Source organism: Ahaetulla prasina, chromosome 1 (assembly GCF_028640845.1).
Source record: "Ahaetulla prasina isolate Xishuangbanna chromosome 1, ASM2864084v1, whole genome shotgun sequence".
NCBI lineage: Eukaryota > Metazoa > Chordata > Lepidosauria > Squamata > Colubridae > Ahaetulla > Ahaetulla prasina.
The window spans coordinates 361121515-361265693 of NC_080539.1; the positions used below are offsets into that span (position 1 = coordinate 361121515).

Here is a 144179-nt window from a genome sequence, read left to right on the forward strand (position 1 = left end):
TAACACATTTAGCTTTCTGGCAATATTTTTCACATTGCAAATTAAGCAAAGCTAGACCTAAACATTATGCAAAGGAACTCGAGCCTGAAAAAGAGTTTCGCTACTCCGCAGTTTTGTTACTTTTTGGTAAGTCGAGGTTCCTTCCACGAAATCTGTTGTGATAACAAAGTCACAAGGGATGGAAAAAGAGAAAGTCAGACTCAGCGCCATGCAGTTATATACTGCGCTTGCGCTTCGCACAAACTGAGGTCCTAAATGTCCCCTTTTCCGCCCTACTTTAGCTTTTGCGCGTGCGCAGTAGTCACGGTGAAAGAACCAGAGGAAGGCAATTTGTTTTATGAACGCCCCCGTGCCCTTAGATTCTTCTCCTACTTCTGGTCTTCTGCGCGCGCGCAATCTTCTTCAACGGCTCGCTCTCTTCGCGCATGCGTAATACGCGTAGTATTACTACCCACAAGCCGCGTGCCTAATACGTCATCTCCCGGAGCCATCCGGTGGGTTTTCTTTGCATCCGCGCGGCGGTCTTGTCAGGGAGCGTCATGGACGACGAAGAAGAGACTTATCGATTATGGAAAATCCGGAAAACAATCATGCAGGTCAGGAGAAGGTGGAAGAAGGATTGGGCTCTGGGAATGGGAGTAGCTGACAGGGTTTGCCATTCTCACCTGAAAGTTATGGAGCAGGCAGGGCTCTCCAACCTTGGCAACTTTAAGCCTGGTGGACTTCAACTCCCAGAATTCCCCAGCAGCTTTGGGCTCAATTATGGTCGTAAGTTGAGGACTACCTGCATTTTGCCACTATAGTTACTTGCATTCTTTAGCATAGTATTATATTAATATGTAAATGCACTTTTTTTTTGGTCCTTAAATCAGCTGTGTCACGATCGAGGCTACTTGGTAACACAGGATGAATTGGATCAGACTCTGGAAGAGTTCAAAGCCCAGTTTGGGGATAAGCCGAGTGAAGGGCGACCTCGGCGTACTGATCTCACGGTGTTGGTGGCCCACAATGACGATCCTACGGATCAGATGTTTGTCTTTTTCCCAGGTGATTATCCTAAAATAGATTTGGTTATTACTTCCATGCATCTTCATTCATTTATTTATTTATTTTATTTATTTTATTTGCATTTATATCCCGCCCTTCTCCGAAGACTCAGGGTGGCTTACACTATGTTAGCAATAGTCTTCATCCTATTTGTATATTTATATACAAAGTCAACTTATTGCCCCCAATAATCTGGGTCCTCATTTTACCTACCTTATAAAGGATGGAAGGCTGAGTTGGGCCTGGTGGGACTTGAACCTGCAGTAATTGCAAGCAGCTGTGTTAATAACAGACTGTTTTACCAGTCTGAGCCACAGAGGCCCATTCTGCTTTCTTTTCCTGAATTAATTCAGTGACATTTTTATTCAGTTTTTGTTTTTTTCTTTTTTCATGACTTGCAGTTTAAGTTCCTAAAAGCCAATATTTTCTTTGAAGATCTGGAATGAATTTTCCCATCCCTCTTCATCAGTTCTTTCTGCTAGCTGATTTTTACCATCTGTGTATCTTAAAGAAATATATCTGACTTTTATTGTTGTATTTTTAGTTATATTATGCCAGTTAGTTGAGTGAAGTAGTTGAATGTTGTTTTGCCTGTTTTTAAATACAGAGTGGATGAAACAGTGAAATTGGCACATGAACTTTTTATTTACTGTAATGTCATTTGTTAGCGAGGCAGAATTAACAGTTTGACCAGTACACTTATAGCAAAAAAACTACACTTTTTAGTGTGTAGTACAATTATTTTTGATGGTAACAACTGTTTCATGAATGGAGTGCATTTATTCCTTAAGCTGATGGCATATATTTTTTAAAAATTAATGATCAGGCAAAAATTTTATACCATTAAGATTAGTTAGACATTTTTTAGAAAATCTCCTTTTCTAAAAAACCTATATAATGGAGAAATGTTCGCATATTTATAAGAATGGTATGAGGATTGACACTTATAACTTTCATCTTCCGCAGCTGTACTAATTTCTCAACTAAATCAGCTTTTGAAGTACATAAAAATAAATGGTATTTCATTAGACAATTTAACGACTACTTAATCCTCTTTCTGTGGTTTTTGATTATATGATAGGGCAACGGAACAGCTATCGTGCTACTGGAAATTTTATTTGGATAAAATTCCAGCCACTGAAATTATGTTTGTTTGAAACAATGGGAGTTGCAAGCCTCCTGCTTTACTATTAAACCTTTCAATTCATTTATTATTAAATAAGAGTGAATTCTATGTCGGACACAGCTCTGGCTTGACACATGATGCTATGGGGATCTGAATCATGAGAAGAACCCCTAATCAAAGATCCAGAAAGTTGAATTATTGAAGACTTGTTTGAGTGTGGTGTAGGGATCTGCGTTTGGAAAGCATGGGGTGGGGATCATTTCACTGGCAGCCGGGATAGAGGGAGATGTGGGCTGGGCATCACGAAGAGCTGCTTTAGTTCTGGGATCTGGCAGATGACGTGGCAGCTGAGGCTGTCAGACGAGGAGGAAGAGAGCGGCCAGGCATCCAATCAACTGAGGAGTTCAGCCATGGGGCGGGGCATGAGCAGCGCGGGATGTTTAAAAGGGGCTGAGAGGCAGAAGCTCTCAGCGCTGACTTTGTACAGAGAAACTTCGACTATTACTGAGACCTGGTTTGTAGCAGACCCAATAAACGAAGTCACGATTGGAAAAGAAAACCAAGTTGGCATGTTTCTTCTCACGGCGTCTGACATAACTGTGACTGAGCTAGCCGAGATTCTAATCCTGAAGCAGATGTCAGGCCTAATGAACAAAGTATTTTATTTCATGAGATTCTCCACTTACGAACAAACAAAAATCTGTTTTCAGAGGAACCAAAAGTTGGGATTAAAACCATCAAGATGTATTGCCAGCGAATGCAAGAGGAAAATATTACCCGGGCCCTGATTGTGGTGCAACAAGGCATGACTCCATCTGCTAAACAGGTACCTTGAATTTAAATGGGCAGAAGGGATATTGATATAATTTCATTGTTGGCTAATTGTTCCCTAATTTTCAGGGAACAATGATCTCTTCTTGGGGGAGGGCTCTATCCCAAGGCATTATCTTTAATAGAGAACTACATTCAAATTAGAAAGTTCTCAGAGTATTGGACATAGAAGTCTGTTTCCCCACCATCTTAATGTTAATATTTGTGCACATTTTTCACCTTTATGGATGCCACCATATCACTGAATAGCACATCCCAAGTAGCATAGGATTATCCTAGTGGTAAAAGTAAAGATAAATGTTCTCCTCGCACATATGTGCTAGTCTAGGGGGCCGTGCTCATCTCTGTTTCAAAGCCGAAGAGCCAGCGCTGTCTGAAGATGCGTGGTCATGTGGCCAGCATGACTAAACGCCAAAGGTGCATGGAACCTTACATTTTTTACGTGCTTTCGAACTGCTAGGTTGGCAGAAGCTGGGACAAGTTAACAGGAGCTCACCCTGTTACGCAGCACTAGGGATTCGAACCACTGAACTGCCGACCTTTCAATTGACCAGCTCAGTGTCTTAGCCACTGAGCCACCGCATCCTAGTGGACAATCATTTAAATATGAGCCAACAGTGTGTGGCAGCAGCTGAAAAAGCCAATACAATTCTAGTCTGCATGAATAGAAGAGTAGACTCAAGATCACATAAAGTATTAATACTGCTTTAAAAGGCCTTAGTAAGATCACACTTGGAATATTGCATCCAGTACAAGCAATCCTCAACTTAAAACACTTAGTTCGCTTAGTGACAATTCAAAGTTACAACAGCACTGAAAAAAGTGACTTATGACTGTTTACCATATCTCAAGACCTAACATTAAAAACGTCATCAGAACAGCACAACAGAGAATGTTCTTTCTGCGCCAACTCAGGAAGCTCAAATTGTCTAAGGAGCTGCTGATACAGTTCTATAGAGGAACTATTGAGTCTCATCTGGACCTCAGTAACTGTCTAGTTTGGTTCTGCAACCCAACAAGACAGACACAGACTTCAGAGGATAATTAGAACTGCAGAAAAACAATTACTACCAACCTGCCTTCCATTGAGGATCTGTATACTGCATAAGTCAAAAAGAGGGTTGTGAAAATATTTACATACCCCTCGCATCCTGGACATAAACTCTTTTTTTTTTATTTACATTTATATCCCGCCCTTCTCCGAAGACTCAGGGCTGTGAAAATATTTACATACCCCTCGCATCCTGGACATAAACTCTTTTAACTCCTACCCTCAAAATGACACTATAGAGCACTGCACACCAGAACAACTAGACACAAGAACAGTTTTTTCCCGAACGCCATCACTCTGCTAAACAAATAATTCCCTCAACACTGTCAAACTATTCAAATTAGGCTGCATTACTATTGCTATTGGTCTTCTCATCGTTCCCATCACCCATCTCCTCCCACTTGTGATTGCAAGACTTTAACTTTGTTGCTTGTATCCTTGCAATTTATACTTATATTGATTGTTTCCTAGTATGATTTGATTACTTATTGTCCTGTATGACTGTCACTGGGTGTTGTGCCTTGTGATTCTTGATGAGTATGTCTTGTCTTTTTATGTACACTGAGAGCATATGACCAAAGACAAATTCATTGTGTGTCCAATCACACTTGGCCAATAAAGAATCTTATTTTATTCTATTTTTCACATTTACAACTGTTTGCAGCATCTCCATGGTCATGTGATCAATATTCAAATACTTGAGAACTAACTCACATCCATGACAGTTGCAGTGTCCCGGGGTCATGTGATCACCTTTTGTGACCTTCTGACAAGCAAAGTCAATGGGGAAACCAGGTTCACTTAACTGTGTTACCAATTTAACAACTGCAGTGATTCGCTTAACAAAAGTGGCAAGAAAAGTCATATAATGGGGCAAAACTCACTTAACAAATTTCTCATATAGCAGCATAAATTTTGGGCTCAATTGTGATCGTAAGTTGAGGACTACCTGTATTTGATCACCACAATATAAAAAAGATGTTGAGACTCTGGAAAGAGGGCAGAGAAGAGCAACAAAGATGATTAGGGGCCTAGAAGCTAAAACATACAAAGAACGATTGCAGGAACTGGGTATACTAATCTAGTGGAAGGAAGGACCAGAGGTGACATGATCTCAGTCTAATACTTGAAGGGCTGCCACAAGGAAGAAGGAGTCAGCCTATTTTCCAAAGCACCAGAAGGCAAGATAAGAAACAATGAATGGAAACTAACCAAGAAGAGAAGCAACCTAGAAGTAAAGTTTGAGCTTGAGCTTTAAGGTACCAGTAAGAGGGATTGCAATCTCTGTCTCTCTGTCCTCTTTTCCCATCAAGTTCCTTTAATAATAATAATAATAATAATAATAATAATTTAATTTGTATACCGCCCTTCTCCCGGAGGACTCAGGGCGGTGAACAGGCAGATAAAATAAAGACAATACATTCAATAAAAACAATATTATAAAAAACTTATTCCAATAGCCTAAATTTAAAATACAATACAAAATATAAAATAAACCCCAATAAAATCCATATTTAAAACCCTATTAAGCCAGTTTCTTAATATACAGCCCGATCTGCTGCCTCAATGTCTCTCTTCTCTTTCTCTCTTTTAGTCTCTCGTAGACATGGCTCCCAAGTACATCCTTGAACAATTCCTTCAACAGGAGCTGCTGATCAACATCACTGAGCATGAGGTGAAGAAAGAAAGGGGGTGTTGTGTGTGGGGTCATTGGTTCGGCCTATGAGGAGTGCATTGAGAGGAACAATATAAGCTCTGTTATCGTTCAGTTGACAGAAGCTGTTTCTGTGGTTGTTTGCCTGAAGAGTTTTCTATGCATAGCAGAAATTTAGCTATTTTTATATTGTGTTTTCATCGTTTTCTTTCTTTTTGCCACTACAGCTGGTTCCAGAACATGTTGTAATGACCAAAGAAGAGGTGACAGAATTACTGGCCAGATAGTATCTTTTTGCCTTTATACCAGGGGTAAAATGCTCCCACTTCGGACTGGAACAGCTGATCTGGCAGCGATGGCGGCGGGTGGTTCAGAGAACTGGTAGCAAAAATCCCTGCTGAATAGGTCGTAAAAAAAATGCTTTTAAAAGGTTAAAAAAAAAGGCTCTGACGATCCCAGCTGAGCTGCCTGATCGTCAGAGCCTTTTTTTTATTTTTAAAAGCATTTTTAACGACCTATTCTGCTGAATAGGTTGTTTAAAAAAATGCTTTTAAAAGTAAAAAAGATTGCGTGCCACCCCCGCCCCCCGGCGCGCTGTTCTACTTACCCCATGCCTCCTTTTGGCGTGCACTGCGCCCTTGCGTGCACCTTGCATTTGGTGCATGATGCGCAGCCAGTGAACCAGTAGTAAACCTGTTCAGATTTCACCATTGCTTTATATTTACTGTTTTTGAGTATCTTCCTCAGTTTTCTGCTTGTTCTGAGTTGGGTTCCTATTGTCTTTCAAATATTTTTTTGTTTTTGTTTACATTTATATCCCGCCCTTCTCCGAAGACTCAGGGCGGCTTACAGTGTAATATCAGTCAGGGGTTGAATTTTCTAGCATTATCCTGTGTTAAGAAGAAACTTTCCAGGCAAATATGTCTAGGATTTTTAACATGAATATGGGGTTGGGGTTTGGATTGGGCCTATACAACGAGAAGCATAACCGATTGACGAGTAAACCTAATGTATGAGTAAGCATGCAGTCTATTGTCTGAAAACAGCTCCATTGGCATACATTAGTTTGTAAACCTGGGTTTACAAAAATGCATTTCACACAATATATCAAGTGCAAATTAATCACATTGCCTAAAATGAAGCTTTGATTCACTCATGGTGCTAGAACAGACCCTGGATTTCTATGTTCCCCCAAACCACAAATTACCAACTTTATTTAGCTTAAACTAAGCAAGTTGTGTGAAAGTAGCCAAAGGCTCTGTTTTTATATGTTTTGAAAATTTTCCTTTAACTACTGTTTATCAGTAAACTAAGAGAGAATCAGCTTCCAAGAATACAAGCTGGAGATCCTGTAGCTCGCTATTTTGGAATTAAAAGAGGCCAGGTAAGGAGCAGAGAAAGGGAGGCTGAGAATGTGTCATTTCCCAGTAGATTTGATAAATACAGTATAAGGAGGTTATAAGTGGCAATACATTCTGATATCTAAATAGAAGCTCAGGAAGCCTGATGATGAGAGAGAGAGAAAAAGAGAGAGAAAAAAGAGAGGGACTTTTTTGGCTTTCGTATTTCTCTGAGGCATCTGCTTAGATTAAATGGACTTTAGCACAGTTTTAGCGTACTAAAAAGCAGAGACATCACTCTGCCAACAAAAGTGTGTATAGTCAAGGCTATGGTTTTCCCAGTTGCAATGTATGGCTGTGAAAGTTGGACCATAAGAAAGGCTGAGCGCCAAAGAATTGAGGCCTTTGAATTTGGCGAGTCCCTTGGACTGCAAGGCGATCAAACTGGTCAATCCTAGAGGAGACTGACTGCTCTTTAGAGACCAGATCCTGAAGATGAAACTGAAATACTTTGGCCACCTAATGAGAAGGAAGGACTCACTGGAGAAGAGCCTAATGCTGGGAAAGATTGAGGGTAAAAGAAGAAGTGGGTAACAGAGAATGAGGTGGCTGGATGGAGTCACTGAAGCTGTAGGCGTGAGCTTAAATGGACTCCAGAGGATGGTAGAGGACAGAAAGGCCTGGAGGAATGTTGTCCATGGGGTCGCGATGGGTCAGACACGACTTCGCAACTAACAACAACAACAAGCACAGTTCACTTGGGCTTTTGTTAGATCAGGTTTTTTTCTGAATGCTCCTCTCAATTCATAGCTGGCAAACATTACTTACATAATCCTTTCTCTTCCTATTTTCTCCACAACAACAACCACCCTTCGAGGTACGTTAGGGTAGAGAGTGACAGGCCCCAAGTTGCCAAATCCAGGATACTTGGAGGGATCACACTGGGTGAAAGGTGAACTTGGTTTGATCTGTATAGCAGATTGCATGACGAAATCCTGAAATGTTGGCTGTCCGTCAGTCATTTTACAGGGATTCATTCAGGGGGGAAATGTTCCCGGTTCGGATCCGGTAGCGATGGCGGCAGGTGGTTCAGAGAACTGGTAGCAAAAATCCCTGTTCCTCCTCTCCCATGCCCGGCTGAGCCAAAAAAAAAAAATGCTTTTAAAAGTTTTTTTAAAAAAAGCCTCTGATGATTGGTGACCACTTTTAAAACGCTCCATGGCTTAGGACCGGGTTATTTACGGGACCATCTGCTGCCATCTTCTATCTCCCAGCGACCTGTGTATTCTCACAGAGAGGGACTCCTTAGGGTGCCGTCAGCCAAGCAATGTCGGCTGGCGGCTCCCAGGGGAAGGGCCTTCTCTGTGGGGGCCCCCACCCTGTGGAACGAACTTCCCCCTGGACTTTGACAACTACCTGACCTTCGGACCTTTCGCCGCGAACTTAAGACTTATTTATTCCGTCTTGCTGGACTGGCTTGATTTTTTAAAATTTTTAGATGTTTTTTTTTTTAATTCAAAAAGTTTTACAGAAAATTTTTTTCCCCCCTTCCCCCCTCCCCTCCCCCCTCCCTTCACAACGCCCCTCCCCCCCCGACTTCCTGGAACGAGCACAAGGTATAGTTAAAAATAAAACAAACATATGCTAAAAAATTTTCATCCCAACTTAATTATACCCCTACAATCATCAATTCCTAACTTCCCCCGAAAACAATCAAAAATAATACATCATAATCATTCAAAAACAATCTGATAACTCTTAGTCTGATATCTACTTTGAATATAGTCAATCCATTTTTTCCATTCCTTTAAGTATCTTTCTTGCGTATTGTCTTTCAAAAAGGCTGATATCTTCGCCATCTCAGCCAAATTGGCAACTTTCAATATCCATTCTTCTATTGTAGGTACTTCTTTTTTCTTCCAGTATTGTCCTATTAGTAATCTTGCTGCTGTTATTAGATTTAAAATCAATTTAGTCTCAATTACTGTACAAACAATTTAGTCTCAATTACTGTACAAACAAAAAAAATTCCCAACAAAAAAAATTGCGGCAGGAACTTTATCTTCTTTTTCAAAACATTTTGTAAAATCCACCAAATTTTTATCCAAAAGGCCTTTATATCCTTACAAGTCCACCAAATATGAAAATATGTAGCGTCATCACAATTACATCTCCAACATTTTGCTTGCATATCTGGATACATACACGATAATTTCTTAGGATCTAAATGCCATCTATAAAACATTTTATAAAAATTTTCCCTCAGATTCTGTGCCTACGTGAATTTAACATTTCTAACCCAAATTTTTCCCCAAGTTTCCAATAATATTGGCTCCTGAAAATTTTGTGCCCACTTTATCATAGAGTCCTTTACCAAATCCCTTTCAGAATCTATTTCAAGTAACACATTATACAATCTCTTTATATGCTCCTGAGACTGATTTCTAATTTGCTTTACCAAATTTCCCTCGTTCTGCTCTATACCAATTTTCTGATCTTCCTTCCATCTAGCACGTAGTTGCTCATATTGAAACCAAGTATAATTTTTCCCTTCTCCTTTTAGTACGTGCAGAGATTTTAATTGCAAATTACCTCTTTCAGTATACAAAAGATCTTTATATGTAATCATTTCCTGATTCTGTTCTATATTTTTAAATTTTTAGTTGATTTTATGGGTTTGTAATCTTTATTAATTTTAAAGGGTTGATCATATTTTAATATTCGGCCAAATTGAATAAGTTTTTTAATGTTTGTTTTTAATAGCGTATGTGTTGTTGTTGTATTTTATTCTGGCTGTAAACCGCCCTGAGTCCTTCAGGAGAAGGGCGGTATACAAATTAAAATATTATTATTATTATGTTCGCAGCTCAGCTGGGATTGTCAGAGGCTTTTAAAACCTCTTCAGCCAAAGAGGTTGTAGAAAAAATTCTTCTAAAAGGCTCCTCTGACAATCCCACTGAGTTGCCTGATCATCAGAGGCTTTTTTTTTCTTTTAAAGGCAAAAAAAAAATGCTTTTAAAAGTATATATATATAAAAAAAGTTGGCTACGCCCACCCAGTCACATTACCCCCCCCACAAGCCACACCCACAGAACCGATAGTAACAAATTTTACATTTTGCCCCTGGATTTGTTGTATAATCCAGGGGTCTGCAAACTTGGCTCTTTTAAGACTTGTGGACTTCAACTCCCAGAGTTCCTCAGCCAGCTTTGAAGTCCACAAGTCTTAAAAGAGCCAAGTTTGCAGACCCCTGGTATAACCAATCTGAAAAATAATCTGAATAATTTTCTCTCTCTATTTGTCCACATGGATTCTTCAGGTGGTGAAGATCATTCGGCCTAGTGAAACAGCCGGGCGTTATATCACTTATAGGCTGGTGCAGTAGCCAAGAAGTGTCATATAAGGTACTGTAAAGTGTTTCATTATCTTAAAGGTTGTTAAAATAGACATTCCTTCCTTCTTCTTTCATGCTTCCTTCTGCTTTGTCGGATTTGTGTTGAGCAAAGTATGCAAACAGGAGCAGGAGTTGCAAAGTTGAAATTTTATGGATCTTTCTTATTCATTCTGATTGGCAGTGCTGATAAGACAGCCCATGGTTTTCTTTTTCACTATGGAGCAGGGCCTAGGTGGAGAGAGAAGGAGAAATGTGCAAATCAACTGTTGTGGGATTAAAACTCCCATCAAATCCTCATCAACATGGCCAATAATCAGAAGGTTGAGAAAAAAACTAGAGGAATCTAGATTCTTCTCAACCATAAGATGCTAAACCGGTCCCGTGATTGTAGGGTACAAAACTCATGGCATGGTATGGATAAAATGAACAAAAAGAAGCAATTCTCTCTTTCCCAATACTAGAGCCCGAAGAAAGAATCTGAATGAATCAGGATAGATAAAAGGGTTTTGGGTTTTTTTTTACACAGCGCCTCATTCAACTTTGAAATTCCTTACCATGAGATAGTCACAGACCTTGGAAAGCTGCCAGGCTGATATCTTCAAAACCTGGCAAGGAGTCTTGGAGAGTCACAAACCGATTAGGTGAACTAATTGCCTCCTGCAAACTCCATTCCCCTTTCGCACCTCTTTTATTCCCTCTGGGAGGGGCCATTCATCGTCAACCTGTGGCCTTACTCCCAAGTCGACCCTTGTTCTTTAGTTGTTCCCTTTGTCTGGCAACTCTGCGCATGCGCACACTGGGAACAGGCTCCAGCTGTTCGCCTGCCTCACTGATGTCTGTCTCTGAAGGCAGCTGATAGCTGGCATCCTCCCCTGGCCCCCCCTCTGACTCTGACACAGAGCCTTCTCCAGACTCCAAGACTGGCCCATGTTCTTCCCCAACCGTACTGTCCGAATCTGCTGCCAGCTCGGCTGTCCGCTGGCAGACCACAACAGTAACTACTGATGGCAGTGGGACTCCTCTAAAGGCCATCCCCTGGGAGGCTTCTTTGTGCATCAGTGGACATGTCACTTGCAGAATCTCACAGCCAAATACAGGTAGTCCTCAAATTAGGATCACAGCGGAGCCCAAAATTTCTGTCTGGCTAAGCGAGACAGTTGTTAAGTGAGTTGCACCTCATTTTACGACCGTTTTGCCACAGTTGTTAAGTGAACCACTCCAGTTAAATGAATCATGCAGTTGTTAATTGAATCCGGCTTCTCTCCTTGCTTGTAGAAAGCTGGCTGGGAAGGTTGCAAATGGTGATCACATGACCCTGGGATGGTACAACTGTCATAAATATATGCCATTTGTCAGGCGTCTGAATCTTGGTCACCATGGGGATGCTGCAATGATTATAAGTGTTATAAGTCCAGGCATAAGTCACTTTTTTCATTCAAATGGTCATTAAATGAATCATCGTAAGTCAGGGGCTCCCTGTACTCTAACCATCCTGCCTATGGATGTGAGAAGAACTGTAGCTAGTTTTGAAGAACATGGGGTGGGATGAATGAAGTGAGTATGCAGAATTGGCAGAAGAATCTATATAGTTTTTATTATTTGCTGATCAATAATATTTGTACCCAAAGCCAGACTAGAAATGTAACAGACTGTTGTGTGAATCGGAGTTCTCCAATCTACTGAGTCTAGATGTGTTGAACTATAACTTCACCATCTAGCAGCCACGAACGATGGAAATTTTATTTAACTTGGAGGATATCAGCTTGAGGAATGCTGGTGTAGAAAGGACAAGCATATCTGTGATGTCTTAATTGGTATTGTAGTTAATCAGCTACCGTATTTTTCGGCGTGTAAGATGCTCTGGAGTATAAGACACACCTTATTATTGGGGGAGGAAAATAAGGGGGGGAAAATCTGCTAGTTTGAGAGACTGCGTTTGCAGCCTCCAAAAGCTCCATTGGCAAAGGAGCTTCTCTTTGCAAAGGCAGCCTCTCAAACGGACGTTTTGAAGGCTGTTTGAGAGGCTCTCTGTTTGAGAGGCAGCATTGCTGAAAAATACAGTAATTGCGACATGAATACAGTGTCAAGCCTGAATTGGATTGGGGTGTGGGGTTGTTTGTATCATTGGGTATTCTGACATGAATTCAGTTTGACGCAGTTTGAAGCTGAAGGAGGATGGAGCCTTCAGTCAAAACATCATTCCTAGCAGATGAGTCAACCACATTCCAACGGCTCCCATCTTGGTTGGATAATGTGACAGGTTGTTTTGGGAACTTGAGAAACTGAAACTGATATTGGAGTGAAAAGCCCAGGAATTTCAGTACTGGCTTTTCACCAGTTAGTGCCAAGATGGTGTATCTAAATAAATTTGTTCTTTGAGAGAAAGGAAAGCGTCGGAGTTCAATTTGTGACGGATGCATTACTTGGAACCTGACATACAGTATTCAAATTAGACACTAACGCTGCTTCTCTTATCCTATAGCAATGTCTGAAGCTCTTTTTACCTTACCCTGCAGGTGCCGATCTGCTTGCTTAACAGTCTTGAGCATAAGGAACTACGAGAGTTTGCAAGAATGTGAAGAAACGTACCAACTTGAGACTTTGAACTTCAAGCTTCTAGTCCTTTCCATCCAACCAATCGGTCATGAAGAGGAAAGGAGTCATCAGCAGCACAGGAAATGCTGCATTGGTTTTTCCAAACTGGACTTCATCTTGCTTGTATAAGCTGGATGTATTCTTTGTTTATACCACTTTTCTGGAATTTGAGTTAGTTTGGGGTAAATATGTTGGGGCAGCAACAGTTTTTATTTGCCAAATCTGGATGAAGGATACTTTAGAAAGTTTCAGATGTGAGGGCTTCCTTATTCCTTCTGTAGATAACAGAATAAGGAGGGGTAGGAAAACCCTTTTTGGTTTGGGGGACAGAGGGGATCCATTGGATGTGCCTTTCAGTGGCCTTTTATGAGGGGAGAGTAGAGGTTCTAAGGATTAAAATGGGAGAATAGGCTGCTAATCCCCTGGGAATGCAAAAGAAGCTGCTGGGAATCACCTGTAATTATGGACCAGTCACTTTTGTCTTGAAAAATGGACCTGTGTAAACCCTGGAAAGATAATCTGGATTCTTCAGAAACTCCCTGAAGACCTGCTGCCTTCCCTGTTCTAGTCTCAACTATCGCTGAGTTATTGCTAAGGTTCAGAGTTTGCTCAGTGATCCAGAATTTTTTATTTCAATAAAACAGAGCATGTTTTATTTCTCTCTCGTTTTTCCTTGTTGCCTTAAGATGAATTGGAAATCTTTGCCCATTCATAGTCGCTGGGGTGTAGTTCCCCTCGATCTATCCAGTATGGATGGCCCTTTGACCTGTGACTGTGGTATTGGAGTTCAGCAACGACCAACGTTATTGTTAAGGTGCTGAGTAATGAACCCAACCAAACATTAATTTTAGAGGGTTGCAGCTTGCCTGTCTGTAAGAATTGATCCTCTCTGGAACTTATTTTCTCTGACAAAAGCAGGGAGGGAGGGGTATGGAACCCCGAGTGATCTCTATTTAAATCAGGTGGTTTTGAAAAAGGAGATCCGTTGCTTTCTGAGAAGTACGTAAAAAGAAAGGCAATCTCAACTTGAATAAAATACGGAAAATTCTTCAGTGCAGTTTTGTGGGTGGGAGAAGATGGGTAGCTAGGCAACATTACCAGTAAGAGGTGTGAAGCAGTAGTGTTTTAATTGAAAAATGAGCTCTGACTGTGGTAGGCAGCTCACTGAATACCTTGAGCGTAGACGGTTGCACAACAGCTAAATTATTAGATATATGAATATTTCTATGGTAAGGTAATCATTACTAAAAAAGAGGTTAAGTATAAATTACTGATAAAAATAGCCAGCATTTAGTGATTGCCTCATTTAGCAACTGTTCACAGTTAACAACTGATGAAAATATTACTTTGCAATCTATCCTTGCATTTAGAATCTTTGCAGGTCTGTAAATCTGAACAGAGTTCATAAGCACAGCAGTGGCAGCTCTTAGCTACTGCCTTATTTAATGACCAAGTAGCCAGTCCCAATTATGGATGGTAAATGAGGAGAGCTGTATTGTCAAAATCCAAAGCACAGCTATCTTCAGATGGATGCGACCAGGTAGACAGCAAGTCTACCTGAAAAGGTGCTCAAATGTTGAGCTTTTGGTCTCAGGCAGCGAGAGCCAAGGTGAGCTATGATGGGAGAAGCTCTGAAGCAACCTCCAATTCATTTTCCTAGCTACTAATCTGATTCAGAGGAGATGCTAAGCCAGGGCATGGTTAGACATATAGGGTGATGGGGGAATCTATTCTAGACCATAGGTTTAACTATAGTTACAGAATCCCTTAACCGGATTGTACCTGTGGTGTACAGTAGGCTTAGTTACCACGGTGCTAGTTTGCATATCATCTGAGGATGGATTAAAGGGATGAATGGCTTTTAATCTGGGCTAAACCTCTGAATGTAGAAGGGGAGGGTTGGTGTGCCCTTGAAACGGTTGTGGCAATCCTGGCCGCTCCATTTCTCTTCCTCTGAAAGTATAGAAAGAAAGCAGTTGGGTGAGGCTTTTTATCCACTGACTTTAATCCTGACCAGGCCATTGAATTTTTAATTCTTTTTAATGAGAAGTATCGAAAAAAATCCAGGAAGTATTCGCTAACCCAAAGATTCAAATACATATCTATCTATCTATCTATTGTTAGTCAAATGTGACTGGCTTGTGGTTTGTTTGTATTTGTGGGTCTGGTTTCTTATTCACTATTAAGTGGTAGCTTAGACTATCATTTAAATAGGTTGTGGATTGATTCTGGGTTTTTGTCAAACTGCAATATTGTTTGAGTCTGATGTTACATTGTGTGAATTCAGCCAGCTGCCAACCATGATTCAGAACATGATTCAACGTGACATAAGAGCCAGTTCTCACTCTTTAGAAAAGCAGCAGATTAATACAGCATTTTTGAAACTTGGCACTTTAAGATGTGGCACTTTAAGACATCTTAAAGTTGCCTAGTTTGAAAAACTCTGGATTATAAGGAAAGATCTCACAAATGCCTTGTATATATATGGACATAGGAGGAAAGGTTGCAAGAATTGGGTATGTCCAATCTAGTGAAAAGAAGGATTAGAAGCGACACGATAGCAGTCTTCCAATATCTCAGGGGCTGCCACAAAGAAGAGGGAGTCAAGCTATTCTCCAAAGCATCTGAAGTCAGGACAAGAAGCAGTGAATGGAAACTATCAAGGAGAGAAGCAACCCAGAACTAAGGAGAAATTTCCTGACAGAACAATTAATCAGTGGAATGGCTTGTGAGGGCTCCATCACTGGAGCTGTTAAGAAGAAACTAGACAACCATTTGTTTGAAATGGTATAGGGTCTCCTGTCTGAGCGGGGTTGGACTAGAAGATCTCCAAGATCTCTTCCAACTCTGTTATTCTGAGTTTTTTAATGCAAAGAGTTACCTAGGAAACACTAAACACAGTTATTGGGTGTAAATATCACTTCCCCAAATATAGTTTATTTTTTGATACAAGTCTTATAAAAAGAAAAGTGTATAGAGCAGTTTAAAAGGAAACAAGCATCTCATTAAAATAGGCTTACTCACACATACCTATATATAAATACAAGCAGTGAAGACTTGCACTTCAACTTTATTCACTCATTTTTCTCATCCACATCTCAAGAAAATACCCAAAAGTCTTCCTTCGCTGTGTGCTACCGTTCCAGCCTTCTCCAGAAGGCAAAAGATTTCTTGCTGTGGTTTCCTTTTTCACAGATAAATACAATATGCCTTTGCTTTAGATCAGGGTTTCCACCAAAGCCATTTGTAAGACCTGTGGACTTCAACTCCCAGAATTCCCTAGCTACCATTGACAACCTCGATATTACTGGCTGGGGAATTCTGGGAGTTGAAGTCCACAGGTCTTACAATGGCCAAGACTGGGAAACACTGTTTTAAATGAATGCTATAATTCAGTTATGTACAATAGACCTTTAAAGGTAATGTAGCAGTTCCACTAGGCCTTTATTGTGAAATGCCCTCAAATCGTCCACAGTGGTTCTGAAAGCTGTTTAGGTGGCTTAAGCATATTTACCTCACAAATACCTTGCGCTTCTCCTACAGATCTCAAGTGGCTTCTCAGAATCTGAATACTGGTGCACTAAACAGTGTGGTGGATTTCTCCAGCAGATCCCACTTGAGAGTACAGGTAGCCTTTAGCGATCACAACTGGGACCCGCAACTGTTGTCATTCAATATCTGTTCACTAAATGAAATGTGATCGTGATGGATTGGCTTCCACTATGGCTGTTAAGCAAATCATTGCAGTCATTAATTGAAACCTCATGTAACCGTGACTTCTGATTTTACTGTCACCTTCTGCATTGACCACTTGTCGCAAGCCAGTTGCGAATTGCTAACACAAATGTTAGCCATAGGATTGCGGGATACTGTCATGGTCAAAAACATCCTCCTCCTCCAGTTGCCAAATGCCTGAATGACACAAGTGTGTTGCTCAGGTTGTAAATGTGAGGAGTGGTCATAAAGTTATTTTTCCAGTGGCACCGTAACTTTGGGCACTAAATGAGGTGGTGGTTAAGCAAGGTCTCATAAAAGCCCCTTCAGCTGGCTCTACTTGGCACTTTTCATACAGCTGTGCAATAAGCATATAACCCTCCCTACCCCCCCCCCCATTCCCTGATAGGATCGATCCACATCCACAACCCAACGCTGGTCCTCAGACCTCAGTAGGATTTGCACTAGTGGATTTCAGCCTTCAAGTAATCCGTCATCCAGCCAAGCTCATCCAGCATTTTGTCTGTACCCTGATTTTAAAAATACCGTAGTATCCCTGAAGTGGGTTTACTTAGAAACAAATATAATCTGCTAATGTTTAAACAAACATATCTGAAGATCTAGGATCACAATGGGTGTATTGTTTCCTGAAAGGGATGGAACCTCAAGGATGGGAGGGAGCGTCTCCGTCTGTGGCTCTTCTTTTGAAAGAGCGCTCCTCAAGCTACTGCCCCCCCCACCCCTTGTTGGGTTAGGACTATGTAGGAAGAAAGATGGGAGCGAGATCCAAAATTTCAGAAGGGCATTTAGGTCAGAGAAAAGTGTCCTTAAGAAAGTTTGGATGTTGCAGAGTTTTTCCATTGTCTCTGGGCCTTAATAATCTCTCCTCATATAGTTTCCTCCCTGCCTTTTCACACAAGAGTCCCCAGATGTCATTTTGGTATTACAAAGAATGAAAAGCAGGCTGTTATAAATAAGGAGCCTGGTAAACCAGAAGGCCTCCAGAGGATGACTTTGAGAAGGCAGTCGAAGGCCATCTATCTCTTCACTGTCAGTCTCTACACTTAAAAGGATTCTACACTGCTTCCCTCAACTGACATAGTTTTCACTTTTATACCAGGAAATCGAAAACACGTCCTTAGTTGATCAGCAAGTGTGAGAAAAGTGAGTTGTTAGACTGGTTGGTGTTGAGGTCCACCAGAAGACTTTCAACCTTCCTGTCACTGTTCTCCTCATCACCGCCGCTCCTGAAGACAGCATCTCCTTCTGCCTCCCAGCAACTTTCTGCTGGGCCTAGGTGATGTAGGGGTGAAGTATCCTCAGGGTCAGATTGTTCCATGCTGGGCCTCTCCCTCAGGACCGCTTCCTCACTGGCGTCCTCACCGGAGGGGCTCTCCTCCTCACCACTGGTCTCACTGCCTCCTGGACCTGAGTTGGCCCGTGGGATTCCTTCAACGGCTGCATCCGTGCCATCTTCTGGATCAGAATCAGAATCGATAAAGGGAGTGTCCGGTTCTAGGAAGAAAAGAAAATGAACCCAATTGAGCCAAGAGTGGGATGTTCCTTGTGACACAAATATGGCGCGTTCTTGGCTTGTGATGCCAAAATTCCACCAGCTGAAGGAGAGGAGGCCCCAATGGCCTCCATCTTAGAAATATTCCAATTTAAAAGCATTCTAGCTTTTAATAATTCCCTCAACACTGTCAGACTATTTACTAAATGCACTATTAATCTTCTCATCGTTCCCATCACCCATCTCCTTCCACTTATGAGAATAATTTTGTTGCTTGTATCCTTATGATTTATACTGTAATTGATTGTTTACTGATTGCTTATTTGTACTCTATGACTATCATTAAGTGTTGTAAGTGTTGTACCTTGATGAAGGTATCTTTTCTTTTATGTACACTGAGAGCATATGCACCAAGACAAATTCCTTGTGTGTCCAATCACACTGGGCCAATAAAAAATTCTATTCTATTCTATTCTAATTACCACCCTTGTTCCTGAGGGAAGAAAGATAGTCTGGCGAGAGTCTTATCTTTGGTGATCAACAAGAAACCTATTTGACCCATTTTGGGAACTGTTCGGGTTGCTTGCACCTGACACGCACCTCCTTTTTTTGACCTGCAATTTCTGCTTCTTTTCACAAGTGCCAAACAAATAGCAATAGCACTTAGACTTATATATCTTTTTCACAGTGTAAACCCTTCTAAGCGGTTTACAGCATATTGCCCCCAATAATCTGGGTCCTCATTTTACCGACCTTGGAAGGATGGAAAGCTGAGTCAACCTTAAACTGGTGAGATTCAAACTGCCAAATTGCTGACAGCTGGCAGTCGGCAAAAGTAGCCTGCAGTACTGCATTCTAACCACTGGGCCACCACGGCTCATCTTGTAATAAGATCACCCTTACAAGAATAACATGTCAAACATTAAAATACGAAATTCCACCTCACCTCTGAAAGAATCTTCATCAAGAGCGGCTTCTGTCTGCTCAGAGGTTGTTTCAAGATACTGGACTTCACTGTGGGGTTGTGTTCCTTCATCCTCCTGGATACATGGAATTGAAGGCATTAGTAAGATTAACTCTAAAATGAGATGATGCTGATCAAAAGATTACCACTGGCAACCACAGGGTCTCCAGCAGGTTCTACTCACCTGGTTCCTGACCAGCTCTTCGTCTTCCCTGATCGTTTCTTCTGTGCCATCTGAAGATACCCCATCGGATTCAAAGATAGTAGCATAGAAATTTATGAGTGCCTCAACAATGCATGCCTGGTGGGGATAATCCACCAAGGAAGAGAGGGAGATGGTAGCTTGGGTGGGTCGAGGACGCATTAACGTGGGGCCAAAGACGATTCCCAGGTTGCTAGAAGACATTTTATTGTCATCTTCAAGTTCTATAATCCTAGAACAGAATTGGACAAAGAGATGCATAAAGATCACCACATTACAAAAAAGATGTTGAGACTTTGGGGAAAAAATGCAGAGAAGAGCTATTAAGATTGCTCTTAAGGCCTAGAGACTAAAACATATGAAGAACGATTACAGGAACTCGGTATGGCTAGTCTAGAGAAAGGGATTATGATAGCAGTTGTCACTTTTTTTCAGTGCCTTTGTAACTTTGAATGGTCACTAAATGAAAGGTTGCAAATTGAGGACTACTGTTGTGGCTCCAGCCCCCAAACCTGGCCCCATTCCTGAAAGTGACTCTGAGAGTGAGGGGGAAGGGCTGGTAAGGCTTACCTCAGGAGCATCGATTCCTTTGGCCCGGCTCCAGGAGCCAGAACCAGGCCAGTCGGAGGACGTAATGAGGCCTACATCCCCTGATTCCTCCCTTCCTCAGGCTACAGACGCAGCTGATAATCATACCAATCAAGCCTGGATCGAGCCGCGCTTCAGAAGATTAGAGAGGCGGCGTCATCAAAGGGAAGGGTGGGGCAGGAGCCCCACCTCACAGGATATATAAAGAGATTTGGGACTGCTCTCAGTTCCACGGGAAGCAAATTAGCTGAACCGTGTTGAAGTGAGCTGAAGCCTTAATCTGTTTGAACTTTTTGGCAGGCAGCTGCATTTTCCTAGCCAGGGCTGATAAGAGCCGTGTATCCACTGGCTGAAGGCCAGCTTGTTACTCCAGAGTGAGGACGGAGACACAACAACTACTTGTAATCGTTTTCCTGACCCAATTTTGCCACGTAAAGCAACTGACCTCTTCAGGTGCTGCGTGATACACTTCAAGGTGGCAAAGTTCTTGGCTGGAAGTTCTTTGAGCAGCTCCTTCAGCTTGGTGACCATGGCTTTCTCTGACTCGCTGCTTGCGTCCACTGGCTCCCCAGTGCTTCTCCCTGCCCTGCTGTCGGACCGACTCTGCAAGGTCTCCTTGGCCAGCCCCATAAGGCTGTTGTACATCCGGAAGGGCATGATTGGTTCTGGGAGCTGAAAGGAGGGAGAGTCACAGGAAAGTAAATCATATGGCATGCCAGCTGGTTTACAAGACAAGAACCTGGATCCTGGATCAAAACACATCACATTTCCCAGATGTATTTAGGAAGCCCATCAACTGAATTTGAAAGCAACAGTTTTTGATGCTACTTTGAACTTGGAAGATCAACCGAAGCTAATAAACATAGAACTCTTCTGCAAATTATTTTCCTCTCTTATGGGATGCGGTGGCTCAGTGGCTAAGACACTGAGCTTGTTGATCAAAAGGTTGGCAGTTCAGCGGTTCGAATCCCTAGTGCCGCGTTACAGGGTGAGCTCCCGTTACTTGTCCCAGCTTCTGACAACCTAGCAGTTCAAAAGCACATAAAAAATGCAAGTAGAAAAATAGGGACCACCTTTGGTGGGAAGATAACAGCGTTCCGTGTGCCTTTGGCGTTTAGGCATGCCGGCCACACGACCATGGAGATGTCTTTGGACAGCACTGGCTCTTCACTTAGAAACGGAAATGAGCACCGCCCCCTAGAGTCAGGAACGACTAGCACATATGTGCGAGGGGAGACTTTACCTTTATGGTGGCATTTAATGGCAGTGAATTCCATAGGTTTACCCATACTGAGGTTCACCCATATTCCCAACCGAGAGTCAGTTTGGTGTAGTGGTTAAGGTGCTGGCCTAGAAACCAGGAGACAACGAACATTAGTCCCACCCTTAGGCATGAAAGCTGGCTGGGTGACTTGGGGCCAGTGACTCTCTCTCAGCCCAATCGACCACACAGGATTGTTGTGGGGGAGATAGGAGGAGGAGGGAGCCTTATGGATGTTCATTGCCTTCAGTTATTTATAAAAATAATAAAGGTGGGATAAAAATCTAATAAATAAACAAAATGTATTTCAGAAAGAATCGGGAAACACCTTTTCCAACTAACATATTTTATTAAAAGGAACCGCAGCTTCTATGAGCAGTAGCTCTATACAATATATCAAATGTCCCGAGTGTATAATCTGATGCAGAAATTATTATTTATTACATTTATATGATCCCCCATCTCACAGTTTGAAACAGTCTGGGCAGCTTATTTAATTTACAACTTAACTTGGGTTAAGGGAAAAAGTGGAGGAAAATATATATTTAGACATTTGGAGGCTGTTACCACATTGCTGTGAATCCGTTTCACTGGATTTTCATTTCACTAATCTTGGTTAACCAAAGGCAAGGCAGAAAAAATTCCATCCGTATTTTCCACATTATTAACGTAACTTTACAGAATAACAGAGCAGCATAAGAGAGTTGGAAGGGACCTTGGAGGCCTTCTAATCCAATTCCCTGCTGAGGAAAACTATTTCAGACAAATGGATGTCCAATCTCTTCTTTAAAACTTCCAGTGTTGGAGCATTCACAACTTCTGGAGGCATGTCTTTCCATTGATTAATTGTCCCAACTGTCAGGAAAAATTTCTCCTTAGTTCTAGGTTGGATAAATTTCCGGACAGTTAGAACCATTAATCAGTAGAACATAACTATCTTTCTATGTGAACAGGGTACTATTCTCTTTCTTCTCCTCCTCTTTGGGCTAAAAAACTTCTGGTTTTTCAGTGGTAGAGCAGGTGCTCCACCTTTTGGCCCAAAGATTGCCATCACTCTGCGGGCAGCCTCACCTGGCGAAGGTAAAGCTTCAGCACGTTGCTGATGTCATGTGGGGAGGCCTGAGACAGCTCAACCAGCTCTTTCCCATTCTCAAAAGCCTGACAGAGCTTCTCCACGCGGGATTTCACTCCATTAACACGGTAGATGCCCTAAAGAAGACAGAAAGGAGTATCGATCAGACAAAATATTGCCATCTTGATTATTTTTTTTTAACCTAATCCCTCCTCTGGATGTTCTTGTTTCAGGGATGCCCAGGAAGTACTGCATTCAGTTTTGGTTGCCGCGATGTAAAAAAGATGCCGAGACTCTAGAAAGAATGCAGAGAAGAACAACAAAGATGATTAGGGGACTGGAGGCTAAAACATGTGAAGAACGGTTGCAGGAATTGGGTATGTCTAGTTTAATGAAAAGAAGGACTAGTGGAGACATGATAGCAGTGTTCCAATATCTCAGGGGTTGCCACAAAGAAGAGGGAGTCAAAATATTCTCCAAAGCACCTGAGGGTAGAACAAGAAGCAATGGGTGGAAATTAAACAAGGAGAGAAGCAACTTAGAACTAAGGAGAAATTTCCTGACAGGGGCAGGGGGTTGGACTAGAAGGCCTCCAAGGTCCCTTCCAACTCTGTTGTTATTATTATAAATAGACAGAAAAAATGAACCACAGTAATTATAATGGTGTGATTGAAGCTCTGCCTATTTTTTATGTGTTACTCACAGAGTTTTGATCCCTCTGTCACCTTGGAAAAAAATATTACAACCACACCAAGCTTTTACAGCAGACATGTGCAACTATTTTACAGGGTTTTACAGGCATACACTTTTGCATGTCAGAAGTGGACAAGAACAGAGCAAATAGTAACTTTGCCTCCCTTTAATTTAATAGCTCATAGAATTATTCCCCAGGCAGCCTTCCTTTCTATCACATGACAGATCACAGTTAAACACAGCTTGGTTTCACTCTCTTTACCTCTGTGGCTCAGACTGGTAAGACAGTCTGTTATTAACAGCAGCTGCTTGCAATTACTGCAGGTTCAAGCCCCACCAGGCCCAAGGTTGACTAGCCTTCCATCCTTTATAAGGTAGGTAAAATGAGGACCCAGATTGTTGTATATTTTGTATACTTTGTATATAATATACAAATGGATGAAGACTATTGCTTGACATAGTGTAAGCCGCCCTGAGTCTTCGGAGAAGGGCGGGATATAAATGCAAATTTAAAAAAAAATCTATTGGAGACCCCACAGCAGGGTTTCCCAATCTTGGCTACTTTAAGAGATGTGGCCTTCAACTGCCACAAGCTATGGCTGGCTGGGGAATTCTAGGAGTTGAAGTCCATGCCTCTTAAAGTGACCAAGATGGGAAAACCCCAGTTTATAGCAGAACAAAGCAGAACCATCGCAGTGATTTTTGCTGTGAAATTTCAGCTGGTTCTTGACTACCCCAGTCTTCAAAGATCAGGGCTCATCAACTTAACCATTAGGACAGCGGTGAAATGCACTTACCTTCGCTACTGGTTCGGAAATGTGAGTGTGCGCGCCTCTTCTGCGCATGTGCAGGGCCTTCTGCGCATGCGCAGAGGGTCAAAAATGGACGTAATGACGTCCCAGTGGCTGGGTGGAGCCTCCTGCCTCTAGCCCTACCGGTTTGCGCAAGCCGGGTAGATCCGGCCAGATTTCACCGCTGCATTAGGATTGCTAGCTTGATGGCCCAATTCCCAAGCTCTGGAGCAGAGGAATGTTTTCCCCTCTGTAAATAACTTTCTTTCATTACAGGTGCTCCACCTCTTACTTTTGTTTTCATGGCCCGCCTTTCGATCTCGTTGATGCACTTCTTGATGATGAAGGGGACGCCATCAGAGCCGGTGTGGGAAGCCTGAGCAAAGTCTCGCCCAAAGAGCTGCAGTTTGCCTTGAAGTTTCTTGTGTCCGCACTGAATGGCCAGGGTCTCCAGGCATTTCTTGTGGCAGGCTAAGTAACACTGGGGAAGAGGAGGCAGAGGCAGAGAGAGTGGAAGTGAAACAGCTGTACAATTAGGGAGTTTGTGCAGTTCCAGAAAGAGCCACTGGGTGGCAATATGTCATTAACAAGAGGGTTTTGTTTTTTTTTAGGTAGGGTTTCTCAAGGCAGGTTGGGGAATTGTGGAAGCTGGAAGTCCATCCAGCTGAGATTGAGAAACACTGTAATACAGGTAGTCCTTGACTTTCAACCATTTGTCTAGTGACCGTTCAAAGTTACAATGGCACCAGAGGTGGTATTCAGCAGGTTCTGACCAGTTCTGGAGAACCGATAATGGAAATTTTGAGTAGTTCGGAGAACCAGTAGTAAAAATTCTGACTGGCCCTGCTCCCATCTATTCTCTGCCTTCCGAGTCCCAGCTGATTGGGAAGAAATGGGGATTTTGCAATATCCTTCCCCTAGAGTGGGGTGGGAATGGAGATGTTAGAGTATCCTTCCCCTGCCATGCCCACCAAGCCACACCTACCCAGCCACGCCCACAGAACCAATAGTAAACAAATTTGAATCCCACCACTGAATGGCACTGAAAAAAGTGACTTATTACACCTACGACTCTTGCAGCATCCCGTGATCAAAATTTGGACACTTGGCAACTGGCATGAATTTGTGACGGTTGCAGTGTCATATGATCACCTTTTGTGAAAGCCAGATTAAGTTTACAACGGTGTTACTAACTTAACAACCGCAGTGATTCACTTAACAAATGTGGCAAAAAAAGGTTGTAAAATGGGACAACATTCACTTAACAACCGTCTTGCTTAGCAACAGAAACTTGGCTCACTATACTACAGTATAGTGTAAAGTTTTATATGCACTGAGGAATCAAAAAAAAAATATGTGACTCGCTTTATTGCAATATTTGCTGTAGGGTGATGGCCTGGAATCAAATTTGTAATACAGATAGTCCTTGACTTACGACCACAACTGAGCACAAGATTTCTATTGCCAAGTGAGACAGTTGTTAAATGAATTTTCCCCATTTTACTATCTTTCTTGCCACAATTGTTAAAGTGAATTGCTGCAGTTTTTAAATTAGGAACTTGATTGTTAAGTGAATCTGGCTAACCCCCATTAACTTTGCTTGCCAGAAGGTCGCAAAAAGTGATCACATGACCATTGTCATAAATGTGAGTCAGCTGCCAAGTGACTGAATTTTGATCTCGTGACCATGGAGATGCTACAATGGTCGTAAGTGTGAAAAATGGTCATAAGTCACTTTTTTCAGTGCCGTTGTAACTTTGAAGGGTCACTAAATGAATTGTTGTAAGTCGAGGACTACCTGTATCTCCGAGGTGTGCCTGTACCTTTCGTGCTGCCTCCCCTTTGCCTGTCCTACCTCTTCACATTCAGCTCCCTGGAAGTAAACGTAGCTGTTGCACTCTCGGCATTTTGAGGGTGTCCGCAGCTTCCTCAGCCGGTGGGTTTGGGCAGCTCTGGACAAGCTGATATGCCGGAAAGGGCCGGTGGGCGTAGAGATTCCTGGAGTCATTTCATTAATACCTGGTAACCAGAAATTTTTAAAAAAGGCAAAGACTAAAACACCAACCAAATCTGCAGTTTATTATTAGATTTATTGTTAAATATTTTTATCCTGCCTTTCTTATTTTTTTAATAAGTAGCTTAAGTCGGCAAACATATCCAATACTCCTTTCTCGTCCCATTTTCCCTACAATAGCAACAAACAACCCTGTGAGGTGGATCAGGCTGAAAGAGAGTGACTGGTCCCGAGTCACCCAATTGGTTTTCATCTGTAAAGTGCGACTAGAACTCACAGTCGCCTGGTTTCTAGATAAACACCTTAACCACTGCACCAAACTGGCTCAGTTGCCTCTCTGTCTTGGCAACTTGAAAACGGATGGACCTCATCTCCCAGAATTCCCCAGCCACCCATGCTGAAGGTCCTTTCCCACTCTATGATTCTATGCGTACGGTAACATTGCATCAGAGTTGCTTTTTGTTCCGTTTCCTTTATCTGATTACACGAATCTGGAGGGGGAGGGGCCAAACGAAGTAAAAGTTACAGTTGTATACAACGCACAACATTCGAGGACAAAATGTCGAAGTCCACCAATCTTTAAAGTTACTAAGGTTGAGAAACACTGCTCCAGCTTCTAGTTGTGGATTTTATGCCTATTTTACTGATTTTTCCCTTAAGTCCCTACAAGCAGGGGTCTCCAATCTTGACAACTTTACAACTTGTGGACTTCAATTCCCAGTATTCCTCAGCCAGCATGCGCTGGGAATTCTGAGAGTTGAAGTCCACAAGTTGTAAAATTGTCAAGGTTGGAGACCCCAGTTCTACAGGTAGGAATTTTACCACTAGCTTGTATTATTCCACTAATACTTACTCTGTTCAAAGGAAGGTGAATTCCCGTCAGGATCATCTTTAGGGGTCAGCGATCCATTTGAAGGCATCTGAGGAAACTCACCTAACCAAGAGAAAGCCTCAGTTTTAGATATTATCAAATTAGATCCCAGACAGCAGAAAAAGGAAACCATAAAGATGTCAAAAACAGCCCTATCTAGGGGTCAACATGTGGCACAGTGTGTGATTTTTGGATAACACCTTGCAAGAATTCCATCCCCCCCCCCAAAAAAAATGTTTCTCTTGGTTGCTGCTCTCGCTGGGAGAGCGTCTTGTGCTGCACAGCGAAATTTAGCACTAGTGAGCCGTCGCTTTTCTCTAAGGCTCATCTGGAAAGTGCTGCAGCAAGAGAAGCAGCCAGGGTGAATGCTGTTTCTCTCTGCTGCAGGCCTGTAGTGCCTTCCGGATGAGACTTACAGAACCCAAAGTGGCAGCTCGCGGCTGCTAAATTTCACTGTGCTGCACAAGACATCTTGCAGCAAGGGCAGCAGCGGAGAGAAACAGCTGCCAACCTGGAGAGCACATGGAACATCTCCGCGAGCGACCGAGGCTCGCCCAATACCAAGGGCCAGAAGAAGTGGCTGCAAGAACTGAAAGACTACGAAGATTCAACCTGGCTGCTTCTTTCCACTGCAGTGCTTTTCAGATGGGACTTCTTAACAGGTAAGAACCTTACCCAAACTGCTTCGGTCCTCCTGTGCCCATTCCACATCCTTCTACCTGCACTGCCCCCCTGCAGTCCTTCGGCTGAGCATGGCAGGCCGCAGGCTGGATAAATGGCTTTGGCCTCGGAGGGGCATAGTTTGAGGCCAGAGGAGGACATGTGGGCCGCATGCGGGTGGAGGATCCCCGAAAGGCCAGAGCCAGGGACTAATAGAAAAGCCAAGCTGGGGCTTTTGAGATAAGGAAAATTCCATAGTCTAGAAGAATCTTGGGAGTTTTGGAGACCCAGAAAGCTGGAGTATGTAGAATCCGGCTGAATTTTCAGATTTCGTCTCAACCACAGAAGTGATTGGTGATTTTAGCTCAAATGCCCTCTTTGAGTGTAGCTTATCTTCAACTCAAAATGTCTTCTTGAGTGATTGAAGGGTAGAAACAAGTTGTTCTTCTAAAGCTCCCTGAATTTAATGACTCTTTCCATAGCTGCCAATGTAGGATCGGGTGCATTGATCAAATATAAATTGAATGAAGGAATGGGAAGAAATAAATATATTGATGAAAGTAGATTTACATACCCCTCGCATTCTGGAAATTAACTGTTTCAACTCCTACCCTCAAAACGACGCTATAGAGCACTGCACACCAGAACAACTAGACACAAGAACAGCTTTTTCCCCGAAGGCCATCACTCTGCTAAACAAATAATTCCCTCAACACTGTCAAACTATTTACTAAATTTGCACTACTATTAATCTTCTCATCGTGCCTATCACCCATCTCCTTCCACTTATGACTGTATGACTATAACCTTGTTGCTGGTATCCTTAAGATTTATATCGACTGTTTCCCTATGACTATCATTAAGTGTTGTACCTTAGGACTCTTGATGAACGTATTTTTTCTTTTATTTACTCTGAGAGCATATGAACCAAGACAAATTCCTTGTGTATCCGAGAGCATATGCACCAAGACAAATTCCTTATTGATCACACTTGGTCAATAAAGAATTCTATTCTACTCTACTCTACTCTACTCTACTCTACTCTACTCTACTCTACTCTACTCTACTCTACTCTATACTCTACTCTATACTCTACTCTACTCTACCCTACTCTACTCTACTCTACTGTCTTATTTGATTCTTTTCAGCTCAGATCCTAATGGAACTTGCACAATCCATAGGTCAGGGAAGATACCTGTGCTTGTGGTAGAGGATTCCAGATTGTCCTTGGTCTCTGTGATGGCTGTTGGCCATGATTTGTGTACCTGGTGACCTCGCCCACCTACGGAGCCAATGACAAGGTAGATTTCATTCCTACACACGCAGAGTCAGACAAGAGGTTGGGCCTTTGCAATGCTGACTGGTTCTTTGAAACAGAAAAAGCATCTCCCAGTCAGGCACTTTGCCAATATAGCTGGATCTCGGTTAGTGCAGACGGAGAATCTCATGAAGGGGTTGGATTATTTTGACCCGCACTACAGATCATCCTTGGTTTATGACCACAATCGAGCCCAAAATTTCCATCGCTAAGGAAGGCAATTCTTAAGTGAGTTTTGCCCCATTAAGCAAATTGCTGCGGTTGTTAAGAGAATCTGCAGTCGTTAAGTGAATCTGAACCTAACAACCACCTTGTGTATAGTCATGAAAATTCTGGTTGTTAACTGTGGTTGTAGGTTGAGGACTACCTGAGCCTTCCTTTCAAGCAGCTCCTATTGCTTCTGACCACTTCTGAGATCAGGCAAGAGCTTTCTCCAGTAATGAGCGATAATGAATCTTTGAGTCAGAGGAAAACCCCCAGTGTGAAATGACTTGTTCCTGTTGCACATCCCATTTCTGTCTCCACGGTCTCTGTTTCTAGTCACTGCTGGACTCTGAGTTTCTTCCAGGTGACCAAAAGTAACAGATGCTCCTTGCCTGGAGGGTAATGCTGGCAGAATAAGATATGGGAGGAATACTATTCGAATCCTGGAACAGCTAAAGATCATCTAAGCCGGGCTCAGTCATAAATAGAATAACAGAGTTGGAAGGGACCTTGGAGGTCTTCTAGTTCAACCCCCTACTTAGGCAGGAAACCCTACACCACTTCAGACAAACGGTTATCCAACATCGTCTTAAAATTTCCAGTGTTGGAGCATTTACAACTTCTGGAGGCAATTTGTTCCACTGCTTAATTGTTCTAGCTTTCAGGAAATTTCTCCTTAGTTCTAAGTTGCTTCTCTCCTTGATTAGTTTCCACCCATTGCCTCTTGTTCTACTCTCAGGTGCCTTGAAGAATAGCTTGACTCCCTCTTCTTTGTGGCTGCCCCGTAATATTGGAACACTGCTATCATGTCATCCCATGAGCTGGGACAAGTTGACAGTGATCTCGTGGGGACCTGGCCGAAAAAGATGCTGCCAGAACACATTTGTGCTGTGGTTAGATCCTAGCAGGGGGCCTGGCCACATAACAGCAGGACCTGCTTTGAGAAGAGGTTTAGCTACATATGTTACCCGGGTCTATTTCTCCTTCCAGATCCAAGCCAAGCAACTTATGCAGAGACACAGAAGGGCCAGTTACAACCCTTTGGAGATGTCTATGGACCATGGTGTTTTTTTTTCAAAACGCAACTGGACTTTTTTTGTTTTTGAACAAAAACAACAACAAAAACAAAGCCCGGTGGCCTTTTGAAAAAGCACCTTTGGGAGGGACAACCCTTTGAAGACGTATATTTTGAAAAGCACAGAGCACGTACATTAAATAAATAAATGCATACATATAGCAACAGAGTTATTTTCTTTCTTTTTTTTAAATTTGCAGTATGACATGAGGAATGGGCCTCAACTTAAAAAAAAGTTTGCAGCCATGTGTCTGGGGTGATGTGGACAGAGGATTGGATTATCTTCAAGATCCCTTCTGAGGCTACAGTTCTAAGACATGGGAACACTGCAGGGATCTGTCTAATGCAGGGGTCTCCAACCTTGGCAACTTTAAGACTTGTGGACTTCAACTCCCAGAATCCCTCAGCTAGCAAAGCTGGCCCAGGAATTCTGGGAGTTGAAGTCCACAAGTCTTAAAGTTGCCAAGGTTGGAGACCCCTGGTCTAATGCAGCCTCCAATGTTTAGGACCAAATTTACAAATACCTCTGGCAGGGCATTAAGGAGCCCTGTGTTTCTTCCTAGTATCTCCACCTACCATCTATCTTTTAAAACTATGTGAGACGTATGTCTCTTGAAAGCCTTTCCCCCCCAAATGAATCGTGACCCCCCACCAAAAGTAGTTAGAATCAAGTAAGTAACTAAATAAATGCAGCAAATAAATAAATAAACGCAGCAAATACATACATACATACATACATACATACATACATACCAGTGGTGAAATCTGAATTGGTTTACTACCGGTTCGCTGGCTGTGCATGCGCAGTGTGCACCACGCACCAAATATGAGGTGTGAGCACGCACGCACACAGTGCACACCAAAAGGAGGCATGTGTTAAGTAGAACAGCGTGCAGATCAGCTGTGGCGTCTGATTTTTTTTTTAGTTTTAAAAGCATTTTTTTACAACCTAATAGATTGTATAAAAATGCTTTTAAAAGTAAAAAAAAGGCTCTGCTGATCGCGTGGCTCAGCTATGATCGTCAGGGCCTTTTTCTTAACCTTTTAAAAGCATATTTTTACAACCTCTTTGGCCAAATAGGTTGTAAAAACATGCTTTTAAAAGTAAAAAAACGGGCTCTGACGATCGCGCAGCTCAGCTGTGATCGTCAGAGCCTTTTTTTTTAACCTTTTAAAAGCATTTTTTAAAAGAAGCGACAAGTGGGCGACCGGGTGACTGGGTGGGCATGGGCTGTGGGGGGCAGGGATTTTTGCTACCGGTTCTCCAAACCACCCGCCGCCATCGCTACTGGATTGGCCAATCCAGTCCAAACCGGGAACATTTCACCCTTGATAAATACATACAAAAACAGAACCTATTGTTTTTACAGAAACTAGAAGATATGCTAGCCTGTGAAGAAATTACATTGTATACATATTTCTAATCTCATGAGCTAGGATGAAGTTTGAGAATTATACATAGGAAGGCCTCTGCTACCCTAGAAACCGGTCTTAACCAGAACTTACTTATATGATAGCTACTCTAGAAACAAGCCCTAGGAACTAGGACCATAAGAGGTAATTTGTAAATAAGGGCGGTGGGGGGGGGGCGATAGAATTAGAGTAATGGGAGATGTAATCAGGGGCAGAGATAATGTATTCACTTTCAGATGCTTCGGATAGGTTGTGACGGCACGAGTACTAAGCCAATGAGGAAAAGGTGGAAGGTAAATTTGCAATTTCAATCGGGAATATAAAGAAAACATAGTGATGATTTAAGGTGTGTGTACTGTACTTGCATGTGCGTGGTGAACCCGCTTTGCAAAGTAGTAAATAAAAGTACCACTCTTGGGAGTTTTGGCTGGTGGTTTTTGTTTTTGTTTTATTTGCATTTATATCCCGCTCTTCTCCGAAGACTCAGGGCGGCTTACACTATGTTAGCAATAGTCTTTATCCTATTTGTATATTTATATACAAAGTCAACTTATTGCCCCCAACAATCTGGGTCCTCATTTTACCAACCTTATAAAGGATGGAAGGCTGAGTCAACCTTGGGCCTGGTGGGACTAGAACCTGCAGTAATTGCAAGCAGCTGCTGTTAATAACAGACTGCACTAGCAGTCTGAGCCACAGAGGCTCATATGGTTTATTTCAAAACTAGACAACGAATCCCACGCATACAGACAGACAGGCAGGCAGACAGACACGTTTTGCATTTGGGAGCAAATTCATACTAAATTTACTGGAAATCCTGCAAGGGAGGAATCAGAACGATGCACCTGGAAGCCAAGTCCTGCTGGAGACGTTATCCATGGTACAAAACCAAGGGATCATTTAAAGGGCGGGAGAGGTGCAGAAATCCCGCTTCAGCAGAAAAATTAAGCTGTTTCCTCACCTCGTTTTTCAAGCTGGGTGGGCCGGTTCTGAGGGTCTCGGCCTGCCGCTGTGTCACCTTCGGAGGCTGCTCCGTCTTTACTGGAGGTGTCAGAGCTACTCGTTCCTGTGAATTCACTAATACTGCAGCTGCCTTTTCTTGCCCGAGTCACCGGGGAGCTGTTGAAGAGGGAATACAGGTAGTCCTCGACTTTATGACCGGTTGTTTAATGACCATTCAAAGTTACACTGAACACACACCCCAAAGGGAACCTAGAACCCAGATTCAAAGTTCTGATGGCTGACTGCCCCCATGTTCATGTGACCGCACCTTTGATACGCGGTGATTGGTCTGCATTCATGGCTTGTTTGCAGTGCCTTATGACCACCAATTTAGAATAGAATAGAATAGAATAGAATAGAATTTTTATTGGTGAAGTGTGATTGGATACACAAGGAATTTGTCTTGGTGCATATGCTCCAAAATTTCCAAAAATCCTGGTGAATATGCTCCAAAATTTCAACATTTTGTGCTGGAAGCTGGGGTTTACTTCCAGTTTCCAACAAAAAAGACCCACTGTAGATACAGATAATCCTTGACTTATAACCATTAATGTCACCATTCAAAATTCCAATGGAGCAGAAAAATGTGACTTATGACCAGTTTTTAAACTTACGACCGTAAGTCAAAGGGGAAAGCCAGATTCACTTAACGACCGCATAATTCATTTAACAACTGCGACGATCCACTTAATCCTGAGAAAAAGGCTGCAAAATGGGGCAATACTCAATAACTAACTCACTTAGCAACAGAAATTTTGTGCTCAACTGTGGTCGTAAGTCAAGGATTGCCTGCATGCTTAACAACCACAGTGTTCTTTTAAGGACTGCTGAATTTGCTTTATGACCACTGTGTTTGCTTAATGACCGCCTCAAAAAATGCTGTAAAATTGGGTTGATCACATGGGTGCCTCAGCTAACGATAGTCATAACATACAATGGAAATTCTAGGCATCATTACTGTCATTAAATCGGGAATATCTGTATTGCAAAAGAGCTGAACAGAAGCAAAGATAACCCCTTAATAAGACATCCCATCAATCCAGGTTTAGAAAACCCATCTATTAGCAACCTTTCTCAAGTGTAGGATTGCCTGGCCAGTGAATGACTCGCCCTTGAGGTCAGAACAATAAATTGCATGTGACCAGGACAAAACCTTTGAGTCAGTTCAAGTTAAACTCTAGAAACAGTGTTAATATATCTATAGGGACCATATGTCCTTTATTACAAGGAACAATCCCTTATTCCAGAAAGCGGACCTTTAGATTAATTTATTTTTCAAAAATTCACTTTTGCCCGTTATTTTGGTCCTTCAGCTTTTTACTATAGAAATGGCAGTCGTTCACATTCATGTGAAAAAATACAGAAACTGAATTATCTTTCTATTTACATATCCTGATTGACTGTAGATATTTTTATTACAATATGCATCTCTGTAAAGCTTTTCTTGGTTTTGCTCTTGAATTTTCCTTTGTTAAGCAAAGTTATAAACAATGACATTTTTTTTATCCCTATGAACCTCTTTCAGATTTGCCCCTTTCTCAGATTTGTCCTTTATTCCCACCCCCGCTAAAAAAATATGGGCACTGTAATTATAGCCAATATGAAGAAATCATTTACAATTTCTACCATATTAAATATTAATACCTTGACAATTTTTGTAAAGGCCCTGGGAGCAGAGGTGGGTTTTAGCAGGTTCTGACCAGTTCTGGAGAACCAGTAGCGGAAATTTTGAGTAGTTCGGAGAACCCGTAGTAAAACTTCTGATTGGCCCCATCCCCATCTATTCTCTGCCTCCTGAGTTCCAGCTGATTGGAAGGAAATGGGAATTTTGCAGTAACCTTCCCCTGGATTGGGGACGGAATAGAGATTTTACAGTATCCTTCCCCTGCCACACCCACCAAGCCACACCCACAGAACCGGTAAATTTTTTTGAAACCTATCACTGCCTGGGAGCTATACCGTCCCCTGGTTCATGTCTATATGCTATACAGGAAAAATATTGGGGGTGGGTGGGTAGGAAGCAGTCCTGATTTCAGAGAGGTTGGTTGGCAAACAGTCTGAAGGGATAACTTCAATTCCCATAATTTTTTGGGGATGCCATTTGGAATTCTGGAAGTTGTGCTCCCACACCTCTGGGGAAGGCTGAGGACTGATTAGGATTTGTCACGATTGTTCGCATTAGTGCCAAACCCTACCAGTTGTTGGTTGACACGTAGGGCTCAAAATCATACTGTGTCTCAGGTTCGTCTCCCCGCTGCAACCGCTTGACGTGAGAGGCATACTGTTGCCCGGGATCATAGAGTTTGCTGCTCTCACACAACGTCTGGAAATAGACAGGCAGTGGGGCTGTCTGCATGTGCATGATTTGATAGAAGGAAATGGTAGCCTGGAATCCGGAAGTCAAAGAAAAGAAGCAATGGGAGAAACATGTCAGAGAAAAGCATGAAATATATGAATGAAGTCATGGGGAAAACGTATCTATGTAGTTGCTAAGAATCAGCCCCAACTTGTATATTATCAGTCATCAATATGAATAAAACATTTCCAGTGTGGGCATCACAAAACCAAAACCCACAAAAACCCACTACCAGAATTCTGCGCAAAAACTTTTGTGACAATCTTAGCTCCCACTTGGACACAAACTAAGTTTCTAGTTCTGATGGCAGGGTTCCAAGTCATAGCCCCATAGAAAGCAGAACTCCGAGGCAGGCAGATTCCTCAAAGAACAGTTTTATTGGAGATATCATATTGGCACAAACTAGTGAAAATCGACTCTGAAAGTTTTCGTGGTTTTCACCTAATTAAAAAGTGAAAGTTCCCCCTTTCCCCAAACCATCAGTCACATTGTCCAATCAAGGTGCTGGCTGGTTGCCTAGTTACTTTGCCCCTCTTTCCTCCAGCCACCTGTTGGAATGTCCTTGGTTCCCACAGGAAACTATTTTGTTTTGGCTACAACCCCCCCCCATCTAACTATGTTCCCCAGGGGTGGGTTCTACTTACCTTTATTACCGGTTCGCAATGGGAAGAAGCTTCTGCTCATGCGCAGATGGTCTATGATGACATCCGGGTTGGTGGGCGGAGCCCGCCCCCAGTTTTACTACCGGTTTGCAAGAACCGGACTGAACTGGGGGCAACCCACCAGTGATGTCCCCCCCCCTCAGAGTGAGCTTGCTTGCAGCTTCTTCTTAAGGATCAAAGGGCTGAACCACATTGGTGGGATGTCCCAACCAAACTCACCGACTTTATGACCTGGTCGCTCTGTTTGACCACCTCATGGAGTTGCCGAAGTGCTGTCACTTTGGTGTCCTCCAATTCCTGCTTCTGGGTGTTGGCATCTGCAATGCAGGTCCGGTATGTTGCCATGGCTTCTTCGGCCTGAATTGGCAGAGAGGCAGAATCAGCAAAGGACGCGGAAAACAGCTAACAAGGATAGATGGATTCAGCATTAAACTCCCCCACAAGGACATAATTTCTGTGCCTCAGGAAGAACATTGCTCAAAACGGTGAAATGAGATGGCATCTCACCCAAGAATCTCTGTTTTAATTAGTTTCTCCCTTTCAATGTCCAAGATTTCTAGTCCCCAAATCTTCTATTCTGGGATTCTTGTAAGCATGTCTGGAATCTAAGATGAAGGTTATTTTTACTAAATGGCTTCTACTTTGCAGATATGAACAGTTACAAAACACTTGGAAGGCTAGTTAATGAAGCTGACCCTCTTATCTTCTATGCCTCCTCAAGATAATTTCTTAGTTTATCTCTTGGGATGGTGGCAGATTAATATACTTCCAAATAATTATAGGGGCCACACATCCCTTTATACTTTTTAATTTCTAAGAAAGCATTTTGGTCCAAATGTATTGTTGGAAATAAGGATTAGCTTTAAGTCCAAAACTTGCTTTAATATTTATCATATTAAAGAATATTAAATTATTAAAGTAAGAGGAAGTTGCTGTCTGGGTAAGCATCAAGACTGACACACAGACAGATATAAGAGGAAGTGTGTCTGGTGTGCATTAAGATAGACTGAAGCTTGTTTGGTATATACATATACTTAGAATAAGAGGAAGTATGATGTCTGCTGAACAGCAAGATGCCAGTCCTTTAAAAATAACTTTTCATATTGATATTATAGAGTTTTTCAACTGATTACACTGGAGAGGAAGTTACCTATAACAGGAGTGTCCAAACTTGGCAACTTTAAGACCTGTGGACTTCAACTCCCAGAATTTCCCAGCCACCCCCACCTGGTCTATAACCATCCACTTGTAGCAGAAAACTGGGCCAGATATTAGACAAACAAATTTAAGCTGCTTGGTTATTTCCAACTTCTGCAGAAGCCAGGGAGGAATAGAAAAAGAAAAAAATGACCATTCTGGGAACTAAGTGCCATCTTTCCTTTTGCAGTTGCTGTTGGGACTTTATAATCTTGAAAGCCCCAGCCTTGAAACAAGGGTATCTACAGAATGTGATGATAAATTATCAAGATGGTTGCCAGGATGGCGTGATCACACATGAGCCTGCTTTATGTGTGGTGATGCGCCTTAAAACCACACCATCACAACTGCCCCACCCATTGAAGACTCTTAATAGCAATAGCACTTAGACTTATACACCACTTAGACTTATTTACAGCCCTCTCCAAGCAGTATACAGAGGCAACCTATTGCCCCCAACAATCTGGATCGTCATTTTAACGACCTCAGAAGGACCTCAGAAGGATGAAAGGTTGAGTGAACCTTGAGCCGGTGAGAATCGAACCTCTGGACTGCTGGCAGTCGGCAGCCAGCTGAAGTAGCCTGCAGTATTTGAACATGTCACTAGAAGGCAAAATCATGACACTGTGTTTCACTTACTTTGGCCATGCTATGCAGGGCCATTCACTAGAGAAAGCAATTATGTTTGGAAGAGTTAGCGGTAAAAGGAAACCAGGCCGTCAAAGAACATCGTGGCTGGATACTATCACACCAGCTGACTCTCTGGCTGCTAACACATTCTGGATACTATCACACTCTTGCTGACACCTGCCAGAGCATAGAGAAACTCAAAGAAATGGCACAAGATTGGAAGAGGTGGAGAGACCTGGCTTATAGAATCGCGAAGAGTTGGACTTGACTGAATGGATAAAATCACCCTCAACAAATCGGGAAAGAACAAAACATGAATCCAAGTGCAAGGTCAATGCCACACAAAGTTCACAACAAATCCACCTCAAATTGCTCCCACATACCAGGTTCTGTTGGACTTCATCTACCCACCTTGTTCCGGGCTTCTTCTTCCAGCCGTCTCTTCTTGTCCAAGTTCTTCAAGGTGGCCGAGCTGTTGCTAGACACTAGCTGATCCTCTTCTGCTTTGGCCATCACATGCCGGGCTTTTTCACACTCCTCCGAGCGTTGCATGTACATCTGCTTGGCCTTGCGCAAGTTGTTCTCGGCTTCTTGCTAGAGGGGGAAACACAAAGCATCATCCCTCTTGGTTTTCTCCATGCGAGCATTTCGTCGCCAAACTAAGCAACAGCATCAGTGCCTACGTCTGCAAGTGATGGGGAAAGAGGGAAGAGGTGCTGCCTAGGAAACCATCGGATAAGAGAGACAGGAGCCCCCATTGGTTTAAGGACCAGAGAAGAAAACTTAATGGATCAAGCAATTATACAGTAAGTGGTGAGAATTGTATGCCTTTCAGACTTGATTCTGTCAATGTAGCCTTACAATACAATAGAATTAGCTCATCTATAGGTAGTCCTCGGCTTATAACCACAATTGAAGGCAAAATTTATGTTGCAACGCAGTTAAGTGAGTTTTGCCCCATTTAATGACTTTTCTTGCCACAGTTAAGTGAAGCACTGCAACTTTAAGTTAATAACATGATTATTAAGCGAATCTGACAGACTTTGCCTGTCAGAAAGTCACAAAAGGTGACTCTGGGATACTGAAACCATCATAAATACATGCCAGTTGCCAAGCGTCCAAATTTTGATCCAGTGACCATGGGGATACTGCAATGGTCATAAGTGTGGAAAAACAATCATGAATCACTGATTTCAAAGCCGTTGTAACTTCAAACATTCACTAAATGAATGGTTATAAGTCGAGGACTACCTGTAGTCATGTCTCTTGTCTGGTTTACCGGAGTGGGCTGACCCTCCCCAATTCCTCCCACTACAGCAATTCTTTCTTATTTGTTTATTTACTGGGGTTTCTATGCTGTTCCAGTCCAATATCACAGTTAAATGTTGAATGTCTACATTGGGTTTTGTTCAGTTTTGGCAGACCAGTATATAAGCAGGCTTCACAACTGGGACTGGCAACTCCACTGCTAAGCACTGCAGTCAATAACTGAAAAATCAACAAGCTTCTGATGTCACTTCCCATTTGGTCATTAAGCAAATCACCATGGTCGTTAAGCAAAACATTATGGGATCACAGCTTACGAATTTACTGCCAGGTTTTCCATTAACTCTGCTTGTTACCAGCCAGTTGTGAAGCTTGCGAATGATGATTTAGCTGACAAAGATTGGTCACAAAGCTGTTTTTTTTTTAATTTTCTAATGTGGAAAATGTGTGGCACTGTAACACCAACAGTAATACTGGCTGCAGTTTCCTCACCTCCACTGTTTAATGCTTAAAATTTGTGGGCGTGTATTTCTTAAATGGCCAAAATTCTATGAGCAGGAGTGTCCGAGGGATGTGGTAAAAAAAAAAAAGCCACAAAGCTGGACATGAGCATCGTGACTTCTTTGACCAGAACCTGGGGACACCCCTGCAAACATACCTGAGACTTATGAAACTGCTATAACCTCTGGGCTGAGCAAACCCATAACCCTGCAGTGCTCCCCAAGAGCATCTCACCAGCTTCCTCTGGGCTCGGTGCCACTGTTCCTTAATTTCCTTCCGCCGCTTTTCATGCTCGAGGCGCCTCAGGGTCAGAGGCTGAGGAAGAAAAAGAAGAAAACTGGGTCAGTTTTTCTTTTCTCCGAACCACCCGCCGCCATCGCTACCAGATCGGCCAATCCCGTCCGAACTGGGAGCATTTCAACTCTGTTGCAGTGTCCTGGGGTGGTCTGATCCTCTTTTGCAGTCTTTTGACAAGCAAAGTCCAAAAATATTTTACTAGAAGAGTTCTTCGCTCCTCCGAAAACAACAAAATACCTTATACCACCAGGCTGGGATTAGAAAACTTAGAACTCCGCCGACTTCGACATGACCTGTGTCTAACACACAGAATCATCTATTGCAATGTCCTTCCTGTTAAAGACTACTTCAGCTTCAATCGCAATAATACAAGAGCAAACAATAGATTCAAACTTAATGTCAACCGCTTCAAACTTGATTGCAGAAAATATGACTTCTGTAACAGAGTTGTTAACGCTTGGAATTCATTACCTGACTCCATAGTCTCTACTCTAAATCCCAAAATCTTCAACCAAAAACTGTCTACTATTGACCTCACCCCATTCCTAAAAGGATTATAAGGGGCGTGCATAAGAGCACAAAAGTGCCTACCGTTCCTGTCCTATTGTTCCTTTCATTATATCAAATTAACATAGCTGTTGCATACTTTTACTTATATATTTATATCTTTCTTTTATGATGTATTGTTTTTTTTATCTATGACGATGTTTGTATATGCTATTGTGACAAATGAAATAAAAAAAAAGTCAATGGGGAAAGCCAGATTCACTTAAGAACCGTGTTACAAATTTAACAGTTGCAGTGATTCACCTAACAGCTGCAGTAAGAATTGTTGTAAAATGGAACAAAATTCACTTAACAATTGTCTCACTCAGGAACAGCAGCGTTGGGCTCATTTGTGGTCATAAGTCAAGGACTTCCTGTATAGCACGCTCTGGGGGCTTACAAAAGAAGGACCCCCCAACGCCAACCCCAATTTTGCCATGATCTTCTTTTTACCTGCATATAGGTTTCAGTTCGCAAAGTGGTGGCCGCTTGCAGGCAGCTGAGACTGTATTCCATGTCTTGCTCCAGGGACAGCGAGTAGATGGAGAGGAACGGCATGGAGGGCTGAGGAGAAAATCACAGGAATTCATTCGTACCCAAAGGATGAGCAGCTCAAGCACCCTGGATCAGGAATCTCCAACCTTGGCAACTTTAAGACTTGTAGACTTCAACTCCCAGAGTTCTGGGTGTTGAAGTCCACAAATCTTAGTTGCCAAGATTGGAGACTCCTGTTCTGGATAACTGCAATGTGCTCTACGTGGGGCTGCCCTTGAAGAACATTTGGAAGCGTCAACTGCTATAGAACTGCTACAGTTACACCAGGGGTGTAAATGGTTTGAGTTACTCGGTGTGTCAGCTTTGGAAGCCATATTAGGCCGGAAGCTTCCATGCTGCCACTTTCTCATGTGTGGGATAGTAGGAGGGGGGGGGATTTAGTAGAGGGGTTGTCTTTAGACATCATAGCATTGTTCCTGTCGGTCAAGGTCAGGCGGATCCTGCATCTGGAGGAGGAGTGGTCAGGGTGCTGTTTCGAGATGGGAAGGATGGCGATTGGAGCATGTAATTGACTGTGGAGTGAGGGGGTGGTTTGGGTTTTTTTTGATTTACTGAGGGAAAACGCGGACCTCTCAGATTTGGGTTTTCCCAGATGTGCCAGTTTACCTATCCTAGTAAATAGAACTTTGAAAGATGCTTGCTTCAGAGTTTTTACTTGGAGTTGGGGTTTTTTCTGGAACGCTGACACAGTATATGAGACATCTCTCCTATGTGAGCTCCAAAAGTTACAAAGGGCGCAATTCAAGGTTGTCACCTTTAAAGCCCTTCATGGCTTGGGATTGTTTACCCGAGTTGTCTTCCCCCAGTTGTTTCTATCCATCCAATCTGGTGTAGGAAGTTAAAACCCACCTCTCTCCTAGAAAACGAGATATTTTAGGGACTATTAAAAGGGCAGAATATTTCCTCTAAAAGCGAGGCAGAAACTCAGCCCCCCATCACCTTTGTCAATGGGCCATTAATGTCTGATCCAGTCCATTCTACATAACAAAGATCTACCTCCTTCAGGCAAAGCCATTTAATTGCCCTTCATTGCATCACCCAACAAGATTCAACCAAACTTAGCACATGGACAACTTACAAAGCCAGCCATGACCTCTGACAGCAACCAATCAGGATACTCTTCCTGTGCCCCAGGAAGTTCAAAGCCAGAGAGGGTATAAAACCCAGGGACTCTCAGCATCTCTTCCCCTTTTTCTCACTCAAGATCTCCAAGGCATGTGATCCTGTTCATCAATAAACCTTCTTTCCAAGCAACTTCCATGAATCCAGTGTCTTTTTTCCCCACTTGGAACTGAACCCAGAAGGATGTTTCTTTCAGCACTGGTCTGGCAGGATGGGCATGCTCTGGGTCCCATCAGTCAAGGAATGTTGGCTGGCAGGGACTAGGAAGCATCGCTTATCTGCCATAGCCCCTGGCCTCTGGAGCATCCTCCCTCTGGAGATTAGGATGGCCTCAACCCTGTTGGCCTTTCGTAAAATCTCCAAATTCTTTCTTTGGAGATTCTCAATCATCCAGATCATGGTTGTCCCTAAGGTGCTTTTCAAAAGGTAGCTGGACTTTCTTAAGTTTTTTTCCCCCTTGAAACCATTTCACTTCTCATCCATGAAACTTTTTCAGCTCTAACTGAATGCTGGGGAATTTATATTTATATTCTTTGCAGTTCCACAGCCATTTGCACTCTGTGACTCTAAAGACACAGATAATTCCCCCCTCCCCAGCTGTCCACAGTGACTTTCAGAAAGAGTGCTAACCATCAGATGACTACAACGAATATTAATCCTTCCTTTCCCCACCATTCAGTTAGAATTGAAGAAGCTTCTAGGATGAGAAGCAAAATGTTTTCAAGGAAAAAAAACCTCAAGAAAGTCCAGTTGCCTTTTGGAAAAGCATCTTTGGGACAATTTTGAAGGTCTGGTTATGTGTCCAGGCTTGGGGTCTCGAGTATGTGAAAGGTTATCTGTTTCTTGGTTATCTTAAATCTATGGATCGTATTTTTATTGGCTGATGTAATGCATTTAATTTTCAGTATTGTGATCGTAATTCATTTTCTAATTGATTTTATGATTGCCCACCATCCAGAGTCACATGATTGAGATGGGCAGCCATACACATTGAAAAAAATAAAATAAAATATGCAATAAAATCACCAGGTCGCCAGAAGGCAAATTCCAGACTTCTATTCCCATCTACTACTCAGGAAATCCAAATAGAATGAATAAATTGTATACGTCATGCTCATGTCACTCTGGGCTTACCTCTTGAGTGATGGTTTGCTTGCAGGTGTTCACGATCTTCTGAAGTCCTTTAGAAAACTCGATTTCTGAGGACAAAAAAAAGGACAAATAATACTGCTGTGATCCAGATTAGATTTTGTTGACATTAAAAAGCAAGGGGCCTCTGTGGCTCAGACTGCTATTGCAGCCTGTTATTAACAGCAGCTGCCTGCAATTACTGCAGGTTCTAGTCCCACCAGGCCCAAGGTTGACTCAGCCTTCCATCCTTTATAAAGTAGGTAAAATGAGGACCCAGATTGTTGGGGGCAATAAGTTGACTTTGTATATAAATATACAAATAGAATGAAGACTATTGCTAACATAGTGTAAGCCGCCCTGAGTCTTCGGAGAAGGGCGGGATATAAATGCAAAAAAAAAAAAGTGTTCAGAGATTTCTGCTATGGCACTGAGAGTTGAAGAATCATAATTTTTCTCTCCAGATCTCTGGAGAACAAGATGGAGCTAGAAGCAGAACATTTTTAATGTACAGGTGCTTTGACCACTAGGTTGGTTTACCTTCGCTAGCAATGATTTGTTAGCATTTTGAAGCTTGAATCTTTCCCTGCCCTAACTCAGGGCATGGAGCACCTGATCTGTATGTGAAAGTTTCACATTTATTCTTGGGCATTTCAAGGTAGGTAGGGCAGAGAAAGATTCAGGCTCCAAAATGCTAACAAATCATTGCTAGCGAAGGTAAAATATAGCCTGGCAAAAGGCAAATGATAAAAATCCGCTTTTTTGTACACAGGAGGTTGCAGTATAGTTGCTGGAATGTATAGTTTAAAAGATTAGGTATGGGTGCCCTTGACTTGCAACCATTCGTTTTGTGACCCTACGAAGTTACAACAGCCCTGAAAAAAGTGACTTGTCACTATTTTTCACACAACTGTTGCAGCATCCCCATGGTTACATGGTCAGAATTTGAAAGCTTGGCAACTGGCCTTTATTTATGATGGTTGCATGTGACCATGAAGTCCTGGGTTCATGTAATCCAGTGGTGAAATCCCCCCCCCCCGGGTTCTATCCGGCTCGCCGAACTGGTAGCACTGGCAGTGGGAGGCTCCGCCCACCCGCTGGGACATCATTACGGCCTGTTTTTTTACCATCTGAGCATGCAGGGAAGGTTCTGCGCATGTGCAAAAGAGGCGCACATGTAGCACACTTGCGCTCTTGTGTCCTCCCGTTCCCGAACTGGTAGCAAAAGTAAGTGGATTTCACCGCCCTTTTGTGACCTTCTGACAAGTGAAGTCAATGGGGAAGCCAGATTCACTTAACAAACCGTGTTACTAGCTTAACAACTGCAGTGGTTCACTTAACAACTGCAGGAAGAAAGGTTGTGAAATGGGGCAAAAGTCATTTAACAATCTTCTTGCTTAGCAACAGAAATGTTGGGATGAACTGTGGCTGTAAAGTCAAGGATTACCTGTAGATAACAGTGGATTAGATCAAAAAGGTGCAATGTTGGTTAGCTTGAAGGCCACAGTCTCTTAAGGATTGAGGGCCAAAAGCAAGTGGGGCCAGGACCTATAAGGGAAAGTTTCAAGACTTGAAGTGAAAGAATGGCTGATGGATGAAGATTAGAAACGAATATTATATTCCTTTATTTCTACAGGTAGTCCTTGACTAGTGGTTGTTCAAAGTCATGATGGACTCTGGAAAAGGGACTTATGACCTGGTTTCAAAGTTCAGCTGTGACGCGCAATCTTTTTTTTTTTAAATTTTAAAAGCATTTTTTCAGCCGAAGAGGTTGTAAAGGTTGTAGAAAAAATGGTTTTAAAAGTAAAAAAAAAAAGGCTCTGATCGCATGGCTCAGCTGTGATCGTCAGAGCTTTTTTTTTACCCTTTAAAAGCATTTTTTACAATCTATTCGGCTGAATAGGTTGTAAAAAATGCTTTTAAAAGTAAAAAAAAAAAAGGCTCTGACGATCGTGTGGCTCAGCTGGGCATGGGCGGGGCGGGGGGGCAGGGATTTTTGCTATCAGTTCTCCGAACCACCCGCCGCATCGCTACCCGATCAGCTGATCCGGTCCGAACCGGGAACATTTCACCCCTGCCCTGCGGGCCAGATCTAAGCACCCCGTGGGCCGGATCCAGCCCACGGGCCTTGAGTTTGACACCCCTGGTTGACTGCAGACTTTGGCACTACAGATACTTATCACCCAAAGGCACAGAATCAACTTAGCTATTCCTCTTCACTGTCAGCTCACCCAGAACCGTCCTCTTCTCCATATAGTAGATAAGATCCTTCATGTATTTGGAGATGCTCTTGGCATACTTGAGGGCAAAGTCTACCCCTCCATCACACTTCTGAAGGAGCACGTTCACCTCTTCAACTGACAGGCGTGCTGCATCGCATGAAAAGTAGCAAATGAGTGATCTTCATCTTATTCTTTTATTTATTTATTTATTTATTTGATTTTTATACCGCCCTTCTCCCGAAGGACTCAGGGCGGTGTACAGGCAAAATAAAACAATACAATATAAAGATTAAAATACCATTAAAAAACTTATTTAAATTAGCCTGAAATTAAGAATTTCCATACTAAAAACCCCGTTTAAAATTGATAAAATTTCCCAATAAAACTAATTTAAGCCAGCCCCGCGCGAATAAAGAGATTTATTTATTTATTTATTTATTATTCGAATTTATATACCGCCCTATCTCCCAAAGGACTCAGGGCGGTTCACAGGCATATAAAACATCAATATACAAATTAAAATAATCCTTAAAAAACTTATTCTAGCGCCCGAATTATTAAAAATAGAAATATAAATATAAAATATAAATATTAAAATCAATTTAAAACCCCTCTAAATTTAAAAATCTAAGCCAGTCCTGCACAGATGAATAAATGTGTCTTGAGCTCGCGACGGAAGGTTCGAAGGTCAGGAAGTTGACGGAGTCCTGGGGGGAGTTCGTTCCAAAGGGTGGGAGCCCCCACAGAGAAGGCCCTTCCCCTGGGCGTCGCCAAACGACACTGCCTAGCTGACGGCACCCTGAGGAGTCCCTCTCTGTGAGAGCGCACGGGTCGGTGAGAGGTATCTGGTCGCAGTAGGCGGTCCCGTAGATAACCCGGCCCTATGCCATGGAGCGCTTTAAAGGTGGTCACTAAAACCTTGAAGCGCACCCGGAAGGCCACAGGTAGCCAGTGCAGCCTGCGCAGGATGGGTGTTATCACGGGAGCCACGAGGGCTCCTCTATCACCCGCGCAGCCGCATTCTGAACTAACTGCAGCCTCCGGATGCCCTTCAAGGGAAGCCCCATGTAGAGAGCGTTGCAGTAATCCAGGCGAGACGTCACAAGGGCGTGAGTGACCGTGCATAGGGCCTCCCGGTCCAGAAAGGGGCGCAACTGGCGCACCAGGCGAACCTGGTAGAACGCTCTCCTGGAGACGGCCGTCAAATGATCTTCTAGAGACAGCCGTTCATCCAGGAGGACGCCTAAGTTGCGCACCCTCTCCATCGGGGCCAATGACTCGCCACCGATGGTCAGCCGCGGATTTAGCTGACTGTACCGGGATGCCGGCATCCACAGCCACTCTGTCTTGGAGGGATGTGTTTTTAGTTCGCGACGAAATGTCCGAAGGTCAGGTATTTGACGTAGACCCGGGGGAAGCTCGTTCCAGAGTGTGGGCGCCCCCACAGAGAAGGCCCTTCCCCTGGGGGCCGCCAGCCGGCATTGTTTGGCGGACGGCACCCTGAGAAGTCCCTCTCTATGGGAGCGTACGGGTCGGTGGGAGGCGTGTGGTAGCAGCAGGCGGTCCCGTAAGTACCCAGGTCCTAAGCCATGGAGCGCTTTAAAGGTCATAACCAACACCTTAAAGTGCACTCGGAAGGCCACAGGCAGCCAGTGCAGCCTGCGCAGGATCGGTGTTACATGGGAGCTACGTGTAGCTCCCTCTATCACCCGCGCAGCTGCGTGGGAGGCATGTTGCCAAAATCTAATTTGGCGCAGCCCTAAAAATAGGCTAATGTCATATACCCTTCAGCTAATGCCAAAAGCAACCCTTTCTGAAATTGATAAAAGTCTGATTATAATCAACATTCTTTTCATGCAGCGGTTTCCAAATACCACAAACAGCATCGTAATGCAACAGTTGCTTTTGTAATGTTTAATTGTGTGAGCACTGATGGAGAGCAAGGAAGAAGAAGAATGCAAAGAAAACCTGAGCTCCAAAATGCAAAATATCAGAGAGAACTTTCTGCACAGCTCAATTGTAGCATTTCCTATGCAGACTTAAGTCAGCCTCAAACTATTGCAGCATGAAATTTGCTGCCTTCCAAGGTAATGGTTGATGTAGCAACGACTAGCACATATGTGCGAGGGGAACCTTTACCTTTACCTTTACCACATTTTAATTGCCTTTAGGTACCATCAGAGTAAGGATGAAAAGTTTACTTCCACACTGATATAGCCAAAGATATTTCAAGTTCATGTTTCACTCATGAGCTAAAAATGGGATGCAACTGATGTTATGGAAACAGAGCAGTATTAAAGAGATTGCCAGGACAAGTGTGTGCAATAATGAAGAGAATGAGAAAGAATTTGAATTCTTTTTCTTCTAGGTATGATGGGTAAGCAGTTGGAGAAAAAAACATGGGACTTTCTTTTAAATATGATAACAGCAAGAGACCTTTTGCAAGTACAGAAATGGAAAGATCTGCAGTTCCCCACAATGGAGATTGGCTAAGATGGTGAAACTAACTACTTTAATTAAAGAAAAGACTGCCTCGCATTGTTTCTATCTGGAAACCATTGTTGGATTCTTTGCTTGAGACAGAAAGAAATGCTATACTAATTTTGGGATTTGACGATTAGACATAGAATAGAATAGAATAGAATAGAATAGAATAGAATAGAATAGAATAGAATAGAATAGAATAGAATAGAATAGAATAACAGAGTTGGAAGGGACCTTGGAGGTCTTCTAGTTCAACCCCCTGCTTAGGCAGGAAACCCTACACCACTTCAGACAAATGGTTATCTAACATCTTCTTAAAAACTTCCAGTGTTGGAGCATTCACAACTTATGCAGGCAAGTTGTTCCACTGATTAATTGTTCTGTCAGGAAATTTCTCCTTAGTTCTAAGTTGCTTCTCTCCTTGATTAGTTTCCACCCATTGCTTCTTGTTCTACCCTCAGGTGCTTTGGAGAATAGTTTGACTCCTTCTTCTTTGTGGCAGCCCCTGAGATATTGGAACACTGCTATCATGTCTCCGTAGTCCTTCTTTTCATCAAACTAGACAGAACCAGTTCCTGCAACTGTTCTTCATAAGTTTTAGTCTCCAGTCCCCTAATCATCTTTGTTGCTCTTCTCTGCACTCTTTCTAGAGTCTCTTGTTTAGCATTATAGAAATATTTCAGATCAAAAGGTTAATTTATTTTATGTTCGTAATTATTGAGAAAAGCCAGAAGTTATTCTTTTTTATTTTCCTTTTTCCTCTTTTTCCCCTTTTTGTATTTTTCCTTTTTTAAATATATTTTATTCTTTATAGAAATTTAATCACACATATTTTTTTAAAAAACAGAAATTCAGAATATCAACATTATTTGTCTATGTGACATAAAAGCAGAACTCTGCACAATTCATGAGAAGCCAGTAAGGGAACAAAAATCATAGTAAATATGGTTCTTACCTGAGCTGAAATCTTCCTTACCATGCAGCACATCTTCTGGTCCCAAACTTGTAATGCCCCCATATAGATTTTCCACCGACTACAAGAAAGGAAAAAAAAATGCCTTTAAGGAGAGCCTTTAAGAACACCACTATGATGTCAGCTTTCTTATTTTGTCCTTGCCAAAGTTTTCCCTTTTTATGGAGACAGACAATGCCTTAGTTATCTTGCTCCATTAGAAAATTATCATGATCATTTAATGACCCCATAATCCCTTGCGGGGTGTGCGCATCTGAATGGAGCTAGCAGAGCGTTTAATGGCCGGATGCCCTTCCTGTTGCCAATTTATTTATTTTATTTTATTTATTTGATTTCTATACCGCCCTTCTCCCGAAGGACTCAGGGCGGTGTACAGGCAAAAATAAAACAAACAGTACAATATATAATTTAAAATGCAATTAAAAAACTTATTTTAAAATTGGCCTGAAAATTAAAATATACAGTGAGCTAAAAATCCCATTTAAAATTAATTAATAAGAATTTTAAAAATTTGATAAAATTCAATTTAAGACAGCCCCGCGCAAATAAAAAGATGTGTCTTCAGTTCGCGACGGAATGTCTGAAGGTCAGGTATTTGGCGTAAACCCGGGGGAAGTTTGTTCCAGAGTGTGGGAGCCCCCACAGAGAAGGACCTTCCCCTGGGGGCCGCCAGCCGACATTGCTTGGCGGACGGCACCCTGAGAAGTCCCTCTCTATGAGAGCGTACGGGTCGGTGGGAGGCATGTGGAGATTTGTTCAGCAGGTATATTCTCGTTGTGTCCAGAGAGAGAAATATCTGCCTCTACCTAGGATTGAACTCACAGCCTCCTGATTGTGAGGCAAGAGCTCCAACTCTAGGTCACCGGACCACTCTGCCTCCACTAGAACATGACAGGTAAAAAAGTGAATGAAATAAAAGGACATGATTTCCTTGTTCGCCCTATCCTTCTGAAATAATTTATACTGAGAGATATAAGGGACCTTAAAATCCATTAGCAGGATCAGTACATTAGAAATCATACATTCATTTTATTTTTAATTAGTGTATAGTGCCACATGCTACAGTTTTCTATAGCTTTTAATTCCTTAGTCCCAGAACCAGTCCTTCAAATTCCAAGTGGTTGCTATGGTGGTATTGCCAATTACAGAGCAAAACATTCTTGTAGGGCAAGGCGGTTGAAGATGATTAAAGGGGAGGCCTACACTACTTTGGAGACCTCTCTTCTAAAGAATTGAGTGGGTGGATCTTCTTCTATCTTCTAGCCTTTTTTATTTGCAGGAGCTACAGCACCAAAATTGGGACTTTTGGTTGTACCTCAACCAGCAAGATCTATTCCCTGCTCTCAGGGTCACTGATGGTGCTTTAAGAAAGGTGAATAACAAGTTGGAAGGGACCTTGGAGGTCTTCTAGTCCAAACTCCTGCTCAAGCAGGAAACCTTATACAATTTTCAGACAAATGGTTGTCTAATCTCTTCGTAAAAACCTCCAGTGCTGGAGCCTCCACAACTTCTGGAGGTGGTTGCACAACAAATGCCTAAAGCAGGGGTCTCCAACCTTGGGAACTTTAAGCCTGGATGTTGTGGCTCCAGCCCCCCCCCGGGCCTGGCCCCCTGCCAGAGAGTGACTCAGAGAGTGAGGGGGAAGGGCCATCAGGGCTCCCTTCTGCAGGGTCGGCTTCCCTGGCTCAGCTCCAGGAGCCAGAGGCAGGCCAGGTGGAAGAGGTGACGAGGCCTCCATCTCCTGTATCTCCCCCCGCCCAGGAAACGCTTCCATACCCAGCTGAGGACAATCAGTCCTGGTTAGATCCCAGGTTTCGTAGAAAAGAGAGGCGGGAACAACAGAAGCAGGGGTGGGGCAGGCCTGGAAAGTGCTGAGTCACGGAGCCACACCCCACAGGTATAAAAGCAGGAGGGGCTGCTATACTGCTTCGTGACGAACAAATCCAATTGCCTAGAGAGAATTTGAGCTGAAGTGCTGTTTATTCCTGACTTCCTGGTTGACACGCCAGCATCATGAAAGATAATAGAAAAACCTTGGCAGACACTCGCTGGGTTGCTGCTAGAGCTGATAGCTGCCGTGGATTCAATTGCCGGCTAACTGAGTCATTTCTCGTGCCTCCTGGACTGCGGTGGGGGGACAGAACACTGGAGGACTTCAACTCCCAGAATGCCCCAGCCAGCACAGCTGGGGTCCTCTAGGCTTAAAGTTCCCAAAGTTGGAGACCCCTGGCCTAGAGAGAGAGCCCAGCTGCCCCATCATGATTTAGAACCAAAATATTTAGTGTTTCTTAGCCCCTAAGAATCACTTGGAATTAGAATACAAAGAAAAAACAATATTTTTTTCTCAGCATCCTTCAGGATCCTTTTCTCCTGAAACCCCAGAGATTAAACCCGCAGCTTTCTCATTCAAAACAGGACTGTGTCCCTTCTGGGCAATGAACTGAGGGGCTCACCTGATTCAGTTCAGAAAGAGGAATCGAAAGGATGGTACTACTGTCCACCTCTCCCATGAGGAATTCAGAGACGCTGTAATGGGGAAGAAAACAAAACAGGGAAAGGTTGATATAGTAGGAAATAACTAGCAAGTTGGTAGCAGCAGCCAAAACCATCGCTGAGCCTCAAAGAGCTTAATGGTGACATTTTTGCTTGCCACTGTTGATTGCACAAACAACACTCTTTAACCGTTTGAAACGGCAACTCCCTTCATCCCCTATCATATATGGCTAATGATTGGGGGTGATAGGAAATGCAGTTCCATTTACTAGGAGCTTAGAGGTCTTCTAGTCTAACACCCTACATCAGACTTATTCTCTATTCAGCATTATAACCCAAATAGTCATTAAGAAAACATTAGTTGGAATTGCACCATACCAGTAAATGCAAATATCAGCATCGGAGGCCCATGGCATTACTATTTTAACTCTCACCAAACAGCATTTTTCTTATTACAAATATGTACAAACATCATTTAGAGTAGTGAAACTGAACCTTAATGTTTAAAATATTAGTTTGATCTCTTCAAGGGAAAGAAATAAACTCATAGTGTTCTTTCTTTTAGAACAGAGGTCTCCAAACTTGGCAACTTTTAAGATTTGTGGATTTCGATTCTGGGAGTTGAAGTCCACAAATCTTAACGTTACCAAATGTCTATGGAGATTATCAGTCATCCAAATCATGGTTGTCCCAAAGGTGTTTTTCCAAGAGGCAACTGGACTTTCTTATTTTTCTTTGACGATATTCCACTTCTCCTCTAAGAAGCTTTGAGCTGAAGATGTTTCTTGGATGAGAAGCGAAATGCCTTCAAGAAAAAAGAACCCAGTTGCCTCTTGAAAAAAAACACCTTTGGATTAAAGTTACCAAGTTTGGAGGCACCTGTTTTAGACTCATAAGAGTAAGAAGCTATTCTCCAAAGCACCTGAGCACAGGACAAGAAGCAATGGGTGGAAACTAATCAAGGAGAGAAGCAACTTAGAACTAAGGAGAAATTTCCTGACAGTTAGAACAATCAATCAGTGGAACAATTTGCCTCCAGAAGTTGTGAATGTTGCAACACTGGAAGTTTTTAAGTAGATGTTGGATAACCATTTGTCTGAAGTGGTGTAGGGTTTCCTGTCTGGCCAGGGGGTTGGACTAGAACAAGTCTCTAACTTTTGCAACTTTAAGCCTGGCGGACTTCAACTCCCAGAATTCCCCAGCTAGCCTTGCTGGCTAGGAATTCTGGGAGTTGAAGTCCGCCAGGCTTAAAGTTGCCAAGGTTGGAGACCCCTGGACTAGAAGACCTCCAAGTCCCTTTCAACTCTGTTATTCTATTCTATTCTATTCTATTCTATTCTATTCTATTCTATTCTATTCTATTCTATTCTATTCTATTCTATTCTATGGTGCCATTTAAATTCCTCACTGCAGAAATCCAAATTAAGTATCTCTGATATTGAGATTTTTTCCCCCTTTGATTTGGGCTGCTTTTCTATAATCATGATGTCGACATAAATAGAAGTTTAACAGGATTAAGCTTCTTCTGAAGAAGTTATGAGGATGTGCTATAATGGAGAATTTCAAGCGGAGGCAGTTCTTAGATATTTTAACATTGAATTGCTTACATCAAACTAGGGCAGTGAAGAAGGGCCGGTTTAGCTCACGCTGGTAAAAGCCTGTTATTAAGAACACAGTAGCCTGCAATTACTGCAGGTTCGAGCCCGGCCCAAGGTTGACTCAGCCTTCCATCCTTTATAAGGTAGGTAAAATGAGGACCCAGATTGTTGGGGGGGCAATAAGTTGACTTTGTAAAAATATACAAATAGAATGAGACTATTGCCTTATACACTGTAAGCCGCCCTGAGTCTTCGGAGAAGGGCGGGGTATAAATGTAAACCAAAAAAAAAAAAAAGAAGAGTGCGAAGTGGGTGGTGTCCACAGATGCCCTAATTTTATGATGCCGTGCTTCTACATTCTGTTAAAAATTGCCTTTGAGCTGAACTTTTGCTTACGTGCTACTGAAGGAGACTGCAATCATCTCCACGGCCTTTTCAAATTCACGTTTTTCAGCTTCGTTGTTAGACTCATAGTGGAAGCCTAAAAAATGCAGATGGAAAAGGAAACCATGACATTCTCCCCAATTCATCAATCTTAAAAGGCACCCTACAGGATACACAGCGCAACTGTAGCACAATAAGACTTTACATTTCTGTGTGTTTTCCAATGCTGCTTGTGGGAAGGCTGGGGTGGGAAGGAAAAAGAGCAAGGCAGCACTTCACAGCCATACAATAAAATCATCCTCGGTGGAAAAAAAAAAGAATTATTTAGAAGAATAATTATTTCCTCTTTCCTCTTGTTGTTCTTTCATTTTGCAAAGCGACAACCCTAACCGAAGAGAAGAGAATAGAATTCTTTATTGGTCAAGTGTGATTGGACACACAAGGAATTCGTCTTTGGTGCATACGCTCTCAGTGTTCATAAAAAGACAAGATACATTCGTCAAGAATCATAAGGTGCAACACTTAATGATAGTCATAGGGTAGAAATAAGCAATCGAATCATACTAGGAAACATGGGAACTGTACTGATGCAGAATTATAAGTGGTCCTTGATTTACAACCATTCATTTAGTGGCCATTAGAAGTTACAAAAGCACTGGGAATTTGTTACTATACATGTTGACAGCAGCAAGACTATTGCACGCACAAAAAAGGAAGGACACTTCGATCCCTACCATGGACAAATGGCTGCAGAAGCTGATGGAGTTGGCTGAAATGGCAAAATTGACTATTTTGATCAAAGAAAAGAATATAAATACTTTTGTTTCCACATGGAGACCGCTTCTGAACTTTGGGGCTTGAACTGGAAGAGAATGAAACTTTGATTTTGGGTTTTACCGATTAGACTGATGGATCCTTATAGAAATGGCTGGTTTATATGATTATGAAAAAACAAAAAGTTGCAATTTGATGTTACTGCAACAGAGAGAGTTGGAAGTCAATGCTTCTTTTTCTTTTTCCCAATCCTTCCTTGCTCTTCTTCCCCTCCCTTCCTCCCCACTGTTTTTCTATTTTCTTTTGTACTTTGTATCTTATTTTATCTTATCACTCAATAAAAAAAGTTAACAATGAGAAGTTACAAAGCACTGAAAACATTGACTTATGACTGGTCCTTGCACTTAACAACTGTCGCAATATCCCCATGGGCACATGATCAAAATTTGGGTGCTTGGCAACCGGCATGTAGTTATGACAGTTGCTGTTGTGTCTCGTCCGATCTCACCACAGCCGGGGCCTTCTTATCTGCTTCCGAACACGGAGGAATGTCCTAGTATGCCTCCCGGCCCCAGCCCTGGCTCCATGCCCAGACAGGCTGAAGAGGAGGAAGTATCTCCAGCCCCCAGCTCTGGCTCTATGCCCAGGCAAACGGAGCAACTAGACCCCTCCCCCTCCTCCACAGCATGTGAGCCTGAGGGAGGTCAATTGCCAACAGCTGCCGACTGGAGTGACCCTCGCGTCAGAAGACTTGATAGACGGAGGCAACAGAAGGAAGGGAGGGGCAGGCCTGGATAAATGCTGAGTCATGGAGCCACACCCCATGGCCTATATAAAGGACCTGCTTTCTGGCATTCTCTGAGTCAGGCAAAGTCTAAACATATCTTGCTGAAGTCACTTTCTGGTCTCCTGCCTGCCCTGAGGACTTTGCTAGGACTTTGGCAGAGCTGCAGAGGCACGCCTGATTCGGATTTCCCTGACCCGGCCGTCAGCGGAGGAGTGGGACACGACAGTTGCAGTATATCTTGTGGTCTATTTGCAACCTTCCCAACAAACTTCTAACAATCAAAGCCAACGGGAGTGGGGGGGGGAGCCAGATTTGCTTAATGACTGCAGATTCATTTAAAAACTGCAGTGAATCACTTAACATCAGTGGCAAATAAAATTGTAAAACAAGGCACAACACTTAACAACCATCTTGATTAGAAATAGAAATTCAGGTCCTGGTTGGGGTCGTAAGCAGTGGTGGGTTGCCCCCAGTTCGGACCAGTTCGCAAGAACCGGTAGTAAAACTGTTGGGAGGCTTCGCCCACTGATCCAGACGTCATCAGGAAGCAAGCACGCACGCACAGCCCCATTGCAAACCAGTAGTAAAGGTAAGTAGAACCCACCCCTGGTCGTAAATCAAGGATTAGCTTTATGGAGGAATCAGATATTGCAACAGCTACATCACACTGAAGAATTAATTATGCAAAACCAATCTTTTGGTACTAAAAAAGGATCCTAGGGTGGAACTATCCTTGCACGAGTCATTCTTTGACGCTGACCTCTCACTCATAATCCCTGGGACACTGAAGTTCACTTTAATTTTTGCTTGGGGGGAAGGATATACACTATCGCTCACTTGCCCAGGGTTTTTCTTTCTCTCCAAAGATCACTATGGCAGATGTCATGAACATGAAGCTTCTCTCATTTTTGTGGTTAAACTGTTCAGGATACAGGAAACCAAGCCAGCAACAGAAAACAAACATTTTGGTTCTGCTGAGCTGCAGAAGCTGCCATTCTCTGCCTACCACTTCCTCCTCAGCTTCTCTGATATGATTCAGAGCACAAAAAAGTGAATTCCTTTGATGCCAAAATATTATAAAGTAAGGTGAGGTCCAAGGTGAAAAAAGAAAGTGTCTCACCTTTATAAATACTCCTATGTGCTCCATTCTACTCCATAGTTTATTTATTTATTTATTTATTTATTCATATTTTTATACCGCCCTTCTCCGAAGACTAGTAAAGAATTATTTTGGCAATTTACAGAATTGTTTAGAGCAGGAGTGTTCAACCTTGGCCATTTTAAGACTTGTGGACTTCAACTCTCCAATTTCAAGCATAGCTGGCTGGGGAATTCTGGGAGTTGAAGTCCACAAGTCTAAAAGCACCAAGGTTGGATACTCCTGCTTAAGAGTCAGAATCTACCTCATAATTTTCCCAATTATTCTGGTTACTGCAAGATTGTTAGACCAGATTTCGTCCTTTTTAAAATATATATATGAAAAAGACTTTATTTCTGAAAAAAACTGCACTACTCAGTGTGGTACAAGAAGGCATCCAACAATTATTAGTTGGATAATTGGTTAAACATCCTATCACTTTTATATTTCTTTCCAGAAAACTAGAACAACATTTGATTCTTATCTAGGTTGGAATACATCTACCGTGTTTCCCAGAAAATAAGACATCCCCTGATAATAAGCTGAATTGGGCTTTTGAGAACACGCGCTAAAACAAGCCCTCCCCGAAAATAAGCCCTCCCCGAAAATAAGCCCTCCCTAAAAATACTTAAACGCATGCACTGCCAGTCCCCACTATTTCCTCTGGTTAGGGTTAGGGAGACACAGCTGGAAATCAGGTAAGATGGCAAGAGGAGCCCTGTCTTGCTCCACACGCCCCAAAATAATAAGACCTCCCCGAAAATAAGGCCAAGGGCTTATTTCGGGGTTCAAAAAAAATGTAAGACAGGGTCTTATTTAGGGGAAAACATGGTATGTTTATAAATATTTACAATCTTCAGACCTCAACTTAAATCATTTTTAATTTTAAGTTTTATCCAGGTTTGGATCTGAAGACTGCAAAAGCTAAAATTAGCGAATATATTATAAAGTGAGATGAGGTCCAGGGTGAAAAGAGACTTCCTTTCATTTAATTAATACTAATGACAATATCATTAGTTATTCTTCCATTGTGTATTTAATCACATCTTTAATTTATCACTGTAAAATTATAATTTGGAGATTTGGGGTTGAGCATACATTTGAAGTTTCACGGTCAAAATGGCCTCTGGAGTCAATTCTGAACAGAGAAGACTTGCGACAAACATGGGTAAATCTCACTCCGATAAATAGGATGATTTTCCCCCCTCCTGAAATTTTAAATTTCAATTTCCAATCTGCATCAACCCTGAGTGGATTCAGTCACACCTCTGGTTTAACTCATTTTGTGCTATCTTTTAAAGAGTGTGAATAGTCACATTGAAATGTACATAATTTTTCTCCATTTTTTTCAAATTTTGAAGAAAATTCATGGGCAAGTACATAGTCAGAAAGTGAAGGATTAGGGATCCTGGTTCTTCCCATCTGTTGCAAATATCTAGGGAGGAGTCTGCTGGGAGCTCCAACTTCCATGTGAGGGCAAGGTTGTGGGTCAGATGGTATCAGACTGAACTGGATTCAGCCGGTTCAGACCGGTTCGGATGAACCGGTTGTTAAATTGCTGGCTGGCCCCTCCCCACCCCTCCCTGCCCCTTCCAGGAGTCCCCACGTGCCCTGTTTTAGCTCCTGGGGGGGGTGCATCGTGAGATTAAATCAGGACCAAGCTAAATTCCTGGTAAGAGCATCCCCACACTGACCTTTAACCCTGGAGATAAGGGTCCCTGCAGCTGTCAAGGTCTCCAAGGTGTTGAGCAGTGGGTACTTGCTAATGACTTGCCGAAGAATTCTTAAGGCTTCTCCAAGACACTCGTGGGCGAGCGACCGTCGAGATTCTTGGCCATCTGCAAAAGGAAAAGGGAAAAAAAACCTCAGAGAAACCCCAGGGTTTTGATAAAACATCTGGCTGACTGCATGACTAACTGTAATAATAAAACAACTGTCGATATCAAAGGCAAATAAGTCTGGATAATGGATGCTACAGAACCTGGAGGGAGCAGAGTAAAAGAGAAAGGACTGGAGAAAAATCACAAAATACAAAGACCTACAAATAGAAGCAAAACAACTATGGCAAAAGAAAGCCAAGATAGTACCAATTCTCATAGGTGCCTTGGTTGCAATCAGTGGTGAAATCAACTTACCTTCCTTACTGTTCAGAAGTGCATGTGCCACATGCGTGCACTCGCTTCGCTCATGCGCACAGACCTTCTGCGCATGTGCAGAAGGTAAAAAACACCAGGAAGTAATGATGCCCTGGGCAGGTGGCTGGAGCTTTGCCGAGGATCGCCGAACTACTGGCCACCAGATCGCATGATCCGGTCCGATCCGGGAGCATTTTACCTCTGGCTGCAATCCCAAAAATCTGGAGTGCCCCTTGAACACCATTGGCATTGACAAAATTTCCACCAGTCAATTGCAAAAGGCAGCTTTACTTAGAACAGCTTACATCCTGCCATAGTACCTTTAACTCCATCAAACAACATGTGTCTATGATAGGTGCACAAAATTGCCAAATTCAATCTAAACATGTAGCTGACTGTGCGACAAACCCATAATAAAACAATTGTCGATAAGAAAGACAAAGAACACTAGATAGTGGATGTTGCAGTCCTTAGAGACAACACAATAGAAATTCTCTTTTCTCCACAGCCAGTTCCATTCTTTCTATGGGGAGAGTGGTCCAGCCCTCAGCCCCTGCTTTTTGCAGTTCCTCAGAGCTCCATTCTCTACTTACTACACGAGGGCCACTGGATGAACTTATCCTTCAGCATGAGATTAAGTACTATCAATATCCTGATGATACTCAGTGGTTCATCTCTGTCTCTGGCTGGCCCAGGGATGCTGTTTCAGGGCTCTATCATTGTCTGAAAACTGGGATGGTTCTGGATGGGGAAGAAGAGATTTCAACGCAACCAGAGCAAGACTGCCTGAGTTTATGGGCCCTTTAAGTTAAGGATCCAGAGAATTTCCAACTTTGGTTGTGACCGGAGCTGCATTACCGCATTTGACAGCCTGTGACTTGAACTCACAACTCTCCTAGAACAGCAGGTGGCAGCTGTGTCCAGGAGGGCCTTTGCAGAACTCCATCTTGTATGCCAGTTGCACCTGTTTCTGAACCAAGAGCCCTCTAAATCAGGGGTCTCCAACCTTGGCAACTTTAAGCCTGGAAGACTTCAACTCCCAGAATTCCCCAGCCAGGAATTCTGGGAGTTGAAGTCCACCAAGCTTAAAGGTTGGAGACCCCTGCTCTAAATAGTCACTCCTGCCTTGGTTATCTTGCAGTTGGATTTCTACAAAGTACTGTACATGGGGCTACCCTTGAAGACCTCCTGAAAGCTGCAACTGTTCCAGAATGCAGCAGTGCAGATAATAATGGCCATGGATGCACCTTAGTAATCCCTTGTAATACTATTAGGGAGAGCTGCACTGATTCTTGGTAGCCTTCTAGATGTAATTCTTTTTTTAAAAGTTTTTTTTAATAAACATAGTATTGTACAGGTGGTCCTCGACTTATGACCGCTTGCTTAGTGACTGTTTGAAGTTATTATACACCCTCAAAAAGGTACTTACAACCCAGATTCAAAGTTCTGATGGCCACCGCCCCCATGCCCCCAGTGGTCACATGATCCTGTTTGGGGCACTCAGCAATTTACAGCTCTTTGCAGTGTCCCATTGGCCCCGTGACCCCAAGTTACGACGTATTTTTTACTGGAAACTAGTATTTAGCAAATCCAGCGAAAAATGCCCATTATAGAAAGTGAATTCACTTAATGTCCACAATGTTAATTAGCCACTGTGGATTCACTTAATGACCATGGTGATTCACTTAATGGCCACTGCAAAACTGTTGTAAAATTAAGTCCTTCCCGTGATTTTCCCACCAACACAGTTTATGATCCTAACGGGTAAATTATTTCCATTATAATCGTAAATAGGGGGCTACATATTCAGCAGATTTTGACCAGTTCTGGAGAACCGGTAGCGGAAATTTTGAGTAGTTCGGAAACCGGTAAATACCACTTCTGACTGCGCCCCCCTCATCTATTCTCTGCCTCCCGAGTCCCAATTGATCAGAAGGAAATGGGGATTTTGCAGTAACCTTCCCCTGGAGTGGGGAGGGAATGGAGATTTTACAGAATCCTTCCCCTGCCATGCCCACCAAGCCAAGCCACACCTGCCAACCCATGCCCACAGAACTGGTATTAAAAAAATTTGAATCCCATCACTGGGACTACTTGTAAAAACTAATTTAAAAATGAACGAGAAGAAAAAAGATGCAGAAAAAGAAGAAAAAGAATAAAGTGGAAGATATAAGAAAAAGAGAACAAATACAATAATAAAGAAATAGCTCCTGCCCTTCATCACACCAGGCATAAATTAATATACAGTGGTAACTTTTCATCCTCTTTTAAACTTACACATTTTAAAAAAAATATTTTTAATTTGTCACTTTTATCTATACTCAATCCAGAAACCATCAATTATTCTATCCTGGTTCGACAAAAAAATTCATTAGGAGTCACCAGAAATATCAAACAAATAGTTTCTCCTTGGTCAAATAGTCCAACCTTATATTCTTTCTTTTTGCACTACACAATCTTGAAGTTTCAATCATCCCAATGGCATTGCAGGATTTGATCTTTCTTGATTCTTTGGCATTTAAAAGATGCTTCAAAGCTTTCAACAGCCTACTTCATAAATCCCTTGAAGAGACCTTGCCTAGGATTTTTTTGTCTGAGAAGCTTTTCTTAATTTGTCTTTTGAATTCCTATTTTAGTAATCTCAAATCTTTGTTATCTTCCATATTTTCAAATTCTCTTAGGCTTATGTTACAAAATTGTTCTCATTGTCTTCTAAAAGTTTATCCATTAAAATTTGCATCCGTTCTGAGATATTGGTTATTAATGCAGGTAGTCTTTGACATATGACCACAATCGAGCCCAAAACTTCTGATGCTAAGTGAAACATTTGTTAAGTGAACTTCCTCAATTTTTATGACCTTTCTTGCCTCGGTTGTTAAATGAATCACTGTAGTTGTTAAGTTAGTAACACAGTTGTTAAATGAATCTGGCTTCCTCTTGATTTTGCTTGTCAGAAGGTTGCAAAAGTGATCACATGATCCTGGGACACTCCAACCGTCATAAATATGAATCAAGTTACCAAGCATCTGAATTTTGATCATGCAACCATGGAGATGCTACAACGGTCCTAAGTGTGAAAAATGGTCATATGTCACTTTTTTCAGTATTATTCTAACTTTGAATGGTTATTAAATGAACTGTTGTAAGTTGAGGACTACCTGTATCTCAGTCCATCTTTTAAAGGACTCCTTAAGAGAAGATAAAGTTAGAGGAAGGAAGGTGCTGGTGTCTGAAAATTATATTAATCTTGATTTAGGCATACCGTATCCTGTTGATTTTTTATTTCTCCCATCCTTATATGATGGGAATTTGGACAATTGGCACAAGGAGGTTTGGACAATAGCATCCCTGCTCTTAAGTATGTTAAGCCCAGGCTTAGTGCAACATAGAATCCAGCATATTTCTTGTGCCAGGAAAAATGCAGTAATCAGGGGTGGGCTGCTGGGGGTTTGCAGGGGTTTGGAAGAACCTCTAGCTTAAGATTCTGTACAGTTCAGAGAACCCCCAAATCCCACTCTTGGCTGGCTGCGCCCACCTCACCCCGCCCCTCCCAGGAGTTCCCACGCTGCTTGTTTTGGATGCCAATAAGTGCAGGGCGTGCACAGAGGCTCCGGAGCCTGGGGAGGCTGTTTCACCCTCCCAGAGGCTCGAGAAAAGCCTCCGGAGCCTGGGGAGGGCAAAAATGCCAACCTACCCCTGCTGTGATGCAGGAGGCCGACTATGCCACGCCCACCATAGCCACGCCCATCCAGCAACCGGGCTGAGAACCCCTTGCTAAAATTTTTGAAGCCCAGCCCTGCAGGTAATCCTATTGACAAATGATACCATGTCCACTGAAGTAACAAGAGCAGCTCAGAACCACAAAAGTTCATGAAAGCTTCCCAGAATTCTTCTTCGAGGAAGTGGTAAATAATACAATAGTGACAGGGATAGAGAAGAAGAGGTGAAAAATCTTCTCATTTTATCAGCCCTCAGCAAGGTCAGTAGCCAGAAGGTTCTGGGAAGTAGATCTCTATATATTTGGAGGGCATGTCCAGGTTGCGAGATGTTGAGTTAAGCAGACTTGGAAATCTCAATTACAAATAAGAAATAAGTACAGGTAGTCCTCGATTTACAATCATTCATTTAGTGACCGCTTGAAGTGACAACAGCCCTGAAAAAAGGGACTTAACAACCAGTCTTTCCACTGATGGCTACCACAGCATTCCCAAGGTCACATGATCAAAATTTGGGCACATATTTATCTAGGTTCAGTGGTGGGATTCAGCCAGTTCTCTCCAGATTGGGCAAACTAGTAGCGGTGACTGCAGGAGGCTCTGCCCACCCACCCGGATGTAATGCACAAGCACTGTGCATACGCAGAAGGCCGTGTGCGTGTGCAGATGTGCACGTGCTCACATTTGCAAACCGGTAGGGAAGGTAAGTGAATCCCATCGCTGCATAGGTTGCAATGTCCTGGAATCTTGTGATCACCATTTGCAACATTCCTAGCCAATTCCAACAATCAAAGTCAAATGGGGGACAGAGGTGGATTTCAGCAGGTTCTGACCAGTTCTGGAGATCCAGTAGCGGAAATTTTGAGTAGTTTGGAGAACCGGTAGTCAAACTTCTGACTGGCCCCGGCCCCATCTACTCTTTGCCTCCCAAGTCCCAGCTGATCGGGAGGAAATGGGGATTTTGCAATATCCTTCCCCTGTCACGCCCACCAAGCCACGCCCACCAAGCCATGCCACACCCACCAAGCCACACCCACAGAACCGGTAGTAAAAAATTTTGAAACCCACCACTGATGGGGGAACTGGATTCATTAACAACCACAAAGTTTCACTTCAGAACTACAGTGATTCGTTTTACGGGGAAAAAAAGTCTTAAAATCAGGCACAATCCACTTAACAACCACCTTGCTTTGTAACAGAAATCCTGGTCCCAATTGCAATACATGAGGAATACCTTTCGTGTCCACCCAATATTTTGGATTGAACCTCCCACAACATCCTGATGGTGGCCTTATAGGCTGAAGTGGATGGGAATTGTAAGACCTCTGGTTATCCTTCCTTCTTTCCTTCCTTCCTTCCTCCCTCCCTCCCTCTCTTCCTCCCTCTTTTCTTCTTTTCTCCACTCCCCTCCCTCTCTCCTTCTACCCCACCCCTCCCTCCTCTCCTCTCCTCTCCCTACCCCATCCTCCTCATTGTAAGAAATAAAACATATTTTTTTGAAAAATGCAATTAAAAAAAATACCCCAGGGATGGTAGGGTAAGGAGGGGAGGGTTCTATGGCACATCCTGCTTCTGCTTTAAACTTGAAAAAGCATTTTGCACTCCCCCATCCGTACAACTCTGAGGAAGTGTATGTTTGAGTTGAATGCAAAGAAGCTGGTTTGAAGCACCCCAAACTGGGTAAATGGGTATTAGACTAAGGCCTACAGCTGGTTTGCACAATACAGTTGGCTATGGTTAATTTAATTAGCCTAATCCATGGCTCTGCTCATCGCCACTCTCTTTCCTTTGGCAGTGTTTGGCTATTCTTTCAGTCTAGAATCCATCTCCACAAAGTCTAAGGGGAGAAGGACAGAATAACCCAAGCCTGTGCACTGATGCACCCATGGAAGATTTATCAGGGCGCTGCCAGCTGTCACAGCCTCCCGTAAACAGGAAAGGCAGACAAATGAAAAGGCAGGAAATGGCATTTTCCCATCCTTCTGCCTGCTTTGACATGTCATCTGATTTGGGAGCATGGCTAAGCAAACCATTGTGAAATCAGCTGATGTCATCCATCATAAAGGCTTTTCCTCGTGAAGCGATATTCCTGGATCTTCCACCCCAATACGAAAGGCAGAATTTGTATAAGGTAGATGCTCTGCACTCAGTGAGTCTTGCGCTCTGCTACAAGTGCCTTAGAAATAGTTTAGGCAAGGGGAAAACTCTTTGACTGCCACTTGCGAAGTGGGGATATTTGCAGAATAGCTGCCAAGTTATATAGTCTATAGAACTATCTCCTTATGCATGCTTGCTTAAACTCTCCATTTTGTACAGAATATGATGCATAAATTAAACTTTCCACAATTTCAGTTTCTATAGTCTGCTATTAATTTCTAATCCCACCACTGCAAAATTATCCTGTGTTGAAGAAACACTACAGCCGCCCAATCTTTGTGCAATTGAAGCATATCAGTGCATCACAATTTTCTTTAGGTATGTTTGTACAATGCACTTACGCTTCACTTAATCATGGTTTACTCCAGCGGTTCTCAAACATTTTGGATTCAGAACCCGTTTATGTTGCAAAAAATTATTGAGAACCTCGAGGAGTTTCCGCCCTAACTACTGCAATCCATTATATTATGGTTACTTTTTACAGTGTTTTATCATTATAGATTAGGTTTCCCCAACTTGTCACCCTTCATGTGAGCCAGTATTGCTTAGGGATTAAGGCACCAAGCTAGAAGGCAGGAGAATGTGAGTTCTAGTCCTGCCTTAGGCCTGAAAGCAGCTGAGTGACTTTGGGCCAATAACCAGGAGACTGAAAGTTCTAGTCCTAGGCATGAAAGCCGGCTGGTGACTTTAGGCCAATCACAGAAGACTTTGGGCCAGTCTCTCTCTCTCTCTCTCTCCCTCTCTCTCTCTCTCTCTCTCAGCTAATTCACCTCACAGAGTTATTGCTGTGAGGAAAATAAGGAGTATTTAGGTCTGTTCACCGCCTTGAGTTATTTCTAAAAAATAATAAAGGCTGGATACAATTAAATAAAAATATAGGGACTTTCTGTTGCAAATGTGGGAATTTGGGCAGTAAATTGGAGACACCAATTTGGACAAGGCTGTTGGGTGCATTGGCAACAACATGCATGTGTTGGGCCAGGGGAAGTACAATGCAAATTAACTGAAAGTTATAGCAGCTGCTCTCAGATCCTCATGGAGTGTCAAATCATGAGCTCAGGCCCTAACTCATGGGTTATTGTACATCCGCGTGCAATATTACTCACCCTCCTGCAATACAACATCCTTCAACTTCTCCAGGCGCTCTGCAAAACAAGCCACGTCAGCCAGCAGTTGTGAAATGTCCTCTGGTTCTGCTAGGCTCCCTTCGCTGATTTCACTGGGACTATAGGTACTGTGGGGCTTGTGAGTTTTGGCAAGACCTCTGGGAATAGCAGGGGACAGAGGGAATCCTGCTGCACTGGCGTGGCGGCTGAGACTCGTGGGACGCTTCAGCGTAGCTGCGGTGGGCAATGAAGACAAATCCACCAGGCTGGAAGTTGATACATCCAGGCCATCTCGCCGTGGAAGCTCCTGGGAGAAGGATCAAAACCATTTTGATTATTGAGAGAGTTGAAGCGGAGGATGGTGTAGGAGAAGGAATGGCAGAACCTGGAGGTGGAGTTAAGAGAGGAATCAGCCAAGAATCCCTATGTAGCTACAAGCAGAGGAAATCCAACCTCTATTGAATTCCATGGACTCTTATTTAACTCCAGGCAGGAGCTAACTGTTAGTTGAAAAAATGTCTGTGCTGAGGTATGACAAGCAATAAATCAGTTTAATTGGATCTTCGTGTCTGGGCCTGGTTTTCCATACCTGACATATCATTAAGAATTCAATCAAGGTTCTCTTTGAAAATGCAACCAAGCGGGAATTGCAAATATGTATTTGGTACACTGCCTTTTATTGATGTATATGTGTACATACAATAAAGCAATGAACAAAGACAATCATTATGCAACTATACCAGAGTTACATCATGACTATTTTATTGCAGATTTACAGGTAGTCTTTGACTGACAACCCCAAATGAGCCCAAAATTTCTGTTGCTAAGCGAGGCAGTTGTTAAACGAGTTGTGTCTTGTTTAATGACCTTTTTGCTACAGTTGCTAAGCAAATCACTGCAGTTCTTAAGTGAATCATGGAGACTTTAAGTGAATCTGGCTTCCACCATTGACTTTGCTTGGCAGAAGCTGGCTGGGAAGGTTACAAAAAGCAATAGCAATATCACATAGACTTATATACAACTTCACAGTGCTTTATAGCTCTCTCCAAGCAGAGATGGGTTTCAGCAGGTTCTGACAAGTTCTGGAGAACCAGTAGCAGGAATTTTGAGTAGTTTGGAGAACCAGTAGTAAAAATTCTGACCGGCCCCGGCCCCATCTATTCTTTGCCTCCCAAGTCCCAGCTGATTGAGAGGGAATAGAGATTTTACAGTATCCTTCCCATGCCATGTCCACCAAGCCACACCCACAGAACCGGTAGTAAAAAAATTTGAAACCTACCACTGTCTCCAAGTGATTTACAGAGTCAGCATATTGCCCTCAACAACCTGGGTCCTCATTTTACCAACCTCGGAAGGATGGAAGGCTGAGTCAACCTTGAGCCAATGAGAATTGAACTGCTGGCAGTGAGCAGAATTAACCTGCAAGATTGCATTCTAACCACTGCGCCACCCAGCTCAAATGGTAATCGCGTGACTCCAGGACAGGACAACTGTCATAAATACATGCCAGCTGCCAAGTGTCTGAATTCTGATCACATAACCCTGGGGATACTGCAATGGTCGTAAGTGTGAAAAATGGTCATAAGCGCCTTTGTTCAGTGCTGTTGTAACTTTGAACAGTCATTAAATGAACTGTTGTAAGCGGAGGACTACCTGTACACAACATGGCACGTATGCTAGCCTCCTCCATAAATGGGGAAAGCTCTTCTCTTTGAAAATGTAGCTGTGGTGCTTCAAAGCAGACAGTGTGGCATATTATGGAACAATGCCTTTTGTGCGCATATTAGGGAAACCCCAGAGACTTTCCGTAGGCAACTCCATCATGTATTGACTTTATAAATAGTTTAACTTTGAATTTATAAATAGAATCAATAGTCTCATATTTGCTCACCGAGAATGGAACTGCGATGTGCTTTTTAACATTCTTTTTGCCATACTCTAAATCAGCGGCCCCCAAACTTTTGGGCACCAGGGACCGGTTCCGTAGAGAGGTTTTTTCGCAGACCAGAGGGGGCGTGGTTTCACATGCTGCCTGCATCCCGCCACGGATGGGGCTTTGCTTATTTGTATGGATTGGTTGCTGGCATGCCGTGGAACGATGCTGAACCACAGACCAGGGGTTGGGGATCTCTGCTCTAAATAAATAAATACTGTGGATAATCTTAGAAAATATTCTAGGTAGACTTTTTGGGAAGTGAGCACCAAACCCAAAGACAATGGAACTTGCAATGAAATCAATCTTATTTTCAAGGAACATTGCAAAAGAACTAGAATAAGGCCTGCATAAAAATAACAACACACTTTTCATATTTTCCAATTTTGGGTAGGCAGGAAGCACAGAGGTTCTCAATTGTTTTGAACATCATATTTCTTTGTAACCTATGAGGAAGATACTAGCCAGACCATTTAGTTGGGTGATCAATTTCCCAGAAACTTCCTCCTTAATTCTGCAATTTATTGCAGATCACTCTATGGCAGAGGTGTTAAACTCAAGGCCTGGAGGCTGGATCCAGCCTGCAGGGTGCTTAGATATGGCCCGTGGGGAGGCCCTGAAAACAGCGAAGGGCTGGCAGTGGTTCTGCCAGCAAAAAGCGAGCTCAGGAGGGATGCGTGCGGCCCTCCAGAGCTCCGTTTTTGCAGGAGGCCATCACAGCTGAAAACGGATCTTGGGAGCCCGTTTTCGCTGGCAGAGCCCTCGGGTCTCCACAGGTGCCGCCGACACAAGTGACGTCGAGTTAGCCATGCCCACCTTGGCCACGCCCACCCCAGGCCCCCAAGATCAAACAGAACCTTGCTGCAGCCCTCAATGAAATTGAGTTTGACACCCCTGCTCTATGGTGCTTCGCGGGTGAATGTAAAGACACTTTTGGCCAATATCTGTTTCACTTCTGTGGGTGGATATGACAAACAGCACAGTGCTGTTGAACTTAACAATATTAAGACAACATTCTCAAAACAGGTTAGTTTACAGGAAAATGGTCCAGCTACATTGTGATCCATCATACTGTGAAAAAAACCAACCGTCATTGTTGTCAGAAACTATCGTAGCGCTTTCAAAAGGCAAACCGTTTTACAAGCAATCAGCAATTGCATCTTGTTAATACAGGTAGGGTGTTTATTTAGTGGTGCAAACTCATCCTGAACTCCTGCTGCATCATTTGAAATCCCAGCATTCAACCCAAAACTTCTGCTTTGATGTACCAGAATAAGGAAGACATGTTTTAGTTGGCCTTCCTGGAAAACCTTTGGTTGTGAGTTTGCGTTTTCACCTTTAACATAAAACAATGCTTCATCCAATTAAGCAATTTGTGGGTTTGTATGACATGCAGAACCATTAAATAATCACTTGGACTAAATATGCACAACAGCCTTCTCTAAAAGTAATTGGCAGGTTTGTGGTTTAGGGCATTGTGCAAATCCAGACTTTGTATACTTAGAACGAACTATTATTACTGTATTTTAAATTATTTTGTTTTGTTTAAAGCCAGTGGGCTTAGGACTTTATAGTCCTGCGCAGTGGTTAGAGTGCAATACTGCAGGCTACTTCTGCTGATCACCGGCTACTAGCAGTTTGGCAGATCAAATCTCACCAGGCTCAAGGTTGACTCAGCCTTCCAGCCTTCCGAGGTTGGTAAAATGAGGACCCAGATTGTTGGGGGCAAGAGGCTGACTCTGTAAAACCACTTAGAGAGGGCTGCAAAGCACTATGAAGCGGTATATAAGTCTAAATGCTATTGCTATTGTCACATGGGCAAACATGTCATCAGTGATTCTCAACTGCGGCCACATTAAGATGGGTGGACTTCAACTCCCAGAAATCCCTAGATAACGGGGTGAACATGGGTGGATTTCTGCCTTAAGCAGGGGTTTGGACTAGAACAGGGGTCTCCAACCTTGGCAATTTTAAGACTTGTGGACTTCAACTCCCAGAATACCTCAGCCAGCAAAGCTGGCTGAGGAATTCTGGGAGCTGAAGTCCACAAGTCTTAAAGTTGCCAAGGTTGGAGACCCCTGGATAGAAGACCTTCAAGGTCCCTTCCAGCATTATGATTCTATGTTTCTATATATTTTTTTAAGATCGGGGTCTATAATGACTAGGGACAGAAAGAACAGGGGCAGGAGAGAGATCAGCAGTACGGAGAGACAATATCATACCACTGTTTTCAGCCACTCAGAAATGGGTGGAGAAACTCAGCTACAATTGCTCAAGCGTGTTGCAGTGAGTAAACAGCAGAGACAGGCATTTTCGTCACCCACTGAGAAACCACACACCCTTCCCCCTCCACTCCTTTTGCAAAGCTATAAAATCACTGCCTGATGGGCTTCACACTTTGGACCATGTGACACAATTTGGTTAATCAAGGTTTACAGAGCTTAATCAAACTGCTAGTAGTTGGGTTGGCCCAAATGCAAAACTTGGATGTTGCTCTCAGTGGTGAGATGGGCAGCGTATACTTTTAATAAGCAAACCATGAACCATGGTTCACCAACCCACAGATGCTAACTTCACACAACAGCAAAACCCAAAAGAAATAAGCCACCATGTGACTTGCATAAGGGTGAAAATGAACATTTTATCAAATGCAGTGACAAGATGGGTTCAAATCCACCTTGTTACATTGCTGAAACTTTCCATTTCTTGATTATAGTATAACTTTAAGAACTGGCATCAGGTCTGTTTTCTCCTCTTCTCTTTTCCCACTTCTTATTTTTGCATTTTTCTCTTCAGATTTTAAAGCCCAGAGCATAAACTTTTATTTAATACAGGGGTGGACAGGGGTGTCCAACCTTGGCGATTTTAAGACTTGTGGACTCCCAGAATTCCCCAGCCATGATGGCTGGCTCAGTGGTGGGATCCTTCCAGTTTAACAACCAGTTTGGTGATTGTGCGCTTTGTGTTTCACGTGCGCTTTACATGCACCCACACCAGACATGTGCTGTACGCGTGTGCGCAATTCAACAAAAAAATCATCTTCCGTGATTAAAACAGCTAATCAGCCGTGCAAATCAGCTCCAGAGATAAAGATAAGTAAAGCGCAGGGGCAGGCAGGCCCAGCTGATCGTCAGAGCGAACCAATTCACTCCCACCTGATCATCGGAGCTACCAGTTCACCCAAACAGGTCCGAACCGATAGAATCCCACCCCTGAGGCTGCGGAATTCCGGGAGTTGAAGTCCACAGGTCTTAAAGTTGCCAAGTTTGGACAACCCTGACTTAATGTAAAGGTATGCTGTCATAAACAGATTCTGCTCATAAATCTATAAAATGCAAATTATACTGGTATAAAAGCTTATGCTCATAAATCTATAAAAGCTTATGCTCATAAATCTATAAAATGCAAATTATACTGGTATAAAAGCAAAACAGAAAAAACAAAAATGAGTAATAAATGAGACAATAACACCTCAGTCCTCCTTTTGGGAATATTTTTCATATTTGGAATGACTATAATGAGGGCGCTAATCTGGTTTGAGAGGGCATCTGTTTCAAAATAGAAGGGCCATTAACAGAAAAATAGCAGCTCCAAGTCTTGCCCAGATTCACCTTACAAAACCAGGGGATTACCACAGAGGTGGGATTCACTTACCTTCCCTACCGGTTCGCAAATGTGAGCGCGCACGCAGTAGTCACACATTACATCTGTGTGGGTGGGTGGAGTCTCCCACAGTCGCCGCTACCAGTGCGTGCGACCCAGAGAGAACCGGCTGAATCCCACCACTGGATTACCACAAAATTTTGTCAGGCTGTGTAATGTGTGTGGAAAAGACCTTGGGAGAATGGACACTGCCAAGGGAATAGTCAGATCAAAGATACCGTAGCCCACAACCGATCATGGATGGGAGAAGAAGCTCAGAAGAGACTCTCCCTAATTTCTCAGGCTATAGGAAATTGGGGCGGGGGAGATATTGTTTATTTATTTATTTATTTATTTATTCAAATTTATATACCGCCCTATTTCCCGAAGGACTCAGGGCGGTTCACAGGCACATAAAACATGTATATACAATTAAAATAACTATTAAAAAACTTATTCTAATGCCAAATATTAAAAATATAAATATCAATCTTAAAACCAAATTTAAAACCCCTATAAATTTAAAATCTACGAATTTAAAATCTAAGCCAGTCCTGCACAGATGAATAAATGCGTCTTGAGCTCGCGACGGAAGGTTCGGAGGTCCGGAAGTTGACGGAGTCCTGAGGGGAGTTCGTTCCAGAGGGTGGGAGCCCCCACAGAGAAGGCCCTTTCCCTGGGCGTCGCCAGACGACACTGCCTAGCTGACGGCACCCTGAGGAGTCCCTCTCTGTGAGAGCGCACGGGTCGGTGAGAGGTATTTGGTAGCAGTAGGCGGTCCCGTAGATAACCCGGCCCTATGCCATGGAGCGCTTTAAAGGTGGTTACCAACACCTTGAAGCGCACCCGGAAGGCCACAGGTAACCAGTGCAGTCTGCGCAGGATAGGTGTCGTACGGGAGCCCCGAGGGGCTCCCTCTATAACCCATGCAGCCGCATTCTGAACTAACTGCAGTCTCCGGATGCCCTTCAAGGGGAGCCCCATGTAGAGAGCATTGCAGTAATCCAGGCGAGACGTCACGAGGGCGTGAGTGACCGTGCATAGGGCATCCCGGTCTAGAAAGGGGCGCAACTGGCGCACCAGGCGAACCTGGGAAAAACTTTTATACTTGCAAGATGTACTTTTATACTTGCAAGATTTTGTCAGTACAGGTAATTCTCGATTTACAACTGTTCATTTAGTGACAGTTAGAAGTTACAACAGCCCTGAAAAAGGGACTTATGACTATTTTTCACACTTACGACCGTTGCCACATCCCTGTGGTCACGTGATCAAAATTCAGAAGCGTGGCAACGGACTCATCCCAGGGTCACGTGATCCCCTTTTACAACTTTCTGACAAAGTCAATGGGGAAGCCAGATTCATTTAACAACGGTATTACTAAGTGAACAGCTGCAGTGATTCATTTAACAACAGTGGCAAGAACGGTCATTACATGCGGCAAAAAACACTCAACAAATGTTTTGCTTAACAACAAAATGTTGGACTCACTGGTTGCTTTTATATGAAAGACAGGGTATCTGCAGGCACTCAGAAAAGTCAAGAGAATGGCTGCACCCCTTTTTATGTGCACCCCAGTTGCAATATCCTGGCCACCATCCTGACTTTTTTAACCCACCCATGGATGCCCTGAAGGGGCTCTGATGATATGTAAAAATTGGGCCAAATAGAATAGAATAGACTAGAATAGACTAGACTAGACTAGACTAGACTAGACTAGAATAGACTAGACTAGAATAGAATAGAATAGAATAGAATAGAATAACAGAGTTGGAAGGGACCTTGGAGGTCTTCTAGTCCAACCCCCTACTTAGGCAAGAAACCCTACACCACTTCAGGCAAGTGGTTAGCCAACATCTTCTTAAAAACTTCCAGTGTTGGAGAATTCACAATTTCTGGAGGCAAGTTGTTCCACTGATGAATTGTTCTAACTGTCAGGAAATTTCTCATCAGTTCTAAGTTGCTTCTCTCCTTAATTAGTTTCCATCCATTGCTTCTTGTCCTGCCTTTAAGGTGCTTTGGAGAATAGTTTGATAGCTCCTAGAAGCACAAAGCTGTAAACACCAGCCTGAAGATGATGAATGAGACTTCGTCGAAACGTCGCCAAGACACTTCCAATTTTACGCGGGAGAAAACCCGAATAACCAAAGACATATATATATATATATAAGCATATATATATAAGCATATATATAAACTTCTATCATCCCCAGTCAGCACAGTAGTTGACAATGTTGGAAATTATAACTGAACATATGTGAAGCACACCAGATGCTAGAAAGCCTCAGAAACTTATGCATGCATTCACCACAGATGAACAGTGGTGAGCATCATTAATTACAGTAATGGATCATAACTAAGCCACAACTTGTAAAATAAAACTACAGTTGGTTGGGTTTGGGTGCAGTAAATCGCACATCTAATTAATTTAATATTGTGGTTATTACCCACCACATAAATCATTGCACCATTGTTTACAAATTACAATCTCTTAGATTCATAGCAATGCTGTAATGAAATGTGGGGGATGACATTGAGGGATGATGAGGAGAAAAAAATGCTGCCATTGAAACAGGGGTTTAATGCCCCCAGTGGTTTAAATGCTCAGAGGAAGAAACTTAGGAAGGTTTAACTACTTGACCTCTTAAGGTTCACCTTAACAGGTCAAGCAGTTAAAAGTGACAGCGAGATGTTTTTGCCTCTAGATTTTTAGATTCTCTTAATGTAGCCTTCCAATAAAATAGAATTAGTTCATCTTGTTGTCTTTCCTGTCTGATTTACTTGGGTAGGCTGACACATACATACAGAGAAAAACACACACTTTGTATAAAGCAGGGTTTCCAAACCTCAGCTACTTTAACATGTGTGGAATCAGCTGGTGAATTCTGGGGGTTGAAGTCCATCCATTTTAACATTGTGAGGTTGGGAAAAGGTAAGGGTTTAGCGTAAGGCAGGGGTGTCCAAACTTGGCAACTTTAAGACTCGTGGACTTCAACTCCCAGAATTCCTCAGCCAGCTTTGCTATTGACTGAAAGCAAATCTCAAAAAATTAGCTGTTTTTTAATATTTTGAGGAGGGGTTTTTTTTTGGTCTCTCTTTAACAGCAACTCTTAGGGAATAACACTTGGTATTTCTGCAAAAGCAAATGTGTTCAGATATTCCCTCTTGTGTCCAAAAGAGTTTAATTAAGACTCACTCCAATATATTGTAGAAAGTTAGCACCCACCCCTCTCCTAGAAGAATGAAATATTCTAGGAAATATTAAAAAGGCAGAATATTATTCCCCTCCATGGATAAGAAAAGGAGAAACATGCTCTTGGAAAGCAGCACCTACCTTTGTTAATAGCCCCAGAAAAACTCGTGCCAACCTATCTACAAGACAAAAGATTGGGCCAGTCTACAAAACAAAAGACCTTCACCCTCAGGACATGATAGGACAGAGTTCTTCAAACTTGACAGCTTTAAGACTTGGTTGAATCTTGCTGGGTGATGTAATGAAGGGGCTTTGGGCAATTCCTATTATGGCTTAATAGGAATTCCTATTATGGCTTTGGATGGCAAAGCTGGCTGGAGAATTCTGGGAGTTGAAGTTCACAAGTCTTAAAACTGCCAAGCTTGAAGACTTCTGTGATAGGATTAGCCCTCACTAAAGATCCAAACCAGGACAAACCCATTAAGCCATAATAGAAATTGCCCAAAGCCCTTTCATTACATCACCCAGCAAAATTCAACCAAGCCTGGGACTCAAAGACAACCTACAAAGTTACCCCTGCATGGCCCCATGGGAGTCTGACAACCCATCAGAATACATTTCTTTCACAGGAACAGGAAGGAAGTTCAAAGCCCAAGAGAGGGTATAAATCTCTCTCTCTCACACTCTCTCTCACCCATGTGCTTGATTGCCCAGGACCTCAAACCATGTGGTCCTGTCCACTATTAAACCATCTTTCCAAACAGTCTCTGTGTTTCCAGTGTCTTTCTCCCCACTTGGAACTGAACCCAGATGGACATTTCCTCCAACAGTACTTTTGGTAGTGAACATGTTGTGGGCCAAGATTGTCTCTGAGCAACTGCAGAATACCTTTACCTCCAAACCCATCAAGTTCCAGTTTGCTTCTTACATTGGATGTCCTGTGGTTGACCCACATTTTTCAATTAACACCTGAGAGAGTGACTGCTTAAACAAGCTAGCTCTTCCTATTTATCCTGGCAAGCTGTGAGATAACAAGCTTCTGGCTCTAATCTCAGTTAGGTCACTGTTTCCCTCGTTTGTCTTAGCTACCAACTAGACACTTAATCCTCATTAATCTCTCACCTTCTTTTGCTGATGCCTAAACTAAGCAATCCCTGGGCTGAAGGCAAAAAAAAGGAGGAGGGACCATGAAAATAAGCGAAAACACCCCCTTTATGTGTCATGTCCATGGACTAACTACCTGCGTAGTCACAGTGCAAAACAGTGTTTCTCAACCCCATCAGCTTCAAGATGAGTGGACTTCAACTCTGGCTGGGGAATTTTGGGAGGTGAAGTCTAATTCATCTTAAAGCTGCTGAGGTTGAAAAACACAAGTCAGATTCATTACTGTCGATGGAGTGAATATCTAATGTTGCAAATATAAGGACCATTTAATAACTGATAAATTTTAAGTGCCCTGGGTATCTTTCTTATTGTCCACTTTTCTTGATACCTGCCCTGCAACTGCACAAGCTGATAACACTGAGACAAAGGCCTTCAGGACAGTTTTCCAGCTCATGCAGCTTATAAGCTTTTTAATAAGAATTGGAGGGACCAGCCTGGAAGCTCATTGCAGGATTAATACTTTGCCTGAAACATGTCCTTTCCGATACTTTTTATTTTATTTGCTTGATTTCTGCACCACGGGTTATGATGGGCCCTTTCTTTCATCAAAAGTATAATTCTGGTTTATTTCTCTATTTTCTGAATTTTTTGCTCATCTTTTATTTTCGTTTGCTGGGGTTTTCCTAATCTCATACCTTTATGCTGCATGAAACATATGGACTTCATATGTTTATATGCATATGAATATGTTTATATGCATATGCAAAAACATATGGACTTCAAATCTAGATCAAGGCAAATCAATAGATGCAATCTACATAGACTTCTGCAAAGCTTTTGACTCAGTAGTACACGATAAACTTCTCCTTAAACTAACATCCTATGGCATCTCAGGACCCCTCCACAAATGGATATCTGCTTTTCTGTCTAACAGACAACAAGTGGTCAAAATTGGCAATGCTTTAACAAATCCTGTTCCTGTCAAGAGTGGCGTTCCTCAAGGCAGCGTCCTTGGACCAACACTCTTTATACTATACATTAATGATCTTTGTGACCATATCTCAAGTAATTGTGTTCTCTTTGCTGACGATGTCAAACTATTTAACACCACAGACAACACTTCTATCATTCAAAACGACCTTGACCATCTAACCGCTTGGTCTAAAATTGGCAGCTCCAAATTTCAACCAGCAAATGCTCAGTCTTACATATAGGAAAAAGAACCCAAAACTAAGTACATACTAGATGGACATTACCTTACAGACGACCCCATCCCGTTAAAGACCTTGGAGTTTTCATGTCAAATGATCTAAGTGCCAAAGCCCACTGCAACTACATAGCAAAAAAGCTCTAAGAGTTGTAAACCTAATTTTGCGTAGCTTCTTTTCCAAAAACACCACACTACTAACCAGAGCATATAAAACATTTGCTAGACCAATTCTAGAATACAGCTCACCTGTTTGGAACCCTCACCACATCTCTGACATCAATACAATTGAACGTGTCCTGAAATATTTTACAAGAAGAGTTCTCCATTCCTCTGAAAACAACAAAATACCTTATCCCACCAGACTTGAAATCCTAGGCTTAGAAAACTTGGAACTCTGTCGCCTTCGACAAGACCTAAGTTTAACTCACAGAATCATCTATTGTAATGTCCTTCCTGTCAAAGACTACTTCAGCTTTAATTGCAATAATACAAGGGCAACTAATAGATTTAAACTTAATGTTAACCGCTTTAATCTAGATTGCAGAAAATATGACTTCTGCAACAGAATCATCAGTGCTTGGAATACTTTACCTGACTCTGTGGTCTCTTCCCATAATCCTAAAAGCTTTAACCAAAAACTTTCTATTATTGACCTCACCCCATTCCTAAGAAGACCATAAGGGGCGTGCATAAGCGCACAAACGTGCCTACCGTTCCTGTCCTATTGTTTTTCTTTTCTTCTTCCTATATATGTTTATATGTTTATATACTATATAATCTTTTTGTATGATGTTGTGATAAAATAAAATAAATAAAAATGAATTCCATCATCTCTCCATGATTCCTTGTCATATCTTCCTGAATGCATTGAAACACCAATAATATTTATTTATAAACAATATTTGTTTTCCCCTGTTTGAAACATCTATAATCATTTAATGAGTTAATACCCGTGTTTCCCCAAAAATAAGACCCTGTCTTATATTTTTTTGAACCCTGAAATAAGCGCTTGGCCTTATTGCCCTGTGCTCAAAAGCCTGATTGGGCTTATTATCAGGGGATGTCTTATTTTGGGGAAAACAGGGTAGTTACTCAATATTCCATCAAGATTCCAAGATTCCTGCATGAAATGTTAAGTGTGTCAACAGAACAGTGGTTCTGAAGGAAAAATAAAGTTTTAATGTATTTACTGTCTATGAAGATTCTCAGTCATCCAGATCATTTTTTTCAAAGGTGCTTTTTTTTCAAGAAGCAACTGGACTTTCTGGTTTTTCTTTGAAGACGTTTCGTTTCATATCCAAGAAGCTTCTTCAGCTCTGACTGAATGGTGGGGAATGTAACGATTTATACTCTTTGCAGACATTTTACAATATTGGCGGGATAAGTTGGTCATTTGCATTCTTATTCCTGCTAAAAGACTGCAAATGACCAGCTGTCTGCAAGGAGTATAAATCCTTCTGTTCCCCACCATCTAGTCAGAGCTGAAGAAGCTTCTTGGATGAGAAGTGAAATATCTTCAAAGAAAAACCAGAAAGTCCAGTTGTCTCTTGAAAAAGTACCTTTGGGATAATGTATTTACTGGTCACAAAAGAGGCATTCCTTCAGTAATCTACCCCTTTAGAAGAGGCCTTCCCTGTTCCATATGTGTACAGCTCACCCCTGTGCTGAAAGGTGCAATGTCCACATTATATACTGTATATTTAAGAACTCGGCTTGATTACAAGCTGCTAGTGTTTTGTTTTGTATTCTCCACCCTGCCCTATTTCTCCGTTATATATATAAAAGGTAACATTTTACAATATTGGCGGGATAAGTAGAATAGTCAGACCTCACCGGCTGAGTTTATCTTCAACCAGTTACTTCAGAAAGTCGATTTCCAAGCTGCTCCGTATTGTGCATTTCAACATTTTTGTGGCTACACCCCAACCACTGACAGAATCAACATTTTCAAACTGAGACACCCTCTCGTAAAAGGAAGCATGTGCAACTTTTAACTCACCCAACCACTCTTGCAACAGCCAAAGATAGGACACTCCATTTTCAAAGTAACATAAGACGAACAATACGTTTTGTAGCACGATGGAAACCAATAACGCCAGTCACTATATAGATGCCAGTCTGATTCAGCAGATACACCAAGGGTTATCTTGCATTGACAGAAGCGTGAGTGAGTTTACATGCACACACAAACACATGCACTCCCAGACACATGGGGGAATTGTAAATGGAAAAATAAAAAAATGGGAGGAGACCACAATGAACTGCTAACGTTTTGTTTAGACACATTCTGCTCTATTTGGAGTCCTCTGGAATTTTTTTGTTCTTCAACTGCCATAATCCTAAAGCAGCACAGATAATGGCTATATTGCTAGGCATTGTGGGAATTAAATTCCAATATTTAAGGTACAGCTTAAGAAAGATCAGTGTGAGTCAACCTAGTCAGAAGTCAGATCTATGTAAAATACAATGGCTAATTGCAAAGCATAAAACACAAAAAATTCTGGCACTGAAAACGCTAATTAATATTTATAAGGTGATAATAACCCATTATCTGAATTCAGATCCAAGGATAGTGAATTTTCACGGTAAATCATAGTATACTGTATATTTACGATTCCTTGCTTCTTCCAGACCGTATCAACTTATTTTTTTAAACAGCATCCTCTAAGATCTAACGGTTGAAAGTGGCCAGAGAGAAACTACAGCAACCCATCTTCATTTTTAATTGCAAGTAAAATATGACATTTTTGCATATGTAGCAAAATGTCCATTGAGGACCTGTATACTGCACGAATCAAGAAGAGGGCCGTGAAAATATTTGCAGATCCCTCGCATCCTGGACATAAACTGTTTCAACTCCTACCCTCAAAACGACGCTATAGAGCACTGCACACCAGAACAACTAGACACAAGAACAGTTTTTTCCCGAAGGCCATCACTCTGCTAAACAAATAATTCCCTCAACACTGTCAGACTATTTACTGAATCTGCACTACTATTAATCGTTTCATAGTTCCCATCACCAATCTCTTTCCACTTATGACTGTATGACTATAACTTGTTGCTGGCAATCCTTATGATTTATATTGATATATTGATCATCAATTGTGTTGTAAATGTTGTACCTTGATGAACGTATCTTTTCTTTTATGTACACTGAGAGCATATGCACCAAGACAAATTCCTTGTGTGTCCAATCACACTTGGCCAATAAAAAAAAAAATTCTATTCTATTCTATGTGGAAAATCCTCTTCTTTCCAATTATTAGAGGTGCCACTCTTTGTCTCTGGCAATTCTGAGAAGAATATGATTTATGCAACTCTACTTTGTTTAATATCTTCTTTTTTCCCCAAGTCAAATTTTTTTGAAGCCGCAGAAGAAAAACAAAAAACTAGAAATTAGAAGAGCGTTTAGCTCAGACATCACAAAAAAATCCATATTAGCTTAAAAGCCCGAGATTAAAAACAAAAAAAACCACTGCAATACGTGTATCATCGTCATTGTTGTTGTACAATGAATGAAGTCAGGATACACAATAACACAAATAGGTTAGGTTACCCAGTAGTTTAAAAATTGATATAATTCCTTTAGAGAAAAGGCTAAGGTGAGCTGAACCATATCTGATGTGTGTTACAGAGCCATCCCTCCAAGAAACACTCACAGGTTTATTATAGCAAATGGCATCGGCAACTAGTTTAGTTTACTTTATTGTCATTGCACCTCGTACAACGAAACCAAATGCCATCATCAGAGAAGGACAGTTTCTTAATATCCCATTTAGGTAGTCCTCAATTTACAACAGTTCATTTAGAGACTATTCTAAGTTACAATAGCACTAAAAAAAAGTGACTTACGACCATTTTTCACACTTATGATCACTGCATGGTCATGTGATCAAAATTCAGCTGCTTAGCAACTGACTCATATTTATGACAGTTGCAGTGTACCGGGTTCATACTATGACCCCCTTTTGCAACCTTCTGACAAGCAAAGTTAATGGGGACGTCAGATTCACTTAACCGTGTTACTAACTTTTTTTTTTTTTTTTTGTTCAAAAAGTTTTTATTAGTCAAAAAAAGGTTTATACAAATACATATCAGGTATGGTAAATTTTCATTTTTCTTATCTAAAATAAGAATTTTACTCAAATTTTTTAACACATACAACAGCCATAAGGCAAGCAGGTGACACGAAGTAGCAAAGTTTGCAAATTTTAAATACGTAATAAAGAAGAGTCAAGAATAAACAGAATATCATACAAAAGAGAATAAGGAAAACCAACACAATCCCAAATATCTTTATCACTTCCTAGTTTTGGATCTCAGAACTCTGGGTTCAGCCTGACCCAACTCCAGGGCCGCAACAGCGGCAGCCGCTTCAGCCCCATGATCTATAACCTCCCCTTCTTCAATTCCTGGGTCATCTGATTCCAGGAAGGCTTTGTGTTCCTCCACATAGGCCGTAGCCTCCGCAATTGTACTGATTTTTTTCGTAATGCCCTCCCGGAAAATCATCAATCCCTCTGGCATCAGCCATCTGAAGCCCACTTCCTTCTGGTACAATTTGCTTGACAAAAATAATATTTCTTTCTTTTTCACGTACCTGTCTGGGAATCTGCCTCAGAATGGCTATCTCCTGCCCCTGTAAATCAGTGCCCCACTCCTATGTTTTCTAAGAATTTCATCTCTCGTCTCTCTTCTCACAAATTTGACGTGAACCTCTCTGGGAACTGCATGCGTGCGTGCATATTGCGAATTAACTCTATAAACTCGATCCACATCCCAATTCATGAAATCAACATCTCTCCCAAGAAATTCTCCCAACAATTTAGTCACAACATCTCTCAAGTCTTCTTGGTCCACTTCTTCCAAATTTTGAAACCTAAGGAAATAAGACATTTTATCCATCTGTAGTCCAAGCACAACATTGCCTGTCGTCTCCTCTCTTTTCTGCACTGCCCGCATCTCTCCCTCCAGACCTTCCACTTTCTGCTTGTTTTCTGCTGAGACTTGTTGAGTGTCCTTTAAATCCTTTTGGATAGTCACAATTTCTGCTCTTATTTCCGTTTGGCCTCTTTGCAAATCATCCAGTTTCTTGTCCATATTGGATAACTTTTCCAGAATTCTCTCCATCTCTCCAGCAGTTGGTCTCTGACCTTTTGCCATTTGTAAAAAAGAATCAAAATCCTCAGGCAAGCACAGTATCCTTGTAATTTCCTCCGGATCCACCAGGGGCACTCACAGGAGCAACGAGTCCAGAGTACAGTTAGTCAACCAGGAAGTCAAGGGAAGTGATGTCATCAAAATTCTCATAGTGAAGGCGGAAGCTGGACGCCACCACTGTTCCCCAGAAGGAGGGGGCCTCAAACCTTCCTCCTAAATTTCTCCATCACCTCTTCTCTCCAGAGCTCCACAAAACCGTAATCTTCTTATTTTAAGTTCTCCTCTCTCCAAAATAACTCGTGCTCCTTCCAACCGCAGGGGAGAAAACCCCCGCACTCGGAGCACTCCACTCACGTTTACCGATATTCCCTTCCCTTCTCCTCCTCAATTCTTCTCCGTGCCCTGTTCACCACCAGGCTGCTGCAGTTATAAATCCAATGCCCCGGTGTCACCGGGCACAGCGGCCCAGGCGACGACCAAAATAATGGCCGCGGCCTGTGGCCTCCGAACCCCGCCAAGCCTAGGACGCGCCAGCATCGGTCCCCACAGTCCTGTATGTCGGCTGGGAGACCCCTGGCGAGCCGTCCGTACGGCAGGTGTCCTTTTCGGAACACCTGGCCCCTAAGGGCCTCGGCGGCGGCCGGATTCGGGCGCTGGAGGCAGGAGAAACCTTCCAGACGTCCGTTGCCGCTGGATACCGGAAGTCGTCTCAACCGTGTTACTAACTTAACAACTTCAGTGATTCACTTAACAACTGTGGCAAGAAAGGTCCTAAAATGGGGCAAAATTCGCTTAACAAATGTCTCACTAACAGAAATTTTGGGCTGAACTGTGGTTGTAAGTCAAGGACTATCTGTATGCACATCTGCCCATTTTCCAAGGAAATTATAGAAGATTTTATATGTTATTTATTGTACTGACCTATTTACACTTTAGCATGTGGAAAAAATTTGGACCCCTTCTTGCTTTTGTCCTGAATCACATAAGGTTGAATATTTAATGAATTTAGACAAGGAAACATCACTATGTAGATTAGCAAGCTTTACAAGGGCTTCTGCTAAACAGAGATATGATTTTATCAACAGTTCCTGTTTTCCTATTGTTTTATCTGCTGCAATAATAATGTTTTAATAATCTTACTGATATCCACATATTTTAATGAACAATATTCGTTTTTGATCACTTTTATATAGTTTTTGCCTTATTTGTTATTATCAATAATCAAAGCAATAAACCAATTGATTGATTGATCTAACATTAGGTTTTCCTCACTTGCTAATACAGTACTAGAATTCAGGGGTTACCAGAGAAACTGAATAGGGAGAGATTGCAGACAAACCAAAAGGGATGTAATTTAAGTTATTTGTTGCTGACTGTCACGATTGTTTTGAAGAAAAGATTAGATAAATCAGTGGAAGTAAGTGAGAGAGAGAATATAAACTGTTACTAATCACGGATATCTCTATTTCTCTATTCACCAAACTTCTGCCTCTCGGTAATGGAGAATATGGGTGGCTCAGAGAGGAATCATTGAGTTCTTGGTGTTCTTTGAATTTGCTTTACTTCTCCACGTATGTTGCTATCTAGCCTGATAATAAAGGGTCTGCAGGAAGAGGAACAAGCTCAGAGAACATCAAGAACCCAATAAATCTATCACTGAGTACCATTTCCTTCATTGACAAAGAGTTTTTCCATTGGAGCATCTGGTTGGCCTCTATGGAAAACAGGATGCTGGAGAGGCCTCTTATCCAATCTATTGCAAGTCTTAACATTTTTATTTTGACTTTAGAGTTCAGATATGTAGTTAAAAACTACCTGATTTTCACCACGTGCAAAGAATCTGGTGGGCCGTGAGTTTCCCTTTGCTACAGAGTATGAAAACAGAAGATAATATTTGGCTATCTATGATGGATGGGACAGCCAAGCTGGTCCCAAGCTGTACAACAAAATACTGTGTTTCCCCCAAAATAAGACCCTGTTTATATTTTTTTGAACCTCGAAATAAGCGCTTGGCCTTATTTTTAAACCCTGAAATAAGCACTTGGCCTTATTTTTGGGGAGGTCTTATTATAGAATAGAATTTAGAATTTTTTTTTATTGGCCACACTAGGAATTTGTCTTGGTGCATATGCTCTCAGTGTACATAAAAGAAAAGATACCTTCATCAAGTACAACACTTACAACACTTAATGATAGTCATAGGCTACAAATTTAACACAATGATACAACACTTAATGATAGTCATAGGCTACAAATAAGCAATCAGGAAATGATCAATATCAATATAAATCATAAGGATACAAGCAACAAAGTTACAGTCATACAGTCATAAGTGGAAGGAGATGGGTGATGGGAACGATGAGAAGATTAATAGTAGTGCAGACTTAGTAAATAGTTTGACAGTGTTGAGGGAATTATTTGTTTAGCAGAGTGATGGTGTTCGGGAAAAAACTGTTCTTGTGTCTAGTTATTCTGGTGTTGTTCTGGTTATTCTGGGGCGCGTGGAGCAAGACGGGGCTCCTCTTGCTGTCTTATCAGATTACCAGCTTGGTCTCCCTAACCCTAACCAGAAGAAATGGCGGGGACAGGCTTTTGGGGAAATATTTTTTGGGGAGGACTTATTTTTTTGGGAGGGGGGTTATTTTAGCACATGAGCTCAAAAGCCAAATTGGGCTTATTATCAGGGGAGGTCTTATTTTCAGGGAAACAGGGTACATCCCTTTATTTTCGTTCACACTCACATTCCTTGAGCTTGTTTGGAGGTTCTAGTAGGGGAGCGCAGCTATCATATACTCTTGACCGAAGATCGGTACACTCCTTCTATCTGGGATGGTTGTCCTCTTCCACCGAGCGCGCAGTTTCGGGAGGGATGCACATGGAGCGGTGAGGGAGGAAGGGGACACCCGCCTAGCCAGCCAGATCAGCCGAATCAACCCTGGCAATCAATGGGGTGACAGATGTCGCAGCCAGATCGCCCTCACATCCTACACTCACATTCCTATCCAATTCATAGGTAGACCTTGGCTTACAATCATTTGTTTAGTAACCATTCAAAATTACAACAGACTGAAAGAAGTGACTTACGACCAGTCCTTGCACTTATGGCTGTTGCAACATCCCCAGGATCACATGATAAAAATTTGGGCGCTTGGCAACCAGCTGTACTTACAATGGTTGTAGCATCTTGGTATCCATGTGATCACCATTTGTGACCTTTCCACTGGCTTCTGACAAGCTAAGTCAATGGAGGAAGCCAGATTTGCTTAGTGACCGCATGATTCACTTAACGACTGCAGTGACTTGCTTAAAAAATGTGGCAAAACGGGTAGTAAAATCAGGCATGACTCATTTAATCTTGTTTAGCAATGGAAATTCTGGTCCCAATTGTGGCTGTAAGTTGAGGACTACCTAAATACACCAAATTCATTCTAATTGCATATGTTGAGGGCTGTCAATGGAGCTGTTACTTCACCTAGAAACAGAGAGTTGCTTGAACAGAGCCCCACTGTCTGCCCTATATGTGTTCTTCTCCTTTGTGGCTTCAGCTAACACAAGTACAAGAAGTTGGGCTATTGTCTCAAAAGTCTGCTAGATCTTTGCCCCCCCTAAAAAACCCCAAAGTGATTTTGAATGTGCTACGGGAAATGAAATTCTTCTGAAACCACTTTCAGTTCAATGAGAAAAAAATACGTTCAGAATTACCGCTAGATTCATTTCCAGCTTTTACAAACTTCAGTAATCTTAATTATAGGTGGTCCTTGACTTACAATGGTTCATTTAGTGACTATTCAAAGTTTGAACAGCACTAAAAAAACAAACTTATGCCCTTTTTTCACACTTACGACCGCTGCAGCATCCCCATGGTCATGTGATCAAAATTCAGATGTTTTGCAACGGACTCACATTTATGACGGTTGCAGTGTCCCAGGATCATGTGATCACCTTTTGTGACCTTCTGACAAACAAAGTCAATGGAGAAGCCAGATTCATTTAACAACTGTGTTACTAACTTAAGAAGTGCAGCGATTCACTTAACACTTGTGGCACAAAAAGTCGTAAAATGGGGCAAACTTCACTTAGCAAATGTTTCACTTAGCAACAAAAATCTGGGGCTCATTTGTGGTCATAAATTGAGGATTACCTGTATTACCTTTTCCTCCTTTTGGATATGCCCTGTGACCCCTATCCCCCTACCCGCCCCACTGCAAAAATTCATAAGGACAAGCTAAGGCAAGTAAATAAATAAGATAGAAAATATAGTTCATTTTAGTATCTCTCTCTCTCTTTTTCATTTTACGGTAAATCACTATCCCGATTTTGTTTCTGCAAAATACCTCTGACATTTTCGCGGCTGGAGTTGTTTGCCACTCTGCAAGGCTCACCCTAACCTTATTCCCAATGTTTTTGTTATTTGCCTCCAATGCGCATGCACATAAATACATGTGCTGAAACACCAAATTATGGCTTGGAGTTCAGCCAGCTGTTTTGCACAATCTTGGATTTATAAAGTGACATTGCAATGTAAGAATCATGATTTATAAGTTTAGCAGGCTGTCTAAACTATACAACCCAGCCAACTGTTCTTTAATAAACTACGGTTAAACGAACTGAAGCTCAGCGCAATGTATAAACTGAGACTTTCTATATTGAAGCACATTACCTTTCAAGGAAAACAGCTGTCCCTTTTGATCTCCAATTCGGACATTCAGTTCAAGGCAAACGAATAAATGCAGCCTGAACTAATACAGTCATGCCCAGCTTTCAGCTCCCCAAAAATTACTTCTATGAAACTGCAGGTAACTGCCCCTCACCCCATTCCTAAGAGGTCTGTAAGCGGCGTGCGTAAGTGCACCCGCGTGCCTACCGTCCGTGTCCAAATATTCCTTTTTATACTTACTCTTGTCATGTATCCAAATTATGTTTAAACTTTTACCTGTTACCTTATATATGATTGACAAAATAAATAAATAAAATAAAATAAATAAATAAAATAAAACAAGAGCATCCATATTTTCGCCTGTCCAGGTACCGAAAGGTCTCACCCTACTTACCAAGGAGGCTGGGGGCACAGGGCTCCCCGCTCGGCATTTCTTGGAGATGGAGGGTGTTTTCATCAGTTCCCGCTTCTTCCTTGAAAACATGGTGCTTGGTGAAAAGACGATGGGTCCAGATCAATGTTACTCCCCCAGCTCAGGGCCTAAACTCTCCAACATGCATCTTTTCTTTTCAAGTTCCTGGATGTAGCTTCCTAATACTTGGTTTTGCGAAAGTGTTTTGGGTGCGTATGTACTCAGCAAGGAAGAGCTTCTGAGTCGCGATAGACAGCCGCCCCTGCGTGTAAACTGCCTGGGCTCAAAGCACATGATTACAAACTTATTTCCTGGCTGGGTTTGCCTGAAACACACACACACACACACACACACACACACAGAAAGAGAGAGAGAGAGAGAGAGAGAGAGAGGAGAGAGACTGCACAGGAAAAAGCTGGTGTGTGTGTGTGACCACTGTAGTTGAAAACTTAAGAGGAAGCCATGGCTTGTTAAATTCCTCTTTGCTGTTATTCAAACCCCCTTTTTCTCTTTAATGTGCAAAACCATCTGAAGCTATTTTAGGAGTACTTTTTTCCTTCTCATCTGTCCTATTATTTGGGCACCTCTTATGGCCAGGAATTCTTTATGTTAATTTTTAAATTGAAAGACAGACCTAATTCTCAGTCAACACCTTGGACAGGCTACAAGTGAGATTCTGTAGATATGTGTTTCAAAGTTATAAGGCAGAAAGAAATTTTTAATGTGATCATTGTTTAGCAGACTTCTGTCATGTCTGATTGAGCATCATTATTCAGAATGAAAGAAACCTAAATCAGAATGAATGAGACTTATTCCAACAACAGCCTTATAACTCAGGGAAAGCTACTTTTTATTTATTTATTTATTATTTATTTATTATATTTGTATACCGCCCTTCTCCCGAAGGACTCAGGGCGGTTCACAGCCAATAAAACCAGAATACATATAATACAAATTAAAAACAATATAAAAAACTAATTCGATAAATGGCCTAAATTTTTTTTAAATACGAGTAAAACCCCAGTTAAAAAACCCAATTTAAAAACCCCAATTTAAAACTATGTTCAAGCTAGTCCTGCACATTGAAACAACAGCGTCTTCAGCTCGCGGCGGAAGGTCTGGAGGTCGGGGAGTTGGCGAAGCCCCGGAGGCAGCTCGTTCCAGGGGGCAGGAGCCCACACAGAGAAGGCCCTCCCCCTGGAGATCGCCAGCTGACATTGTTTGGCTGACGGTATCCGGAGGAGGCCCTCTCTGTGAGAGCGCACTGGTCGGTGAGAGGCTACTGGTGGCAGTAGGCGGTCCTGTAAGTATCCCGGTCCTAAGCCATGAAGCGCTTTAAAGGTGATAACAAGCACCTTGAATTGGACCCGGAAGACCATCGGGAGCCAGTGCAGCCTGCGCAGGAGAGGTGTCACATGGGAGTCACGAGGTGCTCCCTCTATCACCCGCGCAGCCGCATTCTGGACCAGTTGAAGCCTCCGGGTACCCTTCAAAGGGAGCCCCATGTAGAGAGCGTTGCAGTAGTCCAGGCGGGATATAACAAGGGCATGAGTGACTGTGCATAAGGAAGCCTGGTCCAGAAAGGGGCGCAACTGGCGTATCAGGCGAACCTGATAAAAAGCTCCCCTGGCGACGGCCGTCATATGTTCTTCTAATGACAGCCGTACATCCAGGAGGATGCCCAGATTGTGAGCCCTCTCCGTGGGGGCCAACGACTCACCCCCGACGGTCAGCGATGGAGTTAGCTGACTGCACCAGGCTGCCGGCATCCAAAGCCACTCGGTCTTGGTGGGATTGAGCCTGAGTCTGTTTCTCCCCATCCAGACCCGTACGGCCTCCAGACACTAGGACATCACTTCAATAGCCTCGTTGGGGTGGTTAGGGGTGGAAATATACAGCTGTGTATCATCAGCGTATAGATGACAACTCACCCCAAAACCACGGATGATCTCACCCAGCGGCTTCATATAGATGTTGAACAGAAGAGGCGAGAGAACCGACCCTTAAGAGGCGCCTCGGGGCCGATCTCTGCCCTCCTGTCAACACCGTCTGCGACCGGTCGGAGAGATAGGAGGAGAACCACCGATAAACGGTGCCCCCCACTCCAAGTCCCCCGAGCCAGCGCAGCAGGATACCATGGTCGATGGTATCAAAAGCCACTGAGAGATCTAGTAGGACCAGGACAGAGGAGCAACCTCTGTCCCGAGCCCTCCAGAGATCATCAACCAACGCGACCAAGGCCGTTTCCGTGCTGTAACCAGACTGGAAACCGGACTGGAACGGATCTAGATAGACAGTTTCATCCAGGTACTGGGGTAACTGTCGTGCAACCACACTCTCAACAACTTTCGCCACAAAACGAAGGTTGGAGACAGGACGGTAATTTGCTAAAACAGCTGGATCCAGGGAAGGCTTCTTGAGGAGGGGCCTCACCACCGCCTCTTTCAAGGCGGTAGGGAAGACACCCTCCATCAAAGAAGCATTAACAATTCCCTGGAGCCAGCCTCGTGTCACCTCCCGGGTGGCCAGTACCAGCCAGGAGGGACACGGGTCCAGTAAACATGTGGTCGCATTCAGTCCCCCCAGTATCCTGTCCATGTCCTCAGGAGCCACAGAATCAAACTCATCCCAGATAGTAACCCCAAGACCTGTCCCACCCCGCCCAGATCTACCCAATCTGTGTCCAAACCTTCCCGAATCTGAGCAATTTTATCAAACAGATACTGTCCAAACTCCTCAGCACAGCCCTGTAAGGGATCCTCCACCGCTCCCTGGTGAAGGAGCGAGCGGGTCACCCTAAACAAGGCGGCTGGGTGGTTATCTGCTGATGCAATTAGAGTGGAAAAATATTCCTGTTTTGCCACCCTCATCGCCACTAGATAGGTCCGAATTTGAGACCTAACTAGTGTCCGGTCAGATTCGGAGCGGCTGGCCTCCAGATACTCTATAGGCATCTTCTTCGGCGCTTCATCTCTCTCAGCCCCTCAGAATACCAAGGGGCTAATCGAGATCGGCACCGGGTCAGAGGCCGCAAAGGCACGACGCGATCTAGAGCACCAGCCGCCGCCCGATCCCAGGCGGCGACTAGAGCTCCAGCCGAGCCGTGGGCTAAATCCTCAGGGAATGGCCCAAACTCCATTTGGAATCTCTCTGGGTCCATCAGGTGCCTGGGACGGAACCAACGAGTCGGTTCCGTCTCCCTGCATCGGGGGTCGGTGGTTCGAAAGTCCAGCTGAAGGAGCGAATTATCTGACCATGACAGGGGTCTAATAACTAACTCCCCTAACTCCAGATCATTCAACCACTGTCCAGAGACAAAAATCAAGTCCAGAGTGTTTCCCCCAATGTGAGTGGGACCATTCACTAACTGGGTCAGGTCCAAGGCCGTCATGGAAGCCATGAACTCCTGAGCCGACATGGATGCCACCCCCGCTGATGGCAGATTGAAATCCCCCATGACCATAAGTCTGGGGGTCTCCACTGCCGTCCTGGCAATCACATCCAGTAGCTCGGGCAGGGTTTCTGTCACGCAGCAAGGAGCCAGGTACGTGATCAGTAAACCCACTTGCATCCCCAGGCCCCATTTCACAAGGAGGGACTCACATCCGGCTATCTGTGGCACAGTGATCTCCCTCGGCTCTAGACTCTCGTTAATAATAATAATTAATAATTATATAAAAGTTATAAGTTAATAATTTTATTTTATTTTATTGAGATATATATATATATATCAACATAATCTTGATTTTCCAAAACCTATGATAGTCAGGGAGGCCAACCTAATCTTATTCATGAGATAAATGGATAATGCACAACCATGTAAATGGTTTGTTAATCATAAAAGCCAATTAATGAAAAACCCATCCATTACAAAACAAAGTAATACAAACTTAAGCAAGAAAGCAAGGATCTAAATCACATAAAACTAATTAAAAATAGAATGCTTCCGCCAAGTAAACTCTGAAATTAAACTGATTGAATTTGGAGTTGTGCAACCTTTAAATGTAATAAACAGTCTTTGCTTGCTAATGTAAAAACAAGAATAAAGCTGTTGGAAGGAGGTGTTGTCCTCTAGGTAGGGAATTCACAGTTTATTTTCCCCACTGCATTTAACCATGGTATATATGCACTCAAGCAACCTCTCTATTCTTCCATGTCTCTGTTTGTTTTCCTGCCTTTATTATTTTTATAGATAACTCCATGTAGCTAACATACCTAATACTGTACTCCTTCCTCTTCCTATTTTCCCCATAACAAACAACAACCCTTTGAGGTGAGTAGGACCAAGACAGAGTGATTGGCCCAAAGTCACCCAATCAGCTTTCATGCCTAAGGCGGGACTAGAACTCTCAGACTCCTGGGGATTGGCCCAAAATCACCCAGTCAAGTTTCATGTCTAAGGCGGGACTAGAATCATAGTCTTCTGGTTTCTAACCTGGTTCCTTAACCACTAGAACTTCATCTTGTCCTCCATCCATGACTGAAAAAGACTTAAATCGTCCTTTTCTGTTAAAGTTTTAAATTAGCACTTTTTTTTCTTAAGATGACAGCTGATGGCCTCTCCGCAGACAGGTGACTCATCGGGACAGGATAACCATGTCATCTATTAGTCATTTAGATCTGGTTTCAAGGCACTTTTCTCTGGCCCCATTTTGTTTCTAGCAGGGGAAGGAGCAGGGCCATCCAGCTTATCTATGAAACCCGTTTGCCAGTCACAGATTGGCAGAGAATTTCCCACTAAGTGGTAATACTGAGAAAGTGAGATAGCAGAGAAATCCCAGGATTTAACCAATGGCTTTGGTTAACATGCACCGCCCACATGGCATTCACAGAGGGGACTATAGCGTTTTAAAAAAACATGAAGATGTAGTCATGACTGTCAGAATACAGAATATAGTTAGAAGGGACCTTGGAGGTCTTCTAGTCTAACCCCTGCTCAAGCAGGAGACCCCATACCATTCTGGATGCATTATTATATTATGACTTATTGCACAGTTGTGACCCAGTGATGAAATGTAAAATTTGTTACTACCGGTTCTGTGGGCGTGGCTTGGTGGGGGTGGGGGTAATGTGACTGGGTGGGCGTGACCACCTTTTTTTTTACTTTTAAAAGCTGAAGAGGTTGTAAAAAATGCTTTTAAAAGGCTCTGACGATTCCAGCTGAGTTGCCTGATCATCAGAGGCTTTTGTTTTCTTTTAAAAGCAATTTTTCTGCCAAAGGCTCTGACGATCAGGCAACTCAGATGGGATCGTCAGGGCCTTTTAAAAGCATTTTTTTACAACTTCTTCGGCCAAAGAGGTTGTAGAAAAAATGCTTTTAAAAGGCTCTGACGATCCCAGCTGAGCTGCATAATGATCAAAGGCTTTTTTTTTAACTTTTAAAAGCATTTTTTCGACTGAAGAAAAAATGCTTTTAAAAGCAAAAAAAAAACAACCTCTGATGATCGTGCGGCTCAGCTGGGCATTGGGGGTGGGCAGGAATTTTTGCTACCGGTTCTCCAAACCACCCGCCACCACCGCTCCCGGTTTGGACGATCTGGTCTGAACCGTGAGCATTTCACCCCTGTTGTGATCTCACCTTCAATTTGAAACCCCCAAAATGGACCTCACCCTACCCTGGCCTCTGAAACCAGAACATTACACCTAGCAGCTAAGTCAGAACATAGAATCTGAATAAGGTTAGCAAGGGAGCATACCAACATTTTTAAACCACTATAGTTTTCTGGCTTATTGATGGACAAGTGGAAAATGTGTTAACGGACTATAAAGAAAGGCCCTAATTTTAGGAGAAACTTCCAAAAAGATCTTCTCTTGCATTCCTACTAAAGCAGGGATGTCCAAACATAGCAGCTTTAAGATTTGTGGACCAAGTACACAATAGATTTAAACTTAATGTTAACCGCTCCAATCTTGATTGTAGAAAATATGACTTCAGTAACAGAGTTGTTAATGCTTGGAATGCACTACCTGACTCTGTGGTCTCTTCCCCAAATCCCCAAACTTTAACCAAAGACTATCTACTATTGACCTCACCCCATTCCTAAGAGGTCTGTAAGGGGTGTGCATAAGAGCACCAGCGTGCCTACCATTCCTGTCCTAATGTTCCCTTTGATTGTATCCAATTCGTATGGTTATTTCATGCTTATATTTATATATACTGTTGTGTTTGACAAATAAATAAATAAAAATAAATCCCCCAACCAGCCTGGGGAATTCTGGGAGTTGAAGTCCACAAGTTTTAAAGTTGCCAAGGTTGTATGTACACCCTTGTACTAAAGTGATATTGGGAGAAAAACCTCTCCCAGGAACTTCAAATACAGTCTGGCTTTTACTGGAAAACACAGTTAGTCATATAGCCTTGTCTCAAAATAAGTAATCATCATTTAGATCTGGTGCATACAGCCCCAACTAGACACAACATGGTTTCTTTGGTTTTGCCTCAGCATGTTATGTGAAGCCAGCCACTCTAGATGGCAAAGTGTGGTTTATGGTTTACTGTCTTGTGTGAACCTAGTTATTTGTGGTTTATTGGATCAAAAATGTAGCACATTTTCTGAATTTATCCGTAGATATTATTACTAATAGTATTAGTTTTATTACTATCTACCTTCAAATTAAAACACAAATATAGTTCTTTTAGCTAAAATGAGATTAGAGCGCAATTTTTGACTATTTTTTCTCTTCCGGCTGCAAATCAACCAAAAGGAGGTAAATTAGATCTTTGCTACCCTCTATTGACAGGAACTAAAGAGCTTCTTTATTGCGGGTAAAGGAGGAGAGTGCAAAAGTTGGCTTGAAACTCAATATCAAGTAAATGTTCAAGATGCTAAGATCATGGCATCCAGCCCGCTCAATTCCTGGCAAATAGATGAGGAAGAAATGAAGGTAGTGACAGATTTTATTTTGCTGGGCTCCAAGATCACCCCAGATGGGGACTGCAGCCAAGAAATTAAAAGACGCTTGCTCCTGGGGAAGGAAAACTATGGCAAATCTAGACAGCATACTAAAAAGCAGAGACATCACCCTGCCAACAAAAGTGCGTATAGTCAAGGCTATGGTTTTCCCAGCTGCAATGTACAGCTATGAAAGCTGGACCATAAGGAAGGCTGCCCGTCAAAGAATTGAGGCCTTTGAACTATGGTGCTGGAGAAGACTCCTGCGAGTCCCTTCGACTGCAAGGCAATTAAACTGGTCAGTCCTAGAGATCAACCCTGACTGCTCTTTAGAAGGCCAGATCCTGAAGATTAAACTCAAATACTTTGGCCACCTAATGAGAAGGAAGGACTCACTGGAGAAGAGCCTAATGCTGGGAAAGATTGAGGGCTTATGCTTATATATACTGTTGTGATAAAATAAATAAATAAATAAATAAATAGCATGATAGAGAATGAGGTGGAGCCACTGAAGCAGTCGGCGTGAGCTTAAAGGGACTCAACCGGGGGATGGTAAGGACAGGAAGGCCTGGAGGAACATTGTCCATGGGGTCGTGATGGGTCAGACACAACTTTGCGACTAACAACAACAAAATTGACAGGATACAGTTATACCAAGATTTGCCAAACGGACAATCTCTTTGCCAATGTTATGTCTTATCGTAACTCCATTCAGAGCTCTATTACTTAAAAGGTCGTTTCCTAACCCAATTTGCTGCACAGTTCCCATCTCAGCCAGAGTTCCACTTTGGTCACATTGAGGATGATGGGAGTTGTAGTCTAATAATCTGTGTCGGGTTGGAAAAGGAATTCTCGGATATTTAAGTTGCCTTTCAAGACTGCCAAGAAATTCCAGGGCTGTAGGTAAGACTAGAAGTTGGAAACATATCCTAAAGGTCAACTACTTCTATATTGTCTCTACATGGGTGTGTCCTTCAAGTTAACAGGAGTTCAGATAAAGGACTACCATTATTTATTTATTTATTTATTTATTTATTTATTTGTTCACACTTTTATACCGCCCTATCTCCCCAGGGACTCAGGACGGTTTACAGCCATATAAAACACATATATATACAGAATAAAACACCAATTTAAAAAACTTATTACATAAGGCCGAATATTTAAAATAGGAATATAAATAATAAAACCCCATTAAAACCCGATTTAAAATTTAAAACATTTAAAAATTCTAGTCCAGTCCTGCGCAAATAAATAGATGTGTCTTAAGCTCGCGGCGGAAGGTTCGAAGGTCAGGAAGTTGGCGAAGTCCTGGGGGAAGCTCGTTCCAGAGGGTGGGGGCCCCCACAGAAAAGGCCCTTCCCCTGGGTGTCGCCAGTCGGCACTGCCTGGCCGACGGCACCCTGAGGAGTCCCTCTCTGTGAGAGCGCAATCGGTGGCAGCAGACGGTCGGTGAGAGGCAATCGGTGGCAGCAGACGGTCCCGTAAGTAGCCCGGCCCTATGCCATGGAGCGCTTTGAAGATCATTACCAAAACCTTGAAGCGCACCCGGAAGGCCACAGGCAGCCAGTGCAGTCTGCGCAGGAGAGGTGTTACATGGGAGCCACGAGGGGCTCCCTCTATCACCCGCGCAGCCGCATTCTGAACTATCTGGAGTCTCCGGGTGCTCCTCAAGGGGAGCCCCATGTAGAGAGCATTGCAGTAATCCAGACGGGATGTCACGAGAGCATGAGTGACCGTGCAATTATCTAATGTACTTGCAAAAGAGATGGAAGAAACACACCAGAAATTGACCAAACAAGCCAAAGTAATTTTGCTCATAAATCTGGACACTGGATTCATCCAGTGTGTGTGAACCACAATATGATGATAATTTGATAATTGACTGATTTTATTCAGATTATTATATGCCGCCTTTTCCCAGAACACTTTGAGGATTGTGTGAACCTAACAACTCTTGTTAATAAGTCACAGATAATAATTTAGAGTAGTGTGTAACTGTAACCAGTGGTGGGTAAACAAAGCATGTCCTAATGGTTTCCTGAAAGTACTTGGAACATTTCCTATGTTGTAAATTAATGAAATTGTACAAGTCTTAGCTAAACTGAAGGGGCCGTGTGATAGACGCCATCATTTCTAATCCTCCTTTCTCAGCCAGTTCAGCACCCGAATTTAATGAGGAACCGAGGATAATAAAAGCAGGTGGGACAACAGCTTAACTACCAGCTAAAGACATGTCAGGGCACATCACACCAAAACAAAACTGATTGAAGCACATTTGGAGACAGCAACAAAAAATGGCAACTTTTCTGCTATATTTGTTGTGCACAGAATATTTGTTTGCACAGGCGTGTCAAACTCGATTTCACTGAGGGCCACATCATCAGGGTTGTGTTTGGAGAGCTGGGGGGGGCATCGCTGGGGGGGGCATCGCTGGGGGGGCGCGGTGATGGTGGGTGTGACCAGCTCAACATCACTTGTGTCAGGGGCACCTGCGATGGCCAAGTGCTAAGGCAGAACTTCCCTGAGACCCTCACTCACTCTCATTATAATCTCCTTCCTTCCTTCCTTCCTTCCTCCCTTTCCTTGTTTTTCTTTATCTTTCCTCTTTCCCTTTCTCCTTTCCTGTTCCTCCTTGCATGCTCAAATGCAAAAGGAGAAACATTTCTCCTTTTATTTCATTTTTAGTTTGTTTTGATAGCCCTCTGCCAGCAAAAATGGAGCTGGGGGGTGCGTGTGGTCCCCTTGAACTCCATTTTCACTGGCAGAGGCACCGTGGGCCGGTCCTTTGCAGTTTCCAAGCTGGCCCTGCGGGCCAGATCTAAGCACCCCACCCCCGACCCAGATCTGGCCCACGGGCCTTGAGTTTGACACCCCTGGAATAGACCATGGCTGCTATCCAGCTTTACTAGGATGCTGTGGATCCGAAAAAATAGTCTCTCTTGGGTTGAAAGCAACTTTCTTCATCCTTTGCAAATAAGTCAGTGATGTCACAACTGGTTTACAGGTCTCTACGATTGAGCAAAGTAACTTGAGAGGAAATCAAATTACTTTTGTTTATTTACAGGCTGATAGGCTTCAAATCAATCTTTTCAGGAGTGGGATTGAAAAATTTTAGCAACTGGTTCTCTACCCATTTTCCATGAGAATCTGCAACTGCTTTTAAGAATTTTTTGTTTTGTTTTGTATTTCATTTTTTAAAAACATTCACTTTGAGCAGCTAAACACAATGGTAAAATACTGTATGGAAAATTTAATCGAATTCCTTTCCACAAGAGTAATGTATTTATGGCGCTCCAGAGATACAATGCATAGCAATATATTATCTGAATAGCAACTGTATAGCAAAGAGACAGTTTGCTATCTTCGACCACACATTAGAGGGCTCACCCATTGGGATCCATACTTAGGAAATATATTCCATGTGAGATCAGAACCCAAATATTACATATTTTTATCTGAATAAAACAGCACAATTGAGAACTGCTTTGGTCATCTGATTGGAATAAATTGTAGAGGACATTTAAATATTATAATATTTCTTGATGTGTAAATTATATAAGCTATGCAACCATTAAATATGTATAAAATATACTTTTTAGAAGGGAGAAAAACTAACCTATTGTATAATAATCTATATACTTAGGTAAAAGGAAGGGAAAAACATTACATAAGCTACCAAAAATAAAATCTGAGAGAAAAAAATAAAATAATCAAACCCATTATTAGAAAACATTAAAAGGGAAAGAGAACAAAGACAATTATAAAAATTAACAACCAATTGTGTAATTCTTTGTGTGTATAGGTAATCCTCAATTTAAAGCACAACTGAGTTTCCATTGCCGAGCAGGGCAATTCAGGGGTGAAATGCTACAGGTTCAGGAAAACCAGTAGTGATAAAAGCTACCAGTTCAGGTGAATCGAAGCTACCGATTCGTCTGAACAGATATTTCTGATGATCAGTTGTGCTGCGCAATTTAGATTCGCTAGAAAGCAGGAAATCCTGCTTTCTAGCGAATGCTTTCCAGACTAATCTTATCGCATTCTTTGACAAAATGACAAAATTAATAGACCGGAGGAATGCTGTCGATATAATTTACTTGGACTTCAGTAAAGCATTTGATAAAGTAGACCATAATCTACTACTAGATAAAGTAGAAAAATGTGGGTTAGACAGCACCACCACCAGATGGATTCGTAACTGGCTGACCAACCGCACTCAACGTGTAGTCCTCAACGGAACTACATCCACATGGAGGGAAGTATGCAGCGGAGTACCCCAAGGCTCTGTTTTAGGCCCAGTACTCTTCAACATCTTCATCAATGACTTGGACGAGGGGATAGATGGGGAACTCATCAAATTTGCAGATGACACCAAGCTGGCAGGAATAGCCAACACTCCAGAAGATAGGCTCAAGATACAGAAGGATCTTGACAGACTTGAACATTGGGCGCTATCTAACAAAATGAAATTCAACAGTGAAAAAAGTAAGGTTCTACATTTAGGCCAAAAAAAACAAAATGCACCGGTACCGTATATGTGGTACCTTGCTCAATAGTAGTACCTGTGAGAGGGATCTTGGAGTCCTAGTGGATAACCATTTAGATATGAGCCAGCAGTGTGCAGCAGCTGCTAAAAAAGCCAACACAGTTCTGGGCTACATCAACAGAGGGATAGAATCAAGATCACGTGAAGTGTTAGTACCACTTTATAATGCCTTGGTAAGGCCATACTTGGAATATTGCATACAGTTTTGGTCGCCACGATGTAAAAAAGATGTTGAGACTCTAGAAAGAGTGCAGAGAAGAGCAACAAAGATGATTAGGGGACTGGAGGCTAAAACATATGAAGAACGGTTGCAGGAACTGGGTATGTCTAGTTTAATAAAAAGAAGGACTAGGGGAGACATGATAGCTGTGTTCCAATATCTCAGGGGTTGCCACAAAGAAGAGGGAGTTGGGCCGTTCTCCAAAGCACCTGAGGGTAGAACAAGAAGCAATGGGTGGAAACTGATCAAAGAAAGAAGCAACTTAGAACTAAGGAGAAATTTCCTGACAGTTAGAACAATTAATAAGTGGAATGACTTGCCTGCAGAAGTTGTGAATGCTCCAACACTGGAAATTTTTAAGAAAATGTTGGATAACCATCTGACTGAGATGGTGTAGGGTTTCCTGCCTGGGCAGGGGGTTGGACTAGAAGGCCTCCAAGGTCCCTTCCAACTCTGTTGTTATGTTGTTATGTTATGAATCTAAATCGCGTGGCACAGCTGTTCCCCCCCTTGCTGTTCTACGTACCTTCTTAAGCCTCCTTTTTCTGTGCGAAGCGCACATTTGGTGCGCACTGTACATGCGTCTGTGCACAGCATGCATTTGGTGTGCGATGTGCATGCATGCACATGTGTTTGCCACGCACCACACATGCACGGGCAGCGAACCAGGGGCAAACCGCAGAGGATTTCACCACTGGGGCAGTTGTTAAGTGAGTTCCACCAGATTTCACCATCTTTTCTGCCACGGCTGGTAAGCAAATCACTACAATTAAGTGAATCATGAGGTTATTAAGCAAATTCAGCTTCTCCATTGACTTTGCTTGTCGGAAACTGGTTGGGAAGGTCACAAATGGTGATCATACAACCCTAGGATGCTGCAACCATCATAAATACATGCCAGTTGCCAAGTTGTTGTGTCTTGCCCGCCCTCAGAGCAGCCAGGGCCTTCTTACCTGCTCCCGAACACGGAGGAATGTATGCCTCCCGGCCCAAGTCCTGGCTCCATGCCCAGACAAACTGCAGAAGAAGGAGCATCTCCCTGCCCCAGCCCTGACTCCATGCCCAGGCAAACGGAGCAGCTAGACCCCTCCCCCTCCTCCACAGCAGGTGAGCCTGAGGAGGGTTTACTCCCAACAACAGCTGATTGGAGTGACCCTCGCATCAGAAGATTGGAGAGGCGGAGGCAACAGAAGGAAGGGAGGGGCAGGCCTTAATGAATGCTGAGTCATGGAGCCACACCCCATGGCCTATATAAAGGATCTACTTTCTGGCAGTCTCTGAGTCAGGCAAAAGTCAAACTTATCTTGCTGAAGTCACTTACTGGTCTCCTGCCTGCTCTGAGGACTTTGCTAGGACTTTGGGCAGAGCTGCAGAGGCAAGCCTGATTCAGATTTCCCTGACCCAGCCGTCAGCGGAGGAGTGGGACACGACACAAGTGCTTGGATTTTGATCACGTGACCATGGGGATTCTGGGATGGTCGTAAGTGCAAGGACCTGTCATAAGTCCCTATTTTCAGTCCTGTTGTACCTTTGAACAGTGACTAAGCAAACAGTTTTCGGTCGAGATCTTCTGACTAGCAAAGTCAATAGGAAAGCCAGATTCACTTTAACAACCATGTTACTAACTTAATAACTGCAGTGTTTCCCTTAACAACAGTGGCAAGAAAGGTCGTAAAATGGAGCAAAAACTCACATAACAACAGTCTTGCCTAGCAATGGAAATTCTGGACTCAGTTGTGGTCGTAAGTCAAGGGCTACCTATGTCTGATCTGTTTGTATCCTAATACTGTGGATACGGTATTATCTTTGGAGCACGAGGGACTGGTTCCATGGAGAGAGATTTTTCGTGGACTGGAGAGGGCGTGGTTTCATGTACCACCTGTATCCCACAGATGGGGCTTCACTTCTTTGTGTGCCCCAGTTTCTGGCATACCTCAGCTCGATGCTGGTCCATGGACTGGGGGTTGGGGACCCCTGCCCTAATATCTTCTAGTAATGGATCCACCCCACCCTTTTTCTTTCATTTTCTATTAATAGAATAAATTGATTATGGCTTCTCTTGCAAAAGCCTAAGTCCCTGACTTGGTTTTTTTGCAGAAGACAACCACTCGCTGGTAAACCAACTCAGGGATCATAGCCATCTGCCATTTCCGCTACCCCTTCCTTGTTTCAACCTGTAGCTCAATTGAAATCTACCTGTGTACGAGACATTTCAAACCCTTCTGTGCTCCGTTTGACTTCATTATTTCCATCCAGGTAATCCTGTCTAACACTGCTTTGAATGTGTCGAAATGAACTCTGCTGAAATCCAGCTGGTGCGCGTCATCTAGAACTTTCCTTGGTTAATTGTGGGGGAACATGTGCGAATTCTACTCTCTGAATAGTTCGACTTCCCTGGCTGTGCAATACATCTGCAGAACACCAAGGTAAGGAAATGCATTCAGTGCTTAAGAATTCAGAAGCTGCGTAAAAACTTTTTCCCTCAGGCAGCAGTGAGTGGTGCAAGAAGGCAACCTTAGCCTCACCAGACAGCCCCCTCCACACTGCACCCCATTACCTCATCCCATCAACCATGAGGCTTTGAATTCCTGACCCACATGATGTCACTGTTGTGGCATCTAAAGCAGGCAAATCACACAGAAGAAGAAGAAAGATCTCGCAAAAGTGACTCAGATCAGGAATCGGCTCCCAGAGATTTTCCCATGGCAGGACAAAGATACTGTAACCCAGACTAAAAAATTGAGGAATGCATAAACATCTACATACATGCGTATTCTTTGAAATATAATCTTTTTATCTTTAAGTTGCAGGAATTTCCAAAAGGTTTTCACTTCTTGCAAGATTTATTTATAATAAAGGCGGGATATAAATAAATACGTGTATCGTATTTGTACAGCCCGCCCATCTCACACAGTGACTCTGGGTGGTGCACATTAAAAAAAACAAAATACAAAAAAGTAAAATACATAAAACCACAATTTAAGTTTTAAATAAAATATTGTTTCCTCAAGAATTTTGCAGGCCGCACACTTCCCCAAAGAGATAAGGGCTATGTTTCCAAGCCAAGACCTGAAATAAATACAATTACATTAAATAGTTCACAGTACAAAGTTTTTAAAAAGGGTGCGTACGGTATGTGTGTACTTTATCTGACTTCCACTAATATACTATTTAATCTTTACTAATATTAAGAATTCTAATTATTTGATTGGTAGATCTATATCGTTTTAAACTATAATGTGATTTACTTAATTCTGGTTTATCAGATTGTAGAAATCTATTAATTGTGATTTGTAACATGTTTTAGCATAACGTATGGTATATATTTACAGTATCAAGCTTATTTGGTGTAGTACAGGTAGTCCTTGACCATTCATTTAGTAACCGTTCCAAGCTACAACAGGTCTGAAAAAAGTGACTTATGACTGTTTTTCCTATTTCCTATTGAAGCATCCCCATGGTCACATGATCAAAATTCAGAAGCTTGGCAACTGGCATATATTTATAACGGCTGCAGTGTCCCTGGGTCATGTGATCACCTTTTACGACCTTTTGACAAGCAAAGTCAGTGGGGAAGCCACTTAGCAACCCTGTTAGTAACTGCAATGGTTTGTTTAACAACCATGCAAAGAAGAGGGTCATAAAACTCATTGAACAAGTGCCTTGCTTAGCAATGGAGAGTTTGGGTTCAATTGTGGTCATAAATCAAGGACTACCTATAGTTAAAAGCACTGAGTTATAAACTAGAAGACCTTGGGTTTGAATCTTGGTTTAAGCAGAAAGTCAGTTAAGCAGCTTTGGGCCATTTTTTTTTTCAGCCCTAGAAAGAAAGGGCCTCTGGTGGCTCAGCAGACTAAGTCTGTCTGTTATTAACACAGCTGCTTGCAATTACTGCAAGTTCAAGTCCCACCAGGCCCAAGGTTGACTCAGCCTTCCATCCTTTATAAGGTAGGTAAAATGAGGACCCAGATTGTTAGGGGCAATAAAGTTGACTTTGTATATAATATACAAATGGATGAAGACTATTGCTTAACACATTGTAAGCCGCCCTGAGTCTTTGGAGAAGGGCGGGATATAAATTCAAATTAAAAAAAAAAAAGCAATGCAAACCACTTCTGTAATTGTGACCAAGAAAACTGCATGGCTATGTCCTTGTAGTCACTAGGAATCAATATTAACTTAAAGTGGTACATGGCGTGGGACTGGTTTAATTGAGGTCTACCTTTCTCTAGTTGCTTTTACCTATCTCATCAGATCTGGCAGGAGGGTCAGGCCATGGATCTCTCATTAATTTGAAAAGGCCATCTTGCGGGATCCAGGAAGTTTCCGTCACAATATCTGCCTTTTGGAACACCATCTTGCCTGAGATAAATGAGCACACTCCTGTTAATATTTCAGAAAACATTTAGGACCTGGATGTTTTCATAGGCCGGTTTAGCTCACGCTGGTAAAGCCTGTTATTAAGAACACAGTAGCCTGCAATTACTGCAGGTTCGAGCCCGGCCCAAGGTTGACTCAGCCTTCCATCCTTTATAAGGTAGGTAAAATGAGGACCCAGATTGTTGGGGGGGCAATAAGTTGACTTTGTAAAAATATACAAATAGAATGAGACTATTGCCTTATACACTGTAAGCCGCCCTGAGTCTTCAGAGAAGGGTGAGATATAAATTCAAATTAAAAAAAAAAAAGCAATGCAAACCACTTCTGTAATTGTGACCAAGAAAACTGCATGGTTATGTCCTTGTAGTCACTAGGAATCAATATTAACTTAAAGTGGTACATGGCGTGGGACTGGTTTAATTGAGGTCTACCTTTCTCTAGTTGCTTTTACCTATCTCATCAGATCTGGCAGGAGGGTCAGGCCATGGATCTCTCATTAATTTGAAAAGGCCATCTTGCGGGATCCAGGAAGTTTCCGTCACAATATCTGCCTTTTGGAACACCATCTTGCCTGAGATAAATGAGCACACTCTTAATATTTCAGAAAACATTTAGGACCTGGATGTTTTCATAGGTGTATTGGTCAAATACTAGATCAGAGTTCTGGTGGTTAGTATCTTTCTCAGTGGCCACATTATGTTGGTTTTGTTTTCGGTTATTGCTTTGTTTGTTTGTTTGAAAGGTTTTAAATCTGTTAGCCTTTCAGAGTTAGGTTTGTGAGACGGTTGTGGTGATATAAATTCATTTAAATAAATAAAAGCCCAAACATTGGAAGATAGGTTCATGGGCACATCAAGAGAAGAAAAAAGTGTTTCTGAATACAGAAAACAGCCTTTTCCTCTGCATACATAAAAGTGCGATCAATGAGTTTGTGGCTTAGTAGCTGTGCTTGCATGGGAATCTTAACCATAACCCTTAGCCAGTGGTGAATTTCAAATTTTTTTACTACCTGTTCTGTGGGTGTGGCTTGGTGGGCATGGCAGGGGAAGGATACTGTAAAATCACCATTCCCACCCCACTCCAGGGGAAGGTTACTGCAAAAATCCCCATTTCCTTCCAATCAGCTGGGACTTGGGAGGCAGAGAATAGATGGGGGTGGGGCCAGTTAGAATTTTTACTACCGGTTTTCTCTAAACTACTCAAAATTTCCGCTACTGGTTCTCCAGAACTGGTCAAAACCTGCTGAAACCCTTAGCCCTTTATGACAGGAGTCTCCAAACTTGGCAACTTTAAATCTTGTGGATTTCAGCTCCCAGAATTCCTCAGCCAGTCATGATTACCTGAGTAATCGCCTTTCTTCCATAGTCCCCTCTTAAAGATTGTCAGCTGTGGCATAAGGAAGCAAAGATTGCACGAATATTAATATGCGCCTTGGATGCAATATTCAAAACATCTTCTGGAGCACCACTTGAACATCATCAGCCTTGACAAAATCACCATCAGTAAATTGCATAGGGCAGTTTTACTTGGAACAGCCGACATCCTGCAAGGATGTAACTTTTAACATTAGAAACAGCTGCTTATCACAGGTCCTTGAGAAAGACTCCACTGATGATGCCAAATGCAGCCTAAACATCTGGCTGGTTGTGCAACCAATGATAATATGATCATGTTTATTCAACACATTAAAGTTTCTGGATTTGCATAATCTACAGAACCATGCACTACTAGACCCAAGGGCTGGGTGTGTACAACACACGGGATTAAAATATAGGTGCAAGCTGTAATGTCAGCGCATTGTGCAAATACAGCTAGTACGCTGTGTTTGAGCCATTATACTTAAGTTTCTTGTCCTCGGGGTTGGGTGAACCCAGTCAAATTGGACAGATTGAAGAAATCATGTTTCAGTTACTCTTGCAATAACTCGTGTCAAAGACCGTTGCTGTAGGGATGCAGCGGGACAAGGAGCTCTAGGGGGATGGTGAAAGCTGCCCAAATTCTGCCTTTAGGATCCCAAACAGCGCGGCTTTAGTGAAAGAAACCTGTTGAATCTCTGCCTGTCGTCCCATCTGTTGAAAAATACGGCCAAATCGGGTAACCGACAGGAGGCGAAGGAGAACTGCCTCGACCACTTGGATTTAATTGAGAGGGGGGATGCCCAGGACACTTAGGGGTTTCTGGAAAAAGACCCACACAGGAAACTCCCATCCTTCAGGAATTCGGCTCTTTGTGCCCTTATAAGGCTATTTCAACTCCTGGCCAATCAGCAAGAGAGAGGCGGCGCTCTCTTGGCCCCAAAACTTCGGGTAAGAAGAAGGAGGCGCTGAAAGTGGCGGCCCGCTGAGACGGTCTTGAGCGCGCCTCGCCTTCGTTGGAGAGCCCGTCCTGTTCCGGAAGAGGATGAGCAGTAACCAATTCAACAAGGGCCCCAGCTACGGCTTGTCTGCGGAAGTCAGAAATCGGGTGAGGCATTTGGTGGCGGGGAAGGGTGCCGCCGCAGCCAGGTGCGCCTTGGAGCGCACTGCGACGGCTTTGGGAAGAGGCGCTTCTCCGTGCGCCCCGGCGGAGGTGTGGCGCCGCGCCCTGAGAGAAGGGGGGGCAGTTCCCAGTAAAAGGGGAAAAGGGGGGGGCTCAGGGGAATTAAGAAGCTGCCTCTTGAGTTGCCCCAAAGGAGCAAAAGTGGGGGTTTGCTGCTCCCTGGAATTCCCCTGCCGGTGCTTGAACTTACATTTTGGGGGCGTCGTCGGCTACGGTTCAAAGTGGGTTTAAAGAGGCGCGCGTTCTTTCCACTTTCTAATTTGGAATCTTGAACGTGGAAACGTTCGGTCGGGGAACCGGGGAACGTTCTATTTCAGAACGTTGGGACTCTTGTTCTTGGGTGGCTTCTGCCGATAACGAAAGGGAAGCGAAGTAGGGAGTGGAGACGAGGGTAGCCACAAAATCGGTCTCAGGTGGACAGCCTTGAGTTATTTTCAGTCAAGCGACCTCATGGGGTTGAGGGGAGCCCCGAAAAAACCCGGAATAAGAGCCTGGTTGGCAACCTTGTGTTCTTCGAAAGATGGGTGTGATTTAAGAAATCTGTGATTGAAGGGTAAAGGAGGCGACATTCTGCACTTCCTTTGCTGGTGGAATGGAGATAATCGTGCAACAATTTATATTCTGCTTTCCTAGTGACTAAAAACAGTATAATTGCTGCTATACTGGTTTATTAGTTGGCTTCAAGGCCAAAGTCATCATCTAGAAAGCCTTACATATGTGTCACCTAGCTGGCAGCATCAGCACCACCTGTCCAGCATAAGGCTGCCCATCCAATTTGAACAGTGAACAGGACATGCTCTAAATGCCTCCCAGCATCAGGTCTAGGAAGCTTGGAATGGCAGACAAACCTTTTTATACCTTCCCACATATGCAACATGCTCTCCCCCCCCTCCCATGATTTAGCCTTTACTTTCCTTTCATTCAGTAAGGCCCCCCCCTCCAAAAAAAATATTTCCGCATGCCTAAAAGAATAAATAAAGATACAAATCTGTTTCCTCTTGTTTTCTGCTATTATTTTGTTGCGATTACATTCCTTTATTGTTTGAGGCTTTTTAAATTGTGGAGATAATTTGCTGTTATTAATTTCTTTTTGCAAGCCTCGCAGAGAAAATTTGTAAGGTGGCTACGAATCAAAAATGACTTGATGGCACATAATCAATTTTTGCATGCCTCCCAAAGTTGCTGGCTAGATTGGTTCTATAAGGACAGATGACAGACAGACAGATAGATTTACATAGATACTGTAGATACATAGATGCCCCAAAATTCCATATTTTTCATTTTGAAATATTTTGATCACATCTGACTTGGGATAACCCTTATTGAAAAGAACAATTTCTTTACAAAATTCAGGGTGCTTGAGATCTGTTGATCTGCCAAAATTCAGCATTTAAACTAGTATTGGAGCCACATTACTTTCCCAAAGTACCTTCTCTTTTGTAGGTTTTTTTTAAGAGTACAGTATTATTTCATCTGTGTAAAAACCACAATCTTCAGTGGATTTATTATAGCCACATTATTATTGTTGTAATTATAGTTATATAGCTGAAAGTCCCAAATAACAAAGTACATATATTATTAAAAAGTTTGATGTAAGATAACACAGTTATCTTATTAACAAATAAACAGTTAACAAATAAAATACATAGATATTACATAAAGCATTTAAAATATGCTAATTTATTAGCAAAGGTTTTTTATAGCTGTAGTTAAACATATGGCTGTTGTCCCTTTAATTTTAGGTTTTTTAGCTGAGAGTAAAACATTTTTCAGCAATATCTTTCCTGGCCTTGAGTTTAAAATTAGGCCAGATAATACTCTGCCAAAAACTTTTGTAAAACTTACGCAATATGCAATAAAATATGATCCACAGTTTCAAGGTCAATGCCATTAGAGGGACAATATATTTGAGAAATGGAAATGTTTTGACATTTACTAATTAGCACATCTGATGGCAATGTATTTAATCTGGCTTTTGCAAAGAATAGATTTATTTACAGTAATTAGAAAATGCTAAGATAAATAGGAACCCACAATATTGAGAGGGTTCAAATTTTACTTGGAAGTAACACCATTAGTTTGGGTTTTCTTAGGAGCTTTGGTGGGTCATAACAAAGCCCTAATAGTTTTTGTGTGCTAGATTCAGAGTGTGTTTGTTCTTAGAGTGATGATGGAAAGAGCTGAGCCTGAGAAATCGAGAGTATCAATTTGTAGAAATACCATTAACCAGGCATCCTTAGCTAGGACATTGAAACAGTAAATTATCACAAATGAATAAGTTTCAACATCTTGAAATGATGAAAGTTATCACTGCATGAGCAAGATGTTACTATGAGTAGTCCTTGACTTACAACAATTTGTTTAGTGACCATTCGAAGTTACAACGGCTCTGAAAAAAGTGACTTATGACCAGTTTTTATACTTATAACCGTTGCAACATCTTCATGGTCACGTGATCAAAATTCTGACAGTTGGCAACTGGCTCGTATTTATGACGGTTTGCTGTGTCCCAGTGTCATGTCATCCCCTTTTGCAACCTCTTGACAAGCAAAGTCAATGGAGAAGCCAGATTCAATTAACAACCGTGTTAGTAATTTAACAACTGCAGTGATTCATTTAACAAATGTGGCAAGAAAGGTGGTAAAATGGGGCACAGCTCACTTAACAACCACTTAGCAACAGAAGTTTTGGACTTTTAGTGATTCGGTGAGCATCTAAAAAGTGTTCCCCAATTTATGTAGAATAAATTTCTGGTGAGTTTCTTTTATGAAATTGGATGCAATCTCATGAGCATCCAAAAACTGGTCATTAGAATGCTAATGGTTGTCTCTCTCGACTTATTTTTTTTTCCTCCTAGGGCTATGCAGAAAAGTCCTGCCTTTTTATTCAGTGAAAGTTTTGAGTTAAGATAAACTCATATGCACCAAGAAAAATTCTTTGTGGTGTCCAATCACACTTGGCCAATAAAAATTCTATTCTATTCTATTCTATTCTATTCTATTCTATTCTATTCTATTCTATTCTATTCTATTCTAGTGACTTCATGACCATCCCTATGCTGTTTTCGTGGCAGTAATATGAACATGGGCTCCCCGCTTGTGCCTTCTGTGTTGTTTTTTCAGCTTCCCAGTCTACCTTGCTGGGCCTGGGATTTCATAGTGGTCACCTGTCCCAAGGGCTAAACAGGACTGGTCCTACTTAATTTTTTGAAGACTCATCTAGGTGTTCTTTTTCAGTTTGATGAAAAAGTAATTCCACCCAAAGCAGTAAAGATTTACAATGAAGAGATTAAGGATGGGAGAGGGGGAGAGTTTCTGCAATTACTTACTTATTTGATAGCAAGAGATGCGACATACAATGACCTTTATAGCGTCTCCCAATTTCTCATGCCTCAATTAAACCCCAGAAGAAGGAATACCTACCACTGGGTTGTTGTTGTTTTTTTAATGTGGGGAAGGGTCAGTGAAATTTCAGGCTGTACAAGACAGAAAACATGGTCAGCAACAGGGATTCTCATCTACAGTTTGGAAGTGTCCCCCAAGAATGAAAAGATATTCTCAACACCTAAGGTAGAAAACCAGAAACTGTCTTTGCAGCAGAGGAAAAAAAAATCCAAATCAAATTTCAGCACAACTTATTTCTCCCCTGTGAGTAGCACCTATCTTAAAAGGAATTACCATTAAGTAGGCCAAGATCTTAGTAAGGTGTGGCATGATCTTCGTCTCTGAAAAGTGGTGACAAATTTGAATCAACTTCACTTCAGTTTGCTCTGCATTTGGTCTGTTTCCTGTTTCTTCTCACCCACTGGATGCTTCCACTTGTTTTCCTCTGTTGATTCTTGGCATTAAACCAGGAGCAGCCACTCCTGGGAACATTCTGTAACCATACTTCTTGGGTCTGTGAGATGTTGGGAGTTTTCCTCTGCTTGACCTCTCTAGGGTAAGGAGCACATTTTTGATCCCCTTTTGGGATCACTAATCTTTTTTCCCCCCATTGCTGTCGGAAGGCTTGAATGCGAAAGTAAAAGCCCGAATCGTAAAGGAAATTTCAACTGGGTAAAAAGACATTTTGGCTGAAACTGAAGCATGAATCTGATCCAAAAACTTAGTTTTAATCCAGATAGCTCCAGTTCTGCTGAGAGGTGATGCAAAGGAGGGAAGGAGAACAATTACCAATCCCAGTTCCGTCCTTTTATCCAAATGATAGGGTAGCATTTCAAAGGAAGGTAGATCCCTGCAGGTTTAATTTTCTGTGCCTTGGCTCATTTGTATGGACATTGTGTTCCCCATGGTTAAACAGTTAACTGGGGAACTGTTAAAGGTAGATGGGTAGAGCTGGTGACTTCTACCATAGGAGAAACTACAAGTTGTAAGCTGGAGACTCCATCGTAATAACTTGGAAATACCGTACTTTTCGGAGTATAAGATACACTTTTACCCCTCTAAAAGAGGGTGGAAACGTTGGTGCATCTTATGCACTAAATACTGCCATTTTTGGCCTCCCGAAACCCAGCCCTGCGCATCCTGTTTTCACCAAAAACAGGCCCATTTTTCACAAAAAGGGGATGCGCAGATAGTTTGAGAGGCCTGCAGAGTGTTCCTGGGAGCTGGGGAGGGCAAAAACACGATGCATAGGGGGTTTGGGAGGGCAAAAACGGGCCTGTTTGTCGCAAAAACGGGATGCACGGAGAGTTTGGGAGGCCTGCAGTGCTTCTGGGGGCCAGGGAGGGCAAAAAACTGACACATGGAGGTCAAAAAATATTTTTTTCTTGTTTTCCTCTTTGAAATCTTGGTGCATTTTATACTCCGGTGTGTCTTATAATCCGAAAAATACAGTATATACAGGTAGAACTCGACTTACAGCATTTCATTTAGTGACCATTCAAAGTTACAACAGCACTCAAAATTTGGATGCTTGTCAACTGGCTTATATTTATGCAGTGTCCCGGGGTCATGTGATCACCTTTTGCGACCTTCTGACAAGCAAAGTCATTGGGGAAGCCCGATTCATTTAACCAACCGTGTGACTAATTGAACAACTGTAGTGGTTCACTTAACAACTGTGGCAAAGAAAAGTCTCAAAAATGGGGCAAAATTCACTTAACAACAGAAATTTTGGCCTCAATTGTGGTCGTAAATCGAGGACTACCTTATATAAAATACACTTGTGTGTGTCTTCCTGAGTTTTGCGTCCTCTGCCAAAGGTTCAGTGCAAGATCTTAGCTGTTCCTAGCATTGCAATTTTCTGGACAGAGAGCTCAGATGCCATTTTGGGGGTCTTTTGGAGCCATTCTCCCAGCTTAGGGGTGACAGCCGCAAGTGCTCCTACCACCCATGTGATCACTTTGGCCTTTACTTTCCACTTCTTCTCAAGTTCCTCCGAATCTATATGGATTGGCTTGCTGGAATAGGACAAAAAATATGGAATTACACAGTCAGAAGGAGCCCGTATAGTCAATGTCCACCAGAATCCAAATTAAATTGCCAAGCATGTTGACGCTTGGCAACATGCCAGTTGCCAAGCCTCCGAATTTTGATTACGTGACCATGGGAATGCTGCTATGTTTGCATGAAAAATGGTCATAAGTCATTTTTTTCAGTGTTGTTATGCCATCAAAGAGTTACTAAATGAATGGTTGTATGTTGAGATCTACCTATATGGGAGCTGGAATTCAAAACACAGAGCATAAACTAAATTGTTTATTCTTCTCTATGTTTTGGTATGTTCTATCTCTGTAAAAGAACAAAATCTTTTGTTTTTTGTTTTCCTCAAATAGAAATCTGCTATGCTCAAAATCCGTATTTTGTTTAAAAAAGCAATAGCAAATATATATCTTTATCTATATCTATATCTATATATAGAGAGGGGGGGGAGAGAGAGACAACCTGAATAACTTAGCACTGTATGTAAATTGCACTTTCAAAAAAGGATATTTTTGTGGTTTAGGAGAAGCAGAGAAAATGCTGAATGCATTATAAAAAGATTTTTATTTAAAAAATGACCAGCTGCTGGGAGAGGAGCATGCCAATTCGGAAGTTGAGATCTCGCTCTCTCTTTCAAATGTTAGTTTCCCCAAGAGAGAAACTGAAGAATGAAACTTGCATATGGTTTCCTATAATCCCGTTTCTTCTTTCTGTGGTCTCTTCCCGGCAGACAATCCCAATGAGCTCAGCTTCATACTTGTAATGCAGAAATAACATTTCATTGCTTGCTGAGATAAGAGAGAAGTGAATCTTGGCATCAGCTAATTCTATTAACTAATGAAGAAAAGTAATACATATTTAGCAGAAGCTCTCTGCTATCTTTCAAAATCTATACAGATTAGCTTGCTGGACTAGGACAAAAATTATAAAGTTGGAAGGAGATAGTTTGGTCGATCAATGCAATCCTTTGTTTGATGCCAGAATCCAATTTAAAATATTGTCTGCTTGAATGCATCCACTGTCCAATTTAACTGTTAAAATTTGTTCTAATCAACCACAGCCAGCCTGCCTTCTTGCTTAATTCCATTTTCTCAAGTTTAAACATTCTCTTACTCAAAAGTAATAGATTCTTACTCAGAAACGGTGGAAAACTTGGTTCTGTGTTTGTCTTTGGGCCAACTGGGTGGCAGGAAAGAGTCTGGTGTTTTTAATCTGCTCCAGTCTTTACTCACCAAAATTCCCAAGTTTTTCATATTTCAGTTTTTCAGATTAAAGACAAAACATTTTAGGTGATGTATGATTTGGTTGATTGCTGTTATGCTATGAAGTTTTAAAATGAGCTAGACAATGTCTCTAGACATTGTCTAGAACAGAAAGTCCTTGACTTGCGACAGCTTGCTTAGTGACCATTTGAATTACAAGAGCACTGAAAATAGTGACTTATGACCATTTTTCATACTTACGACTGTTGAAGCATTCCCCATGGTCACACGATCAAAATTGGCAACTGACTTACCTTTACGATGATTGCGATGTCAAGGGATCACAGCTTTTGCAACCTTCTGACAAGCAAAATCAAGGGTTAGCCAGATTCATTTAATAACTGAGTTGGTAACTGAACAACTGCAGTGATTCATTTCACGTCCGTGGCAAGAAAGGTTGTTAAATGGGGCAAAGCTCACTTAACTAACTTCTCATGTAGCAACAGAAATTTTGGGCTGAATTATGGCTGTAAATTGAGGGCTATGGCTCAGTAGCTAAGACATTGAGCTTGTCGATCAGAAAGGTCCACAGTTTGGCGGTTCGAATCCCTAGTACAGGTCTCTCGCATGAGCAGGGGGTTGGACTAGATGACCTCCAAGGTCCCTTCCAACCCTGTTACTATTACTGTTATTTTATTTGATATATAGGGCCATAAGTCACAATTCAATGCTGGTTGAGGAATTCTGGGAATTGAAGTCCCCAAGTCTTAAAGTTGCTCAGTTTGGAGAGTCCTGGTATAGGGCAGTGCTGTTTGTTTTTTTTAATTTGCATTTATATCTCGCCCTTCTCCGAAGACTCAGGGCGGCTTACATTGTGTCAAGCAATAGTCTTCATCCATTTGTATATTATATACAAAGTCAACTTATTGCCCCCAACAATCTGGGTCCTCATTTTACCTACCTTATAAAGGATGGAAGGCTGAGTCAACCTTGGGCCTGGTGGGACTTGAACCTGCAGTAATTGCAAGCAAGCTGCTGTTAATAACAGACTGCATTAATCTGTTGAGCCACCAGAGGCCCAGAGAATTTCTAGAATTTCCATCAGTAAGAACCTTTCTTGATCATTTTAAGATGCGCGGACTTCAACTCCCAGATTCCCCATGCTGGCTGGAGAATTCTGGGCATTGAAGTCCTCTCACCTTAAAATTAGCAAGTTTGAAAAACACTGGTATAAATGCCCTTTTTTTTTCCTTTGTAACTTCGAGGCATAATTGCTGATAATTTTTTCAGAAGGTAAATGTGTGTCTTTAAAAAGGGTAAGAATGGTGCCAGTAGTTTAGCAAAACACAATAAGAGTGAATTCCTTCCTTGTAGAGGAAGGAGAAAGACCCACATTCCAGGGATTGTGGACATGTTCTGAATTCTTGAAATCCAAGTTTCAATTCTCAGCAGTCCTGGTTAGCTAGCAAATCTGGAAAAGTCTCTGGAAAGATAACTGCTTTTGAGTTAATTGTGGTTTATCACATTTAAGGTTCCACAATATTCCCTCGAGGTTCTGATGTCCCCAATTCTTTTAGCCTTTTCTAAGGCATTAAAAACTGCTTGTTACCTAAAGCTTTGCTGGCTGGGGAATTCTGGGAGTTGAAGTCTTCCAGGCTTAAAGTTGCCAAGGTTGGAGACCCCTGACCTAAAGCTTTGGGGCTGGGAAATTAAGTGAACTCTATTGGCTGATCTGTTGGATTCTAGTCCTGCAACTTGAAGTGGAACATGTTTAGCCCTTGCGTGTATGTTTATTTATTTAAATCAGATTTAGACATTGCCCATCTCACTAAGGGACTCTGGGCTGTTTACAAATGATAAAACCGTATAAAAGAGATATAATTAAAAACATAATTGAAACTGGGCGAAAAATAAAACAACTTTAATATATAAAACCACATATAGTGAATCTATTAGTTAATTGTTAACATAAATAATGTGTTTAGTTTCTTGTTTCTGCTTGTTATTTATAGCATGTTTTATTGATTGTTTCCTGATTGCTTATTTGTAGCCAATGACTATCATCAAGTGTTGTACCTTACAATTCTTGATGAACGTATCTTTTATTTTATGTAGACTGACAGCATATGCGCCAAGACAAATTCCTTGTGTGTCCAATCATACTTGGCCAATAAAAAATTCTATTCTATTCTAATTTGGGTTTCAATCCTTGTTCGCTGCCTGGTGTCACAGTTTTATGAGATGGGCAGCTGCATCAAATGTATACCAGTGGTGGGTTTCAAATTTTTTTTACTAACGGTTCTGTGATGCGGCTTGGTGGGCATGGCATGGCTTGGTAGGTATGGCAGGGGAAGGATACTGTAAAATCTTCACTCCCTCCATACTCCAGGGGAAGGATACTGCAAAATCCCCATTTCCTCCCAATCAGCTGGGATTTGGGAGGCAGAAAATAGATGGGGGTGGGGCCAGTCATAATTTTTACTACTGGTTCTCCAAACTACTCAAAATTTCCAATACCGGTTCTCCAGAACTGGTCAGAACCTGCTGAAACCCACCTCTGATTTATACACATAAACAAAGCATACTGGATTGCTAGGGCTGTGCTGCATCATCCAGGTTTGCACCATGCGCTGAGTAACAAATTAGCTAACACCTTTGGTGTTGTTTGTTTAATATTTCTGGCCCATCTTTGCTTCTCACAGCTCAGGCCAAACCCAGAAGAAGAGGAGATGTTTGCATTCGAAAAGTGACCCAAGCTACCCATGTCTGTGTCTTTGCCCAAAGCTTCCTCCCTCCCTCCCTCCCTCCCTCCCTCCCTCCCATGCATTCATCCAGTCATCAAGCTATATCGAGCATACATACTGTAGCTCACTCACAGATTCACTCTGGGCGGCGTACAATTAAAATATATATAAAAATTAATATTATATTCTGGTGGAAGCAGCTAAAACAAGGATAAAATTAATAATACAGCGGGGGGGAGGGGTGTCACGATGGCTCAGCAATGAAAGATGCTGAGCTTGTCAGCTGGAAAGCTGCCAGCCCAGGTTTGAGACCCAAGGGCTGCGTGACGGGGTTGAGCTCCTATCCTAGTCTCAGCTCCTGCCCTCCCAGCAGTTCGAAAGAATGCAAATAGATAACACTTCGGTGGGAAGATAACAGCATTCTGCGTGCCTTGGATTGTAGTCCTGTAGGCTAAGAAATGGAGATGGGAAACCCCCCCAAGTCAGACATAACTGGACCATGGGGGGTTTCAGCAGGTTCTGACCAGTTCTGGAGAACCGGTATTGGAAATTTTGAGTAGTTTGGAGAACCAGTAGTAAAAATTCTGACTGGCCCCACCCCCATCTATTCTCTGCCTCCCAAGTCCCAGCTGATCAGGAGGAAATGGGGATTTTGCAATAACCTTCCCCTGGATTGGCGAGGGAATAGAGATTTTACAGTATCGTTCCCCTGCCACGCCCACCAAGCCATGCCACGCCCACCAAGCCATACCCACAGAATTGACAGTAAAAATTTTTGAAATCCACCACTGAACTGGACATGGGAAACCTTTAGCTTTACCTAAAACGGGAGGTGGGTGGCTCCAAGGTTGCATGCTCTGTGAGCCCCAAGCAAGTTGGCAAAGCTAGGTGATTTTCACATTTTGATTTTGAAAATCACAAAATGATTTTCATTTGAGAAATGCAAGGGAGGTCAGAGTTCGCCCTTGCCCCTTGGTAGAAGGAAGTTCATAATGGGCCTGCTACTAAGAAGATTAGGGCTCTGACTCTCCCTTCTCTTAGCTTCACTTGGGATGGGGACCTGGAACAGCTCTTTTGGAGAGGAATGCACACAGTGAGTTATTTCTGGTTGGGAGACATGATATCTGGGCTTTGAAGATTAAAAACAGCACCTAGAATTACAGAAGCCTATTGTAAAAGCAGTGCAGCAGCTCCAATCCAGAGTCACAGTGTTGGAAGTATTTTCTTCCTCAGCAGAGACTGCTATACTTTTGGACTAACTTCAACTTCCAAGTTTTCAAGGGCAGCCCTACTTTAACCACGTTGCAGTAATCTAGCAGAGTTGTGTCAAACTTGCACAAGTCAGTTGGGTAGAAAATATAAGGCAGTGTTGTATAGGAAGAGACATGACATTTTTTTTAAAAATGCCCCATGATTCAGGTGGGAGAAAAAGTTATTCCTTCTATAGTTTCAAGGACTATTTTTAAAAAAAGTTTTAAAACAATGGGAGAATTAATTCCCGCCCCCCCACTTTGTATAAAAGCAACAGAGATGGGTGAGGTAGGAAGAGAAATTTAAGAAAGTGAATATTGGTTATTAAACTTAATTGTACGGGTAATCCTCATTTAGCAACTGCCCTTTTTAGCGGTCATTCAAAGTTACAAAGGTGCTGAAAAAATAACTTTGCAACCAGTCCTCTCCCTCACGACTGTTAGCGCTGCATTTGTCCCATGGTCACGTGATTACTATCTGCCCTTCACCGCTGGATTCTGACAAACGGGGTCTGTGGAGAAGCCAGCAATAAAATCACAAGGGCCGCGGTGTGGCTCAGGCTGTAAGAAGCCTGTTATTAAAACACAGCTGCCTGCAATTACTGCAGGTTCTAGTCCCACCAGGTCCAAGGTTGACTCAGCCTTCCATCCTTTATAAGGTAGGTAAAATGAGGACCCAGATTGTCGGGGGGGCAATAAGTTGACTTTGTATATAATATACAAATGGATGAAGACTATTGCTTAACATAGTGTAAGCCGCCCTGAGTCTTCGGAGAAGGGCGGGATATAAATGTAAACAAAAAAAAAAGTTGCAATCCCGTGATGTCTCACTTAACAACCATGGGTAATTCGCTTAACAATAGTAGCAGCAGTGAGGTCATAAATCCATCCTGGTACTATATAGATTGTAAACCATGAATTCAGCATTTCATTGCGAATCCAGCCAGTTGGTTAAAATGGCAGCTTCATGTCTGTGAAGCGAACTTTAATACTGTACAGTATTTAGCGATTAAAATATGGAGGGAGAAAGACTCCAAATAGGAGAGTAGCTATTTCAGACTGGCTTGTTTTGTGTTGTGGTTTCCTTTTAGTTGCTGAATGCTTGTGAAAGAATGCGGACTAGCAAGCACACTTTTGTCCTTTAAGGTTAGACATAAAAGGTTGTCTTATTTAGCCTTTTTTCACGTATAGCTCAAACACAATGAGCAAACAGCATTTCCTTTCATCGTAACTCTGAACAATTTGTAGCAAAACGCTTAATAGCACCACGTAAACAAATTTTCCTGGGATTTTGAGCGAAGATATACTGTATGCCAAAAGCTTTTTTTTTTTTTTTTTGCTGAAGTCTCTAAGAGAGCTAAGAGCTTGTTCTTCATTCTTGGTGGGCACGTTTGTCTCCTTTTTTCTTTTAGTCATTTGGAACATTCCACTAATGTGAAAAGATTTCATGGGAACCAGAATTTCAAGAGAAATATACTAGAATGCCATGTCAATATATGGACCAAGATGTTGGTAATAGTTGCAGCCATGTGTGAATTGCATATCCTGCCGTTGCCTCTTAGCTGCTGAGTATATTTAACTTGGGGGTGAGGTCAATAGTAGTTGTGTTTTTGGTCTTGGAGGTGCAAGTTACTTAAACTGAACAGGAGGCTTTCCAGCAGTTCTTCAACTCCAGATCTCTGTGGTATATTTGATTTAAGAAGGGAAAATTAAAAAACTCTCCACATACTTGAAAGAAGAATCACTAAAGCTTTTAATTTGAGGCTCATGAGATTGTAATAAAGGGAATGTTTAGATAAGGTGGTTCTAGAACCTTAAATCTAAATATTCTTAATTATGTAGAGTACTATTATTAGGAAATACTTAGGGCCCTGAGGGCGAACCTTTTTGCCGCCGCGTGCCAAAAGTGGGGGGAGCACAGGTGGGTTGCATGCCCACACCCATAATTCAATGCCCCCCCCCCCCCACTTTTGGCACTCTGGGCCCAGTAGGCCTGTTTTTCGCCCTCTCCAGGCTCCAGAGACTTTCTTGGAGCCTGGGGAGGGTGAAAACGGCCTTCCCCCCACTCCCGGAGGCCCTCCGGAGGACGGAAACGTCCCATTTTCTGACTTCCTGTGGGTCAAGAAGGCCTGAAAATCAGCTGGCCGTGCGCAGATGCTGAGCTAGGGCAACACTCGTGTGCCCACAGATATGGTTCTGCGTGACACCTGTGGCACACATGCCATAGGTTCACCATCACAGACTTAGGGCATGGAATCCAATGCTTTACTCAACACAGGAATTCAAAAAGAAATTCCCATACAGATGTGCTTGAACACATTCAGTGAAGGAGAACAGGATCATTGTACCTAATATCGGCTTGCCTTTAACATTCATTTGATATCTAGCTCCTTTTTACATATTTCAAGATACAATTCAGAATTACGTTTAATTGATAGTTAGACATTGGATTCCAGCAAAACTTAACACCTTCATTTTAGCACCCAAAAAGCTGGCTGTTTCCTAAATATAATTAACTCTGGGAAAACCCTAGTTAATTATCTTTGAAACTCTCCCTAGATTGATCTCACACTGATTTGCAAAATCATTTTTATTGTCATTAGATCCTTCTCCACCTTTATTTTTATTTCTCAAGGCATTGTACATAATACTCCTGTCTACTATTTTCCCTATAACAGCAACCGTGTGACATTGTTGCGCTGATCCAAAATCACCTAGCTGGCTTTTAGGCCCAAAGCAGAAGTTCATAGTTTCCCAGTTTCCACTGCACCATACAGCTCTTTATTTATTTTTTTAATAAGTGGTAAATTCTGAGGGGAGAAATAACAGCAGCAGAACCTATTCCAATTTGGGAAGGTCATTGGTTTCCTTGTTGGTAGGAAAATACTTAAGTGTCAGAAGCTGTATGGTGCCCTCTGGATAAATACAGACTGTAGTAGTCATCTTGGGCAGATGATGCTGGTGGGGAATTTTAGGTTCCTAACACATCTGGAAATTGCCATGTTTGGCAAGAGGCTGCAACAGAGAAAATGAATTGAATGATAATTGCTCTCCTGTGTCACTAAAAAGGTAATGTTACTGCATTAATGGCAACTGATGCCATATTTGTATATAATTGTAGGATATAAAAGGTTGCATGCCTGGGATAAAAGAGTGACTGGGTTTATATGTATATGTGTGTGTATGTATATGCATGAGAGGGATGCAGTGGCTCAGTGGCTAAGACACTGAGCTTGTCGATCAAAAGGTTGGCAGTTCAGCGGTTAGAATCCCTAGTGCCGCGTAACGGGGTGAGCGCCCGTTACTTGTCCCAGCTTCTGCCAACCTAGCAGTTCGAAAGCACGTAAAAAATGCAAGTAGAAAAATAGGGACCACCTTTGGTGGGAAGGTAACAGTGTTTGGTGCGCCTTTGGCATTTAGTGATGCTGGCCACATGAGCATGGAGACGTCTTCGGACAACGCTGGCTTTTCGGCTTTGAAACGTAGATGAGCACCCGCCCCTTAGAGTCAGGAACATCTAGCACATATATGTGAGGGGAACCTCTTTACCTTTATGTATATACACACATATAAATAATGTATGTACATACAGAGAGAGAGAAAAAGAGGGGGGGAGGGGGGAGGGAGGGAGACTAATACTAAATGCACTAAGTCCAGTGCTTTGCAATCTTAACAACTTTAAGATGTGTGGATTTCACCTAGAACATGCTGGCTGAGGAATTTTGGAAGTTGAAGCCCACACATCTTAAAGTTGCCATGGTTGAGAAACTTTGGTTTATCTTACTGATTTGGTTGAAGTATCAGGCTAAACTATCATTTGCTGAGAACTAATTTTCTTGATTGTTCTATGATTTACAAACAGCCATGCCTAATATTCACCCAGTTAAGTCTCAAGCAAATCCTGTTAAGGCTAAAACCAGCATGGATCTGAGCCAGTGTATTTGATGCCATCCTCTTGAGAGCTATAAAACTAGAGATGGCCCAGTGCACGCCCAGTTGAGTTTGCACAAAATGCAAACCAATAATTAGTAGTTACTATTTCTTGCTTTGAACCAAGTTGGAAAGACTTTCTAAAGCTGGAGATAGGTCTGGTTAATCTTCATGCCAAAGGCTGCACTTACAGCTTCTTTTTTCTATCTCTGCGTCGGGAACCAGGAAGAAGGAGAAGTGGTATCAGACTAAGCCAATTGACACACCCCTGGTGTAGTTGTCCTGTCAGCAGGAAATCAGCTTGGGTGTTGAAACCTGCCAGCCTTCTGGAGCGCCAGTCTGCCCTTGTTGCTCCAGGGGGTTGCGTTAGAACTGATGGAAAACATTTGAGAGGTGATGATACTTTCCTGAGTTGAAATCGGCTTTCACACCAGATCCTGTGAGAGTATCCCAAGTTATTCTGTGATTGCAGCATTTTTGTTTTCCTCTTCAATTTTTTCCAAAGACGGTTAACAGTAGAGATGAAACTAAGGATATATAATAAGCATCTGCGGTAATTAAAGCAACGTGAGTGGAATGCCACTTAGTATCTTGTTTAATGAACGGGATGGCTTAAATAACTAAAAGCTTGATTGTGAAGCAAAAGGCCTACTGTGCACAGCATGTAAACCCACAACATGGCATGTTTGGTTTTGATTTAGTGTGCAGGGTGAATCCAGCTGTTAAAGTTTGTAAACTGTGGTTTATGGCTTAATGTGATGTGTAAATCTAGTTCCTATGTTGAATGTTGTCTTGAAAGGGGTTGGTATGGAAGTGTTTATGTTCAGTGCTTCAGTTTGAGCCTGGGGTATACAGTTTGTTCAAGAAACCACAATTTAAGAAGATACTAAACATAGATCATAGTTTACAAAGCTCTGTGACAAGATTAGCTAGTTCACCTTCAGACTTGGGAGCTCACAGAGGGTCCAATAATAGAACATAGACTAGTAGGGTTTGAAGGGACCTTAGAGGTCTTTTAGTCCAACCCCCTGATCAAACAGGAGACCCTATGCCACTCCAGACAAATGGTGGTTCAATCTTGAAAACTCCGATGTTGGAGCACCCACAATTTCTGATAAAAAGCCCTGCCACTGATTAATTGTTCATGAACTGTCAGGAAATTTCTTTTTAGTTCTAAGTTGGATCTCTCTTGAATCACCGTCTCGCAACTTAAATTCTCCCAGAGCATTGTTGTTGTTGTGAGGAATATTAAGAGTAAATGTTGGACATGATGGTTTCAGTTCCTGGCAGCAGAGAGATAAATCGGCTCAACGAATAAAATCCAAATAACCACACGATTTCTTCGGATATTGTATAAACCTGGCCATTGTCTCATATTCATTCTGTTTTATACTTAGAGTGAACTTGGTTTTGGGTTCATATCAGAAAGGAGAATCCTAGAGTTGGAAGGCAATTTCATGGCCATAGAGTCTTAGAGTCCAGGCATCCAAATTGAGACATCTCCAACAGATGACTTCTCTTTAATTTTAAAATATTCCACTGCTTTTATTCTTAGACAGGTTTTCTGAGATTCTATGGCAGGTGGTCCTTGACTTACGACCTAATTGAGCCTGGAATTATGATTGTAAGTCATGGTGGTCATTAAGTAGGTCACCATTTGACCACACCCAATTTCCGACCTTTTTTACTGCAGCTGTTAAGTGAACATTATGGTCAGCAAACATGCCCATTATACCCAATGGGCATTTTTTTCTGGCAAAACCCATCGAAAACCAGGGTTGGCAGACTGCAGGATGATGCAAATGACCATAAATCAAGCCAGTTGCCAAGCACCCAAAATGTTTCTCTCTCTCTCTTCCTCCCTCCCTCTATCAGTCCGTCCCTCCCTCCCTCCCGTCTGTCTGTCTGTCTCTACATGCATATGCATGTGCATGTCGCTGTTGGAATTAAAAAGCTCTGTGGAGGTCTGTCGTAGCTTTGAGCGGTTGCTAAGTGATGGGTCATTAAGCGAGAACTACATGTAGACCCTGTCTTCCTGATTTTATTATTCTGTATTCTGCATTTAGAACTTTGAAGAATAGGCTTATTATTATAGAAATGGCTTGTACGGATTTCCTTTTCTCCCTTTGCATGATACCTCTTTTCCCTCCCCTTTTCTTAGTTTTCTACTACTTTTTTTCTTTGTATTTTATACTTTAATAAACTAATAAAAATCTAATTTAAAAAAAAAACTTTGGAGAATAAATCTCACCCTCCTTCTGTGTCTTCATTTCAGATAGCAGCAAAGTGCCATATCCTCCTTTAGACTTTTCTCTTTAAGGCTAAATGCTCCCAGTTCCTTTCAGTCTGTCTTCATATTACAACCCTTGCAGCATAGAACCTACTTCTAGTACCCTGATCATTCTTATTGCCCATCTCTTATCCTATTCCACTTTCTCTGAATTTCTTAAAGAGGATGGTACTTAGAACTCAACACAATTCAGGTAGTCCTTGACTTATGACCACAGTTGTTAAGTAGTAACATGGTTATTAAGTGAATCTGGCTTTCCCGTTGACTTTGCTTGTTTAAAAGATCGCAACAAGTGATCACATGATCCTGGGATACCACAGCCATCATAAATACATGTCAGTTGTCAAGCCTCCAAATTTTGATCACGTGATCATGGAGATGCTGCAAGAGTCGTAAGTGTGAAAAATAGTCATAAGTTACTTTTTTCAGTGCCATTGTAACTTCAACAGTCACTAAATGAATGGGTTGTAAGTTGAGAACTATTTGCACTTCAATCGACTGGTGGAATTGAATTGAAATGAATTGCTATTCAGAGATTTTTATCCTATCCTACATTTTTGCATTTGAGTTCTGTTTTCTGCATAAACAACCTTGAATTTATATCTTTAGAACTACATTCTGTTATTTTTGGCCCATGTTTATAGACGGTTATTGTTTGGGAATGGAATTTTTATTGATTTGATTATTGAACCATATCAAAACTAGAAAACTAATACCCTGTTTCCCCCCAAATAAGGCATCCCCTGATAATAAGCCCAATCGGGCTTTTGAGCGCATTGCAATAAGGCCAAGCACTTATTTCAGGGTTTAAAAATATATAAGACAGGGTCTTATTTTCGGGGAAACAGTACAAATATACAAATAGGTGCAAACAAATACAACATGTTCATAGTAAGTTGTCATGCCTACAGTTAACCTCAATCTGTTCCAAATCCTCTTCTAAATGGCCTTTGAGTGCAGTCTTACTATATGCAGCTTCATTCCCTACAAAAAGTAAGATTTCTCCCGGCTGCCCCAGTTTTTAATCTAATAATCTTTTTCTGTGGAGCAAAGTTTGCAGTGCAATGTCTTGAATAGCTGGTGCTTCACAAATGCACGGTCTTCCTTCAAATGGGACTCCATGAAACCTCCCATGTCTTATGGTGGAGCCTAGGTGTTTGAAATGAGCGCTGGAGAAAGAACTTCTGAGATGTTGAGGCATATCGGTTGTTAAATATTTTTCTAACTGGGAAGCTGCTTTCCGACCAGTCAGACACTTCAAGGACTTGGCATAATTAAGCGCTGCACCATCATCTTGGGCAGCCACATCAATGAGGCTTTGTTTGAAAGCTTCCTTGGCCTTTAGATCTGATTGGACCATGAACTAGATGGAGAATCCACATTGTGAGATGACATTTGAAAGTTGGGCGGCCACAGTGCCAGGAAGCGTGTTATGCAACTGCTCTTCAAAGCACAGCTTGGGTAATCTATCTGGGTCCATAGATAGGATCTTCAGCCAGTAACTGAATAATTACTAAATTGCTTTGTGTACAGGGTATACTCAGCTCTGTCCTTAATGCTGGGGTAGACTAATCCACCCCCAAGATACATTTCAGAAAAATTCTAGTAAGGAGGCATTTATATATACCTACAGTTCTATACCATATGTGATCATTTGGACACTCTTGCTGTTATATATATAACTTTATGATTGGAATTAGAGACCCCGAGTAGTTTTAGTTGGTGAACTGCCTTACAGTGTTGGCACCGGTTATATAGCCCTTAAATAAAAAGGTAAAGGTAAAGGTTCCTCTCGCACATACGTGCTAGTCATTTCCGACTCTAGGGGGCGGTGCTCATCTCCGTTTCAAAGCCGAAGAGCCAGCGCTGTCCGAAGACGTCTCCATGGTCATGTGGCCGGCAAGTAATGGGAGCTCACCCCATTACACGGCAGCACTAGGGATTCGAACCGCCGAGCTGCCGACCTTGCGATCGACAAGCTCAACGTCCTAGCCCCTGAGCCACCGCGTCCCTCAGTCCTTAAATAACTCCTCTTAAAATGTGGGAGCTAGCAACCTGCTGCTTAAAAACAAGTCCTAAGTATACGGTAAAGGTTCCCCTCGCACATATGTGCTAGTTGTTCCCAACTCTAGGGGGCAGTGCTCTCCGTTTCTAAGCCGAAGAGCCAGCACTGTCCAAAGACATATCCGTGGTCATGTGGCCGGCATGACTAAACACTGAAGGCGCATGGAATGCTGTTACCTTCCTGCCAAAGGTGGTCCCTATTTTTCTACTTGCATTTTTACATGCTTTTGAACTGCTAGGTTGGCAGAAGCTGGGACAAGTAAAAGGAGCAGTTATGCGGTGCTAGGGATTCGAACCACCAAACTGCCGACCTTCTGATCGACAGGCTTAGCCACTGAGCCGCCCCGTCCCCTAAGTATACAGTAGATAAAACTTGATATATCCATTCCCTATCCAGGCTCCAGTCTTCCCAAGAAGAATTACAGTACCTTAGTTTTGTCTGCACCCCCCGAGCCGAGCCCCCTGCCAGAAAGTGACTTGGAAAGTGAGGGGGAAGGACTTACCTCGGTAGCACCGGCTTCCCTAGCTCAGCTCCAGGAGCCAGAGGCAGGCCAGATGGAGGAGATAATGACGCCTCCGTCCCCTGACTCTTCCCCCCCCCCAGGCCACGCCTCCAGACTCGGCTGATGGCAATCAGGCCTGGCTGGACCCTAGGTTTCGTAGGCAGGAGAGGTGGCAACAACAGAAGCGGGTGGGGCAGGCCTAGGAAGTGCTGAGTCACGGAGCCACACCCCACAGGATATAAAAGCAGCAAGGGCTGCTATGCCTCTTCGTAGCAGGCAAATCAACTGCTTGACTAGAGCTGAAGTACTGTTTGTACTTCATCGGCATCAAGGGAGATAACAGATAACAGAGACACTTGGCAGATGCTCGCTAGTTTGCTGCCAGAGCTGATAGTGCCGACTAATTAAGCCATCGCTCGGACTGAGGCAAGGGGGACAGAACAGCTCCACAATTCAATCCTGAGCTACAAATATTCTATTCTGTCAATACTTTTGAGGTTTTACTTTCAGCATCTATTGATTAATTGATTGACTTCCAGTCACTGTTGATTCTTAGTGACAACATAAATAGATTTTTCTCCTTGATTTAACTTCTAGGGTAGGGACCCCCAACCTTTTGGGCACCAGGGACTGATTCCGTGGAGAAAGGTTTTTCTGTGGATTGGAGGGGTTTTTTTACATGCTGCCTGCATCCCGTGGATGGGGCTTCGTTTGTTTGTGTGGCCCGGTTGCTGGCATGCCACAGCCCGGGGGTTGGGGACCTCTGTTTTAGGATACTTGTTATGCCATCTAATTTTGTGTAACCTACAAATTTGATAAGACTTGAGTTCCTTCACTTCTTCATCCAAATACTGTAATTAGTGAAGATTTTGAAGCATACAGGGTCCAGGTTGCACTCAGTTCCTCCTTCCAATTTGGTAAGGAATTATTGATTTGTACTCTTTGAATAGTGTATGAGTGAGATATATATATATATATATATATATATATAACCAGACCACATCTGCCCTAATCAAAATATCATGCAATACTTTGTCAGATTAAGGTATATTACATCTACAACATTCCTACAGTCTACTAAAGAGAGTTCCAATTGCATGTTTCGGTTTAGCAGTTGCAATTGATGAATCCAATTTATACTGGAATAGTCTTCATATATAAATATAGATCTGCATCTGAATTACTATAAATCAGTAAACCCCTTCACCCTAATTGAATTGTGCACACTGTTTAGTACCTGACATTCATATATCCTTATGCAAATTATTGCATGCACCCCACTTTTAAAATCTTCTGATGTAAAGCCCCATCTACAAGTGTTCCTCAATGGCCATAATTGAGGCCGGAATTACACTCAGAAGTTGTGCTGGTTGCTAAGACAGCAATCATATGACCATGCCCAATTTCACAATCTTTTTTGCAGCAGTCATTAAGCAAACTCTGTAGTTGTTAAACAAAAAGCGGTTGTTAAGCTAATCCGTTGTCTGCAGCAGGCGGTTTTTGCCGAAAACCAGAAATAAATGCTGGTTTCTGGCAAAAAAACAACACCATGAATTGCAGTCACTAGGATGCTGCAAACAACAGTATATGTTGGCCAATTGCCAACATCCAAAATGCAATCACATGACTGCAAGGGGGGTAGTCAACAGAACTTTGAATCTGGGTCATAGATACACCTGGGGAGGCATAACTTTGAATAGTCGCTAAGTGACTGGTCATAAGCCAAGATTACACTCATTCCTTCCTCTCAGGTGGTATGAATCTTCTCAGTTGCTGCTTCTTCCTAATCCCATTATCCTTGCCATCCAGTGGTGGGATTCTACCGGTTCAGACCAGTTTGGGCGAATTGTTTGCTCCAACTTTCAGCCGTGAGCGAACTCGTTCTCTCTTTCTTTGAAATGGGCCCGCCCGCACGTTATGCTCGCCTATATTTCTGCTTCCAAAGCCCAGCTGATCAGGGCGGCAGAGTGGATTGCCACTCCTCAGCTGTTTTCCTTCCTCTCAGCAAAACAGAAGTTCAATTTTCTGCAAACTGCGCGTGTACTGTGCGTCTGGCGCATGCGCGCTCAGCGAATCAGTCGTTAAACCGGTAGGATCCCATCCCCGTTGCCATCCATAGCTCGGCAAGTCATCAAGATGAATACAGATAGTCCTTGACTTAACAACAATTCATATAGTGACCATTCATAGTTACAGTCATGACCGTTTTTCATATTTAAGACCATTGCAGCAGCCTCATGGTCACATGATCAGAATTCAAATTCTTGGCAACTAGCTCATATTTAAGATGGATGCCATGTCCTGGGGTCACGTGATCACCTTTTGGGACCATCTGATGAGCAAAGTCAGTGGGGAAGCCAGATTTGTTTTAACAGTTGTGCTGTTGACTTAACAATTTTAGTGAATCGTTTAACAACGGCGGCAAGAGAAGCCATAAAATGGGGGCAAAACTCATTCAACAACTGTCTTGCTTAACAACAGAAATATTTATTTATTTATTTATTTATTTATTTATTTATTTATTTATTTATTTATTTATTTATTCATACTTTTATACCGCCCTATCTCCCTAGGGACTCAGGGCAGTGTACAGCCATATAAAAAACACATAAATATACAAAATAAAACATTCATCTAAAAAACTTATTATATCGGCCAAAATTTAAAATAGACATATAAACAATAAAACCCAATTTAAAACCAAATCTAAAATTTAGACATTTAAAATTTAAAAAATCTAGTCCAGTCCTGCGCAAATGAATAGATGTGTCTTAAGCTCGCGGCGGAAGGTCCGAAGGTCAGGAAGTTGACGAAGTCCTGGGGGAAGCTCGTTCCAGAGGGTGGGAGCCCCCACAGAAAAGGCCCTTCCCCTGGGCGTCGCCAGTCGGCACTGCCTGGCCGACGGCACCCTGAGGAGTCCCTCCCTGTGAGAGTGCACGGGCCGGTGGGAGGCATTCGGTGGCAGTAGACGGTCCCGTAAGTAACCCGGACCTATGCCATGGAGCGCTTTGAAGATCATTACCAAAACCTTGAAGCGCACCCGGAAAACCACAGGCAGCCAGTGCAGTCTGCGCAGGATATTGCGCTCAATTGTGGTCATAAATTGAGGATTACCTGTAACACATTCCCAGGTTCATGCATAAAGCTTTCTTTTCAATCTGGATCTGTTTCTCTTTTCAGCTTGCCCAGAAATATGATCCACAGAAGGAAGCAGAGTTGCGGGTATGGATAGAAAACCTCACTGGGAGGCAGATTGGCCCCGATTTCCAGAAGGGGCTGAAAGACGGCGTCATACTATGCGAGTAAGTAGGCCGATGAAGAGAAACTTGTACCTTGAAGCATCGTTCCTGCTCTTATTCCATAACCTCTTCCAGGATGTGTTATAAGAAGTTATATTCTTTTTTAGGAAGAGCTCCAAAAATGGTTTATGAAGACAGGGAGAGGCCTGGAATGCTTAAAGGTTGTGTGGCATTTGGTTATGAGATGGTGAAAGACATAATGTTTTGTATGATGTAAAAATAATTTACAGAGCCTTAATGATTTTATTTTGTTTTTGTTTCTGGTGTTGCTTCATTTATTTATTTATTTTCCCCACTCTCGCCTGCTTTCACTTGGCTTCGTCCCATCGCTGCACCAATTTGCTTATTTATTTTTTGTACAGAAGCATATGTACCTTTCTGCAAATGTACACATTTTTTTTTTACTTTTTCTTACCTATCCTTTTTTTTAAATAAGTAGTCGGCCTATACGATGTCACTTTTGTGCGTTTCATTTCTTCATTCTTGCTTGTAAAATTTGGGAGTAAAATGGATTTTGGAAGATAAGTTGCCTTCTCGTTTGCGCATACATTGGAAAGAATTCATTCTACAGACATTAGCGTAAACAGGGTTTTCATTCCCACTGTGATAACAGCAGGTGACATTAAAAACTGCATTAAATCTAACAGAAGCTGTATTTTTACTCTCCAGATTAATAAACAAACTGCAGCCTGGTTCGATTAAAAAAATCAACACCTCCTCTCTCAACTGGCATCAGGTAAATGCGTGCTTGCAGTGGCGGGAAATTAAATTGTGATGATGATTTAAAAGAAAAAATGGAATGCAAGCCACGATTAAGCAACCATGTGTGGAGTCAGAACATGTTTCTCTGTGTTTGCACATGTAATGTAATGTAATGTAATGAAACGTAATGCTGACTTACATTAGAGTCCTGGGATGTAATAGACCCTGCCTGATAAAGCTGGCTTCCACGGAGATTCCAGTTTCTCAGGGTTGGAGTCGCCTATTATAGGAAGTCCTCAACTTATGACCAGAATTGGGACCAGAATTTCCATCATTAAGCAAAGCAATGGTTAAGTTAGTGGCACTAACTTAATTTTACAACCTTCCTTTCCACGACTGGTAAGCAAATTACTGCAATTGTTAAGTGAGTCATGCGGTCATTAAGCAAACCCGGCTTCTCCCATTGACTTTTTTCTTGTGGGAAGGGTGTGCAAAATGGTGGTCTTCTCATGATCCTGGGAACACTTCAACCATCATAAAAATTCAGGCTAAGTTTCCAAGTGCCCAAATTTGAATCCTGTGAACCTGGAGATGCTGCAACGGTTGTAAGTGCGAGGGCTGGGTGTAAGTCCATCTTTTTCAGTGCTGTTGTAACTTTGAACGGTCCCTAAACAAGTGGGTGTAAGTCGAGGACTACCTATAATTAATTCTAAATGGAACTTCCAAGAGTAGGTGCAGTCTTATTACTGAATAACCAAAATCCTGGAAACCAGGAATGGGGAAGAGCCAATTCAGCCTTCGTGCTGTGCTTGAAAATTTGAAAACTGGACTAGGAACAGAACTCTGAATTGGATGTATCTGTAGATTGGTGTAGCCAAGTTGCTTAGATTCTTGAATTTGGCCTGTCAGAGAAGGAAAGTTGTATTTTGGGAGGCAGTGTCCCTGCCAAATCTTTTTAAGATTACTGTGTGTCTCTGTGGTTCCTTGTGCTATTTTGTAAGCAAGAGCCGAAAGAGAATGCCTGGGCGTGGGCTGAACCGGTCTGCCCAGCTGGTTTTAACATAACATAACATAACATAACATAACATAACATAACATAACATAACATAACATAACATAACATAACATAACATAACATAACATAACATAACATAACATAACATAACAACAGAGTTGGAAGGGACCTTGGAGGCCTTCTAGTCCAACCCCCTGCCCAGGCAGGAAACCCTACACCATTTCAGACAAATGGCTATCCAACATTTTCTTAAAAATTTCCAGTGTTGGAGCATTCACAACTTCTGCAGGCAAGTTGTTCCACTTATTGATTGTTCTAACTGTCAGGAAATTTCTCCTTAGTTCTAAGTTGCTTCTCTCCTTGATTAGTTTTTGCTGGTCATGGAGGGACCAGGATTAGCTCCTGAGGATGCTTTTGAAAATCCCACTTTTGAAAACCTTGTTCAATGGTTTGGCAGCCTTCTGGGTTTTTTTAATGGGGATTTCCGCCGAGCTGGACATTTGTTTTTGACTATTTGTTTTGTTCAGTGAGATCAGCTTTAGTGGAAGGTGATACAGCGGCTTTCTCCAAACAGGTGTGCTGTTTTGTTTTGGGACTGCAGAACTGCTAAGGGTTCTGGGAATACTTTCAACAATTGTGGGGGTGCCAGGTCAGAGAAGGTTGTGATAACAGCCACTGAACTCTAAATCTCCTTTTACCCAGTGGTTAATCCTTATTTGTTTCCTTTGGGGTAGTTGCCTGAAAAAAAAAGGTAGGCAGTGTTCACCCTGCATATTCAGAAGTAGCGAATTGACATAGCCAAGGTTTTTAACGTGCCCTAATTTGGAAACTCTTTGTGGTGTAATTCAAACCACAGCTGACATGTTGCACACCTTACATTATGCTAGGCTGCAGAGACGACCCCATCAGGATCCATGCATCCAGATTCTGCTTGCAGACAGAACTTCTCCCTGTCATCTGGACCATTTCCCATATTTTTAGAGGATTCTTTCCTACTTTGTTAATAGCTACCAAGAGTTGCGTGAGCAATTCTGCATATATAAAGAGCAACTGCATTGTGGTTTTGGGGGAGGAGACGGGGGTGGGCGTTGCGCACATTGGTTGCACATTAGGAGTCCTAGTGGCACAGTGGCTAAAATACACTATTGCAGGCAAAATCTATCCACAGCCTGGAGCTCAATCCTGATGGGGCTTAAGGTTGACGCGGCCTTCCATCCTTCCGAGGTTGGTAAAAATGAGGCCCCAGATTGTTGGGGCCAATATGCAAACAATGCTTACATTATAAACTGCCCAAGGAGTGCTGTACAGTATATAACTCTAAATGCTGTTGCTATTGCTACTGAACATGAGAATAAAGCTATGGGACGAATAAAGTTCAAACTAACATAAGGACTAGTCCAGCAGTCTTGTTTTCACAGTGAACCATCAGCTATCTACGGAAATCCATAATCTCCCAGCAGATGGCCTTCGGAGGCAGTTCCTCTATCATCAAGGCTAACAGCCATTATCTCTTACGATTTCCTTGAATTTTGTGGTGTAGCTAATTCCAAAGTTGAATTACATGTTATGCAAATAAGTATTTTCATTTGTCTATGCCAGAGGTCTTCAAACGTGGCAGCTTTAAGACTCGTGGACTGGAGAATTCTGGGAGTTGAAGTCCACGAGCCTTAAAGCTGCCACGTTTGAAGACCTCTGGTCTATGCTGTCCCCAAAGTGCTTTTTTCAAAAGGCAACTAGACTTACTTGGTTTTTTCCCCCCCTTTGGAAATGTTCCGCTTCTCATCTAAGAAAACTGTCCCCTCTCTTTTCTTCCAACAGCTGGAGAACCTCTCCAACTTCATCAAGTCCCTACTTAGTTATGGTTTGAAGCCTGTCGATTTGTTTGAGGCCAACGATCTGTACGAGAGTGGGAATATGACTCAAGTGCAGGTGTCGCTCCTGGCTCTGGCAGGCATGGTGAGTGAAAAGATCTTCTTGCCTCCATGGAGGACAAGCTGCCAGCTCTCCATCTGCATGTGTACATAAGGTGACTGGCCTGCCTGTTGAAACTGCTGCTGTCATTATCAATGACGGAATTTGAATACCGTGTGGGCAGAAATGCCAAGTTTGTAATAGTAATTGGGTGGATGCATCAAGACAAGGGCATGTCAAGAGGAGAGGAGCAGGGATGAAATCCAGCAGGTTCTGACAGGTTCTGGAGAACCGTTAGCGGACATTTTGAGTAGTTCAGAGAACCGGCAAACACCACCTCTGGCTGGCTCCAGGAGTGGGTGAGGGAATGGAGATTTTGCAGTATCCTTCCCCTGCCACACCCACCACGCCCACCAAGCCACACCCACAGAACCGGTAGTAAAAAAAATTGGATTTCACCAATGGAGAGGAGGCTTAATGAGCCATGGTGGCGCAGTGGTTAGAGTACAGTACTGCAGGCTACTTCCGCTGATTCACCGGCTGCCAGCAATTTGGCAGTTCGAATTTCACCAGGCTCAAGGGTGACTCAGCCTTCCATCCTTCCGTGGTGGGTAAAATGAGCACCCAGATTGTTGGGAGCAATAGGCTGACTCTGTAAAACCACTTAGAGACGGCTGTAAAGCACTGTAAAGCAGTATATACGTCTAAGTGCTATTGCTACTGCTATTAACTCCTTCTATATTCCAATTCATTTTTCCAAACATAGCCCACTGTTTTCTCCCCTCCCCCTGCAGCCACCTGAAGCTAAAATTAGGAGACAGAGAAGGTGTATGCAGAACTTAACCCCAAACGAGCCACTGTAGGGGGTAACATTTTTTTTAGGGGGGGGGGCCTATATTCTAGGTCACATGACCAGGCAAATTAGTATACTGCTTCTCTTCTAGGAGTACATTGGGGAATTCTTTTAATGGATGTCTTCTCCACAGCCATTGGCTGCACCTGCCCTAATTTCAGACTCGTTCTTTCTTTTGCCACATTCTCTCACACCAAATTTGGTCCAGTTCTGTTTTTGGAAAGTTATTATGGAGGGTAAGAAAGATGACTTTGTCAGAGATGGGCCAGATTCATCGCCAAAGTGATAAAGGGAAAACCTGGTTTAAGTCTAAAACAAATAGAAAGCATGCATAGATAGCTTAGACAGACACCTCCCTAATTTGCGTGTGTATAAGGGGGTGGGATGGAACACAGCACAATAAGACTTAAAAGATTTTGTCGTTAAAGCCACTTTCAATAAAAGTAAGACTTCCTGTATCGTTGGCTCTTTGATCTAGCCATCTTGTCTTTATGGCCTCCCTCCCTTTCAGATATCCCTGAGTGTGGGAATCTCCCCTGAAGAGCGCTAGTTTTACGACGACTATCAAGGTGTTAGATTTATCCATAGTTGTGTTTCTGTTCTCCAGCATTCTGTGCTATTTACAAAACAGTTTAGTAAAGAGTTGACAGGAACAGTCCAGAGGTGGAGAACCAGTAGGGGAAATTTTGAGTAGTTCAGAGAACCGGTAGTAAATATTCTGACTGGCCCCACCCCCATCTATTCTCTGCCTCCCAAGTCCCAGCTGATCAGGAGGAAATGGGGATTTTGCAGTAACCTTCCCCTGCCACGCCCACCAAGCCACACCCATAGAACTGGTAGTAAAAAAATTTGAAACTCACCACTGGAACAGTCACCAAAGTATAGAATTCAATCTGCTTACGTACCAGTACCTGAAATTTAGGGTTGTTCTTAATCATGAGAACTATGGAATTATTGGGAAGGACCTGAAACTTTTGTGCAGGAATAGTTCTGGTTTTTTAACCTTTTCTTGCAGGCAAAAACAAAAGGCATTGAAAGTGGGATGGATATTGGAGTGAAATATTCGGAGAAACAGGAGAGAGCCTTTAATGATGAAAAACTCAAGGCTGGACACTGTGTCATCGGTCTACAGGTACGTTTGGTCACTTTGTGGCTGTTGATCTTGAAACAATGGGAGATCTAAGATGGTGTAGCATATGGCCAAAAGACTAAGCTGTGCAATCAGGAAGTCCTGGTTTTGGGACCTTCTTCTATGGTAAAAATGCTTTCTTTTGTCAATTTTTTTCCATTGTGTAGTAAGGCTGTGAAGCACCTTAGTTTTGAACGCAAAATAGTCCTTTGAAGAGCATGCAAAATGTAGCACCCATTTGCAATTCCTTAAAACCAAGTGCATCCTGATTTAACACTACCCTGTTACCCCGAAAATAGGACCCAACTGGAAAATAAGTTGTAGCATGATTTTTCAGGATGCTCATAATATAAGCCCTACCCCCAAAATAAGCCCCAGTTAAGATTGTCAGCCAGATGGATGCATTTTAGTACCGTATTTCCCCCAAAATAAGACCTAACCAGAAAATAATCCCTAATGTGTCTTTTGGAGCAAAAATTAATATAAGACCCAGTCTTATTTTTGGGGAAACACAATATACGTGTCCAAAGATTTGCTGAGCACTAATGAAGAAGGTTGCAGAAGAAGAGAAACAGTTTTAGCAGCTTGAAGAATTGGTCATAGATGTCCATTCCTAAGATAGATGACACCAGAATGAAGAAACATGTGTCATGGCATCATTACACAAGCTCTGCTCTTTCACACGCAAGAATATAAAGGGCAGAAGAGTTTGCAGGATGATGCACATTTCAACCCTTGTCTTCCTCTTGTAGACATCTATGAACAAAGTGGATGAAATCCAGACATCTACTGTAGATGTAGTGTATCGGGCATAGTAATCTTTGTTGCCAAAAAAAAGCCAACACAGTTCTAGGCTGCATTAACAGAGGGATAGAATCAAGATCACTTTATAATGCCTTGGTAATACTTGGAATACTGCATAGTTTTGGTTGCTATGATGTAAAAAGATGTTGAGACTCTAGGACAGGGGTGTCAAATTCACACCGTCATGGTGGCATCACGTGACTTATCGTGACATTTCTCCTTTGCTAAACCAGGTGTGGGCATGGCCAGCGTGTGACGCATCCGGCCTGTAGGCGGGGAGTTTGACAGCCCTCTTCTAGAAAGAGTGCAGAGAAGAGCAACAAAGATGATTAGGGGACTGGAGGCTAAAACATATAAAGAACAGTTGCAGGAACTGGGTATGTCTAGTTTAAAGAAAAGAAGGACTAGGGAAGACATGATAGCAGTGTTCCAATATCTCAGGAGCTGTGACAAAGAGGGAGTCAAGCTATTCTCCAAAGCACCTGAGGGCAGGACAAGAAACAATGGATAGAAACTAATCAAGGAGAGAAGCAACCTAGAACTGATGAGAAATTTCCTGACAGTTAGAACAGTTAATCAGTGGAACAACTTGCCTTCAGAAGTTGTGAATGCTCCAACACTGGAACTTTTTAAGAAGAGATTGGACAACCATTTGTCTGAAATGATATAGGGTTTGCTGCCTGAGTAGAGGGTTGGACTAGAAGACCTCCAAGGTCCCTTCCAACTCTTCTGTTATTCTGTTAATGCTTAACCAAGCTGCTGTTTCTCTTCAGATGGGCACCAACAAGTGCGCTAGCCAGTCAGGAATGACCGCCTATGGAACCAGGAGGCATCTCTATGATCCCAAGAACCAGATACTACCTCCAATGGACCATTCCACCATCAGTTTGCAGATGGGTACCAATAAGTGTGCTAGCCAGGTGAGAACTCTTACAGAGTGTTTAAATCTTTGTTTTAACTTTTTGTTTTGTTTTAGCTGTTTAAAACTCTTACAGTTTTAGTCTTCCAAGCCAAAAGAGGTTTCCCCCAAGATATACAGGTTTATTTATAGGATATGCAGAGCCATATTGGTGGGCACATGAGGTTTGCCCTAGCTCAGCTCTGGCATGGATGCATGTGCTGGCCAGCTGATTTTCGGGCCTTCCGGGCCCACCGAAGTCGGGAAACAGGCTGTTTCCGTCCTCTGGGGGGGGGGAAGGCTGTTTTCGCCCTCCCCAGGCTCCAAGAAAGCCTGGGGAGCCTGGGGAAGGTGAAAAACTGGGCCGACCGTGCCATCGCGTGCCAAAAGCAGGGGAAAACGTGGGAAGGTCACGTGTGCATGCGCGGGGGGGGGGCGGGGCACATTGAATTATGGGTTTGGGCACGCACATGGGTGACCCCCCCATGCTCCCCCCTCCCTGCTTTTAGCACGTGACAGCAAAAAGGTTTAGCCATCACTGCTTTAGGCCATGATTTAATTATCGTTTGTTGGATGAGCCAGTCAGGTAAACTCAAACACTGCAATGAGTCCTAATCTATTGTTTAGAGACCATGTTTTGGTTTGATTCAATTTTGTCTCTTTTTCAAATTAGCAAACTATTTACAATTTATTGGGTCAATTCTTCGTTTTCTTCATTTCTGCTGACACTAACTAGGACAATTGGGGAAGACATGAAAACCTGCCAGAAATAAGCATGGTATCTGACCCCAGACATCAATCAGGCAAGAATTTATAGACTAATCAGCCATGTTTCCAATCACTAGTGACAAATCACAATCTTTTCCCTCAGATAGTTCACTTGTAAGCCAAAAATGAACCATATTATGGCTTTGCATTACAGATAAGCCAGCCATTTCTGTTCCAAATAAAATACAATCCCAGGTTTCTGTCCGCTTGATGAAAGATCTCCCATAGCTGTGACGTATTTTTTGTGTCAACTAACTATATTAGTTACTTTTATTTAATTGTTTTAGTTGTTTCCAGTTATACCTTTTACCTTTATTGTGATAAACATTCATTCATTTCATTAATCCATCCGATTTATTTATTTATTTATTTATTCACTCATTGATTCATTCATTCATTCATGGTTTGGAAGTATTACTGCTTTGTACTGGAAGGCTGTGCAAAGAGCAGTGAGGATGGTGGAAAAGATTACTGGAAGTTCATTTCCTTCTATCCAGGACATAGCATATAAGCGTTACTTGACCAGGGTCTTCAGTATTGTCTGGGAGTTTACACATCCCCTCCAAGACCAGGTTTCCTTGTTGCATTCTGGGAGGAGGCTTCGTGGACAAGTTTTATCCTGGTTGTCACTTCTTTACCCTCCTACCATCAGGAAGGAGATAGAGAAGTATAGCCAGCTGCACAAACAGGCTGAAGAACAGTTTTTATCCATGGGCTGTATATAGGTTTTAGTATAATTTGCCATTTTTGGATTCTGCTGCTATTATATTATTATACTGTAGTTATCCGTGGGACAATGACATTGTTTGGTGAGGGGCGTTCCTTCCTTCTTCTTCTTTTTTTTTTTGAATTTATATCCCGCCCTTCTCCGAAGACTCAGGGCGGCTTACATTGTGTAAGGCAATTTTGAGAGCAGTGCATCAGAATTTCATTTCAATGTGTGCCATGAACCATGGTGGCGCAGTGGTTAGAGTGCAGTACTGTAGGCTACCGCTACTGACTGCCTGCAATTTGGCAGTTCAAATCTCACCAGGCTCAAGGTTGACTCAGCCTTCCATCCTTCCGAGGTGGGTCAAATGAGGATCCAAATTGTTGGGGCAATATGCTGACTCTGTAAACCGCTTAGAGAGGGCTGTAAAAGCACTGTAAAGTGGTATATAAGTCTAAGTGCTATTGCTATTGTGAATATAGGAAAACAACAATAAACATTATCTATTTTCTCTTCCCATTCAGGTGGGCATGACGGCTCCAGGAACCCGCCGGCACATCTATGATTCCAAGCTGGGCACAGACAAATGCGATGACAGCTCCATGTCCCTCCAAATGGGCTCCAACCAGGGTGCCAATCAGAGCGGGCAGGTGTTCGGTTTGGGCCGCCAAATCTACGACCCCAAGTATTGCCCCCAAGGCAACGCTGGGGTGGCGAGCAACGCAGCCCCCATTGAGGATCAGAACTCAGCCAATTATTATTATTATCAGGAGGACCAGTGAACTGGATGTATTCTTTCCCTTGCCCTGTTTTCTGTTCTTTTCCCAAACCATCGCTGGGCAATTCCTGGCAAAGTCCAGCAATTCTGCAATGTATGTATTTTTATTTTTTTTCAAAGGACAAAAAAAAAAAAAAGAGTTGTCCAAGCTTCATTTCCCTTCTACCCCTCAAGGATAGGAAAACATAGAAGTGATTATCCTTTTTTTTATTATTTTTAAGAAAGAGAGTAAAGTTGATCTTTAATGTTACAAGGGTTAGACAAAGATCGTGTGAACTTTCCCTAATGCCCAAATTTACCTCTAGAAACTGGAAAGAATAAAGATTGCAGTATTGATTTCACGCTTCAAAAAAAAAAAAAATCCTCACTATCCTGAACGATTTATTTAAATTATACATATGCAGATGGAGAGGGTTGCAAAATTTAACCTGGTATGTCCAGAAAAAGGAAGCCATTTCCAAAACCTGAAAATCATACTTTATAACTGTCATTGGTCGCAATGCCGAGCTAGAATTTTTTAAAACTATGGTTTGTTGAACAAGCCAGAGATCACGGGAATCTTCCCAACACTCCTGCATCTGGTTTGTATAGCTTGCATTACCTGAGTGAAATTTGGCCTGGTTGGATTTGGTGGGGTATTCAGGTAGTCTTCGGCTTATGACCACACTTGAGCCCAACATTGGGTCCTTGAGTGGCTCAGACTGCTAAGACAGTCTGTTATTAACAGCAGCTGCTTGCAATTACTGCAGGTTCAAGTCCCACCAGGCCCAAGGTTGACTCAGCCTTCCATCCTTTATAAGGTAGTTAAAATGAGGACCCAGATTGTTGGGGGCAATAAGTTGACTTTGTATATAATATACAAATGGATGAAGACTATTGCCTGACATAGTGTAAGCCGCCCTGAGTCTTCGGAGAAGGGCGGGATATAAATGCAGATTAAAAAAAAACCATTTCTGTTCCTAAACAATATTATTATTTACTGAATTTTGCCCCTTTTTACGACCTTTCTGGCCACCGTTGTTAAGTAAATCACCACAGTTGTTAAGTTAGTAATACAGTTGTAAAGTGAATTTGCTTCCCCATTGATTTTGCTTTGTCAGAAGGTCATAAAAGGTGATCATATGACACAGGAACCTTCATAAATATGAGCCAATTACCAAGCGTGCGAATTTTGATCACGCGATCATGGCGATGCTACGGTGGTGATAAGTGTGAAAAATGGGCATAAAACACATTTTTCAGTGCTGCTGTGACTTTTGAACTGTCACTAAATGAATCGTCGTAAGTCGAGGACTACCTGTAATGCCCCACCTCACCTGGAGCCTTAGCCTGCCTCCTCCGAACAACATCAGGAGGCATTGAAGGAAAAATAAAACCTTGTTCCCAACAACCAGATGTTATCCTCAGTTCCCATTTAGTTCTGCACAGAATTTTCCCTGTTTAATTTCCAACCAATCAGAATGGATTGATACCAGGCCGGATGGACCAATAGCAAGAGCTGAGATAAGATACTTTCATTTCCCCACATCCATAATAGCAATAGCACTTAGAATTATATACCGCTTCACAGGGCTTTATAGCCCTCTAAGCCAGGGCTGTCAAACTTGATTTCATTGAGGGCCCCATCAGGGTTGTGTTTGACCATGTGGGGTGGGCTTGGACAGTTCAACATCACTCGTGTCAGGGGCACCTGTGGTGGCCTGAGCGTTCTGCCAGCGAAAATGGGCTCCCAAGTTCTGTTTCCGGCTGCGACTGCCTCCTGCAACCCTCTGCCAGGAAAAATGGAGCTCTGGAGGGCCATTCACAATCCTCCTGAACGCCGTTTTCGCCGGCAGAAGTACCACGGGCTGGTCCTTCGCTGTTTCCAGGGCAACCCCACGGGCTACATCTAAGCTCTCCGCGGGCCGAATGCACCCAGCGGGTCTTGAGTTTGACACCCCTGCTCTAAGCGGTTTACAGAGTCAGTATATTGCCCCCAACAATCTTGGTTCTCCCGAAATAGGTGGAAAGTTTATTCTTTCTTCCAAGTGTTCAAGGGGAATTATTCTGATCCCCTTTACGTATTTTAGGTGACCACGTCAAGGCTACATAAATCCAGACAACAGCTTTTAGAGGGCAGCACATACATGCTGGAAACTCAATTTTTGCTGCGGTCCAACAGGGCTGTCTGGATTTACAGCCCTGTAATTTCACTGCAAAGTAAATCTTGAGGCCTTTGTGGCTGTAACAGAATCATGTAATTGGATATTGATAGGCTTTTTAATTCAAGCACTGAAATCTTCCCTGATAAACATTTCTATGCTATTAAAAAGAAATGGATATGCTACCTTCACCAGCCCGGTCACTATTGGGATACGAAACCTCAGAATTCTCAGCCAGCTCAGCTGAAAAATTAATCTAGACTGGAGGGAAATGGCGCGAAAGGTATAAAACTGGAATGGGGGGGGGGTGGAAAAGGATTGGTAATTTGCCCAACGGAGAGTAGAAGCTTCATTACCTTCAAAGGTGTCCAACCTTGGCTACTGTTAAGATTCGTGGACTTCAACTCCCAGAATTCCCCAGCCAACATGAGGAATTCCATGACTGGAATTCTGGGAATTGAAGTCCACAAGTCTTAAAGTGGCCAAGGTTGGACAACCCTGATTACTTTAAACTAGTTTAGTGAACAAACGAATGCGTTTCTTTCCAGAATATGTCCTTAATTCTGTCTAGGCCCTTGGCATGTTTTCATTCTCACGTTCATTCCCTCTCTTTGGAAGCTGTATCAGATTTTTAATCCAAGGCGATGAAGTGTAGAAAGTAGATACTAGCTAGGATCATTTCTTTAATACTTATGGCACTTAAGTTTCAAAAGAATTTTGTGGTTTAATTCACTGTTTCTCAAGCTTAGCAACTTTAAGATGTCTGGACTTCAACTCCCAGAATTCCCCAGCCAGCCAAGCTGACTGGGGAATTCTGGGAGTTGAAGTCCAGACATCTTAAAATTGCTAAGCTTGAGAAACATTGGTTTAATTCATCCTTTATCCGCTGTTACAAAAAGGAGTTTGAACCCAGATGAAACCTCTCTCCATTGTCTGATATTCAGTTATATCGAATCTGTTTGGCTTTCTGCGAGTAAATGATTGACCACTTTTTCAGAAGCTAGCTGCTTATTGATATCACAGGGGTGATGCTGGATTAGAACTTTTTTTTTTTACTGTATTTTTATACTGGAAAACTAACAATGTGTAGCTATCGGTCTTCATCATTTTTAAGATTTGATTCTGCAAGGGTCACTGTTACTCAAGCAACACCCATAGGGATGTAAGATTTCATGTTGCAAGGATGGGGATATCTAACCTGTAGAGGTCTAGGAGCTTGAAAAAAAAACTTTCAGAAGTCCTATTTCTCTCCTCTGGCCCCTCCTCAGTTTGATAGGGCTTAATATTCTTTTTTTTTTCTGCTGCTATACAACGGATCAAAGGACCATGATCAAAATAAAGCTTTTAAGTCTAGGTACCTGCATAAAGGTCTTAGGGACTAGATACTTAAGGACTAATATATTTAAACATCATTGCTTTTTCAGACATTGGATAGTTGCCTTAATTTTTTTATATGCTGGGGGGAAAAAAGAAATCATGATTTCTTTGCCATGCTAGCTTTCTTAGCAGAAATGAATGTTTCATTACTGTATTAGGTAACACTATCCATGCTGCCTAGCATGAATGATGTTACCTAGTATGGTAATGAAACGTCTGCCAGAAAAACCACCAAGCTCAGAGAGCACCAAGGACCCCACAGTTCAATCCTAAGCTACAAATACTATTCCTTTCCAGCTGATGTGTCAATCAAGAAGTAGAGATAGCTCTAATTTGCACACACTTGTATTAGACAATTTAGACTTTCAGGATGCTACAAAGCTTTTGACTGTGGACAATATTTCTGTATGAATAGTCTCTAGCATTTGACTTGCCAAGGGATGCATTTTGTGAATGAAGGTTTTTAAATCTCTTAAAAGCCTGTATTTTTTAACCCAGCTTCCCTCTATTTTAATAATCAATGTTCTTTCTTTTAAACAAAAACTGGATCTGCTCTTCTGTAACGACATAGGTAGAGCTACCTACATTTCTCTGGCAGAGAAGCCGACGCAGAACGCATGCTGTCTTATCTTAGAAATAGCGGTAGGACTGATGGACAAAATGTGAACCTGCAATATTTGAATTTAAATAAAAGGGCTTCAAAAGCAAAAACACCTGTGTACATTTGTGGGGGGTTTGTTTTCCAGAGGGATCCAAAATCAAGCAAACAAACAAACAGGAAGTATGCAGGGATTTATTTTGGAGAAATAAAGTTGCCTGTTGCAGGTATACAAAGTCCCACTTCTTTTCACCTGTGCCATAAAAAAGGAGGCACGGTTTGCGTTGTGTAGTTCAGCTGCCAATGTGATTGATTTATTTAAGAAAAAATTTATTGGTTTTAAAAACAAAACAAAAACAATGGACATTGCTCTGCATCTGAATTGCATTCAGTTTTGGTCGCCACGATGTAAAAAAGATGTTGAGACTCTAGAAAGTGCAGAGAAGAGCAACAAAGATGATTAGGGGACTGGAGGCTAAAACATATGAAGAATCGTTGCAGGAACTGGGTCTGTCTAGTCTGATGAAAAGAACGACTAGGGGACACATGATAGCAATGTTCCAATATCTCAGGGGCTGCCGCAAAGAAGAGAGTCAAGCTATTCTCCAAAGCACCTGAGGGTAGAACAAGAAGCAATGGGTGGAAACTAATCAAGGAAAGAAGCAACTTAGAACTAAGGAGAAATTTCCTGACAGAACAATTAATCAGTGGAACAATTTGCCTGCAGAAGTTGTGAATGCTCCAACACTGGAAATTTTTAAGAAGATGTTGGATAACCATTTGTCTGAAATGGTGTAGGGTTTCCTGCCTGGGCAGGGGGTTGGTCTAGAAGGCCTCCAAGGCCCCTTCCAACTCTATTATTATTATTATCATCATCATCATCTCTGATTTCTAACATTTACGTCAAGTTCAAATTACTGTATCATATATTCCTCAGGCTATATACAAATTTACATATCTCCTAATTCCTTATATATCAAATATATACTATATTGCTACTACCCCTACAACTATAAACATTTAATAAACCTATTGTTCTAAAGTAAGTCTGTCCATCTCTGCACAGTTGTAGATTTTGCTTATTACTTCTTCTGAGGGTATTTCTTTACACTTCCATTTTTATTTTTATTTTTTGGACAGCTTCCACAAACAGTAGAGAGGTCATTTTGTATGCGGATGTGAAAGATCCGTGCTTCGTGCAACATTTCATTTTGTAATTCAGGCAGTTTCATTCTGTGAGAGCAGAGCAGCTGAGAAAAGTCTGCGTTCAGGACAACATGATAAGCAAAACACCAAACATCATATTGACTCAATATGAGTCAAATTATGAAAATCACAAAACACAGCCTTTATCTTTTAAGCTTCAGTGAAATTTAAAACCCATGACTGAGCACAAAAGCAATGCTGGTAGCAATCACCAGCATGTTTGCTACATGGGTAATCCGGATTACAAACACGAGGGGAATTAGAATTTCATTTGCTAAACAAGGATGCTGCTAAGTGAATCACTGGATTTTACAACCTTTTTTTGCCACCATTCTTAAGTGAATCATTCAGTTGTTGAGCAAATCGGGCTTCCCCCACTAACTTTGCTTGTCGGAAGTCAGTTGGGAAGGTCACAAATGGCAATAGCAATAGCACTTAGATTTATATACCGCTTCATAGTGCTTTACAGCCCTCTCTAAGCGGTTTACAGAGTTGGCATATTGCCCCCAACAATCTGGGTCCTCGTTTTACTGACTTCAGAAGAATGGAAGGCTGAGTCAACCTTGAGCCGATGAGAATCGAACCGCTGGCAAGTCGGCAGAATTATCCTGCAATACTGCTAACCTCTGTCCCACCGCAGCAATCACGTAACTCTGGGAATCTACAACTATTGTAAATACATCCCAGTTGCCAAGCACCTGAATTTTCATCACCTGACCATAGGGATGCTGCAATGACCATGAGTGCAAAAACCAGTTTGTGAGTCACTTTTTCAGTGTTGTAACTTTGAACAGTCACTAAACAAATGGTTGCAAGTCAAGGACTGCCTATATTTAAGTTCTGTCACCCACCATACCTGATTTACTTAACCAGGGCTTATTCAATAATCCATTATAAAGCCTACACACAAAATCATCAATCATGGTTTACAATCCTAGCAGCTAAATTCCCAAGCCAAGAACTGAACTACATGATGTTTTGGGCTGTCATTCCTTCCGATGTTGCCGAAATATAGTTCTTGCTGTTTTATCTTTAGGAGCTTGGCAAGCTACAGCTGCCTGTTCCCTGCTTAAAAGTAGGGCAAGGCTCCAGCTTAATCGTGCCAGCAACTCCACCCTTTCAAACTTTAACAGAAGAAGCATCTGTCTCATAATATGCAGCCGAGAAAGCAGGTGTTGGAAGCTGTTCACCTGGGAGTGTTTTTCAGCAGCTCTATATTGAAGCAGCAGAGAGATGCTGGTTAACAACTGGGGGTTCCTCCTGCTACATTTGTCTAACATGCTGGGCTAAATGATAGTTTGCTTGTTTTTGGCACCCTCTGCTTGATAACAGTGCAATTTCTTAGCTTTCAACAGCACAAAACCATAAATTAACCACCCAGGCTGGGTTTCCAGAACACCCTGAGCTAAAGTATGCTTGGGAAGTTTCTGTGTTATGCAAAGGCAGTGTTGTGTTGCATGAGCTCAGCCAAGCTGATTAATTCAGTAGACTTGTAACAATGCTTGTAAACTTTAGCGCTGGACTGTGTTCACAAATTCAGCCAAGTACATTTGAGTTTACTGAATGGGACAGGCTCAGCCTTGGTGGTGGTTTATGGTCCAATGTGTTGTGCAAATCACACTTAGATCTGACTCAAATCTAAGAAAATATTTATTTATTTATTTATTTATTGATCAAATTTATATACCGCCCTATCTCCCGAAGGACTCAGGGCGGTGTACAGGCATTTAAAAACATATAAATACAATATAAAAACAATTAAAAAACTTATTCTAAAAAGCCCGTTAATTTAGAATTAAAAATATAGAATAAAACCCAATTTAAAACCAGTAATTTAAAATCTAGCTCAGTCCTGCACAGTTAAATAAATATGTTTTAAGCCCGCGGCGGAAGGTCCGGAGGTCCGAAAGCTGACGAAGTCCGGGGGGTAGTTCATTCCAGAGGGTGGGAGCCCCCACAGAGAAGGCCCTTCCCCTGGGTGTCGCCAGACGACATTGCCGCGCTGACGGCACCCTGAGGAGACCCTCTCTGTGAGAGCGCACGGGTCGGTGAGAGATATTCGGTAGCAGTA

The 144179-nt window shown here is 42.4% G+C and overlaps 3 protein-coding genes across 7 annotated transcripts; 2 read left to right on the forward strand and 1 right to left on the reverse strand.

The window, feature by feature from the left end:
* Positions 1–440: 440 nt before the first annotated feature.
* On the forward strand, positions 441–13693 carry POLR2E (RNA polymerase II, I and III subunit E). Its single transcript, XM_058163334.1, has 8 exons — positions 441–596; positions 873–1047; positions 2884–2999; positions 5650–5730; positions 5937–5995; positions 7015–7093; positions 10369–10453; positions 12960–13693. Exons 1-7 carry the CDS (start codon positions 540–542, stop codon positions 10432–10434), a joined length of 633 nt encoding a protein of 210 aa, XP_058019317.1. The 5' UTR covers positions 441–539; the 3' UTR covers positions 10435–10453; positions 12960–13693.
* A 2241-nt stretch (positions 13694–15934) lies between these two features.
* Positions 15935–86204, reverse strand: ARHGAP45 (Rho GTPase activating protein 45). Of its 5 annotated transcripts, XR_009152739.1 has the most exons (24): positions 85917–86204; positions 64621–64927; positions 57201–57344; positions 52820–52904; positions 50786–50858; positions 48315–48393; positions 44885–45022; positions 42660–42724; positions 40302–40412; positions 39240–39320; positions 37650–37832; positions 35631–35768; positions 34589–34779; positions 32353–32510; positions 28577–28663; positions 26704–26784; positions 25692–25855; positions 24129–24317; positions 22352–22489; positions 20465–20691; positions 19414–19663; positions 19212–19305; positions 16399–18267; positions 15935–16291 (listed from the first exon to the last, which is right to left on the reverse strand). XR_009152739.1 is itself a non-coding variant. In XM_058163327.1 (23 exons), the coding sequence occupies exons 1-23, from the start codon at positions 86004–86006 to the stop codon at positions 17891–17893; spliced, it is 3450 nt and encodes a 1149-aa protein (XP_058019310.1). In that variant the 5' UTR covers positions 86007–86204; the 3' UTR covers positions 15935–17890. The 5 variants fall into 5 exon arrangements, 4 of the variants coding, with proteins under 4 accessions (XP_058019310.1, XP_058019312.1, XP_058019314.1 ...); XM_058163327.1 differs by having other exon boundaries at positions 15935–18267; XM_058163329.1 differs by lacking the exon at positions 85917–86204 and adding an exon at positions 77702–77816 and having other exon boundaries at positions 15935–18267.
* A 17722-nt stretch (positions 86205–103926) lies between these two features.
* On the forward strand, positions 103927–141015 carry CNN2 (calponin 2). Its single transcript, XM_058163332.1, has 7 exons — positions 103927–104439; positions 127101–127222; positions 127889–127955; positions 130755–130892; positions 132716–132832; positions 134407–134553; positions 136533–141015. Exons 1-7 carry the CDS (start codon positions 104377–104379, stop codon positions 136788–136790), a joined length of 912 nt encoding a protein of 303 aa, XP_058019315.1. The 5' UTR covers positions 103927–104376; the 3' UTR covers positions 136791–141015.
* Positions 141016–144179: the final 3164 nt, after the last annotated feature.

Bases quoted from the DNA above. Each gene is read 5' to 3' on its own strand.
- POLR2E (XM_058163334.1), top strand. From the start codon at position 540: ATGGACGACGAAGAAGAGACTTATCGATTATGGAAAATCCGGAAAACA. The intron at 597-872 runs GTCAGGAGAAGG...TCCTTAAATCAG, and splicing joins TCCGGAAAACAATCATGCAG to CTGTGTCACGATCGAGGCTA. The intron at 1,048-2,883 runs GTGATTATCCTA...ATCTGTTTTCAG, and splicing joins GATGTTTGTCTTTTTCCCAG to AGGAACCAAAAGTTGGGATT.
- ARHGAP45 (XM_058163327.1), bottom strand. From the start codon at position 86,006: ATGTTTTCAAGGAAGAAGCGGGAACTGATGAAAACACCCTCCATCTCC. The intron at 48,394-50,785 runs GTGAGCCCCTCA...CCTTTCTTGTAG, and splicing joins CTCTTTCTGAACTGAATCAG to TCGGTGGAAAATCTATATGG. The intron at 19,306-19,413 runs GTGAGTAGAACC...CCATGTATCCAG, and splicing joins AAGAGCTGGTCAGGAACCAG to GAGGATGAAGGAACACAACC.
- CNN2 (XM_058163332.1), top strand. From the start codon at position 104,377: ATGAGCAGTAACCAATTCAACAAGGGCCCCAGCTACGGCTTGTCTGCG. The intron at 127,223-127,888 runs GTAAGTAGGCCG...TTTACTCTCCAG, and splicing joins GACGGCGTCATACTATGCGA to ATTAATAAACAAACTGCAGC. The intron at 134,554-136,532 runs GTGAGAACTCTT...CTTCCCATTCAG, and splicing joins CCAATAAGTGTGCTAGCCAG to GTGGGCATGACGGCTCCAGG.